This window comes from Alternaria postmessia, assembly GCF_024291825.1.
Source record: "Alternaria postmessia strain BMP 2775 chromosome Unknown scaffold_94, whole genome shotgun sequence".
In the NCBI taxonomy this organism is placed as follows: domain Eukaryota; kingdom Fungi; phylum Ascomycota; class Dothideomycetes; order Pleosporales; family Pleosporaceae; genus Alternaria; species Alternaria postmessia.
Window position 1 is genome coordinate 1 of NW_026260167.1, and position 109,099 is coordinate 109,099.

At 51.5% G+C, this 109,099-nt stretch overlaps 40 protein-coding genes across 40 annotated transcripts; 23 read left to right on the forward strand and 17 right to left on the reverse strand.

The window, feature by feature from the left end:
* Positions 1-253: 253 nt before the first annotated feature.
* On the forward strand, positions 254-1,558 carry J4E82_009543 (uncharacterized protein; the record flags this gene model as incomplete). The annotated part of the gene is made up of 1 exon (XM_051735766.1): positions 254-1,558. One exon carries the CDS (start codon positions 254-256, stop codon positions 1,556-1,558), a length of 1,305 nt encoding a protein of 434 aa, XP_051584436.1.
* An 880-nt stretch (positions 1,559-2,438) lies between these two features.
* Positions 2,439-2,731, forward strand: J4E82_009544 (uncharacterized protein; the record flags this gene model as incomplete). The annotated part of the gene is made up of 2 exons (XM_051735767.1): positions 2,439-2,558; positions 2,621-2,731. The coding sequence occupies 2 exons, from the start codon at positions 2,439-2,441 to the stop codon at positions 2,729-2,731; spliced, it is 231 nt and encodes a 76-aa protein (XP_051584437.1).
* A 6,694-nt stretch (positions 2,732-9,425) lies between these two features.
* UBC13 (Ubiquitin-conjugating enzyme 13) lies at positions 9,426-10,032 on the reverse strand (the record flags this gene model as incomplete). Its single annotated transcript, XM_051735768.1, has 4 exons — positions 9,426-9,601; positions 9,651-9,782; positions 9,834-9,922; positions 9,980-10,032. 4 exons carry the CDS (start codon positions 10,030-10,032, stop codon positions 9,426-9,428), a joined length of 450 nt encoding a protein of 149 aa, XP_051584438.1.
* Positions 10,033-10,367: 335 nt separating this feature from the next.
* On the forward strand, positions 10,368-15,212 carry J4E82_009546 (uncharacterized protein; the record flags this gene model as incomplete). The annotated part of the gene is made up of 1 exon (XM_051735769.1): positions 10,368-15,212. One exon carries the CDS (start codon positions 10,368-10,370, stop codon positions 15,210-15,212), a length of 4,845 nt encoding a protein of 1,614 aa, XP_051584439.1.
* A 488-nt stretch (positions 15,213-15,700) lies between these two features.
* On the forward strand, positions 15,701-16,453 carry J4E82_009547 (uncharacterized protein; the record flags this gene model as incomplete). Its single annotated transcript, XM_051735770.1, has 1 exon — positions 15,701-16,453. One exon carries the CDS (start codon positions 15,701-15,703, stop codon positions 16,451-16,453), a length of 753 nt encoding a protein of 250 aa, XP_051584440.1.
* A 772-nt stretch (positions 16,454-17,225) lies between these two features.
* J4E82_009548 (uncharacterized protein) lies at positions 17,226-19,668 on the forward strand (the record flags this gene model as incomplete). The annotated part of the gene is made up of 3 exons (XM_051735771.1): positions 17,226-17,397; positions 17,489-17,656; positions 17,702-19,668. The coding sequence occupies 3 exons, from the start codon at positions 17,226-17,228 to the stop codon at positions 19,666-19,668; spliced, it is 2,307 nt and encodes a 768-aa protein (XP_051584441.1).
* Positions 19,669-21,715: 2,047 nt separating this feature from the next.
* Positions 21,716-22,483, reverse strand: J4E82_009549 (uncharacterized protein; the record flags this gene model as incomplete). Its single annotated transcript, XM_051735772.1, has 1 exon — positions 21,716-22,483. One exon carries the CDS (start codon positions 22,481-22,483, stop codon positions 21,716-21,718), a length of 768 nt encoding a protein of 255 aa, XP_051584442.1.
* Positions 22,484-22,881: 398 nt separating this feature from the next.
* J4E82_009550 (uncharacterized protein) lies at positions 22,882-23,350 on the reverse strand (the record flags this gene model as incomplete). Its single annotated transcript, XM_051735773.1, has 2 exons — positions 22,882-23,208; positions 23,270-23,350. The coding sequence occupies 2 exons, from the start codon at positions 23,348-23,350 to the stop codon at positions 22,882-22,884; spliced, it is 408 nt and encodes a 135-aa protein (XP_051584443.1).
* A 323-nt stretch (positions 23,351-23,673) lies between these two features.
* J4E82_009551 (uncharacterized protein) lies at positions 23,674-24,109 on the reverse strand (the record flags this gene model as incomplete). Its single annotated transcript, XM_051735774.1, has 3 exons — positions 23,674-23,765; positions 23,821-23,927; positions 24,027-24,109. The coding sequence occupies 3 exons, from the start codon at positions 24,107-24,109 to the stop codon at positions 23,674-23,676; spliced, it is 282 nt and encodes a 93-aa protein (XP_051584444.1).
* Positions 24,110-24,401: 292 nt separating this feature from the next.
* Positions 24,402-25,024, forward strand: J4E82_009552 (uncharacterized protein; the record flags this gene model as incomplete). Its single annotated transcript, XM_051735775.1, has 2 exons — positions 24,402-24,559; positions 24,700-25,024. 2 exons carry the CDS (start codon positions 24,402-24,404, stop codon positions 25,022-25,024), a joined length of 483 nt encoding a protein of 160 aa, XP_051584445.1.
* Positions 25,025-28,306: 3,282 nt separating this feature from the next.
* On the reverse strand, positions 28,307-31,359 carry J4E82_009553 (uncharacterized protein; the record flags this gene model as incomplete). The annotated part of the gene is made up of 2 exons (XM_051735776.1): positions 28,307-31,153; positions 31,240-31,359. The coding sequence occupies 2 exons, from the start codon at positions 31,357-31,359 to the stop codon at positions 28,307-28,309; spliced, it is 2,967 nt and encodes a 988-aa protein (XP_051584446.1).
* Positions 31,360-32,314: 955 nt separating this feature from the next.
* J4E82_009554 (uncharacterized protein) lies at positions 32,315-33,212 on the forward strand (the record flags this gene model as incomplete). The annotated part of the gene is made up of 2 exons (XM_051735777.1): positions 32,315-32,930; positions 32,986-33,212. 2 exons carry the CDS (start codon positions 32,315-32,317, stop codon positions 33,210-33,212), a joined length of 843 nt encoding a protein of 280 aa, XP_051584447.1.
* A 1,765-nt stretch (positions 33,213-34,977) lies between these two features.
* J4E82_009555 (uncharacterized protein) lies at positions 34,978-37,502 on the reverse strand (the record flags this gene model as incomplete). Its single annotated transcript, XM_051735778.1, has 2 exons — positions 34,978-36,179; positions 36,227-37,502. The coding sequence occupies 2 exons, from the start codon at positions 37,500-37,502 to the stop codon at positions 34,978-34,980; spliced, it is 2,478 nt and encodes an 825-aa protein (XP_051584448.1).
* A 4,363-nt stretch (positions 37,503-41,865) lies between these two features.
* On the forward strand, positions 41,866-43,307 carry J4E82_009556 (uncharacterized protein; the record flags this gene model as incomplete). The annotated part of the gene is made up of 2 exons (XM_051735779.1): positions 41,866-41,871; positions 42,018-43,307. The coding sequence occupies 2 exons, from the start codon at positions 41,866-41,868 to the stop codon at positions 43,305-43,307; spliced, it is 1,296 nt and encodes a 431-aa protein (XP_051584449.1).
* Positions 43,308-44,115: 808 nt separating this feature from the next.
* On the forward strand, positions 44,116-44,865 carry J4E82_009557 (uncharacterized protein; the record flags this gene model as incomplete). The annotated part of the gene is made up of 1 exon (XM_051735780.1): positions 44,116-44,865. The coding sequence occupies one exon, from the start codon at positions 44,116-44,118 to the stop codon at positions 44,863-44,865; it is 750 nt and encodes a 249-aa protein (XP_051584450.1).
* A 1,709-nt stretch (positions 44,866-46,574) lies between these two features.
* On the reverse strand, positions 46,575-48,440 carry J4E82_009558 (uncharacterized protein; the record flags this gene model as incomplete). Its single annotated transcript, XM_051735781.1, has 3 exons — positions 46,575-47,509; positions 47,559-47,661; positions 47,709-48,440. The coding sequence occupies 3 exons, from the start codon at positions 48,438-48,440 to the stop codon at positions 46,575-46,577; spliced, it is 1,770 nt and encodes a 589-aa protein (XP_051584451.1).
* Positions 48,441-50,413: 1,973 nt separating this feature from the next.
* On the forward strand, positions 50,414-53,349 carry J4E82_009559 (uncharacterized protein; the record flags this gene model as incomplete). Its single annotated transcript, XM_051735782.1, has 2 exons — positions 50,414-50,610; positions 50,661-53,349. The coding sequence occupies 2 exons, from the start codon at positions 50,414-50,416 to the stop codon at positions 53,347-53,349; spliced, it is 2,886 nt and encodes a 961-aa protein (XP_051584452.1).
* A 1,353-nt stretch (positions 53,350-54,702) lies between these two features.
* J4E82_009560 (uncharacterized protein) lies at positions 54,703-55,830 on the forward strand (the record flags this gene model as incomplete). Its single annotated transcript, XM_051735783.1, has 2 exons — positions 54,703-55,065; positions 55,117-55,830. 2 exons carry the CDS (start codon positions 54,703-54,705, stop codon positions 55,828-55,830), a joined length of 1,077 nt encoding a protein of 358 aa, XP_051584453.1.
* Positions 55,831-57,396: 1,566 nt separating this feature from the next.
* RRG9 (Required for respiratory growth protein 9 mitochondrial) lies at positions 57,397-58,149 on the reverse strand (the record flags this gene model as incomplete). Its single annotated transcript, XM_051735784.1, has 1 exon — positions 57,397-58,149. The coding sequence occupies one exon, from the start codon at positions 58,147-58,149 to the stop codon at positions 57,397-57,399; it is 753 nt and encodes a 250-aa protein (XP_051584454.1).
* Positions 58,150-59,654: 1,505 nt separating this feature from the next.
* Positions 59,655-60,113, forward strand: J4E82_009562 (uncharacterized protein; the record flags this gene model as incomplete). The annotated part of the gene is made up of 2 exons (XM_051735785.1): positions 59,655-59,748; positions 59,803-60,113. The coding sequence occupies 2 exons, from the start codon at positions 59,655-59,657 to the stop codon at positions 60,111-60,113; spliced, it is 405 nt and encodes a 134-aa protein (XP_051584455.1).
* Positions 60,114-60,556: 443 nt separating this feature from the next.
* J4E82_009563 (uncharacterized protein) lies at positions 60,557-62,052 on the forward strand (the record flags this gene model as incomplete). Its single annotated transcript, XM_051735786.1, has 2 exons — positions 60,557-60,603; positions 60,654-62,052. 2 exons carry the CDS (start codon positions 60,557-60,559, stop codon positions 62,050-62,052), a joined length of 1,446 nt encoding a protein of 481 aa, XP_051584456.1.
* Positions 62,053-62,277: 225 nt separating this feature from the next.
* On the forward strand, positions 62,278-62,781 carry J4E82_009564 (uncharacterized protein; the record flags this gene model as incomplete). Its single annotated transcript, XM_051735787.1, has 1 exon — positions 62,278-62,781. One exon carries the CDS (start codon positions 62,278-62,280, stop codon positions 62,779-62,781), a length of 504 nt encoding a protein of 167 aa, XP_051584457.1.
* Positions 62,782-63,017: 236 nt separating this feature from the next.
* On the reverse strand, positions 63,018-64,068 carry J4E82_009565 (uncharacterized protein; the record flags this gene model as incomplete). Its single annotated transcript, XM_051735788.1, has 5 exons — positions 63,018-63,032; positions 63,083-63,497; positions 63,614-63,627; positions 63,680-63,763; positions 63,826-64,068. The coding sequence occupies 5 exons, from the start codon at positions 64,066-64,068 to the stop codon at positions 63,018-63,020; spliced, it is 771 nt and encodes a 256-aa protein (XP_051584458.1).
* Positions 64,069-64,951: 883 nt separating this feature from the next.
* Positions 64,952-65,595, forward strand: J4E82_009566 (uncharacterized protein; the record flags this gene model as incomplete). Its single annotated transcript, XM_051735789.1, has 3 exons — positions 64,952-64,967; positions 65,229-65,419; positions 65,476-65,595. The coding sequence occupies 3 exons, from the start codon at positions 64,952-64,954 to the stop codon at positions 65,593-65,595; spliced, it is 327 nt and encodes a 108-aa protein (XP_051584459.1).
* Positions 65,596-66,891: 1,296 nt separating this feature from the next.
* J4E82_009567 (uncharacterized protein) lies at positions 66,892-68,513 on the forward strand (the record flags this gene model as incomplete). The annotated part of the gene is made up of 3 exons (XM_051735790.1): positions 66,892-67,071; positions 67,120-68,135; positions 68,270-68,513. The coding sequence occupies 3 exons, from the start codon at positions 66,892-66,894 to the stop codon at positions 68,511-68,513; spliced, it is 1,440 nt and encodes a 479-aa protein (XP_051584460.1).
* Positions 68,514-68,870: 357 nt separating this feature from the next.
* On the reverse strand, positions 68,871-69,724 carry J4E82_009568 (uncharacterized protein; the record flags this gene model as incomplete). Its single annotated transcript, XM_051735791.1, has 2 exons — positions 68,871-69,098; positions 69,173-69,724. The coding sequence occupies 2 exons, from the start codon at positions 69,722-69,724 to the stop codon at positions 68,871-68,873; spliced, it is 780 nt and encodes a 259-aa protein (XP_051584461.1).
* Positions 69,725-70,327: 603 nt separating this feature from the next.
* On the reverse strand, positions 70,328-71,807 carry J4E82_009569 (uncharacterized protein; the record flags this gene model as incomplete). Its single annotated transcript, XM_051735792.1, has 3 exons — positions 70,328-70,951; positions 70,998-71,584; positions 71,636-71,807. 3 exons carry the CDS (start codon positions 71,805-71,807, stop codon positions 70,328-70,330), a joined length of 1,383 nt encoding a protein of 460 aa, XP_051584462.1.
* A 1,452-nt stretch (positions 71,808-73,259) lies between these two features.
* J4E82_009570 (uncharacterized protein) lies at positions 73,260-75,288 on the reverse strand (the record flags this gene model as incomplete). Its single annotated transcript, XM_051735793.1, has 3 exons — positions 73,260-74,208; positions 74,253-75,238; positions 75,280-75,288. The coding sequence occupies 3 exons, from the start codon at positions 75,286-75,288 to the stop codon at positions 73,260-73,262; spliced, it is 1,944 nt and encodes a 647-aa protein (XP_051584463.1).
* A 2,289-nt stretch (positions 75,289-77,577) lies between these two features.
* BTN1 (battenin CLN3 protein) lies at positions 77,578-80,085 on the forward strand (the record flags this gene model as incomplete). The annotated part of the gene is made up of 5 exons (XM_051735794.1): positions 77,578-77,680; positions 77,739-78,474; positions 78,523-78,973; positions 79,377-79,541; positions 79,693-80,085. The coding sequence occupies 5 exons, from the start codon at positions 77,578-77,580 to the stop codon at positions 80,083-80,085; spliced, it is 1,848 nt and encodes a 615-aa protein (XP_051584464.1).
* A 432-nt stretch (positions 80,086-80,517) lies between these two features.
* Positions 80,518-81,181, forward strand: J4E82_009572 (uncharacterized protein; the record flags this gene model as incomplete). Its single annotated transcript, XM_051735795.1, has 2 exons — positions 80,518-80,625; positions 80,690-81,181. 2 exons carry the CDS (start codon positions 80,518-80,520, stop codon positions 81,179-81,181), a joined length of 600 nt encoding a protein of 199 aa, XP_051584465.1.
* Positions 81,182-82,637: 1,456 nt separating this feature from the next.
* ATP5 (ATP synthase F0 subcomplex subunit OSCP atp5) lies at positions 82,638-83,516 on the reverse strand (the record flags this gene model as incomplete). Its single annotated transcript, XM_051735796.1, has 3 exons — positions 82,638-82,844; positions 82,927-83,244; positions 83,343-83,516. The coding sequence occupies 3 exons, from the start codon at positions 83,514-83,516 to the stop codon at positions 82,638-82,640; spliced, it is 699 nt and encodes a 232-aa protein (XP_051584466.1).
* Positions 83,517-84,307: 791 nt separating this feature from the next.
* Positions 84,308-85,498, forward strand: J4E82_009574 (uncharacterized protein; the record flags this gene model as incomplete). The annotated part of the gene is made up of 1 exon (XM_051735797.1): positions 84,308-85,498. The coding sequence occupies one exon, from the start codon at positions 84,308-84,310 to the stop codon at positions 85,496-85,498; it is 1,191 nt and encodes a 396-aa protein (XP_051584467.1).
* Positions 85,499-85,873: 375 nt separating this feature from the next.
* Positions 85,874-88,652, reverse strand: J4E82_009575 (uncharacterized protein; the record flags this gene model as incomplete). Its single annotated transcript, XM_051735798.1, has 2 exons — positions 85,874-88,479; positions 88,577-88,652. The coding sequence occupies 2 exons, from the start codon at positions 88,650-88,652 to the stop codon at positions 85,874-85,876; spliced, it is 2,682 nt and encodes an 893-aa protein (XP_051584468.1).
* Positions 88,653-89,892: 1,240 nt separating this feature from the next.
* J4E82_009576 (uncharacterized protein) lies at positions 89,893-91,689 on the forward strand (the record flags this gene model as incomplete). The annotated part of the gene is made up of 1 exon (XM_051735799.1): positions 89,893-91,689. The coding sequence occupies one exon, from the start codon at positions 89,893-89,895 to the stop codon at positions 91,687-91,689; it is 1,797 nt and encodes a 598-aa protein (XP_051584469.1).
* A 1,219-nt stretch (positions 91,690-92,908) lies between these two features.
* Positions 92,909-93,432, forward strand: J4E82_009577 (uncharacterized protein; the record flags this gene model as incomplete). Its single annotated transcript, XM_051735800.1, has 2 exons — positions 92,909-93,002; positions 93,149-93,432. The coding sequence occupies 2 exons, from the start codon at positions 92,909-92,911 to the stop codon at positions 93,430-93,432; spliced, it is 378 nt and encodes a 125-aa protein (XP_051584470.1).
* Positions 93,433-94,573: 1,141 nt separating this feature from the next.
* Positions 94,574-97,308, reverse strand: J4E82_009578 (uncharacterized protein; the record flags this gene model as incomplete). Its single annotated transcript, XM_051735801.1, has 4 exons — positions 94,574-95,466; positions 95,514-96,575; positions 96,623-97,214; positions 97,255-97,308. The coding sequence occupies 4 exons, from the start codon at positions 97,306-97,308 to the stop codon at positions 94,574-94,576; spliced, it is 2,601 nt and encodes an 866-aa protein (XP_051584471.1).
* A 322-nt stretch (positions 97,309-97,630) lies between these two features.
* On the forward strand, positions 97,631-99,660 carry J4E82_009579 (uncharacterized protein; the record flags this gene model as incomplete). The annotated part of the gene is made up of 3 exons (XM_051735802.1): positions 97,631-97,674; positions 97,724-98,285; positions 98,332-99,660. 3 exons carry the CDS (start codon positions 97,631-97,633, stop codon positions 99,658-99,660), a joined length of 1,935 nt encoding a protein of 644 aa, XP_051584472.1.
* Positions 99,661-100,133: 473 nt separating this feature from the next.
* J4E82_009580 (uncharacterized protein) lies at positions 100,134-101,917 on the reverse strand (the record flags this gene model as incomplete). The annotated part of the gene is made up of 2 exons (XM_051735803.1): positions 100,134-100,306; positions 100,357-101,917. 2 exons carry the CDS (start codon positions 101,915-101,917, stop codon positions 100,134-100,136), a joined length of 1,734 nt encoding a protein of 577 aa, XP_051584473.1.
* Positions 101,918-105,560: 3,643 nt separating this feature from the next.
* Positions 105,561-106,948, reverse strand: J4E82_009581 (uncharacterized protein; the record flags this gene model as incomplete). Its single annotated transcript, XM_051735804.1, has 2 exons — positions 105,561-106,670; positions 106,739-106,948. 2 exons carry the CDS (start codon positions 106,946-106,948, stop codon positions 105,561-105,563), a joined length of 1,320 nt encoding a protein of 439 aa, XP_051584474.1.
* Positions 106,949-107,624: 676 nt separating this feature from the next.
* Positions 107,625-108,371, forward strand: J4E82_009582 (uncharacterized protein; the record flags this gene model as incomplete). The annotated part of the gene is made up of 2 exons (XM_051735805.1): positions 107,625-107,761; positions 107,810-108,371. Coding segments are annotated over 2 exons (699 nt in total), but the record flags the coding sequence as incomplete, so codon positions are not given.
* Between the last annotated feature and the right edge of the window lie 728 nt (positions 108,372-109,099).

Here is a 109,099-nt window from a genome sequence, read left to right on the forward strand (position 1 = left end):
GTTTAAGAGCTCTAAACTGAACTGACTGATAAGACGAGAGCTCTAAACTGACACTGAACTGACTGCCAAGCAATCAGTCAGTCAGTCAGTCTCATCAGTTTGGATTGATTGTTAGCAACTCTGCCTTGTACATACCCTCTCTTCTACGGGTCGTCAAATTGTATTCACGGCCTCAACCGAAAACCGCATCAGAACCTTCGATGCAGAAACCGGCCAGCTACTGAATGAACGCCAAGTTGCTCCACCATGGCCAATGGATCAAGCCTTCTGTACAACGCACGTTAGCAAGACACTAGGAATAATGGGTACACCAGTAATCTACCGCGAAGATGGCAACGAAATCGCATTCTTCTATGTCAAGAGCTACATTGAAGACTACAGAGAACCAGGTGGGGCGTATCCTCCCTTGAACTCAGTGTATTATCTCTACGGCGTTTATCTCGATACGCTACAGGATCTATACAAGTACCCAATGATCATCGATGGCCAACCCTCCGACAACGATATACGCAAGACCTTCTTGGGCGGTTTGGTATTGCAGAGGCCAGCATTGCTATTACTGGGCGATGTATTATACGCGGGATTTGGCGGGTTGTGCGACGCGTTCAACTACACCGGGAGCGTTGTCGCTGTTAACTTGGCAACGCAGAGTACGTATACATGGACGACGCAAGCCGGAAATACGAGTCTGTATAGCGATGACTGGACGGCGTGGCATGGTGGTGGAGCGGGCGGCATCTGGCAAGCTGGAATGGGTCTTTCGTCGGATGGTAAAGACGTCTTCTTCACGATTGATAATGGCGGCGGGTCAACGGCTACGACGCTTGATGTTACTCCTAAGGACGGTCGCAAGCCTTTGGCTGTTCTTTCGGAAACGGTCGCGAGGATTACGCTTGATGAGGCGAGTGGTGCTGGCATTCAACTCGTTGATTTCTTCCGTCCGTCGGACTGGCAGACCGACTCTGGACAGGACATTGGGAGTGGGGGCCTCGCTATCCTCGATACTAGTATCTTCAAAACAATGGACGGAAAGAGGATTGGTGTTGCAACGTCGACGAATCCGAAAATGTACGTTACGGAAGTTGACAACTTAGGCGGTTATTTACAAGGGAAAGATGGCACGGACGGTATTCTGCAGACTATCGCTTTGGAAGGCGAGGTCTTCGGTGCAATCGGATCCTACCCTCTCGAAGGCGGATACATCTATGTTAACCCTGGTAACACCGCCTTGTCAGCCTACGCGTTTACTCAGAACGCGTCGTCGCTCTTCAGCTTCGCTGGTAAGTCCTCTGAAACAAATGGACACTGGGGCGGCGCAGGCCTTCCGACAATCACCAGCAGTAACGGCCAGTCTGCTACAGGTATCGTATGGGCAACTGATGTACAGGCCGGGCTGAGGGCGTTCAAAGCGGTACCAGTCAATGGGACACTGGTTGAGTTGCCGTTACCAAAGGTAGAGGGTGCGGTGAAGTTTGGCAGGCCGGTTTTTGGCAATGGCAAGGTGTTTGTTGTTGATGGTCAGGGACGTTTGATCGCGTTGGGGAAGCGTCTGAAGTGACAGAGGCAGATGGAGGAAAAGTGAAAGCAATGGGAGCAGGCTGCATCCAGAGTGGTAGTGAATCCATCATCAACACAAGTAGAGTTCAAAGGTTTGATGTACGCGAATGTCCACTGTCCCTTTCACCTCGACCTTTAAATCGAGTTTAAAGTTACTGCCTTGGCTTTCTAGGGCTTATTCGCTGATCTCGGACATGTTCACGGGTCTCTCGGCCTTAAGCATTGCGGTTCCGGGCGAAACCATCAAGTCCGCAACTCCTCCCGTATCGTCTTCGTCTTATGGCTCTAGGCAACAACATAACGACCAAAATCGGCCTTTCGCAACAGTTCAAATCGCGACTTTGGTCTCGGACATACATGCGCATCTCTCAGCCACCAGTGATAACCAACGAGAGGTAGCGTGCACAGACCCCCGACCGCTGCATGATGTCGGATCTCGTTCGCTGTCCGCTGAAACTAGTCCAGTTTGAAGATTAGCGCCACCAGTCCATGTGCACAGCATGTGCATGAGGTGTTGGTGTGAGGGGGTGGTTCATGATATAAAGCTCCCCAATCTGTCGCTTTCATCACTTCCATTGTTTCAATCATTTTCGTCCATTAACACGTTGCGACTTCCATACTTTGCCATCCTTGAAGAAGCTCATTTCCTGCGACCACATCTAGACTTTGTTCAACTAAGCAAGATCCTCGGACCAATCACAGCATACGTGTTTGTGAGCAAGTACCAAAAGAGGCGTAACAAGACAACCCGATTATATAAACAAATCTTGCTTGTCCTGCCTCACTTTTGCTATCAACATTTCCGACGCGCAGAGTCTTGGAAGAAGACCAATACTCAGTATCGTCCCATCATCAGAAGATACCCAGCATCAAACCCCAACATGTCGACTACACACCTCACTATCCACGACCTGCTTCGCATAACATATACCTATGAGATGCGCGCTCTCGAAGCACAAGCACGCATGCAGCCAAGGCCGCGCTCAGATTCAGCTTGCTCGGTACGTTTCTCGCAACTTGTAGAGGACGACGAAGAGTAGAGACTAACATCATCGATGTACAGATGCCAGAAACATGTGCACACCTTTCACCACCCACACCCTCCTCACCAGGACACGCAATCCTCGAGACCGATTTCACTCAAATGTACTGTCGCAAGAGTCGTCGCGCTTGAAGCGCTCTCCCACCCCGTTGATCATCATATGACATGTGATGGCGAGAACGCCACCACGCTATTAGACTGAACCGCGAGAACACTTTCCCGAAAACCTCAACTCCTTGTTGAGCCGAGACAGGACGACAGGCGTACATGGTCTCTGCACCAGGCACAGTTCCCACCTGGGTCGTCACCACCTTCCCCACTCATGGCTAATAGCAATGTTTTGGCATGTTTGCGCGTCCGGCGCATGGAGCTTGCATGATGGGTGTATGAATCGGACCGACTTTCGGGGCGATCATTGGCCGAGCAAGGTCGGAGCTGACGTCGCGTGGGGAAGGAGAGCAGAGGATGGATGTTTTTCGCGCATGCGCTCGAAGCGCTGGAGTGGTGCGAAGTCATGAGCTGTGGTTAAGGACTCGAGCTCGGTTGTTGGTAACACTAAATATTTGATATCGTAATCTTGCTGCGATGCAATATGCGCATTGTTTTCTGTGTCATGGTATGTCTCGGATGTTTGATGCTCGGTAAGTCCGTGGTAAAAGATGTGTGCAACCGCCTATGGTGATATAAAACTACCAAGTCAGTCACTACCCTCTACATCCGATGCAAGGTGATTCGAAGCGTCTTCGTCTTAAAGATCAGTTCTCGAAATCTGAATGTTTGCACTTGCTAATGACTAAGTCTTCATCTTGCACATGTGTAGATGCAACATTCTTCGCGCCTCTAACCACAGGTGCATTACCTTACCTCATAACAAGACCACTTGCCAGGGTGCATCTGGTGAAGTCTCGCAGCAGTACCAAAAGACTGTTCGATATATAGCACTAACACCTATATCAACAGTCGTAAGTACTCTGTCATTTTTCCACATCATCTTGTAGAAGCGTTGTGATACGCATGATAATCACACTCCAGAGGAGAGCCCCTTCAGCATTTCGTGGATGACACCACAAGCAAACTTGTGGCGATCACAATATGCGATAAAATCTTTACGCGCAGTACATCGCATTTACCTCTTCTTTAGTCCTTGCAGCAACGGAGAAGCTGTGTAAACTACTGCGAGATAGTGGAAGTAGCAGCCGTGCTACTCAAGATGTGTGCTACTGAGGGCTAAGCTGCATAGCTACCCACAACATCGCAAACTCTTCTACAAGCGCCTGACCAGCTTGCTGGGCGTAAGAGCGAAGGAGATGCAGAGTCTGGTACCATCTAGAAATTCGAACAGACTGCGGAGTTGTGGTAAGAAGGCGTGGTGGCAGAGCTTGAGAAAAGCAAAAAGGGGACAAACCAACGACAAACATCCGAACACCAGCTGGGAGCCACACCCCCATGAATCGAACTCGGCTCCCTTGCTGAACCCTCTTTATCGACTCATATACAACAAAGTAGCAAAAGGAAGAGCAAAAAGGTTCAGGTACCACAGATACTATACTGTGGTACCCTACATCCTCCGGGGCAGACGTAGGCACACCCCTCATTTACCTTGAACCTCTTGTCGAATTCACGTTGTAAAGAAAGACATCACTTACCTGTGAATCCAAGTGGAATCCCACTGGGCCATATTTTGTTGAGCGAGGTGACGCCCGCCGTTGATAGAATAGAGACCGACTTTGGCGTATATATACCGCAAGCTAAGAGGAGGGGTTGGTCCAACCGAATTTCGGAGTCTGAGGGGAGAGGCGGCAGCGTGGGCATTTCGCTAAGGTAGGCGACGACAAGGTTTCAAGGGGTCCAGGCGACGAGGAGCACCGGTTTTGCATTGTGGCGTCTGATCCGATGCTCAGCTTCGTTGGGGTGATTGCTCTCCGAACGAGTCCTCCGCGGCCATAAACTCAACCCTGTCCCATCTCCACTGATAGATCACTCTACACCAGTGTTGGGCTGACAAGGTCGTCAATACCATGAGGAACATGCTCGAAGCACTCTCAACACAGCTTGATATGGTGTTGCATCTCATCTGGCTCGGTGGTGAGCCTTGGCGCAAGTTTGACTCGATATTGCCCCCCCTCGACAGCGACAACACCACTACAACACCAACATTGCGCAGTCGAACAACATACTAATACTCTTGAGAGCTGCAGCAACCAGCTCTCGTAATTAGAAGAGATATCATACGCGTCCAATATGACTCCATTGCGGACCTCCGGAGTGACGACAGCTTCGACGATACCCTGCGGAACACCCAGCAATGTGGCAACTGCCCCAAGCATGTCAACCAACTCCAAGAGAGTAGGGAGGAGGACGCTACTCGATAGGTTATGCAGTCGAAGTATCGACCATCTAGCCTGCGCCTCTTGTAGACATCCAGCGCAACAGCGGACTTTCCACGCCAACTCGTAAGCAACAGCCAGCTAGGAGGCACGTACCTCTCGCGCAGAACTTTGCTGACTTTGCGAGATTGAGAATCCTCCAGGAAGTCTGTCAAAGCGCCTTGCTTACGGCAAAGCCCATCGAACGAGATCCTCGCGACCGTAAACCTCTGTCGTGGTTTTCAGCGGCCTCCTATGCGCAACATTCAAGCACAGCGATGATGACAAGCCGGCCTCCATCACGAAGGCCGAGAAAGTATCACCAACAACCGCAGCGAGATGGTCATAGCCCTCGGTGTGGGGAGCACTCGACTCAGGGCTGCCTCAAGGCCACACTCGCCACAACAAACTCCGCGGGGATTTCCAAGTCTTCTGAGAGGTAAACAAGAACACCACCATTGCGGCAGTGATTCCAGAATAAGAAGAACTGGGGCTGAACAAGACCAGAGGCATTCACACCCACCTTAGGTAAGACCGGAAAGACTGTTACCTCTCTGTCTTGGAGTGCCTCCCCAATGGCCTGCCCCCAACCAGTGCGACATGGAGCAGACGAATTTGACAGAGATGCAGAACTGTGAAGACTGATAGTACTCAGGGGAAGGCATCGAACGTGCACAGCGTGGCCGCTGCCCCTTCCTCGAGGACTCAACGAGAGTCAGGCGCCCCTTCCGCACAATGCGTACTTTAGCTATGCGCCTACACAACACAATCGAGTTGAGAAGCCACGAAGCGACACGATGTCCACGACCCTCGAACTCCATCTCCCCCGGCGTCGACGGCGATACAAAAACTCCTGTTCGAGTCGAAAGATACTAGACTTTCTCGAGGATACAACAGAGACCGGTAACACCCACGCAAGGCGCGACCAGGAGACACAAGCCAGCCACCGAAGGTACAGGCTGCTGTTAGGTGCGCATACCACATGGCTGGGGTGTCAAGGAAGACGCCGAGAGTGCTCGACACGGAAGATCTGGTATAATATGGATACCTTTGGCCGAAGAAAGAGAGGCGCGAATTCAGCCCTTAGGATACTGACGAAGTGTACGAGGTATCACTGCCTTGTCGCTACCTCCCAAGACCATGGGCAAATGGCGGAACGACTCGCTCAAGTACTGGATGTTTTGACCAGACATAAGATCTCGAGTCGTCTACGGTATCTGATGTTACACCGATTGCTGTAACTGCATCCCAACACACAGAACGCACTCCAAGCCTCGTCTGCTTCGTAGCAGTGTAGCGTTTTTGTAACATAACAGAAGACCAGTAGCGTCAAAGAGGGGTATAAGCCACTGACTATCATCGTCGACACATCTTTTGGAGCCATCTCCGCAACCGGGTGTCTACCAGTGATAACGACAGTGATACGCACCGTGATATATGCTTAGAGTAACAAAACGTTACCGTTACTGGCTGGCTCATAGTCACTGGCACTGCTAAGATAGGATCCCCAATTGGAAGCAATGCGCATACGAGTGCTCCGATTCTTAGTCGTACTCGCTGGCGCATGAGGATACTTAATCGTCAGTCAAGACCAAACCATCACCAGCGACGGCCGGTACAGTCGACCAAACCTTAACAAGGTGGAGTAGAACATGTGTCCACCTCTTGTCATTTCAGAGTTGGAATGGTGGTGGCTGTAGTAGTGGCTGTAGTGATGGATGATGTCGCAACGGTGTCCCGGCGTCATTGAATCCTGTAACCATAGAACACAAGACAGTCAGATTGATTCCCATCTCGAACCGGTTTAGCTAATCCGGGACATTGAGCGTGCGAGCCCTGCTTGCTTCGAGCGAAATGCCGAACGTCGGATTGTGTCGCTGAAGTTTGCAAGGACCCTGGAATTGATTCTTCAGTCAATAGTGATCCAACGACGACAGCGAGACAGCGAGTGATATCAACCGCGGGTTTGATATTTCCATCGAAAGATAAGCCAAACACCATGTAGAAGACATCGACGCAGATAAGTTGTCGTTGCTTCCCATGCAATAGCATCAACCGTGGTATCGTCACTGTCGCATTGTCCCCTAAGAGGAGACATGAGCTAAGTGGTGACACCTCTTTTCCGATACTTGCACCAAGGCGAGGCTGTAAGACTTCTACATGCCCACGTTGTGCCGAGCGACCGGAGTGCTTGTCGCTGTCGAAATGCAGAAAGGACTCAACCATAGCGCTGAGACACGTCCTCTAGCGGTCCACCTCCTAGAATGGCAATCTTGCGAGCATGCTGCAAGCAAGAAGCGGCATGCGTGATGCACTGTTCAACGTTTGCATCCGCTGTCAACGTCGGTTGCATATAGTATGTGCGTCGCTGATGATACTTCGCTTAAGCATGATATCATCATCGAGTCATATCGCAGAGATACCCAGACTTCTGATAGTCACTGTCGTCAACGTGGATGCCAAGGTCGTAGGCATTATAATAACCTACGCTGCGGCAACGGCTGGTCAAGAATCCATGTCCAAGAGGGCGCATTTCAATCCTCGCGGGCTCCCAAGGCCGGATGTGACTCATTCCTTGTGACTTTCTCTCATGCACCAGCCTTGCGCTTGCTGCATAGTGCAGAGTTATCAGTCGCTAGCCTGCTTCTTCTCCTACGCGAACGCCAGTAAAGCGGATGCTGAAGCTATCCTCCGTCCTCGTTCGCCTTGTATGACATGGTGCTTAGGCATCGTGATGCAGTAGGATCGAAGGGATTGGTTGGGATTCTGGCAAATAGTGGAACGTCGACATTGTCTTGTGAGATCGAAAGGTGCTCGCAAGCGTCAGTTTGAACAAAGCTTTTGCTATCCGTGCGAAGACCGAAGTAGGAGAGGAGCTTTCAGCGCCGCCTCTCAGTAGCAATGTTGCTGGCAAGTGCCCTGTCGGCGGTCGCGATGCGGTGTCTTATCTCCTGAACTTACTGGAGATTCTATGCGCGTTGTCCGATGTGCCTTTGCGAAATCTACTGTCTTCGTGGCTTCCCAAGCGCCTGCACGGGCGCGCAAGCTCTGTCCTTGTCCAAACGGGCTGTATGGCTGCCGCGTAGATCTGCAGCGATCTTCGGTCAGGAGCGTGCATCGGTGTGAGGGCCAAAGAAGTATGGGAATGCACAGCTGTACCAATCTAAGGCTGCTGTCGACCATTGCGGACCTCCGCCTAAGCTATCGGTGCTGAAGCTACGAACACTATGGAGAGTGCTGCAGACGCCTGAACACATCAGCATAACAGATGCGGTCACCAATCCTGTCGCTTTTGTGCTTATGACGCCCTTCGTCCAGGGTAAAATCTCTTATGCACAGGAGGCGCGCCTGTGTGCCCTCGGGAAGCTTCACGAAGCGCTACAATGGTGGGAGCTGTATATGCTACATCGCGCACGATCGAGCAGTGCCTGTCGGATGAGGGAGCTCTATTGAGGGGCTCTGTGGGAGAGGCTTTGTGGGTATCAGGGTCGTTGTACTTTCGTGAAGGGAGGGCGGTGGCGTTAATGTGGGGATGAATTTGTGCGGTCTCCCGCGACTAAACCTCCCACCTCAGAGCCATCAAAGAGGCTGCAGATGGTGCTATGACACCGGAGGTCATCGTCTCTCTCGAAGACGACCATGATGTAAGAGTGACGAGAAAGTTATCATGGCCATCGACGCCTGTCAGCCGATTGAGTATCGTCGGCTTGCGGAGCGGTCATGACAGCACGACACAAGCTGAGAGGTCGAGATGAACATACACCTATCGAGTTGCTCGCACTGCAGACAGCAGCATAAAGCAGGGGATTTGGGGTGTCTTTCGGGTGTGGTAGCAGAGTGGTCGGGAGGGAGGCGGGCAGCGTTGCGACGAAGGGGGGCAGGTAGCGTTGGCGAGCCTTCCCGCCTCCAACACGGAAAAGCTTCCAACGACGGCCCAGGAAGGAAGCTACGAACGAATACAAACCAACAACATACGCAGCATTATACTGCCCATTACCCTGCAGCAGATGCGATACATGTTATTCTCTTCGATGCATACGCATCCAAAAATACTATGTGCACTAAGTCAAGAGAACAAGCAGGACGGGTATGAAGTATTGGGCTCGTTATTCATTTCCATGTTCTTCATGTTGGCCAGGGTCCAGCAAAGGGAGCCACCAGAAGCTCCGTCCTGCCAATGTGGGATATATAGTGGCCATGCTCTCCAAATCGTCCATCCAACGCCGAGCTTGCAAGACAATCAATGGCCAGTATTGTACAAAAAGAATGGGCAACATCAGAAGGGCCAGTCCATCACCAACAGAAATGAGACCAGATCGAGCACTGGTCGCTAGAAAACAGCCACAGCAGATTTGTTTCTCTGCTATCTCAAACTTCCTTCTTTCGAAGAGAGTACGACGATTCTGCTTCTGCTAGCCGCATAATGTCTCCCCTACAAGCGGTCTCGTTGGTCTCGATGCTCATGGCTTCGCATACTGCTGTGTCCACTCCTGAGCTGTCTGAATAGCTTGTGCCTGGTTCTCCTTCCATGCCTGCGCAACGTCGTTCGCGAGGGGATCGTCCGGGTTGGGTGCGCCCAAGAGAGCCTGGATAGACAGTAGGATGGTACGGATCTGAAGCGCGGGCGACCAGTTGCCTGAACTAATCAGCTGGGTCGCTAAAGTGCAAGATGAGGGTGGACATACTCTTCAAGACGTCCAGGCAGATGCGCCCCAGACGGTCGATGTTTGGGTGGTAGATCTTGGTGAGAAAGCGGACCTTGGGTGGGGTCATGGGGTAGTCGTCTGGGAGGAAGAGTTCAAGCTTGAAAACGCCGCCTGTCAGGCTTGTCAGCAAAGGTCTGAAGACTTCCATGTCTGAGTACATACCTTCATAAGGAGACTGGCTGGGGCCGTCGATGGTGACATCGAAGTACCGAAGGTTGTCATCGTGGGGTGTCGCGCTGATGCCTTGCACACTGTACCGCCGTCTGGATTAGCAACGCCACACACGTTCGTCTAGAAGACATGCTCACGGCTCGTTGACCAGGCGCTCGGTCTCCTTGATGATTCGCTTGGGCAGCGCCATAACTGAAGGTGGGGCAGGACTCGTCGATGGTAGCAAAGGGGTGGTCGCGGAGAATGCTGTCTACGTGTGGGAATCTGCGATCGTCGTCGAGGCTGGGCTGGAAGATGCGGTGTTCTTTCTCTGGGTAGGAAGGTGCGAGGCTCTATCTTCTCATGACGAGGTTTGATCTTGCGTAATCGGTCGGGCATCCTACCGACGTTGCCAAACGGGGCTTAGTCTGGTAAGTGGCATGTCCCTCGGCGGGAAGGCGCGCCAAGGGGCCAGGCCTATCACCACCATCAACACTCTCACCACCATCTCTCTCACCCAACTCGGCCGCGTTTGCCAAAGCCAGGATGGCGGCCACAGGGGGTGGGCCATCGTCGGCATTCAAGTCGCCAACGTTTGATGATAATGTTGAGATCAAGGTTGACGACGATATTGGCGCCGCAAGCATAAGCCCAGCAGGTCGCGACGTGGTGCTCGCCAGCAAAAGTGGCCTCCGCATCATCGATCTGGACAACATCTGGTCTCTGCCCCTGTTTATCCCGAACCAGTCTTCATGGGACGTCGCAGATGTACAATGGTCCCCTTTTGCAGCACGCGCCGAGTGGATCGCGTCGACGCGAAATCAGCTTGCGCTTGTATACAATCTCTCCATGCCTTACAACAACAACAAAGCACCCATCGAATACACCTTACGCGCACATGATAGGGCTATAACAGACATCAACTTTTCCGCACACCATCCTGACCTCCTGGCAACTTGTGGCGTAGACAGCTTCGTCTTCGTACATGATCTTCGCAGCAGGCAAGCGCCATTGAAGCTTGCCGACTACACAGCAGGAGCTACCCAAGTCAAATGGAACCGCCAGAACGACAAGATCATTGCAAGTGCTCACGACAAATACCTTCATATCTGGGATACTCGTCACGGAGCGAACCCTCTTTCTACCATCACCGCTCACACCACGAAGATCTACGGCATCGATTGGAATCGCAATGACGCAAATAAAATTATGACCTGTTCCCTCGACGCAACTATCAAGTTTTGGAACAATGTAGGCTTAAAAGACAACATCACTGTCCCTCGCCGCGTCATCCGCACTCATTACCCTGTATGGCGAGCGCGACACACGCCGTTTCCGCACGGTATCCTCGCCATGCCCCAACGCGGCAATTCCTGTCTCTGGTTATACAAGCACATTAATGATAGCGACCCCTCGACTTTCACCAACAGTCACGCAAATGTCTTCCAGCAGCACGAACCTGATGCCCAAGTTCGCGAATTCCTCTGGCGTACACGTGGCTCCACCGATGACGGATTCGATAACCGCGATTTTCAGCTAGTTTCTTGGGGTACTGACAGACGTCTCGTACTTCACAAGCTACCTTCTGAGGATCTGGAGAAATGGGTCGGCCACCGCAAAGGTGATCCACTCGTGGACAAGCCCAGTACGACACGGAAAGGTGCTACGTACGTTTCCTATCGGGATGGGCCTATACCTACCACTACTGCGACCACTCAGGATGAATTTGGCCCCCCTCGTGCTCAGCGCAAAGGTAACCTGTCAACTCTCTTACAGAACTACTCGCTCAACGAAGAGACTTATACCCCGCGCTTCCATGGCCAAACGCTTCCTCAGATACATCCTGAGACAGTTCCCCGAGAGACTATGACTGCTCGGCCGATTCGGCGCAATGATCCGCGCGTCGTTAACCACATGAAATGGATCAACGGCGTCAAATTTGGAGGTGATCGCCACAACAATGTCGACGATCAAGCTCGGCCCAATCATTATGATCGCACTGAGAAGCAGCCATTCCAAGAGCAGAACGACCTTGGTGCCGAGATTTCTTATGTAGGCAACAAATACAAGAAGCTTGCTTTTGAAGAAATCGATGTTCCGGGACGCCGCATCAAAGTTTCTTTCAACGGACCCTGGGGTGATTGGGATACCGCCACAAATGAGCCTAAGCTTGTATTCCTTCGGTTCACCATCAAATTCCCGGTCTCATACCCCAAGGCCGTCGAAAAGCAACAATCAGGTACCATTGTTGGTAGGGCACCAACCCCACTGGACATCGAATCCGAGAGAACGACAGCGGCGATCAGCAAGGACAACCAAGAGGAACTGATCAACAACATGCATCGCATTGCTGAAACCTGCGCAGATCAACAGCGAGAGGCGCTGGAGGCAGTACTCTCGTATGCGTTGGGTGAACGAGCACTAGACGATAGCCTGGACCTGGCCGAAGATGATGACCCATTAGGAGACCTTGGACCACTACCCGGAGAGAGCTCCAGCGATGATGAGGATCACGAGGGCGAGTTCACTGATGATGTGATGCAATCATCTCATACTAATGCTAATATCCCTCTGCCAATACAGTGTACGGCGCGATTCTCGGTAGATGGATCCCTTGTAGTCGCAAAGATACCGACCACAAAGTCAATGCCTGGCTCAGAAACATTCAGGTTCCAAATTACCAGGAGTCTTCGACAAGGTGTACTGAAGAATGACATCTTTGACTCGTTCGGCCGTTTCACTTCTCGACGTCCCGAGGCTTCCGACGGCGGATCATCGCCAACCTCATCGGTCGGGTCGTGGGAAACATCTTCCACCCCATCATCGTCATCCGGTACCGATCATGCAGGGAATGCGCACATAGGAAATTTTCAACCGCCACTGGCTTGGCAGAAGTCTGCATCCCGATTTCAGTCGCGGAACTCATTACCATCTTCGACCGGCGTAGGAAAGCAGGCAGTCAAGGCTAGATCCACAGTGTCCATACTCTTTTCGGCTACAGAGGATCTAGTTCCCAGTAAGCGTGAGTTGGCAGAGGAATACCGAATATTTGGACCTGGACCACTCATATGCGAGCACAACTCTGAGGTCGCTCGAAAGTACGGTTACGATGACTTAGCTGATATTTGGATCCTTTGCAAACTGATTTTGAGTAACGAAGTGCCATTGGAGATCTTACCTCAGAAGTACCGGAGAGATCAAGTCCTTGTGCTTGCCCGGAGAGCTCTTGTGAGGATCAAACGCAAGGACAGTGGACTAGATCTTCAGTTCGACGAGGCAGACACAGTGAAAAACCCTAGGCTTAGGGCACGTGTAAAATGGGGCCACCACATTGTTGTTACATGGCTGATACCTTCGCTCTTTGACCATTTCGAACGTCTAGCAGATACACAGATGCTTGCTATGCTGTCGTGTATCTTCGCGGAACCTGCTGCTCGTGAAGGTGTGACCTCAGCAATGGCTAAATTGCGGCAGTCCCAGCTTCCTATGTCCATGGAGGCACCGGCCTTCTCCCTAGACTATTTCTCCTCTGTGGACGCTGCGTGGAGTTTGTTCAAGCCTACGATTTCTGTGCCGTCTACACCGTCACATTCACGCTTTGCGACACCAGCCAACGGGTTTGCATGGCAAAGATTGGCAAAGAATCTCGACACATATGGAAGTCATGGAAGTTCCAATGGTCCATGGGGCAGCGATCATGTCAGCTCTGATCCCGTCACACCATACTCTACCGGTAACACCCCACCTGTCTTGTCCAGGGCGTCCACGACGAGAACTGCGCACACGACTAATCACACACCATACGGAACGTCGCCCGAGCAGAGCCATACAGCCCACAAGAAAAGTTCAACAGCAAATTTCGCAAGTGCCGTTGCTGCATTGTCACGTCCCTTTGCAAACGCAATCTCCTCTTCACCGCCAGTGAGATCACGGATGGATGATCTTTCCACGTCAGCACCCACCAGTGCTGTCACCTGGGGAACAACCACGTTCTATGGTAGTGACTCCCACGACCAGAGCAACATGTCAAGCTCACGTTCAAAACACGGCAAGCGAGCCAGTTTCGGACAATCTGAACAAGTCAACGTCAACTACATCGACGATTCCGATTCCGAATATGAGAGAGTCGATGACGATGGGGCTTACATCACAACGGGTACAAGAGAGAATACCGTGCCTGGCCCGCCTCGAGACGGCACAAGTACCAAAGGATCCATCAAAGTCACGCTCAAGAATCAAGACCAGTTCGACGATGAAGCATGCTTCAGTCGTCCGCTATTAGACACAAGCAAAGACTGGCTGCATCGGGCATGGCGTGAACAGTATGCTGAGATGCTCAGCCGTTGGGGCCTGGTCAGTGTACGCGCCGAAGTATTGAAATTCAACGGCCTCGTATCGTACTTCCCAACTGAAACTCCTCGTGCCGTCCAAAAACATGGCTCGGTGTCTCTCGCCCTCAAGCAGTCCGCAGATGAAGACGGTGACGAGAAAGCGATGAAGCACTTGTCGCAAGCCTCATCTACGCTGGTGCCTCCAACTCCCACCACGACGCAAATGAAGCGCTCACCTGGTCCATCACCACGCCACTTCTCTTTCAACCCAGAAGCAATGGAATTTCAACCTGGAACATTTGCCAACGGCCTACCGGAAGAGTTTGTACCGAACCCTGATGCATTTATTCCTGCCGAGCAGTATCTTCGTCTTTCGATACCTGTTCCAACTCCGACAAGGGAGTTAGATGAGAGTGTTGCCGGTCTTGGCACATCACCTGGTCAAAGTAGACTGCAGCCACCTTCCAGTCGAGCGAGCAGGCCGAGCCTATCGCGAGGCACATCAAACGTCTCCGCCGGTTCATCATGGCGGGATGGCCGTGATGGCCGCTCGCGCACGAACCTCACCACTGCATCTGCAAAATATACTAAATCAGAACCTGTGTACAGCTGCAGCATCTGCTGGATCCGAGTTTCAGGTCTCTTCCACCTCTGCCCTTCATGTGGACACGTCGCGCATATGGACTGCATGGACGATGAGATTGGTATGGACGACGGCGAATGCGTAGTTGGTTGCGGGTGCGGTTGTGGCCTTGAGGATGACGATGAGCGCAGCAGAATGGAGGCTTACATTGAAGGAGTGCGCGCCGCGAATGCTGCAGGTATCGCATGGGAAGAGGGCAGTGAGTGGTTGCCTAGTGGAACCACGACTCCTGCCCTGTATGCTGAGAGTGCATATGGAGACTTCATGACGGGCGGTGTCAGCAAAATGGCAGGCACCGGCGAAGAGAAAAGGAAGGAGAGGTTAGGTGGACGCAGTAACGTCGTCAGCCCTACGCCCACGAAGACAAAAAAGAAGGGGAAGAAGAAAGTTAGGGCTTCGGGGTTGAGCTACTACTGAAGCCGTGTACTTGTACACTGGGAGATACCCTATTCTTTCCTTGGTTGTTTCTTTTTTACGATACCTAATGTTTTCAATTCTCTCATCGTTCCAGCGCTTGTATGATATCTGGCATTTGTTTGACACCTGGAATAGCCTTTGGTAATGTAATCCTGTCTTTATTCTACAAGCTGTAGTTAACAGAAGAATCCATGCACATTGATACAGCTTGCATATTGTTGCGCTGTCTCATCCAATCGCGTAAATGTATGCAAGCGCTGTCCCGATCCAAGCGCTTCCCTCCACTTTCACCTTCACTTTCCCCCGCGTTACAAAGGAGATTTCTATGTCTTTAGAGTTTCGGAGTCTGTGCTGCTTCTGGTAGAACCCTGATGCTCATAACAAACAACTCGCTTCACACACTCGTTTTGCAGCTGCTCGAACATTGTCTTTGCATTCTTGTCACTTACTACACGAATACTCTCCAAGTGTGAATCGAACAGCCGATCATGTCTTTCTTCCACAACGCTTGGAAGGCTCTGGACGGCTTTGGACAAGAGGCCGGCAAACGCGTCGGCAGCGCCGCGCACCAGACATTCAAGCATCTCGACGCTTTCGGACAAGATGCGGGTAGAAAAATCGGACCTGCTCTTGGAGAAGCTTGGAAGCACATGGATGCGTTCGGTCAAGAGGCTGGAAAGCAGGTCGGCGGCGCCGCACACCAGACGTTCAAGCATCTTGATGCCTTCGGTCAAGACGCAGGTAAAAAGATCGGTCCCGCTCTGGAGGAGTCATGGAAGCATATGGATGCGTTTGGTCAAGAGGCTGGGAAACATACCAGCCTCGCGGCAGAAAGGACTAAGCAATGGGTCGAAAAGCATCCAGGAGAGACAGCTGGCATCGTCGCGTGTGTTGTGGCTGCTCCCATCGGTATCGGAGCCGCGTATGCTGTTTTGAATATGGTGGGCTTCACGGCTACGGGGGTTGCAGCTGGATCAGCCGCTGCAGCAGCGCAATCGGGGATTGGTAGTGTCGCAGCTGGAAGTACTTTTGCGGTTCTGCAAAGCGCGGCAGCAGGAGGTGCTGGTGCCACACTCGTCAGTGGCGTCGCTGGAGGCACGGCCACCGGCATTGCTGTTGCTGCCACGACTCCTGGATTGATCAAAGCTATACAGGAAGGCAAGAAGGAGGTCACGATCGATGATGTCACGTACAAAATCGAAGACAAAGAGGAGGCGGAACCGTCACCACCAGCTCAGTAGAGTCTGACAGTGTGGTCGAGTAGATTGAGGAGGGTGTGAAGGCATTGGGGCACTACATATCGCGTCAGAGTAACACGGCATGCTTACGACTGGCGAGGCATAGGGCAGAGCTACGGAGAAAGTTTACTAGTGTAGTGTCTTGCATCTTCCGTACCTAGCACAAGCTAAAGGGATCAGCTTCCGGCAGACTCAATCCAGTACTAGAAACGTGAACTTGTATGCGAGCCGCAACGAGCGCATTCCTGAGATGGTGCTCCGCGGGATCTTCGACGGCTTCGCGTCGCTCCCGAGACAAGGCTGAGCCGTTGGTGGAGCGGTTCACCGCCGGGTGACAGGCGTAGCTGCACGGGTTCCGAACACAGGATGGCGCCGATGACGCCTGCATCACAACCCGGTGAACCCAAAGCAACGGCTAATTCCAGAAGTCTGCCGTCGCACAGGTTCCTGGACTCGAGTAACTACCGCTGCACACTACCGGTCACAAGGGTTCTTGTGGAGGATTACCCGACTGCGCAGGATGAAGGATGATGCTGCGGCCGTACCCCACGCGTGCCCAGGTGATTCGCGAACCCGATAAGTACGGCGCTAGCGAGTAGCCGCGCATCTCCCCAGCTTCTTCTCCACTTTAGATAGTGTCTCTCTCTTGCTTATCTGCAAAACCCCCGATGATTCTACTCGTTTTTGCTTAGCAGGCCACCTTCTTCTTGCATATGAGATCACCAGTTGCCAGCGAGCTCGCCCAGGGAACCAACGCTCGCACCAGTCGCGGCAGATGGCTGAGGCTATCGCTGTTCCGTCACCCTCGTTCGTGCTAAATCCCCCGGAATCCGCTCCGATCGACATTAAACCCACTAGAAAGACGGCGTCTGCTTCGTGTCCAGCACCCAAGAAGGCTTCCGATACTGCTGGCGTTACTAAGAGGAAGCAGTCCAAGAGCCGTAATGGTATGCTCGCGCTCTGTCGACTCTTGCCGTCTACACGATACCCATGACTTGAGGCACTTCCGCTAAGCATTGTACTAACGTGTCTGTACAGGATGCGTTACCTGCAAAGCAAAGCGCCTGAAGTGTGACGAGAAGAAACCAACATGCGAGCAGTGTGCCAGGCGCGCAGTGACCTGCGGTGGCTACAAGAAAGACTTCAAATGGAGACCGTTTGAGGAGCCAAGCAGCTCAAACAAAGCACCTCTCAAGTCGCGCCAAGGTCAGTTCGTCGGCCACGATTTGAAAACACATCTGACAAGTCCAGGCTCAGGTCCCCAAGTACCGACGACGTCTATGCCCTCGCAATTTCAAGGCCACTCCAACTTCCAAGACCATCAATATGCCTTCACTGGCACACCGCACAACGCGTACTATCCGCCACGTCAACATCCGTACCCCTTCATGCATGGCCCACCTATACAGACATCCTTCTCACAGCCCTCATTTGTACCCACTGAGAACCTCTTCGCCGTCTCAGCAGCCTCACCCTTTATCGTCCCTCCTATGTCCATATCGCCTGCAGGTTCATATGCGCCGGGATCATTCGGGTCACAAAGCGTCTTGGGGGCCGAGAGCACGACCACTGTGCAAACAAAGGCCAACACCGAGTCAAGTGCATCTCCTGGCCAATCGCCTGGACTTCTAGACCTTCTCGAACCAGGAACTGATCTTAACGAACCACCAGAGGAGTATTCCTCTTTCGTGTCTCAACATGAGGCCTTTTACCAGCCCACAGGCCTAACACCCCCAGCTTCAATGGAGGAAGACGGGATTGAAGAACTAGTGCGCGACAGTAACGGATACCTTGCAAATTTTGTCACACGATTACCATCTCCCTCACCATCGAGCTCTTCAGGATCTTCTTCGAATTCTCCCGATTTCAAGATACCTGCCCAGGTACAATTATCTCTCACATCAGCGGAATCAATTACACGACGTTACGACAGAGATACTTGTGGTGTACTCTCAGTGAAAGATGGACCCACGGAAAACCCATGGCGAACTCTTATCTGGCCTCTCACACGAGACTGCCCAGCACTCTACCATGCGATCGCATCCATGACCTCCTTTCACCAGTCGAAAGATATGCCCACCTTGCGTATTCAAGGCATCGATCATATGCGAAATGCTGTACATGCACTAGCTGCTGGCCTCCAAAATATGCGTGTTGATGCAGCTATCTCTACCACACTAGTACTGGCTTTTGCCGAATCATGGGATCAACATATCAGCACAGGCATAAACCACATCAAGGGGGCCAAGATTTTGATCAACCAAGCCCTCGTGCAACATCGCCACAAGCCAAAACATGGCGAGGAATGGACGCGGCTGAAGTTCCTGTGCAACACCTGGATTTACATGGACGTCCTTGCCCGCTTAACGTCCGCTGATGACGACGATGCATACGATGTAGACACTATACAGGAAAGTATATATGCTACTGGCGAGACAGAAACTACGCTTGACCCTTTGATGGGCTGTGCGCATACACTTTTCCCGATTATTGGCCGGGTAGCAAACCTGGTCAGAAAAGTACGGAAGTCTGACAGCAATGGGCCTACTATTATATCACAAGCAGTACAGTTGAAATCTCAGCTCGAAGAGTGGACTCCCCCTTCTTTCATCGAAGATCCCGAAGACGAGACGACAAGCCCACATGACACGATCAAAACTGCACTAGCTTACCGAAATGCCACACTACTTTACCTCCATCAAGCTGTACCGGAAATTCCATCGGAGTCGCCTAGTGTGCTCGCAAAGAGAGTGCTTTGCGATCTGGCCACCGTGCACCCGCGCTCCCGTTCAATCATCGTTCATATTTACCCACTGATGTCCGCTGGCTGCGAGGCAGTTGAGCCGGACGAGCGCGAATGGGTCACAGAGCGCTGGCGCCTGATGTCCTCAAGAATGAAACTTGGAATTATAGAACGATGCTTGGAAGTCACAAAAGAGGTCTGGAGCCGACGAGACGCCCGCGCATCAGAGCGTGTGTTACACCTAAATGATATGCGCAGCCATAGTTTCTCGCCGGACGTTGCTTTGGAACACGAGGACGGCGTCTTTTCTAGTGACTTCGACGGGAACGGCGACTTCTGTTGCCAAGAGACATCGGACTGGAAATCGGCGTTGCCTAATGATACGGAGAACCTAGACGGGATTGTTACGGTCAAGGATCGCCTTCATTGGCTGAGTGTCATGAAAGAATGGCAGTGGGAGATCCTGCTCGGATGAACATCAGCCAGGCTCGTGCTTACTCACTGCCACGTCCACTGTCTCTTCACGCAGTATCACAAGGAGCGACCTTTCTTTCGGGTCAACGAGTCAGTAATTTTTGGTACGACTGTATCATGATTCACGCCCGTGTTTCACAGCGTTTCACAACTGCTGGCTTGAGCACACGCGTCCGCATTTTGGAGTTGCATTCATTTCGCTTTGCCCCTTGGGGAGTTTGCATCACGATACAAGGAAGTTTCGTTCAGCATTTTCCAAGGCTAGGAGGAGCTTATTGAAAAATCGCCCAAGAAAGCGCGGTTCAGGGTATTCTGCCTTGAGGCCGATTGTAATGTTGGAGCTTACCGGCTCGTCTCAGCATATTGCTGCAACCATATCGACCTTATTTTAATCGGTCCCCGTTCGCACGAATACTATGCCATCCAATTTGATTGGCCACAATGAAAACTTTTGTCCATCCCGAAAACTCAAGGACCGCTCTTCATTTCAGAATTTCCTTAATCGGCTGACCGGTATGACGCGATCATTCAAGTACACATGTGCCACATGGGCCCCAGTGTTAACGTGCCGGCGCGATATACACTACATTCCCATCTCGAGATGGGTTACGTCTTTGTAGACAATCCGGAATGAACACACGCTCTTGTATACTACAGTGGCGGCGCCAGACAGGCGCAGGCTGTCAGAACGCAGCCACTGACTGCAGTACTCGCTGTCAAGAACAGCCAACCGTGACACGGCGTCACAGCGCTACGGAACGCATGATCCGTGCTCCAAGGGTCGATCATAAAGTGTGGAGACATATCATAGGCAGCCAGATTCGACCTATCACATTCATCATAAAATGCCTGTCAAGCGTTGCACACCACGTAGTCGTCATTCAGGTCAGCCTCTTACCCAACATAGGCTAGCAAGCTGCAGATATCCGACGTGCAACATGAATCTGCATGAGCAACAGAGCTGTTATGCCCCCGGGATCATATTGAACGTACATACGCAGCAAGGGCCGAGTCCTGTGGCATATTACAGTAGTAGCAATGCATATTAGGGACGCCTCGCACAATCGGACGTTTGACAAGTCCCGGTATTCTCGCTTAGATGCCCCGAGCACCAAGCGCCAGGCTGCAGGTGCGACAGAAGGCCGGACTGCAGATACCGCATCGCGTTATCGTAAAAAGAAACAGTCTTGGAAGCGCCAGATCATTCAGCCACGATCGTGTATGAACATAAACAACTGTACGCTAAATGTGGTTCTGGGCATTCCAAACGAGCCAAACTAAATCCCTCAGTCACACTGTCAAGTCAGGCTTACGCGTCATTCCTCAACTTTTCGTGACGACTCAAGAAGACAAATCTCCAGCAGGTACCCGCCTTCTGTTCTAACTCTTCCTTTGCGCAGGACACCCTGCAGAGCTCAAAGAACTCGTACACCATCTCAGTAACGATTCGACTTAGTACGTAATTCACGGGAATCTGCATAATTGAATTTATCAGATATGCAGGTACATTCTTTCCTAGATTTTCTCAGGCCAGACATGGACTATGATACATCAAAGACAGGCGCCTGACAGCCCACTGTATGTACCACGGAACACCAGTACTCAACAAGCATCAACCACGTTCACCACGCTACTGTCATCGTCGAAAGACTCAACGGATGCACAGACGTGTTTGATCCAGGGGCACTATTGGTGGCGTATTGCGCCGGAGAAAGACAATCTCAACCACGATACACGCCTTCTCACCTGATGTGATCGACACATTGGTGGCGTCTTCGCCTCACGTTTCACCTTGAATACTGATCTCATAGAGCTTGCATTGCGAACTGTACCAGACTATTGTCGAGGGTGTGACTGTGAGTGTACTACAGATATTGCAGCCTGGAAAAGTGGAATAGAACTGAAGTTGGACGAGCACTTATAATGGTCTTATTATCTGAAGAAGGCAGATGAATAAATCTTCTGAGATATATCATAGTGATTGCTAGGATGTAATCTAATGTGCGATTGTTTTCTCCTACTACGCCGTCATCTTGCGTTGTCTGTCTCTAATGCTCAGTACCAACTTGAGGCTTTGTCTCAATCGCCTTGACCTTGGAATTAGCAAGTGTGATTGTCTGCACCCAGTTTCGACCCAATTCATCCGCAGCGGCCAACCGCTCCTTGAGTCTGGCGATGCGCTTGTCAGACTTGGACTGACGGCAGCGCAAGAACTCGATTGTTTTATCCTTTGCGTGAAGCTTAGTCCAGTGTATAAGAACGAAATCGTTGGATCCTTGCTGGCTCTGTTGCTGCTCGCCCTCAACTATCATGGGATGTTGCTTCTGCTGATTCTTCAACTTCGTCCACGTGGCTTCACGTTTAGCAGCCGCTTCATGTGCTTCTTCAAGTTGCTTCGACAGATCCCCAAGCTGAAGCTCAAGGGTCTGGATTGTTTCATTGCTAGCGTCGTCGTTGCGGCGAATACACTCCTTGAGCTCCTTCTGAATCCCCTTTAGATCACCGATCTCGCTATCCCTATCAATGAGTGCTTCCTCTAAGTCGGCGATCTCGCTTTCCTTGGCTGCGAGCGTTTCGGAGGTTTGCTGGAAGAGGTTCTGGTTGAGCTCAGATTGTTGAGTCAGCTCTCCATTACGCCTTTGTAGATGAGCATTGTCCTGAGCTAGTTGATCATTCTCCTGTGAGAGGGACGCGAATGAGGGAGTGATAGAAGGGGCGGTCGATGCCGATGACAAAGCCACTACGGAGTCGTTGCGGCGAAGCATCTTGTCGAAGAAACTCAGCTGCTGAGGCTTAGGAGTGAATTCAGCGGACATGCTGTTAGGTTTTAGGGTAATTGCGGTATGAGACGTTGGGCTACTGATCGTCAAGCACCGGCATATGAGGTACTTTGGAGGATACAGTAAACTCTGAATCAAGTGCCTGATTCTAGCATTCTGGAATGTATATGTCGCTCAATAGGATAAATCTTATAAGTATCATGCCTAAAATGTGTGTAGTAACAATGTGGAGCATTGTCCGTCCACCAGCTTAGTAACGTAAGACATTGTCATGCACTAGAATCAAGAAGATGTTCAATTGCGGTAGAGGAAATGATGTGGTTCTAGGCCCAAAGGCCGTTGCCGAAGAGGAACGCCTATCAACGGACCAAAGACAGACAAGAGAGAGGAAAGAGGGCAGAGAAGACAACTACACGACACGACCCAAAACCTCTTCAAACCTCCTTGAAAATCCCACTCCACTTCTCCTCCCCAACGCGAAGAACCACCACCTTGTCTGGCACGATATGCGTCTGAACGAAGACGCACTCCGCCCTGTCCTGGAGGACCGCCAGCTGCGTCTCCACATCCCCCTCCAACGCGCAGACTTCCGTCTCCAGGTGCTCGATCTTGGCGGCCGCAGCCTCTCCCTCTTTCACCAGGGCGGTGTTGCGCTCCTCCAGGGCGGCGTTGCGCTCCTCCAGGGCCTTGACGCAGTCCTGGTACTGCTTCTCGATGCGCGCGAGCACATCTGCTGCTGGGCCAGACGAGACAGCGGGGTGCTATACAAGATAGTATGTCAGTGCTGACCTGGAAGTGACAGAGATGCTTGGAGGTACTCACGTGAGTATGGACGAGGATGTCCAGGAGCGCGGCATCGACATCGTAGTCGGGGTTTGGCTGGAATGGGGCTGAGTAAGACATTGTTAGATGTGTAGTCTTTGAACTTGTTATTTGTGCAAGTTTGAGGCAGAGGTTCGACTGTCGTAGAAGGTATGTGAGGTATCGCGAGGACGGAGAAACAGCAATAGAACAGGAGGTTGAGACGCTTATATGATAGGTATGAAGATGGGACGAGATCGGTGAATGGTGAAATGTCACTTCAGGTGAAAGGGGATATCTTCGAGGATGTTCAGTTTGGGCTCTACCGAAGCTACTGTGCTACGCTCTCTCGAGCTGGATGCATGCCCTTGCTTCTTCACCTGCGGCTCTTGTCTTATTCACTTATTCTCTTTCTGCTTATATACTCATGCGCCCTTTTGTACAAGGTCCGCGACTTGTTGTTCGATGCTCTTGTCGTCCAGACCCTTTAGCGACAGCTTCCTCTCCTTTCCAAAGTCTATTTCAGATTATTAGCATTGTTTCTCCTGTGTCTTTCCTTAGGTGTGACGCACCGAATCGCGCATATACGGTGGGCTGGGTGCCGTTGGCTTCGCGGATCATGATGGGAATGGATGGGTTGGCCTTCTTCATGGCGGGGTAGCTTCGTGTAAGGAAGTTCCTGTATATTCCATCAGCCCAGCTCGTTTGGTCCTCCTTCTTCTGCTCTTCTGCGTTGCTCTGCGCATCGTGTTGCGCTCCTCACTTGGGTGTCGCATACCTTGTGGCGGCGCTGTGCTCGCTAGTCTGGCAGAACAAGAACCTCAGCTCCTTGAGGCCATTTCCGAATGCTTTTGACGCCATTGTAAGGACCGTTAATGTGGTGTGGGGGTATCAATCGGTGTCTGTCGTCACCCGCGCTGCAGCGACATTCAATGTTCGTCGGAAGCTGCCAGGAACACGCCTTACCTGTTTCGGCCTGGCCAACCGGAGCAACCCCATCGTAGTTCCGGATTTATCATTCACCAAGGCTTGAGCCCGACATCGCGACCGCACGCACACGACCATCGTCCCGGACTCAGCTGCACTCCGGACGCCTCAATTCCTCTTCTGCTCGGATCGCCAACTTGGAGAGTAAAGGACAAAGACCGCGATCATGTCGTTCCGCCCGGGCTCCCGCATCTTCAGCTCTTTCCGACCCTTCTTTCAACGCGCAAATGCCCGCCGACATGCCGGCACAGCTGCAGGCGCTGAGCCCGCTGGCTTCCAAAAGTTCTGGAACAGCCCTATCGGACCCAAGACTGTCCACTTCTGGTACGCTTCCTCGACATGACCTCTGTCTTCCTATGCGATGCGCTGCAGCTCCCCGCTTTGTCCGGAGCGCATCCGCAGCAGCAAACACACAAGTCCAAAACGGCCACTCTTGAGCTATGAAGTTGCTAACACTATCACAGGGCCCCAGTAATGAAATGGGGCATGGTCCTCGCCGGTGCCTCCGACTTCTCCCGCCCCGCTGAATCTCTCTCCTTCACCCAGAACTTCGCTCTCATGTGCACAGGCGCCATCTGGACACGATGGTGCTTCGTTATCCGCCCCAAGAACGTTGCCTTGGCTGCTGTCAACTTCCTCGTCTTCTGCGTCGGTGCTACACAGGTCGGCCGTATCTACGCCTACAACAAGTCTATCGAGGGCACTGAAGGTCAAGCCAAGGGCGAGATGAAGGATCTCAAGCACACTGCTGAGAAGGCTGAACAGAAGGCCGAGAAGGCTCTGAAGTAAATTTGGGACAAGGAAAGATAACGAGGTGGAGGTGAAAGGTGGGCTTGCAGCCGGAACGCTGATTGTTGAGCGTGGGCTGATTCGAGTACGGCAAGAGCTGGATGTACATCTATCATGGAATTGTGTCAAAGCATATATACCGGCGCGATATAGTGAATGGTACTTCTTCGCTTCAATCAGTAAAGAAGTTGAGCAATCAAGTTCTTTAGACCTCACAGACTTTGTGTACGCGATTTCCTACCTGACTTCATGTGCTGTCCCACATCCTCGCCACAAGTACCGACCTAACGACACAGAAACCTGGTACACGCAGCGTAGATTATGATGTATTCTAGTCATCAAGGTTCTTGGAGACATCATGAAGAGATATATTACGCTTTCATCATTGATTATGCAGGGAGGATCATATCTGCACTGTGCTACCAGACGAAGCAGTTCCTCGGACACTAGGCTTTCAAAGGATTAATGCCCATCTTCACCCATGAATTGGTTTGCATTTCCTACATCGATCTGCCTTCCAATTCCATACGCACGGATGCATATGCGCGCCTATCCTAAGCCAATACCTCATACTTCCATCTTCTCTGCCTCCTCGATAATATCCGAAGCCCTCTGCACTACAGAAAACAAAAGATTTGGGACCAAAAGGATGACCGCCTACTGGATGCAGACCCCTCCTCGTCACTACCGTTAACTTCGAGCGATTCGAGTCGTGCAAGAGCATCGTCGAGGTCAGCGGCGTGTTGCTGGAGAATTTCATCAGGCTCTCGGGATTCTAGCACGGAAGACGCCGTGACAGGGTCTGTAACAACTCCTCGTCCATGAATAGATCTAGCGAGAACAAGGGTATTGAGGAGCTCTGCAGCGCGAGGTTGGGGCACAACCTCTGGAATGCTGATGAGGTCTTCCAGAGACGGGCTCGGCTCCATAGGCTCGCGTCGTTTGCGTCTGAATCGTTGTCTAAATCTACATGTCTTCTTCTTCGGTATCAGACGTAGAGGCGATGGGCGTGGAGATGATGAACTTGGAGATGACGCGCGAGGAGATGTGGGACTTGGGGATGTTATACGAGGAGGAGATGTCGGATGTGGAGCGTCGGCGATCGGCTCGGGTACAGCAGTTGCTGGGAGCAGAGCAACTGTGTCATTCTCGTTGGTTGTGTCCGAAGCATTCATTGTCAATTGCTCGTCTTTCGGTAGACTCGATACGGTCATTCGAGCTGGTACCGTGTCGTCCTTTGTATCTGGTCCTGCGCTCTCGTATACGGTGACCGCATCACCGTCACTATCGTCGTTGATGGAAGAGCCCATATCTTGGGATGTCACCGTGATCCACGAGCGCAGTGAATCGTTGTCCGGGGTGCATAGATCGTCGTCTATGGGACAGCTCCACGAACTCCGCCTGGAATGGCCCTCTCCAGATTCATTGCATTCTTCTACCGTGCTCATAGCCGGTGAACCACGACCGCAGAACTTCAAAGTTGGCCGACCTCGGACCCTTGACAACTGGACCTTTTTTGCAGCATCCCATACAAGAGCCTTACGACAGCGAAAGCAATGTTCGACTTTACCTTGAAAGTTCCATTTGGTCACTTCGTCTCCGCAGAGGGGACAGATTCTGCGATCTATCCTTGTGTAGCAACAGTATATACGTTTATATTTCATTCGTCGTGATACTCTAGGCATGATGGGCGGGCGGATGGACGTATGGTTTATGGAACAGTGTATCTCTTCGTGAATGGGTAGGTGCGCCTCCGACTGCGGTGGCTACAAAGCGAACGTCGCGAGCGAATGCTTAGCAGTAACAGTGGTCGTTCCTGAACGCTAAGGCCGACTTTGAAGTGTAATGAATGCGCTGCGTCTTGTTAGCAAAGCCCTAGATCGCTGCCATGGTCTAATACCTCTGATAGTTGTAGAGATGAAAGTTGATACTGGCAGATGGTAGCGATGGTGCTGCAGTAATAGTGATATGGTGGAAGTCGAGTGGAACGTCGTTGTGTGAAATTTAACAGACAGACAAGAATCGGGGCCATCAGCATGGCAGCATGCACGTGCTATACATTCTTGGGAGTCGTGTTGGCAAGTGCTCCATGTCGTTTTGTCATATGTTCAAGGCAATCGCATCCGCTCTATCGTGTATCGTCATGGCACCGTCCGACTATTATTCCAACTCCACTTCTCTTTCTCGTGTGCGCAACGCCGAACTTCGGTTGCCGTCCTCTGGTTCTACGATGACCCAAAGACAAGTGGCGAGCCACTCATGATCATCGTAATCCAGAGAATATCTCAACAGGGTCATATTCGTCTAATGAGAGACATCGCGAACCCATGATGACCCCTCCCCGCTCTTCCCCTTCCTTTTTGACGACTCCCATTAGGTACAAACCTTGATACATTCGGTACAGCAATCTCCACAACAGTCCCCACAACTACTACAACAATCGCCCAAGCAATCTCCCATACTGGCAAAACAAGCAATGATGGCTTCGATGCACCAAGGTCCTGCTAATGTGCAGTCGAGCCGCTGAATACATCGTGTACAGCAGTCTTTTGGTTCATTATGCTCAGTTGTGAACTCTTCCGTATTGGCTTCGACTGGGGCGTAATTCATCTTGGATGGAATTGGTGAGATTGGCTCAGGGTTTGGGTGAATTTGGTAGTCGGTGGTAGGTGCTAAACGAGACCCCCTGTAGGATGGATGATGTAAGAACAGATGAGCTTGTAAGGGAGAAACAATGATGTATGCTGATAAGCAACGGAATCGCGACCGATCTAGATGAATTTGACACGTCGTAGAGTCTTTGTTCACCGCGTTACGAGTGGGATGCACGACATTTAATTTTCGACTCGCGAAGTTCAAACGCGCTTCGCGTGAGGCCACCCACGGACACACAGCCACCACATCGGCTAGTGGCACGTGGCTGCGCGCGCCGATCGAATGAACAGCCTGAAAAACCACACAGCCTCTGCGCGCGATGATTGCATCAGAACTCGGGGTTTGCGCTTTGATCGTCATGGCTCGTTGTGATAGGCCTTAAGGGTAGGCATATGCTATTCCTGTCTCGCGCGATCCTCAAACAGGTGTGGGATTGGTAACGCAGAATGCTCGATGTAAATTAAAAGTAGTATTCATTCACGATTTGGGTATCTTGTATATGCGCCCGCAGTACTCGCCAGTAGCAAAACTAAACCACATCTCTCCACACGGGAGGAAATGTAACAATTTGTGAAAAGTGACAAAATCTTCCGGCGTTGACAGATCTGAGCATATCATTGTGGTTCTCTACACCCGGATTACGATGTTGATACCCAAGCCTCTAGCTTCTCGAATGGAGCAACCCAAACAAGTGCGTCCTACATTGCTCACGATCGCGTGCAGGCCCTTCTCCGCACACCAGGCTCGTGCGAGCAACTGAAGATCTGATGAAGTCCGAGCATCAAGTACGAGCACGGATTTCTTACTATTCTTGATCATCTCTTCTGTTTCGCTGTCGTTGCTTCGTGAAAGATCGAGCAAACGCTCCGTAGACTTGGACGTGTGAAGCTCGAATGGCAGCAGGAAGTCAGGATCAAGGATATCAGTGACTGGTACCATCTTGTAGGTATATGACTTATGCAGAGGATGCGCGTTCATGGGCTTGCTGTTTGTTGCGAGCGTTTCGGCTTCTGGTCCAGTAGGTGGCTCGTACATGCGCTTCGGTGTAATATCTGCAGCGTCTGGAGGATGGGATAGGAGTGGCTCGAAGCCATGGCTGTTGCGGCGTGATAATGTCACGCTGTGTTTTGAAGAAGATCGCGAAATATTTCCGGTAACCGAACGTCTCATGACCTTGGGGCGATGAGTCAACGACGGAGGTGCAGATGCTGCAGTGGTACAGGGGAAAGAAGTGATAAATTGGACATCGTATGCCAGAGTGAGAGTGTGGCTCACTACTCCAGAGACAAAAGTCATCGACGGAGCATGGATATCGCTGTCAGTTGGTGGCCCTGTCAAGCTGTCACCATCGATGAGGTCCGTATTGATTGGAACCAGTTCCCACTGCAAGAAGGCGATGGAAGAAGTCGGAGACGAGTCAAGATCTTGAGGGAGCACAAAGTCCTCCGATTTTGTTGAAGTCAGAGCACCAACAGGCACAGTAGCTGACTCTTGAGCGACTACGTCCAAGCCATCTCTTACTCGCAAGCGGTTTTCGTGAGGAAGGACTTCGCTGTGAATCGAGTACCAACGCTCGCTGGGGCTGTCGGGTACCTTTGGACATGAGATCCAGCCCATGCACTCCGTGGAGCCTTTGACACAGGCTAGGATACGCCCCACGACAGAAGTTTTGCTCCAGAATGTTCTCTCACCAAAGGTAAACCCACCGTACAGATTTGCCGATTCTCCCAGGTTGGCAATAGCAGTGCTGTCATTCTCAAGCAGTGTCGATACGAGGAAGTGTGAGATCGCTTCTCCGGGAAGGATAAGACCAGTTAGATATGACCGACTGAGCCATCCTCCAATGTTAAAGTTGGAATTGGCATAGTTCTCGGGGACTGTAGAGATGGGGGACAGTGGCATGCGCAATGCGCGAGAGTTGTTGCGGTTCAGGGCAGGCTTCCCAACATGGCCAAAGTAACTGTCTAGCTGATGACCAGAGGCGAGTGGTGTTTGCAACGGCGTTCCGTACACGCTGATACCAGACGGAGTGGACGAGTCAGGCAATCTTCCACTGGGTGATGATGGTGTGGCGTCCTCCGCCTTGTCTTGCTCACCAAGCTTCCGGGCCAGATCTGTCGAGACTGCGTCAATGTTGGGCCACTGAAGTGTCTTGGCGAAGTGAAGCAGCCCAGAAAGTTGCTGGGATTGATGTTGTGGAAGTACGACAAGGTCTGACTGCGGTATCTCTACGTGGGCGCCTTGACCTAGCAGCGACAGCAGTCCGCGCAATTTGGGTTTCGGTGAAACTGGTGCATCGCTGCCCCTCATGATGACAATGTTGTCGAGAAACCTCCGCGCTAGAACCAAATCCCAATCAACTTTTTTCGTCTTGATTTTGAGAAATCCTTCGATGTCCTTTGCGTCAATCTGAAGCCGGACCTGGGCGTCGGCCGCATCGGCATTGGTGAAGGCATCTAGTCGGAGCAAGAGCTCACATGCCAAGGTGATTTGCAGCAACAGAATCTCCCGCTCCGTCCACATTGGCTGAGTTTCGTGTTCGGATGTTGGCTCAGGCTCACTCCACAATAATTGCCCAAGTCTTATCCTCCACTCGACGAGACTGAAGTCATACCAGACACCCTTCAGCCCCAAGACCCTGAGCAGGGCAACGATTTGCGTCTGCAACCCAGTGGGGTCATCCGTAGAGTCATCGTAACCCGGTGGCGTAAGGAACTTGGTGAACAGATTTGCGTAGAGATCTCCAGCGCTCTGGTTGTTCAGAATGGTCATGGGCTCGGGACTATCTTGGAAGGCTTCGTACATGTCCTGAAATTCTATCAAGCGGTCGTATATTAAGCTCAATTCGACCGGACGGATACCCAGACGCTCAGGAGATGTTTGCAGTGCTTCCTTGTTCTTGACTGACTCGAAAGAGTCCTTGCTTGATTGAGATTGTTCCAATTCATTGGCGAGAGTGTCAGACTTGGGCAACTCGAGGAAATGTGAGAAGCCAATAGTGCCCGGTTCGACACCCTGAGCACTAAGCATGCTTGGTATTTCCACCACATCTACTCGATATCCGTTGTACTGTTTCGAAGTGTCTGGTAGCGGCCGGGTCTTGGACGGATGCTCGTGTAGGGTCGCAGCTGAAAAGGCAGGCTCGACTAGAGGCACTGTGTCGGTTGCTTCTTTTGGAGCAGTGTCAATGTTCCAAGGGTAGGAGACTGTTGGTATGTAGCGGCTGTCTGTCTTTGTGACACCAAACTGAGGAGCTCCGGCGAAGAGGGTACGGAGCTGGCCTTCAGTGAGGGGTTCGACCTTGTCTTCCATGGTTTCTTGCGGCGGTGTTGGGACGCGATCCTGCTCTGCCTCTTGGACAGGAGACATGGTGCTGCCATGGTCGACTGGGCTGCTCGATTGCTCTTGAGTTTCTACATGGTGTGTTTGCTCGGGCGGGGACTGTGGGGTCGGCTTGTCTTGCTTGGGCGGTATCTGTGATAACAAGTTTGCGATTAGCTTCCTCATGATCAGGCTGGAAGGGCAAGGACGGCAGTAGAGGGAAAGAGCGATGGACGTACGGGTGCAGCTACTTGGTCGTGTCGCTGTGATTGCTTTTGCTTCCAGGACCTGAAGAACTTCAAGACCCTCTGTCTCTTGCTGCCCTTCCTCAGCAGCGTTCCCGCATTCTCGTCAACCATGTCGTGGTGCAGTCTTCGCAGCATCCTGGCGGCCTGCAGCAAGGCAGGGTAGGCGAGGCATGCCGACGGACATTATAAGGGGATAAGGGGACATCAACAAAGCTCAGCAGGCTGGGCGCGACACACGGCTGCACACATGCACACAAGCACGTCAAACATGGCAGATATCCCTGCATGACAGGCGCGCGAGTCTCGATGGTTGGTACGAGGTTGCAGCTGGTCCCTGTCCCGCATCAGTCAGGGCGATCAGCTGGAATGACGTCCAGCGTATCGCGCCGACCTGCATGGGGCCAGCCCACCTGCACCACTCCTAGCTGCAGCCGCAAGCTCGTCAGGCCAAACCTTTCTTCTCCCAATCACGCCACACAGTCTACACGACAACCAAGGCAGCGTCCAAAAGTCAAAACAACGCGTTTGCACTATATCACCAACGCCCTCTAGAGGCCGTTGCCTATGACGCTATACCGGTCCGCTCGCCTCCAGGTTCCAAGTCTATGAACTGGCCCGTGCCAAGCTTCTAGAACGTGGAACCGGGTCGCTCATTTCCGCACGCCTAATCTTATCGCCTATCCAAGCAACAACACCGCGTACCGTCCACGTCGGCACCTCGAGTCTTCTATGCGAATTGATCCCGTCAACTATCTAGTATGTACTGCCTTGCTCTGTCTTTGTGCGAGTTATGGAAATGTACCTCTACTGCCCAATCATTAATTTTATGCAAGAATGTCTCCACACGTCTCTATTTGATTGCTCAGACAATACCAGTCCCTGAGACTATCGTCTTGCCAATCATGGCATCTATGCCTTGACCCCGCATGTTGCAGTGGTTACACAACACCACTTCACCGTTCACCAGTCCCGCACTAGTGCAAGCAATGGATTGTTGTCGCTTAACATCACTTTCCATGATACCACAAATGCGAGACCCTGTTTGAGCAGCACCCTCAACTTCAAGATGGGTTTCCTCGATGACGCGCGAAGTGTGGCCGAGAAGTCCGGGCGAGAAGCGACGCAACATGTTGGGTTCGCTGCGGGCGAGACATGGAAGTACGGTAGCGTTCTGGGTCAAGAGGTAGCAGAGCGAGCGGCTCCAGTCGCCGCAGACGCCAGGAAGACTTTGGAAACTCTCAGCAAAGAAGTGAGCAGGCGCGCTGCTCCCGTTGCCAACAGTGCCTCGAAGCAAGCGACTTCATTCGTCCAATCCACCTTCAACAACGCCAATCAACGTCTACCTCAACTCATTGATGAGAAGCTGCACAAAGACTTCGACTGGAAGTTCATCGAGGATTTTGGAGAAGACATGGCGAAGCAGTTAGCCAGCACAGCAGACGATTTCTGGCAGAAGATGAACAGTGGTGATACCGGCCAGATCAGTTTACCCGAGATTCATTTCACCCAGGAAGACTTCTCAGGATTCAGTGAGAGGCTCAAAGAATGGATCCTCTTCAATCTTGAGCTGTTCATTGCCTTGGTGGCTTGTATCGTGTCTATCGTCTTGGTCCCTGCCATCGCCGCCGGCATACCCACAATGCTCGCGCTCGTGGGCTTTGGACCTATTGGTATTGTTGAGGGTACGTATCGGTCCCCTACACCTATCTCCCGATGAATTTCTGATGTTTAATCTAGGCTCTTTGGCCGCTGGATACCAGGCTAGCGTTGGACCCATCGCTAAAGGTAGCGCTTTCGCTATCCTAACTAGTGCCGGAATGGGTGGGTATGGGCTTGGGATTGTCCAAGCAATCGCCATAGGCCCAAGTTGCATAACCGCGATCGGAACGTGCGGTATCGCAGCCGTAGCGTTCTTGAAGGCGGTGAAGGAAGACGAGCAGTGTCAGAAAGAGAAGACGGAGTAAGTGGCGATGTCAAAAGATCTAACAAGATCAAGAACGAAGACCTGTTCAGCATGCAGCTCTGGAATTCGTCTCAGGACGATGGAAGTAATGGTCCTCAACCGGCAAAATAATCATTATACATCCCCAACTAAGCGTATCTTGTCCCAACTACTTTGTTTGTGCCATCCAATTCTACATCAGCTCTGCTTCCATCGTGAAGCTCGTACACCTAAATGAAAGTCAGTTTCGCGTTCCATATCAGAATCCCACATTGACATCTCCACTTACCGGTTCCTGATGCTGCATCTCAGCTACTGCATATACGTTCCCATTGTCCTTCTTATCGTCCTGTTTCTCAACGCTTTCCGGCCGCTTATCTTCGAGGTCAATTTTGTTTCGATTCCGCCTCCTTCGGATCAACATAGCCGCGATCAGACCCAAGAAAACCGCTGCGCCAACGCCAACACCCACTCCAACGCCGACATTGCGCCCTGTGTGCGACGTCTCCTTCTTGCTTGATTCATCTCCTTCGGTTTGGCCAGACTGGTCTGTCGCCGCAGACGTCGATGCAGATGGCGATGCAGACGTCGGCGTTGATTCCGCACCCGTAGAAGCAACCGTAATAGCACCCGTGTAACTCGGCCCTATTGATGCACCTGAAGAAGCCGGTGCCGATGCCGCACCGGAAGAGCTCGCCTCTGTATCTTCCCCAAGTCGTTTTGGAATCCTGATTTTCTTCGTCTTCGACGAGCCAGTAGTAGATATAGTCGAAGAACTACAACACTCGTTGCTATCTCCACAACACCAAAATTCCGATGTAGGCGTCCCGTCACAAGGCGTCATCTGCGCACTGTCATTCGCAAGATCGCCATCTTTGCAAACATTTATGCATCCTTCCCAGTTCTCGTTCGCACAATTCACCCTGTAGAAATGTGTCCATTCTGGCACTTCTTGTCCTTGTACACTGCTAAAGCCTCTGTTTTGACAAAGCCCGTTCGGCAGGCATTCATCCGCCGTAGGGCCATTTTTAACGTCGCCTCCTGGTGGATTGACCCATCCAGACTGGCAGCATGTATAGTAGAGCGGGTCGTCAATCGATGAGGCACAGCGCGATGTTCCAGAGTCGAGGTGCTCGGTACCGTTTGGGAGGTAGCAGGTTGCTAAGCTGGACGGGAGCGTGGTTAGGAGGAGAAAAAGTGGTAAAGATATAGACGGTTGCGAAAGCATCGTGGGTATCGTGATAGGCGTTATAGTGGTTACGTTTGGTGTTCTCACGACGGATGAAAGCAAGATGGGAGGGACGCGATAAAGACAAGCGACTCCGACGCTTGAAAAACGCCTAAGATCCTACCTACATGTAATCGTGTTTGAGACGACTCAACCTTGCACGTGTGGATAATCCCTTCATTAGCGTTGGGGACAGTGGGCTGTGTTCTCCATTTTACAATTGGCTACACGATTCAGGAGTGGCTGAACATCGTGGTTTAGGCATCCCGCAATGTCCGCACGTCCCCTTGAGGTAATTTACAGCCGATCCTACGGCTCCAACCGTTTTTTCCGGTGGATGACCAGGCACCCAGGTTAACAATTGCATGTAATTCGGAAAGTGTATGCAAAAGAAAAAGATACATAAAAAGACTATAAACTACATATCATAGGAAAATTGAACGAAGGGATGGGTATCTCGCGCTAAGGTAACGAAGGACAGAAAACATGCTACGTCGCCTACGAAAGGAAAGTGCCAGTTTTTGGTAAAGGATTTGCGATCTCCAAACACATGCCAAGCTCAGGCCTGCCGACTGAGCAAGAACTCGACCGCCCGATCGACCCTCAATCCGTCGCCAAGATCAGTTAATCTTAGCGCTTCTCTCGCCTGGTCGGCTGTGAACCCCATTTCCACGATGCGATATATCGCTTTGTCGGCCGTATTCTCATGACTTCGGGATCCAAAAATGTGGTGCTGCTGTTCGTGTTGTTGGAGGGCCACGCTTCTGGAGCTGAAGCTTCCAGAGGACTGACTGCCTTGACGCATGTGGCGCTCGCTGTAAGGCAATGACATGGGATGAGGTCGGAACGCGGGGTGAGGCGGGCCGGGCGGTTCTGAAAGAGGATGGTGGAGTGGGTCTTCAAGAATAGAAGGCATTGAGGTGCCCGTGCTGTAGCGATACCAGTCACGGTTACTTGGCACCGTTGTGGGTGACGGTGTTGGTAGAAGCGGTTGAGCAAACATACGACGGGGTGGAGAGCCCACGCTTGATACACTGCCCATGGTGTACAAATCACGGTTACTCTGTACCGTTGATGCTGAAGGGGATGGGAGAAGAGGCTGCGCTACTGTCCGGCGTGGCGGCAACGGTGGTTGTTCTTCAATGGATGGTAGATCAGAAGTTACACTACGTCGATCATGGTTACTAGGTACTGTTGAGGGTGGAGGTGTTGGAAGCAGCGGCTGAGCAACAACTCGACGAGGCGGTGAGGACGTTCTGCTGGACGTTGACCTGGAAGCGGGAAGAGGTACAGATGTTGCCACTTCCTCTGCAGAAGCTGATCTCAGGGCTGGAACATGCGTGATGATCTCATTCCCTGGGCCTTGGGGTGGAGGCGGCGGTCGTGTCAAATTTCGAATGACAGTATCCCACTCTGACATGGGCCTTTCCTGGGACATACGAATCATTGGCCGAGGCTCACCACTCTTCTTACGATGCTGCAGATCGTGTATGTGTTTCTGAATACGAATCTTGGACTGCTGGCGCTGTACATCGCGGATAGATATTTTGGCGTACTTGTGCGCGATCTTGTCTTCATACACGCGTCGGGCTGCTTCTTTGAGGAAGTGTTGTCGGGTACCATCAAGCACAGGGGGCTTCCAGTTCACCCATCCTTTCTCAGCTGCAATAGTGAAGGCTCTTGGATCCGAGGGGTGATATGGGCCAGTGAGCCTAACGACAGTGTCCAGGCCGAAGGTAAGAAGATAATAGATCCACTCGTCTGGTTTGGTTAGCAAGTTTCGTGGTACGTTGGAGGGATAGACGAACTAAGCATCATCTCTTCGCCATCAATATCGCCACCTCGAATATCAGTGTTGTCGTAGATGCCAGCTTGTCGAGCCTGAACAGTGCGCCCCTCGAAATTCTGAAGCAGAACCGAGAGGCAGGTCCATAGTTCCATCATGTCAAAGAGTTGTTCGGCGGCCAAACCACCTACATTCCCTTGCCCAAAGCACTCCGGTGCACCGACCATTGTGTCGCTCATGAAATCTGTGCTCATGATGCTGAAGGTGCAGGTCGCCTGGTGCACTAGCATACCGCCATTGAGCCAGTCCGTCTGGGCAACGATATCCTCCTCACGTCCTTTTCCTGAGCCAAATATCTTGCAGAACGTCCAGATACGCCACAAAGCGTCATCAACCCTGGCCGACTCGGCTGGACATGCACTCACGAGCGCAGCCGATATTTCCGGTCGAACGAAAGACTGACACTTCTCTAAGATCTCTGATTTGATGGCACGTATGACTTGGATGTCTTGCTTCTGAAGCTTGAGATATGACGCGGGGTTGTATTCCTCTTCAGGTCGTGTCGTCTCCAGGTCTTCTGCATGTAGATGGTCGTGTCCGGGAAAGGCAATTTCCCTGAACTCCCAGGCTGGCGGCGACATCTTCCGCAGGGTAGACTTGATGAGGTCGAGTTCATGGCGTTTGAACACACGATAGAAGCCTTGGTTAACAAGAGCCGCGGCAAAAAGATCATTGAAGTGGTCCAGGTGTTGGAAAATACTGAGTATAACCTTCTCAGCTCCAGCAGGCGTAATAGTCGGCTGGGCGTCGTGCGTTGCAACAGGAGGCGAAGAGAATACTAGATCCACACTTGATCTCTTAAACTGCGGAATCATAAGGGTCAATGCTGTGCTCGATCGGGAGCACTGTTGCATCATCTGCGAAGCGATGTGGTTATGTGGCAGGCAGTCAACTCCGATTGTCTTCCTGGCAGCCGATTGTCGCCTGCTGGATTTGCGAGGGACGACTGGAGGTGGAGTGTCAGGTAGTACGACATCGACCGGATCTATCCGGGGCTGGCTCTCAGTATCAATCAACTCCCCGCCCTCAGCTGGAAGTTCATGTACGCCCTCCCGGAAAGGGTTGCCTTCTGCAAGGGGCCTCCGATCTTGGAGACATGTCCGAGGATCGCTATTACTACCAAAAGAAGAAGCCAATTGAGCGTGCAGGTCGCACTCAGCCTCACTGAGCGTAGGGCTAGATGCACGTGGAGGTGTTGGAAATGCTCCAGATGCGAAGGAGATCGCTTCGTTGACCATGGTCATGCCCGCGTCCGCGGCAGAATTCTCCCGCGGACCGCTCCGTTTGGAGGACTTTCGGCTCAATCTTGGCTTGCGCTGTGTAACATGTAGGGCACAAGTCGGTTGAAAGAGGAGGTCCTCCTCGCTGGAACATCGATGGATGTATGCACGAGGTGGCACCGTCGGTGGAGCATGACACTTGTCCCCTACTGAATTCGTTGTGGTCCTAAAGGAAGAATACAACGATCCTCCAGGCACTATAGTCTGGCCACTTGGAAGATACACTGAGTGTTGTAATGCCTTTTCCTGCTTGGGAGAAATATCGTTCTCTATGCTGGTCTCTGAAGAGCGATTGCTATGCAGCGATGAGGCATCGCTCTCTTGTGATTCATTATTCGAGCTACTCGATTCGAAGCTGCTCTTGGGATGCTCTGGAATGTGGCGCTCTGATCTTGGTATGCACTGCGTTTGCGACTGCGCAAGTGGAGATACGATAGAATCCCGCATACGATTGTGGCTTGCTGATGGTGGCGATACTTCGTGGTTGCCTCCAAGCTCGATGGGGGATGAGTCGAAGAATGGAAGAGCGGGAAGTGGTTTTCCACAAGGGATTACTACTTGTATCTTAGGCTTTGGGCTCGGGTGCTTCTCCCTGCTTGGATTGTTTCTCGTGTGGCTGACGGGGGAGCTGCGATTCTTTCTTCGCCATTGGATCTTCCCGTGTTTGTAAGTTCCAATCGCACCTGTAAGCGATGCGTGGCTCGATATCGACGTTTTCTCTGCCGTAGGACTGGCTCCCGTCCCTGCATCTAGCGAAGGATTGCGCTTCCTCTTTCTGCACGGCTTACGCCAGATAGATGCTGATCTTGAAGGGGTTGGTACAGTAGAGCCGGCTGATAATGGTGAGTTGCTATCATCTGCAGACAGCGGAACTTGCATTGCTGTGTCTTGCTGACGAATGTGGAGACCCGCTTCATCTTCCGTGCTCGCTGGAACAGCCCGCAAAATGGTGGCTGACTTCTTCGCGTTTCTCTTTAGTAAACCTGACATTCTTTTCCGTTCAGCAGACGAGGTGCTTCAATCAAAGAAAGGTAGGAGCATGTAAGCTGTCGCACTTCAGCTATTCGATTAATGACGTAGCAGGCTGCAGTAATTAGTTATGAGGATGCGTTGAGGTCGCTGGGGATGAGTAGTTTTGTAAGGGATCCCCCATCGGAGCCGCGACTGCATAGACAAGTCGGTCACGATTGCAGGGCATGGACAGTATATCGTCCGAGGCCAAGATAGCCATGGCCTAAGGTGCTACTTGACGCCAGAGAGCCCCATGAATAGCCCGGCCGTGGCGTTCCGGACAGAGGATGCATGCAGTGCCCTGCGAAAGCTGAGCTGAGTGAGATGGAGGCCGACTCCGTATGGGCGGCCATGGAAGCATGGGTCAACGCTCGGAGTGTCCAATGACGCACGATCGCTAAACATGCCTGCCTGACGGTTGCGAGACGTACGTTATCACAAGGATTCGTTGTTGTGAGGCATAGTTAGTTTCGGGGTGCAATCAGAGACATTCAAGGTTGTTGTGGTTGTCGGACCCCGCTGGGTGCGAGGACCGATTGAGTCGGATTGACGCTGGGGGCCGTGCTATTTGCGGCACGACCTGCTTGCTCAGCCATCTGCCGCGCTATTTCGGGGGCCATCGCGTCGGGATTCACGATGTCCGCCTGAGACTACTCTGTACGCACTGCGCCTTACTGAGGCATACCTATATGAAGAATATCCAAACCCCACGGCGCAGTGCATCTTTCCCGGACTCGTTTCAAGTTCCCAATCCTAATGCCCCTGATCCCAGCACTGATGGCGCTCCAAGGCTGTCTAGTCCCAACCATGACGTCGCTGAGTTCCACTTCATACAACTGTGTTGGTCTTACTAGGGTAACTGTTGTTGGCTACACGACATTCACACGGCCAAAGAGAAATAATCAGGCGTGTCTGGGGACACCCGGCCCCATCATGTACGGCACGTTCATACGGACGTGAGCAACCGCATGGCGCAGAGATATACTCTCCGACTCAGACGGACTTCGCAACTTTCTTTCAAATATCCCGATTGATCGTCGTTCGGCACATACAGTATCTGAGGGGCCTATATGTGTGATTACGTTGCCTAGCCTTGGTTGCGGTAACAGCCGTGGACGACGGTTTCGGCCCGCATGATCAGTTTCCTCGACTCTCATAACACAGTCATCATTTTCGTCCGGAGGCTCGAAGATACCACATTCAGAGATTTGCATGCAATACGACGCTCTGCATTGGTAATTTGCTCCTTGGCTACAAAACAGTGAGCGATTGTCAGAAGCCTTCTGCCGCCAACAATAGAGACTGGGGAAGAACACTCTTGCTAATCAGTGAAGGAATCTCGCGTTAACTAAAGATATCTGTAATCAGACATAAGACAAGCTCAGCACTCTATGCATTCCAAAGCAGCACTGAAAGAAACCCTCTGTACCCAGCGCTAGTAACAAGCAGCAGACACGACCTGCTAACTATTGATCTCTTTGCGATGTAAGGTTGTTCTATTGCTTCTTGCGCGCCTTAGCGATACCGTTACTGTGAAGCATTGCGAGTCCACCAAAACAGCATTCTCGCACGGCAAGCTGGTGATGCCAAACTTTGCACCAAGCAATGGCGATCGACAATCCTGAAGTACACCGATAGTTCTACATCCTCCAAGATTTTCACTAATCAGAGACATTCACAGCGGATCGCTCAAGCAGGTGAAAAAAACAGCTAATACACGTAGCCCTCCGGAGCGGTATCTCACTAACCTACCAGAATTGCGGGCGAAACCAAAGTCATCAATCGGACTGGGCGAAGCCAACTACACCATGAGCAACAGAAGCATATAGGTAACACTGTCAATGTTGCTTTCTCTTTGACCCACACACTGATATCAGCTGGCCGAATGGTCTAAACGCGCGCCTGAGAGCCCTCCATCATCATCAGCCTCCCTAGCTTGCGACCTGTTCGACGCACCGATCCCGATCCCCAGTTCAAAACTAGGCTGCAAACACGGACTCTTCGATACTGAATAATATCTCCAGTCACACTGTGCATCGTGTCAAAAGTTTCCAAGAGCTGTCCGCCCGAGCTGCAGAACCGCGCACGGAGTTCCTTTGAGCTTACCTTGCTGGCAACAAAGGTACCCATCCTGTGTATCCAGACATGCGAGCGTAAAGAGTCAGACAAATACAGAGAAATCGGCAGTGTGCAGACTAGCATCGACCAAGCAAGGTGATTGTGATGCGGAAGCTGTACTCTGAATCTCGGTTGTTCCAATGGAGTATGGGTTATATGCTCTTATTCAGAGTCAAAATGGTTCTTCCACATCGCTTGACTAGAAGTCCAGTATCCAACCATTTAGTCAGGAATGCGTCGCTTGCGAGTCAATTTAGACGCATCGCTCTCCAATACACGTGGTGGCTGTTGTGGTGGTAGGTGCTAAGCAGTCTAGAACTCACGCTAGGTACGATGGCGCCATGGTGACTAGCTTTTCAAGGCTGAACAACGGCCACATCACCCCTTAATGTCTCGTTCTTGTGCTCACAAAGCTCGTATAGGTACTGCAAGAGGGACATTTCCAACGTTCTTATCCTTCGTGGTTCTCCTGGCCGAGGCTATCTACCTAGGTACTTACGAAAAAGACGTGGCGCAACCATCAGCAATCCTTGCTGTATATCTTCCGAACAACAGGTCTACGGGTCGATCCCCTGATGTATACTGTGTCAGTAATTTCGGTTCAGCCGATGCTTCTTACTAGATCCAGACCCCTGGAGAGACCTTACCTGACCGTTATGGGACAAGCAGGCCCAAATAGTACAAAAAGCATTTCATACCGCCGTCAATTTCCTTAGCTTCTCGTCTACCCCAGTATTTGCACAACCCATGCAACAGCCTCATGATTGATATAAGGAAGGGCTATCACCAGCTTCGGTGCGGTGAGCTTAGTCCGACTTCATACATTTGCTTAGTCCTTCCTTTAGAAGTCTGTCGTTTCAGTTGCAGTCATGTTGTCCCTTCCGGTGCTCATCGTAACATCTCTACTTGCCAGCATCGTAGATGCTCAACGTGTATCGACGAACGGCCGTTGCGGCGCAAGCTTTGGCCTCACCTGTGCTGGGTCAAGTTTTGGGTCCTGTTGCTCATCGCAGTCGTGGTGGTAAGTTCGCTGCTGTATACCGTATGTATTCCTCCCCCACGCTAACAAGCATAAGCGGCACGACACCAGATCATTGTAATACTGGATGTCAAGCAAATTACGGACAGTGTAAGACACCGACAACTGCTCCTACAACGAAGGTTTCAGAGGATGGACGCTGTGGTCCACAACATGGAGGTCAAACCTGCGCGGGTTCGCGCTTCGGTGATTGCTGCTCGCAGTATAGGTAAGAGTGGCTGTGCCGAACCAACCAAAACAATCTAATGGGCTGCAATAGCTACTGTGGAAGTACAAACTCATACTGCGCCGCCACTACTTGCCAGAAAGGTTTTGGCTCATGTAACGGTGCCTCGTCCTCCTCTGCCACTGGGTCAACCTTGACCTCCGTCGTCGTACCTCCGCGATCATCTTCCGCCGTAGTTGGTACTTCTTCTTGCTCTGCGGTTACTGTGACCGCATCTCAGTCTGCTATCACGGTTTCTGGTGCTATCACTACAGTTACGCTGCCTGGTGACAAGGTTACCACAACGATCACGATTCCAGGAGAGGGAGAAGTCACCACGGTTACGGTTCCCGGAGAAAAGACAACGGTGACCCTTCCTCCGTCGACCTCAACGCTCACAGTTCCTGGTGCTGGGGAAGTCATCACCATCACTGTACCTGGGGATGAAAAGACGTCTACACTGACCGTTCCCGGAGAAGGAGAAGTCATCACCGTTACGATACCTGGAGCACCATCAACTGCAACAGTATCTGTGACAATTGCGGGCGAAGACAAGACCTCAACTCTCACGATTCCAGGTGCTGGAGAAATCACAACCGTCACAATTCCTGGAGATGCTGCGACTGTCACACTTCCTGCCGCGACTGTAACAGTACCAACCACGCTCCCTGGCGAAGAGACAACATCTACCCTCACAATTCCTGGTCCGGGAGAAATCACTACGGTCACAGTACCCGGCGAAGCCTCGACCGTCACAGTTCCAACGACAGTAACCCTACCTGGAGAGGATTCTACTGTCACGCTTCCCGTCACTCTCTCAGCTGAGACCGTCACCCTCTCTGGCGACCTAGCAACGACTACTGAAACGGCTCCCGCTTCGACAGTCACCGTCACAGCAACTGCCACGTCCACTGCTGGTGCTGGTTCATGTTCTCCAAGTGCCAATGCCGTTGTCAACGGCGATTTTGAGACTCCTCTATCTGGCACATGGAGTGTCCTCACTGTCGACAATGCGATCGTGGAACGAGTGAGCCTTCCAGGGAGCTCGTTCGTTGTTCGATCAAGGGTCAACGCCGGAAACAACAATCTGCCGCAACGCCTTGTCCAGGCCATCACTCTGTGCCCTGGAACTACTTATCAAGTGGGTTTCCAGGCGCGACGCGTAACAAGTAGCGGTACTATTTCTGCAGTGGCCTATGTCAACGATGTTGCTCTAGCTGGTGGTGTGGTCGCGGCCACTTCTTTCACCTCTGTTGCAACTATCAATGGTGGGTATTTCAGTACCACTGCCAGTACCGCTATCCTGAGGATCGAGTTTACCTATTCAGGTTCATCTGGTGTAGCGAAGGAGGTCCAGGTTGACAATGTAGCGATTACTCCGGCTTCGTAGGGTGACCGCGAGAAAGAGGAAGGTCAATTAATTTTTGATACACATCCTCCTTTTATTGATGAAATTTTTTGCCTTTCACTTGTTTCCTGTCGAGCATACTTACATGAACAACAATTAACGTCTTACCCTCCACTCTTCTACCCACTCTCTCCTTCATCCTATCTTCTATCAGACTGCAGACTACATAACGTTAACAGTCTGTCCACTCCACTCTTGAACTCTAATGTAACATCTACAGTCATCGACGAGGAAATGACTTAACTAACACGGTGGTATTTGCTCGTAATTCTCATAGTCTAGAGAATGATTTGAGTAGGTTGTGGAAAGGTTCTAGAAAGCCTTCTCGAGTCCACCCACCGCTGCATCTTGGTTGTATTAAAGAAGCATGTACTAAATGCCGTTGTTCAAATCACATCAGTAAGTTCAGCCAAAGATGACCTCGATAAACAACGCCGTTCTAGCGCCTTGATAAAAGAATGAAAAGAATGGGTTTAGTACTCCAGGCTTTCAAATTAGTACTGGTCTCTTCATCGTTATCGTAGTGACCACAATTATTTTGTAATTGTAACGCTTCGTCTGTCTTTAGCGACAACGGCTCAGAAAGGTTAGACTCAGGCAAGCCATGGGGCTGGCTATACTCCAATTGAGCCACACATCCGATCAATACCCACAATGTCTTCGTTTGCGAAATAGTGGCGTATGTCAGCCAATACAAGCAGTGGTTAGGCATACTGTCACTCCTCAGCCCCGTGAGTGATTTCACCTCCTGTCACAACGTCACAGCTCCCTTCGAACACCTTCTCACAGCATGTCAGCTGTTCCTTGGAAGCAGGAGATCAACTTCGGGAGTGCACTGCTGCTGCATTCTTGTATCACTGTCTTTCTCAAGGAGATCAGCAATGGCTTCGCAGTACTCTACCATCTCTCGATCCGTCATAGGGACAAGGCTGGAATCAAGACATCTATCGTGCTTGATGGCTACACTTCCGTCTTTTCGAAAGATCACGATGGTGAGCTTGCAGAGCTGTACTTTACCAACACTGGGTTCATTCTCTTGATCATCTCCCTCGCCTGTGCTATTGCGATGAACCTACTTCTACCAGCCACTGTACTCAACACTCTTATCGCAGCGACATTCGGCTTGACATTCTTCGCATCAGCATTGGTGGCTTGCCGAGAGAGAAGCCTAGTGATGCCGATCATGGCACTGAGAAGGGCTGGTCGTTTCATCTGGTCCGATACTCCGTTCGTGAACTTCTTCACGTTGATCTATGTCGCAGTAGTCTTGAAGGGTTCATCTGATAAGATAGTACTCAGAGACTACGTGGTGTTCCGGTCTATTGCCATCCTCGAGTTGGTGTTCATGAAGGCGAGAATCGCAGCGGCTTCTGTAGATATACAGCAGACGATGTTGGAACGACTCCTCGACAGCGAGTATGTCATGGTCAGAGGTGTAAGTTACCAGAATTTAATGCACTTTCAAAATGCAAGAACATCTCTCATTTCGACAGAAAGCCTTTCCAAATCCACGAACTGCACCGCCGTTGCTCGAGCGTGACCGCATCGTCTCCTTCTCCAGCTCACAGCGTCTCTCCGTCATGCTCTACAAAACGACTATCGGTTATGCCGATGGTTCACTATGTGGCGCTTCCGGCCCTGTCGCCATCACAGTCCCGAAGAATTCTGGATTCTTCATCGACGAGGCTGAGGAGCGTGGCTGGCGCATCTACCGCGTCTCGCCTACCCTCATCGTCATTGAGGATTGTATTCAAGTGATGATCACAAAGTTGCGCGAGAGAGCGCCAACGAAAGAAAGACGAGGCTTGGTGTTGCTCTTCACTCGGTTCATAGCATGGACTCATGGGGTACTGCTGCGGCGGTTAGGTAGGCGAAGAGTAGTTTGGTTATCGAGAACGAACGGACATGGGTCGAAAGAGGATTACTGGAGAGGAAATGCTAATCTTGTGACGGGCTTGAAGGAAAGCTGGTTGCACAGCCGACAAAAGTTCAAGTGCTTAGACCCTGTAGAAAACGATGCGCTGATAAGCTACGAGATAGTACGTTGATAAGCAGAGCATCGAATAGAAAGAAAAGGATTAATTTGGGCATGATGAAAGAACGTGAACCACGGGTATTACTTTCACGAAACCAGAGCTGAGACTAAGCAAACACTGTAAACGCGTGTTATCTCCATACACTGTGCTATTGCCTTTTGAATGCTCACACCAGGCCTGAAAAAGCTTCTCGGTTTTTTGCTCTTTCTCTCTCCTTAATAGAGCAACCAGCCGAGTAGGAACCAGAGCAAAGACAACACCAAGATGCCATCCAGCAATACCGCTGCCACTACCACCCCACTCCCCACTCCTCCGTCCTCACCCAGGCTCGCACCCCCATCACAATCTCATATTCACTTCGGCGCCACTCGCCACCGTAGTCCTGTCCCGCGCTTTCCTTCCTCATACTCCCACTCGAACAAATCCTATTTCCCTAACCAGCCTCAAGCACTGGGCACCCAAGTCACTCTACAGAACTCATCTTCATCTCCAAGAAAACCAGCTCAGAACTTTGTGGACATGCTGACAGAAGAGCAACTGAAATCTATGTCTGATCTGGACAAAGAAGAGGAAGCGAGGCTATCAAAGACACATCGGGAGAAATTGAGGAAAATGGGTTTGGGAATATCTAGATTCGTTGGTCGACTGAAGAAGAGTGGTAGTAGTGTTGAGAAGGACGGGAAATCGAAGTAGGGGACTGGGGAGCGCATTGGGCAGGGTTAAATGGGTTGAGATCACAGCTTTGTTGGTGCGTTGATTGCGTTGACATGCGTAGGCGTAGCGTCCTGGAAATCGAGCGTTCCATGAAAGGAAAAGCAACATGTTGAAGAATGGCTACCAGTTTCGTGTTTGATCATTTATTTGCTGAAATTGCAGTGCGGACGCAACGAAGAAAACGAACTTGTTAACTGATTTGACAAACGAACATGATAATATTGTACAGCGACCGTCATTTCCGACAGGATAACCAAGATAGGAAAGTAAAGCAAAGCAAAACGGGGTATGTGACAAAGACCAGTGTGGATGAAAAAGGACACGCCGTTCTACTAAGCAAAGGTACCGGAAGCAGTAAGGAGACAGCTGCAGCGACAGGAAACTCGGGGTATATGTCGTAAAGTCATAAATTTGGTGGGCGGTTCAGGCCCGTCATATAGTGACATGACTGACTAGTAGCGACGGAAATCGACACTTCTGGTTTATTCTTCATTTTTTTTTAGTTCCACTTTGATCTCAGATAATCATCATCGTCGTATGCCGATCGGGTTTGAGAGTCGAAAGATCCGTTCATGCCACCAGTACCACTTCGCTGGCGAGTGTGCCTCTTGGTGTCAGAGTCTCTGCCGTAACGATGAGAGTCATCCGGGACATTGTGCATGTTAGAAGCGTAGTAGTTATTGGGGATGTCTCGCACCGCCGGATCGGACTGAGTACCGTAATTGGAAAAGCTTGGGCTTCGAGGTCGAGCATTCGAGCCGTGACGAGGCTGTTGGTGATAGTGAGCATCAGGAGGGGGCGGCGCAAATGGCCCTTGACCGGCATTTGATTGTGCGCGTCGACGCCTCTCATTCGCAGCACCATCAGAGTAGGTACTAGAGCTCATGTCGTCGGTGTACGATTTTCCGCCACCTGGAGCCGCTGAATATGGCTTGCGCTCTCGTTCGATGGGTACTGATGTAGACATGGGCTCGTCTTCGAAGTCAAATGGCCTCACTTCAGGCTTTCCGGAATATGGGCTGCGTTCGCGCTCAAGTTTAGGCCCTGATGGAGGAGCCGTCTTGGGCGGCGGCGGGAAGGTGGGCGCCCTGCGTAGCGGACCAACTCCCTCAGAGGACAAGGCTGCGGCACACCTTTGCTGCGCATGTAGGTTCTCGACGGTTGGGAACATCCTGCGGGGAAGTTCTTTCGGGAAGCGTTCCTTCCGGTCGTCTGCGTTGCTGATAGGCATGTCCAAGATTGCTTTCACCAATCGCTCGTACTCGGTATCGGGATAGGCCTGAATCATTGTAGTCATCCACTCCTGAAAGCCTGCAGGAGTAAGTGCAGGGATGTAAGGTGCCTCGGCGGGATGCTCCTGAATGAGATGGTGCTGGCATCGCATGTCCCGGTATATCTTTGACAGTGCCGAATAAGAGACTTCTCCGAAAATTGCTACGTATGTTAGCATAAGAGTGGGACTATAGACGCTAGCCTGTCTTACTTGACCAAGGGTAAATCTCATCCTTGAGTTTGACTTCTTCATAAAACTTGAGCATCTTGGCAGGAGAGATGACCAAACTGTGCTTTGGTTCGTAGTCTTCAATCTATGCCATCGTTAGCACGTTGTTACTGTTTGAACTTGAGTACGCACCAGATGCAGAGCCAAACCGCGCAAGAGCTGGCCGAGACGAGGTAGAGGCTGACCGTCTGCCTCGAACAGTCGCTGCCACATCTTTTCAATCGGAGTATAATCTTCGGTCATCATTCTGGGTGCAAGGCCTGGTCGCACAGACGGTCGCTCCCGCTCTACCGGTGCGCTTCTCTCAGGACGTGGGGTAGGAATATCACTGTTGTTCCCATCCAGCAGCGGGTCGCGATATAAGGGGTCGCGCTCCGGAGATGGTTGGCCTGGAAAGTCGGTGCGCTTCGGGGAAGGCGGGGTATACACGTCGCGGGGTGGAATCGAGTCTGATGTTGACATTGGCGAGGGCGGACTCCATTGTTGCGGGGAGACGGGTACGGCTTGAGCGTGTGTCGTACCAGCCATGCCGCTTGATTTGATCTCATCCAAGACCGACTTCTTTACTTGCTCGGTGATTTGAGCAATGAGATCTGGGTCGACGACTCTGGCGGCATCAGATTTTTCAAAGGCATGTCCGATAGCACTCTTCAACGGCTGCTGCATTGGCTGCGAGCCACTGTCGACACTATGGCGGTCCCAGGCCAGACTGGTGTCACGAGGCTGATAGTCAGACCCATCGGTGCCAGTGCGAGACTTGGGTCTTGTGCCATAGTCGGGGCTTCTGCCACGGTCGTAGTATTGTTTGTCGAAAGGCGAGACGTAGGAGCCGTTGTGGTGGTCGGGCTGGTCACGGTAGGCCATGCTGGAGCCCAATGGCAGGTGCTCGGGAGCACCTGCAGTATGACGTTGCTAGGTGGGAGTTGTCGAGTAGGCGAGCGTTTGTGGAGCGCAGCGAATAAGTGCTGCTGCTATTGCAGAATTCCCATGCAGGCGCGATAGTGACAGGTTGCTGGAGAGGACAGGGAAACGGATATGTGGGCACGGAAGGAAGAAGATGTTGGAAGAAAGGCTGTGGTCGCAAACACGGCTCAGCCCGGTGGATTGCCGGCTTTTCGTTTTCTAAGGCAGCGATACCCTGGACAGAGGAGGAAGGAGGAGAGTTCACAAGCAGCAGGTAGGACAACGTTATCTTCAGCGAAGTTTGACTGGCTGCGCTGAGCCATCTTCTTCGTGCGGCGCCATGGGCGTGCCGCAGACTGGGATGTAGGCGACCTGCTGTCTGCGTCATACGCAGGCCTGGGAATGGAAGAACGTCATCACGTCTATTAACAGTCAACTCCAACCGAGTGGCAGGATGGACAGGATCATCAGGAGCAGCAGACCTGGGGACACGAGATTCGCGGAACGAGGGTGATTATGTTTGTTTGGTTCAGTAGTCTACGCAGTCGTCATGCCTAGCGCATGTCAGGACGGTGGTAGCGACGGCTGTCAGTGACGCGGCGTGGTTCCGCCGTTTGCATGTCTTTTGTTTCAACCGCACGGCACCACCAGCTGCTGGCCACTGCGCGCCCGGGTTACAGCATGACAGTCAACCCATTCATCCCCGCTCAACTTATGAGAAACACGGGCAAAAGGGGTGCGGGTGGCATGGGATGCTCTATCAGTCAGGGCCGGCTTATGCGCATCGGGGCGGTTACCGGAATGCGAGCGATGTGCAGAGCGGCGGCGAGGCGGGCGATGTGAGACACACAGCATCTCGGCAGGCGCCAGACTGGCTGTTGTCCCGTACGTGTACGCGTGCTCCGGCTCAGCACGCTGTAACGCGCCAGGCAGACTCAGCAAACAGAAACGCGATCACATCGCGAATCCCCCAGATAGATAGGCGTCGACAGGCACTGGGGTGAGTAAAGGGCCGTGTAGCTATTTCAAGCCGACGAGGCTGTCCCTGAGCGGCCAAGATTATATTAAACCGCGAGGCAGCCATGGGCTAGTCGCCAAAACGGTGCTGGCCCTGAATAGCGCCCGCAGAGCTTCACGACTCCACCGCGCATCAACAACGACGCGTTTGCATGATGCTCAATAGCCGTCTTTGATGAGGTCGCGAAAAGCTACCTGGGCGCTCGCGACATGTGTGTGCTGTCTGCGGGCGCTGACAAAGACAAACCCGTGTCCGCGACGCAGTCATTGGGCGGAGGGCCGTAGTCGGTCGGCCTGGTTGGGTTTAGCTGGCACAGGTCCCAGACTCTAGTCGTTTCAGATCTCACGGCGGCCGCGAGCCATGGCAAAAGGTATCTCTGCGCTCGCGCTCGCTCCAGCAAAGACGACGGGATCATCCTCTGTTTCGAGACCGTGTCTTGTTTCCCTATCTAATCGACGTGTTCCGTGCCCATCTTCCCGGGGGGCAACGCGAACGCCGTAATAAAGAAGGCCGAAACCCCCATTCCACAAAGACAAGGCCGTCCGCCTGCAACCCACCTCACCCCATCCCACGACGCCTTGCACCCGCATTCAGCATTCCTCAGACGCCGCCCTTCTGAGTGACCCGACCGAGCTCTTCCAGCACGCTTCCAGTCACTCGCAGCCTCTTATATCGTTGTTGCGACCCCCGGCCTAATACGCTCTCGGTATCACCATCCAAGCTGCTCCCGTACCACGTCCACAACCACATCCATACCTACCTTCACCGCGCCCACCATCTTATCACGCGTAGCATTCTCATGATGCATATATGAGATATAAGAGTAGACAGACCGACACGACCGCCCGCCCGCCCGACCGCTCCGCCTGCTCAGCTCACCGCCCACAACCTCTCTCCAACACACCTAGGACAAGACATGGCCATGCTTGCCGCAAAGTCTCCGTATCCCGCACCCTCCATGAGTGGCAGCGCTGCACAATCTTCGGCCCAGTACAATGCCGGCCTCTCCAGTTACCGCAACCATGCATCAAACACCCGAGCCGAGCAGTCAATGTTTGCTTCTCCCACCGAGTCAGAGTTCTCCGAAATATATGATGCCCCCGACGCCATCAGGTGAGCTCTCCTTGCCGACTGACTTTCACCTACACCGCTAACATGTGCAGACATTGGGACGAGGACAAGGTTGGCGACTGGCTGAAGCGTATCAACTGCGCCCAGTATGTCGACCTATTCAAGCACAACCACATCAACGGCGAGAACTTGATGGAGATGGACCAGACCCATCTGAAAGACATGGGCATCAAGAAAGTCGGCGACCGCGTCCGCATCGGCTCACAGGCAAAGCAATTGCGCAACAAGGAGTACAAGAAGGCCTCAAGAAGGACATCAAACAGGCAATCGCTTGCTACCCTTGACAACGCAGCATATACTCCACCTTCCTCCGGCTCTCCTCGACCCCTTCACTCTGCACGATCAAATCCTCCTCCGACCGCCTCCAACCCCGTAAGCTCGCGATCCGAGAAGCGCATGTCCAGGCAAATCATGAACTCCGACCTCAGCAGCTATGCATACGGTGCCAAACCTCCCTCGCGTCCTGGCTCTCCTCTTGTTGACCAAGAGACCCGGAGCCTTCGCTCGCAACGTCAAGGTGGAATGAACAGCCCCAAGGAGCTTGGTAACAAGACATATGGCGCACATCCCCTCAGCGCTTCCAGCAGCGCTGTCAACATCACTTCACAGTACTCTCGTAATCAACGCACCACACCTACCGAGACACCTCAAACGGCCCGCTTCGCTCACCATGTTCGCGCCAGTCCTAGTGTAGATAGCGCTACGAACAGCGCCATCCTGCCACATGACAAGGCTCTCGTGCGTGTCATCTACGATGGCGGACGAACCTCGGTCGTGAACATCGAAGGCTGCAAGACTGCTGAAGAGGTGATGCTCAAGACTCTTACCAAAGGTCATCTCAACACTGCTCATGTTAAGAACTACTGCTTCTACATCCTCAACAGCGGAGAGCCGGACCCCTCGCTATCTGAACGCTTGAGTGACATCGAGCTTTTCAGGCTTGTCAAGGATGCGAATCGACATGAAAGGGGTCGGTTAATACTCCGCAAGGTCCATGCTGGAGAGCCCGACGAGGATCAACTGAAGGCTGCTGCCGGCATCTACCAACAACAGAACTTCCAGCAAAACTCCACCGTCTACGTACCATCCAGCAACCGCAGCCAGATCAAAATCGAGAAGCTGACGGGTGAATCCCTCGCTGCTGTCAGCTACCCTCTGTCGCCAACGTCTGCAAGGGAACGAGAACGCCACATCAACTCGACAGCTCAAAATCTGGAGGGGCCTGCCGACCCTTCGAGGTCGCCCATCTTCCATGCTCGTGCCCGAAAGCTTAAGCAGTTCTACGGTGCTCGACCTCCCAGCGAACTCATCACATCTGACCTGACCTCCTACTTCCCTGACGTCGGAAAAGATGAGATTGACAAGACCGTCCGCATGTCGATACGTCGTTCTCACCGACTCAGCCGCGCGGCTTCGCGTCTCTCAATGGCATCCAATTTCAGTGTTGCCTCTAGCTTGAAGGATGCACCACCACTGCCGTCCATCGCCGACACTTGGCTCCAGGGAGGTGCCCAAGCCCGACCACTTCGCCCACTCTCAGTCATGAGGTTGGGTCTACCTAATCAATCTGGTTACCGTGATTCTATGGCATCTTCTGTCTTGGAACCTCTGGATGAAGAGTCACCCCTCGAGCCAAACCGAAAGTCATACGTCTCGTTTGGTGGTGACAGTGGCTCGGATACTCTTGCCATCACAGATCCCGACGGCAACACCACTCTGCAATCCTACTTCGACGACGGCGGTAGCAGCCTTGCAGGTAGCAGTAGCAGCAACACTGAAAACGGTGATTCACTTAACAAGCGCCTTTCTGAAGCCATAGCTGAGGATGGCGAAGAGTCAGATGACGAATTGGCCGAGTATCTGGAACAAGACTCCTGGGACAACGTCAAGTACATGAAGGGCGCTCTCATCGGACAGGGTTCTTTCGGAAGTGTCTACCTTGCGCTGCATGCCGTTACTGGTGAGCTCATGGCCGTCAAGCAAGTCGAGCTTCCTTCGGTAGCCGGTGCTTCCCAGATGGATCATAAGAAGACGAACATGGTCGAAGCTTTGAAACACGAGATCGGCCTCCTTCGGGAGCTCAAGCACAAGAACATTGTGCAGTACCTTGGCTCCAACTCCGACGAGAGCCACCTTAACATTTTCCTCGAATACGTTCCGGGTGGTTCCGTGGCGACCATGCTGGTCAACTACGGTCCCCTCGGCGAGTCTCTTATTCAGAACTTCGTACGCCAGATTCTCACTGGTCTTTCTTACCTCCATTCACGAGACATCATCCACCGAGATATCAAGGGCGCAAACATCCTTGTCGATAACAAGGGCTCAGTCAAGATCTCCGATTTCGGTATCTCTAAGCGTATTGAAGCCTCGACATTAGGCGGTGGTAAGAAGGGAGCCCAGCGTGTCTCCCTTCAAGGTTCCGTCTTCTGGATGGCACCAGAAGTCGTTCGACAAACAGCCTACACCCGCAAAGCCGATATCTGGTCGCTCGGCTGCCTCGTAGTAGAGATGTTTACTGGCAGCCACCCGCATCCCAACTGCACTCAACTCCAAGCCATCTTCAAGATTGGTGGCAGTGGCGATGCCAGCCCTACAATTCCTGATAACGCTGGCGACGATGCTCGAACATTCTTGGCGCAGACCTTCCTCATCGACCACGAGAAGCGTCCTAGTGCCGACGAGCTTCTAGCCAGTCATTTCATAACTAACCAGGGTGCATAAACTTTTCTTACATACGGCGCACAACATATTTCTAGCATGGGACGGGGAAGCATCATCGGGGTTCTAGCATGGGCGTTCTTTTTCCTTTTTAACGCCCCTAACGCTTACATGCGCGAATGATTCTGTACTATACCACTTTCAATACGCTTTTCCGATAGGAGGAAAGGAAGGTGCTACGCAGCATGTTTAATATACTGCTGATCAGTAATGGGTGCTTTGGATGGATTCAGGCAGTTTGTATCATAGCTGTCTACAAGATCTATTTTCAACACTTTCCACAATAATAATCTTCACCCATGATTTCCCGATGTGTCAGAATCAATTGCCATTGCATGAACTTTACGACTATCCACGATGACGTATCCTCCGAGATTAAGTTCGGTGGCTGAAGCTGCCACAGTCGCATTACTACAAGTTGTATCCACCGTCCCATTATTTTTCCTTTTTGTCAAGATCAGAATGCAAAACCACCGAACGTATCACTAGGACTCTATCCACCTTTGTTTTACAATCGTCGTTGCAGCATCCGGCTTATCATCTCGGGAGATTAGTATCGCAGCATTGAATAGTATTCCATCCTTTGTTTCCTTTTTCTTTTCCACCGTATCACTAAACCGAATCCCTTATCTTGGCAGCGACTTCGCGTAATGCTGTTGAGCTGCACAGGAGTATATAGTCACGACCACTGCAGGTCCCATTATCCGCAAAGAGTGGAGCTCGGCGCTCTGGAACCACGGGCAATCATGGCTTCCGAAATGCCTGCCATGAATGGAGACAAAATCAAATCCATCACGGAATCCAAGATGTCCGACTTTGCGATCAATGTTCCCCCGACTATCGCCCAACGGCACGGTCGCTAACCCCACATCCGTATCCCGCTTGACGTAGTTCCGGCGCTGGGCGCGTTTCCTACCTCCAATTGCGGGGTAAACTTGACCTTGATCACGCGTACTTGGTTGCCTCGGCTTCGGTTGTTATCTGATAATAATCTTAAGAGTAAGTAAACGCGTAGAGCTTCCGTTTGGACTACGTGAAGCGGTCCGAATCTGCTGTGTGCGCTATTGGTCCGGTAGGTGAATTGAGTGGGGAGTGGGTTTGTATAATGGACTACCTCCAGGCTGTGGGTGGAGATAAGGTAGGTAGCTTACGTAGAGTAAGGGTAGTGTGCTTAGTCGGAGTGAGGGAGTCTGGATGGTGGCTCGTGGGTGCGGGGAAAGGTATATGTACGGTGTTCTCTGTCAGTTTTCGTTGGTTCATCTTCTACTCATCCATTCTAGTCGCTCTTCCTCCTCCTACGTATCATCTCCTACCCATACTTCCTACGCCTAATAGTACAACATACAATTGCTCAAGATGTCCCTCCCCGCCAAATACAAAGCCGCGATCTACGATGCGCCCGGCTCTATCTCAACCAAGGTTGTCGAACTGGAGATGCCCCAGCCGGGCGCGGGTGAAGTCTTGATCAACCTCACGCACTCCGGTGTCTGTCATTCCGATCTGGGTGTTATGACGAACTCCTGGAAAACGCTGCCATTTCCCACTCAGGCAGGGCAAGTGGGTGGTCATGAGGGTGTAGGAAAGATTGTAAAGATGGGTCCTGGAACAGAGAACTCAGCAGTCAAGATTGGAGATCGCGTGGGAATCAAGTGGATGGCGGGAATTTGCGAGGCGTGTGAGGCTTGTAGAGCGGGAATTGATGCTTCGTGTTTCTCTGGTGTAAGTTTAGCTCGTTGCTTTGTTGAAAATCGAAACTGACATATGTTATAGAAAGTATCGGGATACTACACACCAGGTACCTTTCAGCAGTACGTCCTCTCTCCTGCAAACTACGTCACACCCATTCCCGAAAGCCTCGATTCCGCAGCCGCTGCACCCCTCCTCTGCGCTGGTGTGACAGTCTACTCTGCACTCCGTAAGACAAATGCCGAATCGGGTGCTTGGGTCGTGATTGCTGGTGCTGGAGGTGGATTGGGTCACTTGGCCGTACAATTCAGTGCTCGAGGAATCGGCCACCGCGTAATCGGCATCGACCACTCTTCCAAGAAGGACATCATCATGGAGAGTGGTGCCGAGCACTTCATTCCTGTAGACGGCACAGAGAACATGGTCGAAGCCGTTCAAGCCCTCACAAACGGCCTCGGCGCACACTCTGTCGTAGTATGTACGCAAAACAACGCTGCGTACGCTCAATCAGTCGATCTACTTAGATTTGGTGGTCGAGTAGTGTGCGTTGGTATCCCTGAGGGCGATGTTGTGCCCATCAAGAGCGCGAACCCTGGTGTTTTAGTCGCCAAGTCGTTGCAGATTGTTGGATCAGCTGTGGGATCGCGGAAGGAGGCTATTGAAACCATGGAGTTTGCGGCACGCGGAATCGTCAAGACGCATTTCAGGACGGAGAAGATGGATAAGCTCACAGACGTATTCAACGAGATGCATGAAGGGAAGCTACAGGGCAGAGTTGTGTTGGATATGACTGAGTAGACGGGACCTTACATTTGGTATGCCTGCTGTGCAAAGATGCGTATCAATTGATGAACTTAGTGTTTGCGGAGGATCGCGCTTGGATCTAGGAATGTACAATGAGCAAGATAGGACAAGAATAATATAACGTTAAAGATACCTACAAGCCACCCTTCCCTTGATGCGGACATCTAACATATTCCGAACTCCATTTCCTGTTGTCACCAAGGCTGACTGGAGCTTGACATCCCTCCCCGCAGTTCAAGAAAATCGTTGAATCTAAGGTATTCATTGTACTCTTCTTGCAATTGTCGTCTGGTTTCCACACGCGCCCGTGATCTCTCAATCCGCCTGCTTTTTGAACAATCTGCGTGAGGCAAGATGTCAGATTCTGGGATCTTAAGGCAAAGAGACAGGCTGGATTTGTTGCTTACATTTGAATGGCTTGCACAGCCACTGCCTCAGCTTAGGCGAGGATAGAAGGCCAATCAAGATGCCAAGTGCTGCGATGCAGACACCAATCAGCGTAAGGATAGCCTCGTTCGATAACCCAACCGTTGCGTCCTGGGTCGATGCTTTCCCGCTTCGGTGCGTTAGGGCGGGCCTGAGAGGGCCGGCGTCGATATCGGATGCCCAGAGGAGCAAGAGCAGAACTTGTGAACATGATCGTGGCATCGCATTAAAAGGTATGTATAGGTCGAATGAGTATGGGTGTACGGAAGTGCGGAGTCACATACAGATACTCAGGGAGTTAGACTTCCGATGAGTCTATATCAACAAGAACTGTGAGCCGCCCACACTGATATATACTGAAAGTAGGTGGGATTACTTTCCTTTCATACCTCTTCGGACGCAGCGAATGTTATCAGCCTCATGCGCTTGCATACGGCGGCCGCGGGCACTGTCCGACCGGAGGCTGTGCAAACCCCGGCAGACGAAAGCGCTGGGAAAGCTTTGTATGGTAGAATCTCAACATGCGCTTCGACGGTAGCTAAGCGAGGCTATCTCTCGGCTACTGCACGAATTGCATGTTGTCTTAATTTCATGAGTTCGAAGCGGACAAACGTGGTACCTGACCGGTAAAGCCACGCTCGGTCAGGTCACACAGGCTGAGGTTCGTATTGCGCTATGAGTGGTTGAATCGTCTTGCGCGATGTACGCGTATGCTCAGTAGCTGTGCATTGAATGGGATATACCCGGTGCATAGGTTTACAGATGCCTAGCCAACCCATAAGGCGGTGGTGGAAGTATCGTATATTTCATGTTCAAATATGCGGCAAGGAAATTACGCCACGTAGATGACATCCGAAAAGGTCACAGCTTGCCACTTGGCACAGGGCAAGAGTGTGGAGGTGTGGAGGTGTGGATGAGAATTGCTTTTTTGCTACATTGCACGGATGGTCTGGGTGATACCAGATCCAAGTGGATGCGCACGTTCACTCAATATCCACTATTTCGAGGAAACCTGTTCGAAGCATCAAGATTGTGGTATATAAGGAATTGGGGCAGCTTTGAATTTGTCGATTCTTCGAGGTTGAAGAGTATACCGTGGAGTTCCATCCTCATACTTGTCGGGTGCGCTCGGAGTTATAAACGCTCTGACAACGGTACGCGGCTAGTTGTCGGTTTCGACCTACCTGACTTATCCACTGTCGGTATAAGATCCTCGTCGGGTATATAGTCTTTGAAGTTGTCGTTGATGCTGTCTCTGACGCCCACCTGGTTCCGATTTCTTGACTTCCACCTAGGCATCTCCCCATTTTCTGTCCGACCTACACCCATTTCTCTCCACTTCTTTGGAGGCTTGATTCCCATTTCAACCAAGTTGGACCATATCCTCTCTCCGCGCTTATTCCACCTCTCCATCCTCGCTTCGTATTCTTCGTCGGATGGTCGCCACTTGCTCTTGAGTATGCGACGAATGGCTTCGGGTGAGACTTTGAAGTGCTCTGCAAGGACGGGTGTGGTAAATTTATCGGGCTGTGTGCTGTGCAAGTGCCGTATGCCTTCCATGGTGTCGGGCGACAGCTTCTTGCGCGGGTTCCACGCCTCGCCTCCCAGTTTCTCTTTTAAAGCCTCCTTTTGCACTGCCCATGCCGGACGCTCATTCTTTCGTTCTAACTCTCCTGTGAGAGCATCTTCTACTTCGATTTCGGGGTCCGCTTTTGGTGGTTCCGCGGTGGGTATGATAGACGCTTTGCGCGGTCGACGCGCATCGGTCAAAAACCGCGATTGTTGCGGGTGTAGTATCGGCCTTCGAGCAGCGAAGAGTTGCTCGGAGTTTACGAAGGAGCGGATGAAGAGACTGAGCGTCGTTCTGGCGCAGTTATTGCAAGTCATGATGGGCGCAATGTTTGAGATTCGATGGTGCTCTATTCTCAAAGTTCATCAGATTATCGCACGGACCTGCACTTCTTGCCACAGGCAGGCGACTAACACCCACTTCACCACCAACACCATCATCGCAGAATCTAACATGCATCGTCGTACAGAATAGATCTATGCGCCTCCATATCATTTGGTGATACCTCCAATATTTTCTTATATAAATGTTCATTCAAGACACTGCCAGCTCCGTAGTCTCCTCATCTTGTCGCGATACAGCACCCCTCGAGACTCAGGCCCTGTTCGCTTGAGAGTCTCCAAGGCGATATGCCATTTTCGACTTAGCATTAGAAGCATTTGATGCAAGAGTTTGCCTGACAATCTCGACGATCTTTGCCTTACGTTCGTATCCTCGGTCCTTCTCATCTTGCGCATATCCTTGACAGCTTGAGTCCTGCCTTTCCTTCACAGCCATAAGGCTTTATATTTACCTATCATTAGTCTCATTTTCAATACTTTTCAAGCGCCCATTTTCGTATTCAGCTACTGATTCTCTCTGCTTCCTGTGTGTTGGACGTCAACTCCATCGTTGTACTGCTTAGGCGCTATGAAAGCCAAGACGATACCTCGCTTCCTGCGGCCTACTCTCGTCAATTCGAACCTATTTCGTCTTCTTCCCATGTACACATGAGATTGCAAAGGCCTCCGATAACAGACCGAGCGGTTGTGGAGCAAATAACGAAAACTGCGACAAGGTTGAAAAGTGCAGCTGGGTTCAGTGGCGTTTTCCGTTCGTTGGGATTATTTCTTAGTAGCCGGAGGGCGCACGACTAGTGTAGATGGGGGCCACAACGTCCTTGACCTTATCACCAAATGTAGAACGTTGTGCAGTTTGCGGAGCGCCTTCGGCGGAAGGCTTTCTATTGAGGAATGGAGGTTCAGCGATGATCAATTCGGCATATCGAAGAGGGCGACAACGGCACTTCAAATATGTGCCTATACCCTAAGTCCTGTCGATTAGTTTGGTATCTCTCTATTTTGAACTACTACTATCTTCCATTCATTACGAGCCATCAACCATATCCAGGATGTCTACACGATTTAGCCGGTTCTTTACCATCATAATTTTCGGAGCTTATCTTGTCATTCCGACAGAAGCATTCCCAGCTGACTCTTACACACCAAGACCTGAGCCTCGAGCCCTCGAGGTCACAAACGCAAAAAACCTCAGGCAGCACATCGAAGTCTACGGTATACCATACGGGGTTCTAGGCGCTGTCTCTCATGCCCTCACCTTTTACGTTATGCTCTGTCACTTCCTTGGAGTGAGGCCTTTGCTTCCGTGGATGGCACTCAAGAAAGAACGCTGGAATATCACCGTAGTCACACTCTCCTCGCTCGTCTCCGTCATCCTTGCAGGCGTTACCATGGCTCGCACACGAGGATCTCGCCCACTACTAATACTTGCCGGGATGCAGATCGTACTCCACGTTCTGGTGGACATCATCCATATACACTGTATGGTTAGCGATCGACGTAATTTTGCATGCTTCTGGGCGGTCCCACTTCTGGTCGTGTCGTTCTTCTCAATATTTGCTTTTTACTCATTCCCGTGTAAGTTACAATAACTTATCTTGTATACATCCAGGACTGATTCATGGATCACAGTCGAAGATGAAGATGGCAGAGTTGGAAGCCTCATCGGCTCTGCTATCTTTATTGTGTTGCTTGTATATATTGGGTTGACCGGGCTCGCGACCTTGATCAATATGCTCGTATGCATCTTCCGTCTATTTAAGCAACCTGCACCATTTGGGTTTGCTGTTGCAGCTATTCTGCTTAGCTGCGGGCTCTACTGGTTCGGTGATTTTGGCATGGCTATTGTGACAAGGAACACAATAGGGACGCCTTCGGACCGAATCAAGGTGCTCTACTATACATACTGGGTGGTGGAACGAATTCCACTATTCACCTTTTGAAGGGCAAGTTGGCTGCATAGTCAGAGAGTCGAGGAGTTCATACGATGTAGTTGTAATACTTGGTTGTATCCGGAAAGCGTTCGATTTAAGCTAGTACTAGGGTAAAACTACGTCCAAATCGGCTCCTCCTTCAAGCATTGTCCCCGCACTAGTAGGCGAACGGGTCTACCGTGAGTGGTGACATCAACGAACATATGTCAGTGCCTCTTCACGCTATCTCGACAGCAACGCTTCGGTGGCAGTTTCCTCCAAAGATTTCGATCGCGGGGCGAATGCGGCAAAATGGAAGTGGATCCCCTCGCACCCATGCGCGCTAGGGCCTCGGTATCATATGACGGAATATCCTCGCCGTACTTGTGCTGCAGTTCTGCTTCGTCCGTTATTTGAGCGTTTGGCATATCATCAGCGAAGTTTGTCTTTCCTGCACTCGTTTTTACTCAAGCATGGCTTTGTCGAACCCGTTTCAAAGGCGGACAGCCAATACCAGAGAGTATGTCCGGAAGTGGAAGACTATTGATCGCACGTACTAACCGCTATCAGCTGCTGGGGCTACCGGTTCGAGTGGACGCCTGAACATCTGACTCCGGAACAGATGAAACCTATGAAGTTTTCGTACGATGTTCTGGCAGAGGAATGTCTTGATCGTTTGAACGCTATCTCGCCACCGCACAAGGGTGCTTTGCCAAGGAACGATAGTAATCGTGCCGCGCTATCGTCAGTTCCGGGCACCGAGGAAGAGAAGAAGGAACCATTGCCGGTACCTAAGAGGGACCTCTACACTTTACTGGAAGAGTATCACGACTCCGATCCCAAGCTTGCAGAGCTTTGGCGCGAAGTACAGACTGTACCAGATTGGGTGGACTGGGACCAGATAGCAAGAGGGCAAGATGTGTTCTACCGATACGGTGGGCCTGCCCTGACTGGTCTTACTTTCCAATCGCTACTAGGAGGAATGGGCGCTGCGCGAGTGGTCGAGACATTAGCCCGAACTGGAGGCTTTAGCACAAAGGTCGCAAGAGGCAGACTCTTCGAAACCACACAGCATATCCTCCAATGCACACGAACACTAGACGGACTCAAACCAGGCGGGGAGGGATTCGCCTCGTCGATACGCGTCCGCTTCCTACACGCCGCAGTCCGACAACGCATCATGAAGCTCGCTAAGGAGCGACCCAGTTATTTCGACGTCGAAGAATGGGGGATACCGATTAACGATCTGGATCAAATAGCAACGATCGGTACCTTCTCCTCTACACTCATCTACCTCAGTTTCCCTCGCCAAGGCATATTCCTTCGGAAGCAAGAGATTGACGACTACCTAGCCTTATGGCGCTACATCGGGTACTTGATGGGCACGCCCGATGAATGGCTGTCGACCCCAGCAAAGGCAAAGGCTATCATGGAGTCACTCCTCTACCACGAAGTCGACCCCTCAGAAATGTCCAAAACAATGGCAAACAATATCATCTACGCCCTCAAAGAAGAGCCTCCAACTTTCTCCTCGGCAGACATGTTGACAGCCAGTGCACGCTGGTTAAATGGTAACGCGCTCTGCGACCGCCTCGGTTTAAAGCGCGTTTCCGCATACTACTGGTCGCTCATGGCTGGCCAATGTCTCTTTTTCATCTTCTATTGCTACACATATCGTTTATTCCCCGATGCGGATCGTAGACGAATAGATCGCGCAAAGGACATCTTCTGGCAGTTGATAGTGAAGGCGAAGTGGGGATTGGCAGGCATGGAAACATCATTTGATTTCAAGTATGTGCCACAATATGATACCTTGACACATCTGGGTAATATTGGAGAGAGGAAGAAGGTGTCTCTCAGTAATGAGCTGAGGAATTTGAAGGCGCTCGGGATTGGAGTGGGGGTGTTGGCTGTCGGGACGTTGGTTGCGGTCAAGGTTGCAGCGAGTGTTATTGGGAGGTTGTGGTAGCTTTCGTGTAGATACTTTGTTAGATGTGCGTAAGTGAAGGCACCTCTTACTTGCCGCACACCCCACCGCCAACAGTTATATTTTACCTATTCTTTCTCAACTATAACTTTGACGTCCTCATATCGCTATTCCTGACTGTTGTTCGCGCGACTGCAACAACAGGAAGATTCCCATACACTAATTACTTTCGGAACCCAAGACGTATCAGCACCAGCCGTTATCACAATGGGAAAACGCAAGTGTCCTCAGAATAAGAAGCAAGATGGCGTTTGTGGCTGCCCTTCGTTTTGGAGGCGCTCTAAAGCCAATCCACTATCCAACGTCAAGGACTTGTCTACACCAAGCACCAAGCTCCCTCCCGATACTATTATCATTGACAACGAGCTTGAGAATGACAGCGACTTGCATCAGCGAAGGCGACAAAAGCGAGAGCATAATGTCTTCCGTCAAGATGGCGAGGTAGGTCCTGCGAGATCGAAGCTCTCAACGTACACGAATAGCAAAGTCTTGATTGCAAAGCATCCTGGACACAAACAAGATATCGCAAAGATGAACACACGAGCACAGGAGAAGGCGGCCGTGAAGGAGAAGGCGAAGGCGAAGGTGAACACGCCGGTACGGATCTTGGTCGATTATGTCTTACCCACTGGTGCTGAGCGGTTGGATTGGGATACAGACGAAGTCCGTAGAATGGCTGGCGAGATTGAGGGTGGAGGATACAGGGCTTAGAATTGGATTAAGGTGACAGGCATAGGGAAGTGTTTGCGAACACGACTGGTGATCATCTGTCATATCGGACTTTGAAGTCCTTAAATGTTCATACAGAATGCAAATATCATAGCTGATGAAACACTAGTGTATATGCATTCTATTAGATGGGTATAGGTACTGCCTAGCGGAGATTTTGCGAAAAGTATGCAAGAATATGAGATGAGAGCCATAGCCACCATGAGCGTCTCCAGTTGTCACCAGACATATGGCTAAACCGAAATTAGTCAACAATCCAGGGGTGAGGATTTAATGTACTGACCTTGTTCTCATAAGTCCAGAAAGTACCACTGTGTTGTATGCCTTTGCTTTTGATGACTTCGATCATCTTCATGACCGACTCTTCTGGCGTGATTATGCCTTGGACTTCCCATGGCAGTTGGACGTTCGCCATGTCTGTTGCAACTTCCCCCGGGTGCATGCATAGGATGATGGTATCATCGTCTTTCCTCTTCAACTCAGCAGCCATATGTCTGACCGCCATGTTGAGTGCAGCTTTGGAGGCAGCATATGCAGCGAAGCCATCTTCCATTTCGCGGAAGTTACCTTGGGAGCCCGAATCACTGGACATGAATGTGATGGTGCCGATAGGAATGTTCGTTTGAAGTAGCTTCTGGGCTGTGATGATAGGCCCGATTGTGTTAGTGTGCAGATGGAAAGCGAACTCGTCGAACGATCTGCCAGATGTTAACCTTCGATACTACAAGTACCTGAGAGCAATTGAAGTTTATTGGAAATGCACGCTTTAGCCAGAACCAGCAAGGCGCAACGGGTTGGGTAATGGAGAACATACAGCTCAGTGGCCCTCTACATCGGTTAGTGCGGCTCCCTTGCATGCTGTCGACGATGTCGGACTTACATTCGGGTACCTTAGAACACCTGCGTTTAGCACGACATAGTCTATCTTTAGGTTCGGTATCATTGCCAGCTGCGCAACGAATTTCTGTACATGATCAGTTTCTGTTCATCTCAGATGGTACTGTAGCATTTAGTAGACACGCATACCTCGATGCTCTGCTCTGACAGAATGTCACATGTATACATTTGGCATCGGCCATGATCGCTCCCCGCTTGTCCCCACAAGCCACTGGCATGACCAGCCCAAGGCTCTCGTACAGTAGCGATGATGCGCTCGTTCTTATTTAACAGCTGTCTGACGAACTCTAGCCCTATGCCTCTGCTGGCGCCGAGTATTAGCCATGTGGTAAAGTCCTCGTCGGCATATAGAATGCCTGGAATCTGGTCCATTCGGTCTGTCGAGGTGTGGCGGGGCAAACGATGATGTCAACCGTTCAGCTGGGGCTGAAGTGTGACTGATCAACACTAGAAGGCTGCTTGTGACGAGGGTGGAATAGTGACGATCCTGGTCGGCACTTGAAATAGTAATGTGCTGCTGTCCAGATAACAGAGGACAATACTCATGACCCTGGCCCGTTATGTTAGGGGACCAGAAGCGTGGAGGTGCGCGGGTTAGTGGATGTCACATCGATTTGCGGACCCTTGTACAGGCTTCACATATCGTATTTGGTGCCAAAAGCAGGGACGGGGACGAAGCATCCTGCAGGGCGGCCAGATAGTCCAGACGCTTCTATTTCAACCACCGGAGAAAGAAAAGCTGATTTCTTTTCCCATGGTTGGCGGTACGGAGAATGCTGATTTTGCCCATAGCAGCCAGCGCAACATTTCTTAGATTGGTGACGGCATCACCTCACAAGCTCCACGCGAGATTGCCGAGTTTGTAGCAAAATAGTTTAGGGAGTCGCAGTGGGCGGCGTGGCGTGAAAGTACTAACGGCAAGTTGGCTGAGGAACAGAGACCAGATTCGGCGTCTGCACCGCCATTCCATCGCGATTCCTGTTTGCCATCCCGGACCGGTTCCACCCGAGCACATTTGCTACTGACTTATAGTTGTCATCTGATTGGCTGATCCCGTGACCCGTGCTCGCGTCAAGGCCCGTCATTTCATCGCGGCTAACGGCAGGATTCTTAAAACTCTCACAAGTCTCTCAACTCCTACTTCGCCAGTTTTTCTCCCAAGCAGACTCTCAACTACGACCACGACCACATTACCTCTTACCACTTCACCTCCACCAACACTTAATCTTACCAAAACCAACCTCACATCTTCAAAATGGGTTTCGAGAAGGGTACGTTTTCTTGACACCTGTCGGACGTCATCGGCCGTTTTCCACTTTGCCTACGAGCGTCCACCAGCCATTGAGCCCGCGCGCACAACGAGATGCGAACCTCATGAGCAACAGACTATCCGCGGCCTACTGGCTGGGTAGTGTGCACCTCAAGAAGCGGTGTGCACAAGGTGGCAGCTTTGCGACAAAGGGGTGACGGTGGCGGATTGTTCGGCTGTAAAAGAAAAATTGTCCACGACACATGGCTAACATCTTCCACAGGCGATTCTAAGAAGGGTGCCAACCTCTTCAAGACCCGTTGCGCTCAGTGCCACACCCTGAAGGAGGGTGAGGGCAACAAGATCGGCCCCAACCTACACGGTCTCTTCGGCCGTAAGACCGGTCAGGTCGAGGGCTTCTCATACACCGACGCCAACAAGCAGAAGGGCATCGAGTGGAACAACGACACTCTCGTACGTTTCGCCACACAAAGACACATCTGGCAGACTCGTCGGCTAACACATCACAGTTCGAGTACCTCGAGAACCCCAAGAAGTACATTCCCGGAACCAAGATGGCTTTCGGTGGTCTCAAGAAGCCCAAGGACCGTAACGACTTGATCACCTTCCTCGCTGAGGAGACCAAATAAGCGTCTCTCGTCATACGAACGTTTATTCCATCCTCTCGACACGCCATGACCTTTCTCTAATACCTTTTCGACCCAAAATCTGTTTGGATTGTACCATCATCGATGATAGACGAACGACGGAGGCGGTAAGCGCAGTAGAGCGCATTATTCCTCCATGTAGATTATGTTGGGTGTATCATTTCAGGGCGTCTTTCGACTTTGGTGCAGCATAGAGCCAGTTTGGAACTTAGTGGCACTTTCGAAATACCAAATCTCCTCTACCGACCATACCTAAGCTTCAATATGATGTTGTGAACAGGTTGCAGTGCCTGTAGTCTTGAACAACTTAATGTCGTCTTCCAAAGATGCAGAATTGGCGAAATTATCAATTGCACGCCTACAAACCTCCACAGACTGAGCCAATGGCATACATGGCAAATTTTCTGACACGTTGCGCGATATTTCCACAAAATGTACAGACTAACAACGATAGCTCAGGACTAGCCACAAGGGTGCGACTCACGCGAGCACCGAACATGCTCGCTGCTCGGACCTGAGGAACATGCAGCCAGGAACTGGGAACATGCGCTCTACCGGTGCTTTCTCCGAGAGCTAGCCGAGGGTAGTGTGGCTGGAGCTTTGGGATGCTTGCGGAAGAGCATTTGCAACGACAACAGTGTCAGTCTGGGCAGGTCAACGTGGGCAGTAAAAACAAAGATGAGCCAAAGATTGACACACTCAGTCTCGTCAAGTGCGGGATACCAGTGATTTAAGCGTGAGGTTTCATGGCGCCTTTTGCCCATCTTCTCCACGTGAAAGCAGTTCAAGTGTGGGGGAAGCGCAGGTGCTCGTCGCAGTGGTGTCATCGCCGGAAGACTCCGTGTACATCAACCATCTAGTCTGTGTCACCGGGCACACGAGCACATGTGTCTCTCTTCCACTCCATCCTTCACTTTCTCAACCCGCTTCCGAGCATACAAACGCGTCGTTACCTCGGCCTGTGCCATCACGACCAATTAGCGTCATAGTGGGGCGGAGCTGGGCTTCGGTAGCTCGACAGTGAACACCACCACCACCAACACCACTTTGGCGAAGACGCAGCGACAAAGGCCGTTACGGCCTCGACAATTGGCATCATGTCGTGGAAACGGAGCGAGAGGTTGATGGATACCATCAAAGTAGGCGAGTCTGTCGCATAGCCCGAGTTGTCGCTAACATTTGGATAGCACTATAGCAACTTTCCAGCAACGGGCATGTAGGACCCATAGTCATTCCTAGCAGCCATCTAATGTCCTATCAGGTGTATCTCTACGCCAAATGGTCCAATTTGGAGAGAAGCCATCTACGGGAACCCTCTTCCGCGCGTCACAATTCCTCTCCGAGGAACTGCCCATACGGTTAGCACACCGAGTGCAAGAACTCAATGAACTTCCAGATGGCCTCAATGAGATGCCGTCTATACAAAGAGTGCGCGATTGGTATGCGCAGTCGTTTGAAGTGTGTATTGCTGAGGTTCTCGCTGGAGCGCGTTGACTCATTCAACAGGAACTCGTCGAATTACCCCGGCCGACCCTCTCGAGCGAGATCAAAGAGCGACTACTAAAACCAGCCAAGAAGAGCGGCGACAAGAACTTGATGAGCAAGCCGACCCAGAACCCTAGCATCAAAACTGGACAATACCGATCTGCGCCGACGACGAATGGCAACGGAAACGGAAACTCGAATGGAAACGGCGGTGGCATCACAAAGGAAGTCAAGGGCGCAAGCCGAAGATACTATGCTGCGGCTGACGACGGACAAGACTGGCCACCAGAGCTGGGCGCATACAACACAAAGTTCGCAGACACATTGGAGAAGATCAAGAGGCGGCACGACAGCGTCGTGACCACCGTTGCGCAGGGCATCCTCGAGTGGAAACGCAAGAGACAAAGGATGCAGATTGACCACAATATCCAAGCTTTCCTCGACCGTTTCTACATGTCGCGTATCGGTATTCGTATGCTCATCGGCCAGCACATCGCCCTGACAGACCAACGCTCGCGGACCGATCCCAACTACGTCGGAATAATTTGCACAAAGACCAATGTCCAAGAACTCGCCCAAGAAGCTATTGAGAATGCGCGCTTCGTTTGTGAGGACCACTACGGACTCTTTGACGCACCAAAGGTCCAGCTCGTATGCAATCCGGACATCAGCTTCATGTACGTGCCTGGACATTTGTCGCATATGCTCTTCGAGACCCTCAAGAACTCGCTTCGTGCTGTGGTGGAAAGACATGGTGAAGATAAGCAAGAGTTCCCTGTGACCAAGGTCATCGTTGCAGAGGGCAAGGAAGATATCACCATCAAGATTTCGGACGAAGGAGGCGGCATCCCTAGATCCTCCATTCCACTGGTATGGACGTACATGTATACGACTGTCGACCAAACGCCGAGCCTGGACCCCGACTTCAACAAGAGCGACTTCAAAGCTCCCATGGCTGGGTTCGGTTATGGACTACCTATATCGAGGCTATACGCACGCTACTTTGGAGGAGATTTGAAGTTGATTTCCATGGAAGGGTAAGCATGAACCCACTCCTAACATAGCGCATCCATTAACACTTGATATCTAGATATGGCACCGACGTCTACCTCCACCTCAACCGCCTCTCCTCTTCATCAGAACCTCTGCAATAGCAATTACCCGTCATGAGGGGCGGATGGACGTCGAGCGAACTCATCCGGTCATCCCGAGGAATGGCACAAGGTAACGGTTCGCGAAAGTACAACCCTTTCCTGGCCAGCAAGGCGATGAAGTTGAAGTTGTCTGGTCAGGTGAGTAGGGAGATTAGCGAGAGGAGACAGGTGGGCGATGCGGCGGATATGTTTGCCGACAAGGCGAGTAGCGATGGGGAGAAGCCTTGGTGGAGGAATGTAGGTATGGAAGAAGGCATGTGAGGTGTAAGATGTTGGACTTGGAACAATTATTTAGACAAGTGGCGGGAGGCACTCGCGGATTCGGGTGCCTGCGACCTTGAAAGGTATCATGCTTTGAGCCAGGCATGATGATACGATACGGCGTTTGGCGAATGCCATGTTATGATCTCAAAACATATGAGAATGAGACGGAAACATAGTTACGCGAAATAGTAACGTTGTTCGTCTTGCCTACAAAACCTCATGTAATGCTTGATATGGAAACGCCAAGGGGTATAAAGCTAACCGTGCTCTGTCCTTTCCCATGAACCGATAAATGCCAAAACCACAATGTCCAACGCCGTAATCAATCCACATCTACCTTGAATTACCCCCACTTCAACCGTGCCCTTGTCCAGAACTAACCCTCTTTCTCATCTTGGCGATATCCCTCTCCTTGCCCTTCGCACTTCTTGCCGGACTTCCACCTGCCACACTTTGCCCTTCTGCGGATCCACCTCCCGAGCCTTGGACCTCCCACTCATCACGCCAAGCTACAGCATCTTTCTCCCATTTTGTAAGGCCAAGGACGACGTTCCGATAGTGCGCGCGCGTTTGCGGTATACTCTGTCTCATGAATCAAGAGTTAGCATAGATCCACCATAATACAAATATAAGAGAGGGCAGAGAGATCGCCATACCTCATTCCTCACGCCCGCAATCCACATAAGCATCTCCTCACTCTCCAGTATACTAATCGCCTCATCCCTTCTCTGCCTCTCCTCCCAATCCTTCCCCTGCGGTCCCGCTGCGCCAAAATGGTAGTTCTTGCCTCGCGCTTGCAGACTCCTTCTTGTTTCCAGCATGGATTTGCTGGGAGTTATACCACTACCACTGCCGCTTCCTCCTAATCCTCCTCCTGCTTGTTTGTGCCCCGATCCTTGTCCCTGTGGCGATTGCTGATATACTCTCGGCGCGTCGAACCACCCCGCGCTGGCGTCGTTGCTGGGGCCAGCGCTGGAACTACCGGCGAGGTGTTGGGGCGTAAGTGTAGTCGGTCCTTGATGTCCACTGTATGGAGTATTGAATCCATATTCTCCAGGTATTCCGCCGCTAGTAGTGGGTGCGTGGCCACCGGGGATTGCAGATGATGAACTGGTCATGTTGCTTGTGAGTTGTTCGTATTGTTGTTGTTCGGTGTCGTGTTGGCTAAGAAAGTTTGCGCCGGCGGGGGTTGGGGGTTGCCATGTCATTGTTGCATTGCTGGAAGATTTTGGCGACAAGCTCAGTGTCTGTGTTGTGCGATGTTGTTGGAGCGCGTTGGGTACGGATGTGGAGGGAGCTTGGAAGCTGAGTGGGGTCTCGATGTTGATGGTCAATGTCCGCGGGGGAGGCTTAGATGGGAAGGTGGCAGCAACAAGACACTACGATTGAGCGTTCCAAGACCTGTCACATATGCTTGTTTATTGGTACTTCACCTACTACTTGCATCGTAGATAATTGAGAAGTCAGAGCATATGCATCGCTGAAGAAAAGACTCAATATCAGGATGTCCTTTGACATTGATATCTGGTAGCTACTGTCATGCCTTGAAACGTCGACACCTCCTCCCTTTGACCGTCGACCTTGGGATATTGCCGTCTAGTGATGTGACCAAAACGCTGAAATGCCAATCTATGCCAAATGCTTAACACACACGCCGAGAGATTAACCTTGAGTCGATCAAAACGCAAACCCCACATAACCTTCTTTGTCCGTCTATAGTGTCGATGCTAGTTCGTAAGGATTCTTCCCACATCCGCTCCCAAGGGAAGCGGCGCCGAGCATATTTCCCCAGGAGCTGGATGGAGTTAGGCCTATGTGCTGCCATTTGCAGGCTGATGCTCAGCCTTGCTGCCCTTACCTCGCCAGGTGCTGACTGCCGGGATATCGGCCTTCAGTCTCTCTTCTTGTGTAGAGTACGCCTTGGGCGTCAACTTGATCAACGTGTGTAGTGGGACTTCCATCCATGGGCTCTGCTCCTGCGGTACGTTCATGAAGTATGCGTAGATACACCTGAGAATGGCCTGGTGTGTGACGATCAAGATGTTCTCGCTGCGCTCTAGCTCCATGATGATGGGCTCGAGGCGGATAACGACGTCGCGATATGACTCTCCACCCAAGTAGCGGTAGTTGTATTTGTCTTCATCGCGTTGCTTGAAGTCTTCAGGGAATTTTTGCTCGATTTGAGCGTATGTAAGGCCATCGCAGACACCAGAGTCGAGTTCGTCGAGCGCTTTCCATTCCAACTTCTCGAATGTAAGGAATCGTGCGGTTTGAATCGTTCGCTTCAAGGTTGAGGTCCAGACAGTAAGTTTGCGGCCGTCGCCGACAGATTTCGCAACCAGACCGGGAAGCGCATGCGCGTAGGCGTCGCCTCGCTCTGAGAGGTTGGCATCTCCACCGATTTGTCCTGTGAGGTTGTACTCGGATTCACCGTGCTGCTACGATTAGCTTTCATAGCGTAGTCTCGCAAAGATTACTTACTCGCGATAACCAGATCGAACGCGGCTTGATGTGGAGGTTCATCAAGTAGTACACCACTCTACTCTGGAGATAGTCCTGGATCTGGTTGATGATGACCTGCTTACCCACGTCGATAAGCTTGACATATGTAAGGTCGCGCTCGTCTTCGTCTATTGTCTGGTACACCTTCTCGTAGTTGCGAATACGATTGCGGAAATCTGCTGCAGCTTCCTCGGGGTCCTGGCCAACATAGTCCGGAGAAGTCGTCTTTACTTCCAGTATGTTGCTCATAATGAGATCCTCGTCGTCACATTTTGACTCAACGAACAACGTCTCGATGTTCTCCGCAGCACATCGTTCTTGGATCCACCTGCGACGGCTCTTGGTCGAGTTTGTGGCGTCTAGTATTGCGATCAAGCCCCTGCCCTCGGAAAACCACTTGCACATGTCATTGACGGCTGCTTCGGCGGCTGCTTTTCGGAGGCGCTCTCCTTCGGGGTTGGAGGTGTCGAAGAACTCGGCGGAGGGGTTAGGGGTTGCAGTACGGCGATACTGTCCAACGTTGAACGTCTTTGATTTGATCGATAACCAATGTAGGTAACGAACGACTGCATGACAAAGGTTTAGCAGTTGCACAGGATTGTGTAGGAGAAGCTTACCTTTCTGTGCGATCAGACTCTTGCCCCGCGCAGGCAAGCCCACCATGACGACGCATATCCGCGTGTCTTCGGCCTGTACACCAGCACCGTTAGTCTTTCTGCTTGGTCTTACGAACTCGCCAGCAGGCACTGCGCGCATATTTGGCGCATAAATTCCATTGGAGTCTGTCATTGTGTGTCGCGAGTCCAGCTCCCTGAAATCCAGTAACGGCGACGCGAATGTACAAGAAGTTGAGAAAAGTTATGAGATCGGAAATCTAGCCGAAGGTATTCCGATATGCAGCGATAGAATGCGGCTTTTAATCAAAGATGCAGCAAGGACAGATGCTAAGCGGTCAACAGAAGCCACAGGAGTCGCAGAGCTGGAATCGTCTGTTAGGTGAAGCAATAAGTGTATGGACGTCGAATGTCGTGTTGCAGAGTCGTGAGATCGGCCCGGCAGTCAAGAAGCGAGAGGAGATGGATTGATTGACGATGATTCCCCCGCATTCGGTACGGCGTCCTTCTTTTCACAAGCCAGAAAGCAAGCGTTCGGATTGCGGCTCCAGGCTAGCGGGCACGGTGGAGCAGATGTAACGGGTGATTCTCATTCGATAGCAGATGCTCTGGCTGCAGTTGATTGTGTCCACTTGACCGGCAGTCGTGACAGTGCAACAACAGTCGTCGCTGGCGCCTACCAATTCGTGTTCCTTGGGGCTCGGCCTCCAGCAATGGGCGCCATCAGGCCAGTTTCAAGCAGTCGCCGTGTTGCTACGAATTCTCCGGTCGTGTGCCATGATGCCACATGCTTCTGCGGTATGACGACAACGGCTCCAGCAGCATAGCTAGGGGTAGTCCAGAACCATGCCATACATACTAAAGCCGCCGAAAGCCGGAAAGACGTGATGGATGGGTGCGAAATTTCTTTACGTTGTAGTAGTCGCACGCCAGTCGTCGTAAATCGGCGAAAAACAATGGTGCACCCTGGAGATCTTCGCAAGAAAAAAGATAACTTACAGTTGATATCGAGTAGGTCCGAGTGTGACCCATTTTTGACATCAGTACGCGTTGTGATGATGGCGTCACGCAAGCTGTCGTTGTGGCGGGGCAGTGGGCTGGCAAAGTATTGTATGTCTAGCAATCTGTCGCTTGGGTGTTGAAGGTAGGAGGATTAAATGCACATCTCGAAAACGGAGTAGATTGTTCCTCGAAGCTGCTAGATGTGTACACGCAAGCCTGGGGTACGTCCAGACCGCTATCGCTCTGGTACTGCAGTGTGTGATCGCCGCGGGATTGGTTATCTCACATGGCTACCACTATTCTCCCCACGTGTAGGCAACCTGATAACAATGCATAGTGGCTGGCAGCCGCTATTTGAAAAGCACTCATATCCAAAGGTGTGGCCATTACCAATATTAAAGACTTGTATTTTTTCCCAACGGGTTCAACAATGCTCATTATATCGTCTTTCATATACCTATACCAAAACTTCGCCTACGCTATGTGCAATCCTACGCCATAGTCCAAGCTATAAAGATGCGGGTATCTAGCAATGCTGAAATCATCTTGCGCTACAAAATGCGATGCGAAATCAATCTCCAGACGGCCGTTATGTGTCATGGACTCTGATGAGGCCAGCTAAATATCAAGCATATAGTTTGGCCATTCCGTTGACCCGGTGAGCGTCGTCGATTCCACTCTGCAAAGCAAGGAGAGTCGCACTAGCATCGAGCCGTCGTTTTAATGCTGCTGCTGTCCTTTCCTGTCCCCTGCTACCAATGCCTTCTTCAACCCATCGGATCTTGTTGATCATAAAACTGAGACCTTCGTGAGCTTTGCTCTTCCTGCTCGAAATGCCATACTCGACGGACCCGGTGTATTCTTGGAGTTGCGGAAGGATGAGTATCTCAATCTGCAGGTCCATGTCGGCAGGCGGCGTCACAGGAGCGGCCGGGGTCTTGATCAGAACGTCAGCAGCATCGGTTGGGTCGTTGGGCGCGGTGATGCGTGGATCGAGCATAGCAACATCAACGGTATCATCCCATTCGCCACGTATCCACCCAGAATGGATCGCTGCAGCAATAGGGTCTGAATCATCGCGATACACACGCGCACCCCAAAGATGTCTCTCCAACACAACATGCTGGCGTTGTCGTGGTTTTAGGTAGTATCGAGGTACCCTGATGGTAAAAGTGCAGTTGATGGGGTTGACATCGAAGCGAGGCAGACGTTGGGGTTTCGAGGCATATCCGAATTGATCGTCTAGCGACGAGTTGGGTTTTGGCAGTTCTGTCTTTGCTTCGTACAATTGCGATCCAAGATGCTTACGAGGACGCTTAGCAGCTTCCTCAAGAATAGGTTGCACGTCGTGGACCTTAGTGAGGACCTTCGTGACTTGTTGCGGCGGCTGGTGGGCAACTCGGGGGGCGTGGTGGTGGTGATGGTGATGTGGATTTGCTCCAATATGATGGTGGTGATGAACCGACTGGCCTGGGCCGGCTTGTGGTAAGCTCGCTTGTCGCCCGTTAATCAAAGTTGAGGCTGGTGGCATGGACGCGTCCTCGTCAGGCTTGTGGTGGTGATGATGGTGGTGACTATGCTGTTAGTAAATACCTCGACAGAGGCTGAGTAGACTCACTGATGATGGTGGTGTTTGTTCCGCTTAGCCCCACGAGCGCCAGGTGTTCCTCTGCCGTCAGCGTTCTCCATGTCGAAAATGCCTTCCTCGTCCTTGACTCGTTTCGGCGGCTTTCTGCCTTGCTGAGAGCCGATCCTTCTCATCATTTCGCCGTTGTCCGACTCAAATGAGCCCTGACCGTTTTGTGGCATGGGACTTCCCCGCGACGGAGTCGACGATCCCAAGCCGCTGCCGAGCCCGGAGAACATGCGTCCGAATTCGCTTTTGATACCAGGATCTTTGCCAATTGACAAGGGCTGCGCCTGGGCACCTTGAACAGCTTGTGGTAGTGGGGACGCTCTGCCAGTCCGTCTGCTTGCTTCCAAGCCAAAGCCAATGTGTGATTTGGAGTGTTGCATGGCTTCACCCATCTTGGGAGGCTGGTCGTATAGGGATCGGGATGACAAAGAGCGCGCGAGTGGCTCAGTCCTATGTCGCTCAGAGTTGGGATCGGAGGTAGGAGGAGCGTGATACTGCTCCACAACGCGGTGGCCCAGCTGGTCTACACTGCGTCGCAGCATTTCCTCGGAGCTTGGTGGGCCATAGCGAGGACCACCTAGCATGTGCGGAGGGTATGGACCGTAAGTGCGATGCATCGGTGGAGGCTCCTCTGCGCGACTATCCTGGGGAGGCTCGCGAGCAGCACCGGTGGGCGCTGATTGACGCCAAAGACTGCGCGGAGGTTCTGATGAGCCAGAGATATTGCGTTGTGGTTGAGGGGGACTGAAGCCAGATTGCGACACAGGGTGCACAGTCACGGGCCGATCTCTCTCGGACGCGCTGTGATTTGTGCCCGCTAGGAGCTCTGCAGCGTTGGGCCTTGCGTGATGCGACTCGCCCAGTGTGCGTCGTCGCTCCTCAGGTGGTCCAAAAGCGCTGCGCCGACCTGCAAATCCATCGTACATGGACCTCCCCTCTTGTTCAGTGTTTCCTTGGGGACCCATGGGCTGGCTGTTCGGTCGAGATGGGACATTTCCAGACGGCTGACGCCCTGCATCGTGCGCATATGGACGATGGCCAGGGAAATTCAACGGCTTGTAGGATTGCGCATTTGGTGGTAGCGACTGGCGGCCTGGGTCAGGCGAACCTTGGTTGCTGTAGGACTGTCTGGGTGATCCAGCCGAGAAGGCGTGTCCCTCAGATGAGCGCGAAGTATTGCTAGCGTACATGCTGCGCTCTGGAGTGGACTGGCGACGGAACGGGGGGAAATCTGATCGTGCGCCAGCTGGCAAGGCACGCCGGGGCGAAGGTGGCTGCATGCTGTGACCGTTGGCGGATGAGGCGTTGGTGGGAGGTGAGGGCTGTGGTTGTGTTGTTTGATTAAGGGCCCCTGTGTCACCCCCGCCGCCGATGAGAGAGGAGATGGACATGCTGCTTCCCGGTCGCAACGCCTGCCCTAAGCCAGGAAGCTCTCTGTTGGCGCCAAAGTTGGAGGCGTACTGTGGACGCTGCGACTGGGATGCATGAAGATGCTGCTGCGTGGGAGAGGATGGGGGAGGCATTTGGGGTCGCGCGAAGGATGGTGGAGGTGGAGGGTCGTGAGACGGGCCTGGAGGGAGAGTTAGTCTGGGACAAAGCTTGAACCATTGCTTTTGGGAGCGGGGCTGTACCATAGGAGGCCGGGGGACTGGCGCCGTTCAGCGAAGAGTTGCGCGCAGCATCGAAGCTATAGGGCGCAGGCGGTTGAGGATTGTTGGAGGCCGTCATTTGCGGTGGAGGGTTCGTCTGAGAGCGATGAGTCTCGTAGTGTATCGGTCGCGCTAAAGACATGGATCAGCACAAGCTCGGACATTGAGTCGCGACTTTTCGAAAGAGGTTTAGAGGCCCGCGGATCGTGCATTAGCTAGGAGCCACATCTGCGGAGTGCGCCATAGAATTCGCCAGACCCATGCCAACTCCACCGACAAATGCGCGCACCGTTCTGCAACCCAAATGCTCGGTTGGTGTGGCTCGGGATGCTATGGCGACACTAGTAGGGAAACACTGCCTGCATTTGCTTGCATTCTTATGACGAGAGGGGCGGTGAAGTGCTTTTTCGCAATTGACGTGTCATGCCGCACGTCAATGCAGCCAACGTCTTCCCACTACCGTCTCTTGCCTGTCTTTCCACCACCCAGACAGCCACGCGAGCGGTGCCACAGGGACTGAGACACTCAGGTCAAAATGCAGCCTGGATGACTTGAGCACCTTTGTGACTGGTAAGAGCTACAAAAATGCGCAAACAAGTCCAGAGTACACTACTGATGCTTTGTCCCTGGCCTGTGCACTGCGCAGATGTGCTCTTGAAGACATGGGCAAAGATGTAGACCTACCTGTATTTGACCAACTCCCCTGTCCTTGCCCCTCAGCCTGGCCTTGCGGCGCGTTGTTACCAGCGGACCGTCCTTGACTACTGCCTCGAGCATGTTGTGGTCCTGACGGGAGGAATGGGTCGCGACGGGGCATCGAGTACGGGTCGACGGTGTAGGCAGCGTGGGGTGGCTGTTGTTGCGGTTGCGAGGCTGGCGGGTAGCCTGGATACGCTTGCGTCGTCTGCGGGTGGTAGTTCACAGGGCCGTCTGGCGGACGTTGGTAGGGTGGTGGGCGATCCATAGTCGACTTGGGCTCATCTGAGTAGTGAGGACGAGGGAAGATGTCAGGATCGCGAACAGAACCTCGCAAGGTAGTCTGAGTCGATCGTACAGTGGTCAACGATGGATGTTGTCGTCGTCGTCACGGGGAGCGGCTCCAAAGCGAGCTGCCGTATTGCAGAAGGAAAGAAGCCTCGAGCATGCGAGGAAACGAGAAGGCGCAATGGGACCAAGCGCCAGCATCCCTGTAGGATATAGCGCAGCCCCGCAGCCCGACTAGAGGAAGGTATGACATGTGTGATAGGCCTTTGCACCCACCCCAAGACGTTTGCTCGACAAAAAGCCATCATGATGCGTATACCAGAGAACCCTGGCAATACTTGGTCGATAGTGCCTGACAGTCTCGCCCAGTCTGTTGCCACTCAAGGCACAAAAAGGAACGCGCATGCCATGCGACTCGGAACATCTGACGCCCGTTTGTCGCCCATGCAGCCCGTTCCTGAATCGTTCCTTGACCGCCTGGTGCCAAGCCCTGATCGGCAGGTGCCCCCATCCATGTCACTGGTCCAGCCACAGCCATCATCAACACCACCACACGCAGCTGTTCCGAACTGCTCCTCGTCATCTGAGGCACACGACACGTGCCAGTCGCCTTCACCCTCAAAACTGCGATATGTGAAGTGCCATCACCTCTGCAACCTATGCCGCTCCTCCCCATGCCTGGCTCCCCCGCTTCTTCCTGGGTCGTCTATCGTGCGCGCTTGAAGGCTGTCTTCCACGGCGCTGATCCACGCGTATGCGCCGCCTTTTGGTTGTTCGGTATGCATGCACCTGAACCCTCGATGAGGGGCAGCACCACGGCAGCTAACAGCCCTAGGCCTCATTAACAATGTCCTCTACGTAATCATCCTCTCCGCTGCTCTCGACCTCGTTGGTCCAAATGTCCCCAAAGGCGCCGTACTTCTAGCCGATGTTATCCCTTCGTTCCTGACAAAACTATGCGCCCCATACTTCATACACAAGATCCCATACACTGTTCGCATCCTCATATTCGTCGCTCTCTCGGCATGCGGCATGCTCATCATCGCCCTCACCCCTCCGCTGCAGGACTCGGGCACCATTGCCATCAAGATGTGTGGAGTGATGCTTGCCAGTCTGAGCAGTGGAGGTGGTGAATTGAGCTTCCTTGGCCTGACACATTACTATGGTCACTTTGCTCTGGCTTCTTGGGGCTCAGGTACTGGCGGCGCAGGTCTAATCGGTGCTGGAGCGTATGCCATCGCGACCAACACGCTGGGCATCACCCCTCGCACAAGTCTACTTGTCTTTTCCTTCCTGCCGCTAATCATGGTCTTGAGTTTCTTCGTCATACTCCCACTTGGGCCGCTGCGTGCTGGCGCTCCGAAACAAGGTGGTTACGAAGCCATCGATAACCAAGGGGACGACGAGGAAGACGAGGTTGCCCAGGCGCATGAACAAGACGATCTACTGTCTTCCTCCATGCATTCAGCTTCAGGGCGCAGCTTCACTTCTGTCAATAACAAGGGTGCTAACAGTGCACCGAGTAGCTTCCGGGCGAACCTCAACCGGGCGCGAGGATTGTTCTTCCCGTAGTAAGTCTATTGTACACACCCTGAATACGCAAGGCTGACCTGCCACAGCATGTTGCCCCTACTCCTCGTCTACATTGCTGAGTACACCATTAACCAAGGCGTTGCACCCACTCTGCTATTTCCCCTCGAATCCTCCCCCTTCGACGAATACCGTTCTTTCTACAGCACGTACAACGCCATCTACCAGGTCGGTGTTTTCATCTCGCGCTCCTCCACACCCTTCATACGCATACACCACCTATACGTCCCATCGTTTCTTCAAGTCGCCAATCTCATCATCCTCGCCCTGCACGCCATGTTCAATTTCATCCCGAGCTACTACATCGTGTGCGTTATCATATTCTGGGAAGGCCTGTTAGGCGGGTTGGTCTATGTCAGTACCTTTGCTGAGATCACGGATAACGTTCCGAAAGAGGATAGGGAATTTAGTCTGGGTGCGACCAGTGTGAGTGATTCTGGAGGTATATGCATCGCTGGGTTCTTAGGCATGGCCGTTGAGGTAAGTCTGTGTCGCTGGCAAGTTAATCATGGCAGGAATTACTGCAAATTGCAGTGAGATTTGTAATATCATACGCTTTCAAAAAACCTTGGTTCCATACCGTTTGAATCATCCTTATCATATGACTCTGACCTCGCGGTCCAATCAGAAAAGCTCCTACGACTCGTTTAGAAGGTTGACGTGTGTGAGCAATTGTGATTTCATCGCAGTAATTATAACCACGGTTTGGAACCGGCAAGTTTTTACTCTTTAGTGCATACAATACATCAGCATTCTCTGCTAGATACATATACTCGCATTAATCTTCTATAATATGTCACCAATCCTTATCTACAACACTACGGGCGGGATAATGAGACTACTCCCGCACGAGGCTTCAAAATATTCCAGTAACCCACCTCAGTCTGCACCTGACGCAACAGAACTCGACACAAATAACTCGACACTACACTCTGACACTCAGCAACAACAGGAAATGAAGGCCGGTTTGCCACAATACCATATCAACGGTGTGGAATTGAGATGGAGTCCAGCCTGCAATATCATCCCCCAATATCCCATACGAATTGTAAGTCTACATTCTCTATTTCAAATTGACAGCTGAGATGTATCCCGAACGGTTTGATAGTAAATTACAGCATCACCTGATCATGTAAAATACCGCGAATGTCTGTAGGATGTGCTTTCAACTCGACGAACCCTACTAACACAAGTGCTAGACGGGACTAAAGGACACGAAAGAGAGCACTGTGGTTGTGAAGGATCAGGTTGGGCTGGACCAGTTGGTCATGCATGTGAAATGGAGGCGGTGTGGGAACCACCTGGAGAAAGACGGTCTTGAACCAGTCGACATCTTCGATGGTCTGGGTTGTGAGGGAAAACAACGGGGTGTCATATTTGAGGAGTACGTGGGTTGTAAAACAGATGGGGATTGTGAGGACGAGGACGATGATGAGGAAGTAGATGTAGTTGCGCCCATCTTTGTCCAGGTAGACGTACTCAGTGCCACTGATGCCGCTTTCTACGAAGATGACGAAGACGCCGCGACGGAATTTGACGAAGAGATTGGCGTCCGACCTTGTGTTGGAAGGCAATATGTTTGGCAAGTTTGAAACGGCCACTGGAGGGTCGTCACTATTACCAGTCATTACATCCTTGAATGAACAATCCAACTTTGATTCTACCAAATTTCTCATCGACATGCCTGTTTCTCTAACCATACTGGCTATGGTAAATCTCTCCAAGTCCGCCTTTAATTGTTAGTCGTCTAATTCGTGCACCAAAGCGACGTTATGGCAAGCATCGTCAGATGATCCACTTCCCGCTTCGAAACCATGGTTCGTCCCTTCCGCCTCGCTACAGTCAAGCCTATGAACGAGCAGCAATCGATACTGCCGCGTAGGAGTCACAGAAAAGCCATAGTATATATCTGGCAGCAACGTCCCGATCAAATTGTCATCCGATCCTAATCTTCTACACTGTCTCCAACTGTCTTAACCACCAATACGCTTGCCTTCCAAGCCACTCACACCAACAACACCAAAATGCCTGCACAAATCCAACGCCGGCGTTCAAATCTCCTGAAAACGTGGCATATCGCTACGCTAGCACCGGGATTCGATGCAAGTCGCCTCGATTTTCCAATCCTCGTTGTAAGTTCTGCTTTCCGTTACAGACTCAAGAAGCAGAAGGATGTAGCTAACAAGACACGAATAGGCCACCAATGACAACAGGGACAAGATCCACGTTTCTTCACAAGAGGAACTAGATACCATTCTCGCCAGGTATCGGGATAATGAATCTCAAAAATCCTCTACACTGGCTTCGTCTCCACAACGAAGCGACAGTGTGGTCGGGTCGTTGAGACTGAACCCTCAACTATACCGCACCGACATAGATAGTATCAGTATCATCTCTTCCTCCAGCTCCTCCGCCTCGTCGGAAACTTCGGCAAGTGAAGAGTATGATACCCCATTATCCGAGCATTTTGTCAATGGAGAAATCGTATGCACAGGTGGCCTTACTCTTGAGGCTCGAGATTTGACGCAGATTGAAAACGAGGCGAGAGATTTGGTGTTTAGCCGTGGACGTTCTGTGAGTATGGCTGTGAGGAGGAGGTACAGGAAGAAGACTACTGGGGTGCAGAAGGTGAAGAAGTTTGTGTCCAATTTCTTCAAACATCTTGGTAGTTTGCGCTACAGTGCATAGCAGGGGCGATTTGAGGCCTCCTAATCTCAATAACTAGATTCTTTAGACTTGTCTTAGTAGACTATGTTTTGTGTGATTTTTGTGAAGCATTTCCGCTCCGCTCTGAAGCATACCTGAGTAATAGAACTCTCATGTCAATGTAGAGTATTCTCTCAAATCGCAAATCGTGCACATACTCAAAGACTCGACTGTATGCGCTTCGCTACCTCCCAAAAGACGTAATGCGCCCGTGCGTCTATGGTGAAGATGAACCATAGTCCAGGCATCCAGGGACCCGCTTTCCTCCTACTGTGACTATGTTCGCGACGAAGAAGGACCAGAGTTGCGATTTCCATAGAACCATAGTTCTGTCAGAAACTAACGAAAATTCCCTGCTCATTTCGTATATGAACAGCAGTCCTGAGCCCTCTAGACTTTATCTTCATAACGATTTACCCAACGCTCTAACAGCCAACTAAACGTCACATCAACTACTAAAATGTCAGCATACATCGAAACCGCATGGCCTTGCCAGCAAAACCTTAATATCCGCGAGATCCAAGCAACACCTGTCGCCCTTATCAGGTTCCTTCTGCAGATTGTAAGTAGCCCACGGCCCCTCCCATGTGATGAAAGAACATCCCTGAGCGGTATTCCTTGCTCGAATTCTGTGAAACTTACCAACGTTGCCATAGACTGGGCTGAATTACGAGTCTCCATCGACATGCCCAGACATCGAACTGGTGGAGACCAATACCCACCTTGCATGGCTGGTGGAAAAGTACGAACTCTTCCTGGCGAGGAAAAGGCTTGCGCGCCTATCTGATACTCCTACAACAGTCAATGTGGGACTACCATATGATGGTCATTCTCTTGGATTGATCGAATCGAAACCAAGAACCTACGAGGTCGGCTATTACGTCGCCCCAGGAATGCCTGAAGCAAGTGACGAATGGCTAGTTCATAAGCCATACGACCCCTTGGTAGACACCCATACGGAACGACCACCAGTCGCCTCGACGCCTACGTCGCGAACTCTATCTGCTCCCGGGACGCGAACTCTATCGGCTCCTGGGACGCCTGTCAGACCCCCGGACAGACCAGAGACTCGGGTGGTCCGTGCAGGTACGGCACATGGTGTGGCTATGACTGGGCTGGATGCAAGGTGGAGAGCGTAGATGGCATTGGTTGCATTTTGGGCATTTCGAATATACCTTCAACTAGCTGCCATCCAGGTGTGCCAGTGAAATACGTATTGCTAGCAGTGTTAGACGGACAGTAATGCGATATCAGTTCATAGTCTCTGTAGTTCATCAGCTGTTCCAGATCATCCTTGACACATCCAAGCGCTCAAATCATCGGTCGTTCATGGCGCGTCGCCAGGTGGTAGACGGTAGTAAATTGTTCTTTTCCAAGACTCATCTAGAATACACATGCCTACCCCTCACGTCCATCGCCATGCGCTCTCGCTCTATATTTACAAAGTATCCTTGAGGAGCTTGTTCATCTTGGCCATCTTGGCGGCGACAGACTTGTCGATGGTGCGGTCGGCGATCTCGACGATGAGTCCACCGCGGATCTCGGGGTTGACCTTGGGAACGACCTTGAGGGTCTGGCCGTTCTGGACGTATTGCGAGTTCTTGATGGCGTTCTCGAGGCGGGAGATGGTCTTGTTGTCGAGAGGCTGCGTCATGTCAGTTGTAGTTCTGATTTTCTTTCCAAGTCCTCCAACTGTGTTGTTCCATCCCATCTCAGAGTCAACGTACCGCAGCGCTGGTAACGGTAAGCTCAACCTCGCCGCGGTGGGCACCCATGAGCACACCGAACTTCTCTACAACACCCTGTAGTACGCCCAATCGGTTGTTCTCGGCCAGTGTGCTGAGGAAGTTCTTGACGATGCCGTCCTTGTCGGCGCCGCCAATGTGCTTCTGGAGCTCCTGGACAATCTGCTGCTTGTCGGAGACGGAGAGCGAGGGAGCGTGGAGGATCTGGCTGAGCTTGGCGTCCTTTTGGAAAACACCCTGGAGAGCCTGGAGCGACTTCGCGGTGGGGTCGAGGGCGTTGGTCTTCGCGGCCGCGGTGTACTACCACAATTGTTAGCCAAAGCTCTTGCCTAGCCATTGGCCCGCATTCCATCCGCGTATCATCGCCAATGTGCCAATTGAAGTCGTGGAAGGCGTACCAGAGCACTCGCGTAGGTTCCGTCAACGCCGAAGAGGGCAACCGGGGGCTTGTTGGCAGAGCCAGTTGGGGCAGCGGCGGCAGCGTAGCTTCGGGTTGCGGCGTAGCGGGCGGCCATTGGGGCGCGGGGCGCACCAGCCCGGAAAGCGGTGCTGAAGGCACGAGCTGCAGACATGGTCGGTAGAGGGGAGATGGATTGCGGGATGGGGCAGCTTTCGGGGCGCGGGTGCAGTTGAGGATGCTGCGATGAGGTTTCTGAGCCCGGCTCGGCACTGGCTGGGGCTAGCACCGATTGGGCCGCGGGTTCTCTACCCCAACCGCAACTCCATCACGAATCTTTAAGAACTTTCATCTGAAGGCAATCATTCACTACTCGAGTGACGTCCTGATTCTGAGGCATATCACGCGACCCCAAAAGTTCTTTTACCATCTAACTCGGTCGGCGTCTCAATCTCAAGCAAAATTTCAAAACTTGGCAAAGCCGAAAGTGATTGATTGATAGTAGGGCCTCTATCATGAAAAGTGTTTGTGGTATGACGTTGTGGCGGAAGCTCACGTAGCGAAAGAGAGGGTCGATAGGCAAAGCTCATGATGATATACGACCTTGCCCCACCACTACTGAACACCATGCTGATCGAGCGACAACCTCGTCGCGACGACCCCTCCAGGACCATGTAGATGGGTCTTGGCATATAGTGTCTAAGATGTATACTGCCCACGAGGCACATCACCTATCGGCACAACACCAAGCTCTCTCGGAGAGCGTTGGTCCTCACTCCTTCACCTCACCATGGGCGTATATTGCGAACACTGCGTCACGAGGAGTATGGAGATACCCCACCTCGAGTCTAGCAGCAGTCCTCCCTCACCTTCACATATCCTCTTTCCTGCGTATTTACTAGTCTTTCAGTCTACCTTACTCTTCTTCTACTACCTAACAACCCACTCCGTATAAAGTAAAGAACCATGGCCAGAATGGATACTCCATTTGAGCGACCGCAAACACCTCCATGCTCGTATCCCCTTACGCCACCTTCCACCGGCGGCCCGAAGAAACGCGTGCGCTTCAGTGATGTTGAAGACTTCAAAAGCAAGGCAAGACGCGCTAACGCTGTCAGTGAAGGGGAGTCACCTGATGCCTTTTTCGAAGAGCCCGAGGAAGCTTTCGATACCGAGACTAGCAATGGTAGCGATGATGGAGAGAGTACTCCACTAGCAAGCAACACCGTCCCTCTGTCTCCAACTTCGACAGGCTTCTCCAAGACCAAGCCCACAGCTCTCGAGAAGCACAACACATTCGCCTCTTTAGCCTTCACTATCGATGCACCTACCACCATGACTGAGCCTTTTCGCTTCATGGACCTCCCTATGTCCATCCGCAACCAGATCTATGCGCACCTCCTCGTCGTCCCGGGTCTGATATGTGTTCGTCAGAAGCGCACTGCGTTTCATAACGAAAAGACAGCATTCCTCTACACCGAGCGCCGTGAGTTTCTCCCCGGTATTGCCTACGCCCTCGTCCACCTCCACGTTGACGGACACAAGACTCGTTTTGCACTTGTCGGCCGCACCAACATCAACATCCTCCGTGTCAGCAAGGAGGTTTTCGCCGAAGCCAAAGCTGTTCTATATGGCAAGAATGCATTCGAGGTCGTCAGGCCCACAAACGAGCTCTGCCCGCCGCCTGACTACAGTGTTAGGCTTTTCCCTACAGGATGTCAGTGTCTTGTTACTCAGCTCAACATCAAGATCCGCTCCTTCTATGACCTCCATTGGCTGCTAAGTGGTGGTTACAACGATATGAAGAACTACTACCGCGGTCTTGTTTCTCTCACCCTAATTTTGGAAATGGACGTTGCCAGTAAAGGCTTCGGGAAGACTTGGACTAGGATGGGCGTTGAGGAGAAGTGGGAGTGCTATATTCAGCGTCTCCAGGGAGAAGTGGCGAAAGAGCTCTTCAAGAAGATGCAGGTCAAGGGCACAGACACCAAAATTGTTCCAACTTGGATGAATCTCCGCGTCCTATTCTCGGGTGAGAGATACGATGAGAGAATGGATACCGTTGTTGATGTCGGAGACGCGCAGCAGGTAAAGCAAGATGAAATGAGACAAGGTTTGACAGAGGCCTGGGAATTGTTCAAGAAGCGGGGAAAATAGGAGGAAGGTATTCGAGTTATGGTTGGACTGACAAGGTTTGTGCGTATCTTGACGTCTAAAAAGACACACAAGTCATACAAGAGCACGCTATCGAGGAACATATTGGATGGGCAAGCAGGTTTTGGATGATCTTGCAATTATGCTTTTCGGATTGGGTTATTATCAGATACATAGATTAGAAGCATTACGCATTAAAACACTATGCGAACGTTTTGTCCAATTCCAGTTCCAAGTATATCCTCCCAGTGTCCAGTGTAATCCCTTCCCGTATTTCCGAGTCGTTATATATCCCAGTGCCCATTGTTGTCCGAATACCAAGCGCCGCGCTACATGCATCAAGTCGTGATTAACCCATTTAAACTTTTATCCCGTTGCTCACAGTAGTAATGTGAGCCACCCCGCAGCACCAACGATCAAACTCTCAATCCATTTATCCAAACCACCAACGTGCGTAGATACTCCAAGTGCCTTACTAGTCTCTCCAATTCCGCTCGCAATCAAGTCTCCGGCATCGCGGCTTCGCGTCGTAGAAGCTGAACTCGAACGTGTCGTACTGGCGCTATTGCTCTTCGGTAGCTTAGGAATGGTGCTGGTTTGTCCATTGATGATCAGGGCAGTTCCCTGTGAGTCCAGAGAGTAGGTTGTCCCGTCAATCTCGATTGACGAACCAGGTACGAGTGTTGTTCCGTCGTTCAGAACGTATTCCGTTGTTCCGTCTGCAACAGTATGTGTGTATGTCACACCGTTGATGGTCAAGGCTGGAGCGTCAGTAATGCCAGAGCCGGGTGCTGCCAGAGTGGATGTAACGCCGTTGACGACGATGACGGTACCAGATGCGCTCGTGGGCATAGAGTATGTAGTCCCGGAGATAGTAAGGACGCCACCCGGAGTAAGAGTCTGGTCCGGAGCAATGACATAGGCTGTTGTGCCGCTAACAACTTGCGCAGTAACGGATCTTCCTCCATCAAGAGTCACAACAGATTGTCCCGCCCCCAACACCGATGTCTGCCCGTTAATCAGGATGGTCGAACCTTGTCCATTTTCAGGCATACTGTAGGTCGTGCCATCAACGATGAGCGTGCTTCCTGCGCTTAGTGTTTGGCCGGGTGCTACAACAAAGACCGTTGAGCCTCCTACGACAGTCGCTGAGACGGTTTGGTCGTCCACTGTAATAACGGGCGCTCCAGTTACCACAGGAACATTCGCAATGGTCTGCGTAGCACCATTGACGATGGCCATACCGTTCGGCTCCATGCTGACTGTGTTTCCGTTGATGGTGATGGCAGGGCCTCCTGGCTTCAGTGTCTCGGATCCAAGGATGTACTCTCCTCGTGAATTTGGCGTGACAACACCTCCGCCCACCATAAGAACAGGCAGACCTTGAGTCGTTGCCGGATTGAAAGGGACCGTACTTCCGTCTACAACGATTCGTGTTCCACCACCATCTGAGGGTACCACCACAGGCACGCCGTTGATAGTCTTCGTCTGCCCTTGTGTCAACGTTTCGGATCCAATTACGATAATCGGAGGAACTGGATTATGATTTTGTCCGTTCTGATCATCCGGCTCGGCCTGAGTTGGTTTGGGAGTGTTCACTGGGAAGACAACTCCACCAATCGTCACGCTTCTAGTCGTAGTCACTCCTGGATTTCCGTTTGTCCAAATGGAAGGGTTATCGTGGTTGACCGTATTCACAACGTCTGGAATACTCGGTGAGGTTTTCCCGCCACCTTGAGTCGGCTTGACCGTGTCATCGGGTATTCTGTCAGGTTGGCTAGGCGATGGAGCATCGTTGTTATGTTGATTAGGATCGGGTTTGTTTGTGGGAGTGGGATCTGCTATCTTGTTTGACATCGTAGGCTCTGCGACATCCTTTGTTGCTGTATCTTGACACCTTAAACAACCTCGAACCGTGACGTGAACAGACGTGGACTCAAAGCTGGTCGCAATATATGTCCCTGTCAAAGGTGACAGGAAGATGGGAAATGGCGATGGAGGCGGTGCGGCTGGCGGGATGAGTCCTGTAGGTCTAGGACGCAAGAACGATTCGGGCGGTCTACTGTAGCTACAAGTAGCGATATCTGAGCCGCGGAATTGACTTTGGATAGCTGGATCTTGCTTTAGATGGTCGATTAGTTTCGAGGGAAGTGGAACAGGTTCGCCCGAGGGTGTGCTTTCAGGAGCCTTCCCTGTGTAGGTAGCAATGAAGTAACTCCATTCTTTGGTTTTCGTGCTTGCGGGCTGCCAGCTCGTTAAGGGCTTGACTGTTGGCGAACAATACCCTTGGGTCAGATTGCTATCCGGCCAGTATATCTCATGGTAATCATCCAATGCGCCAGAGAGCCGGTTGTATATGACGTAAGTTGGACCTGCGTCGAGGTGGACGATTACTCCTGGTGTTGGTTGTACTGTGAACGTCGGTGTCGCGCGTGTGATTAATTGGCCATTAGCTCCGGTAACAGTTTTTGTCTGGTTGACAGTACGCTCCTCTGTAACGACAGTCTCGACAGTACCGTTGTACATGTAAGTCGAATACTCTGTAACGATGGTCTCGGTTACCACTGTGCTAGTCCATGGGTTGTAAAACTCCCCCGGTACGTAGGATGTGGTTATAGGACCATACCCTGCGATAATACAGCCTGTACAAGCTCCATTGTGTACCGAAGAATTGGCAAAAACTGACGTGATATCTGAAAGCGGCGGTGCACTTCCAGAGGCAGTATATGTAACAACCGTGGGTGTCACTTGAGAGATGGAGTTGGTACGATTTGTGTAGATAGGAACCCGAGGAGGAGTGGGCAGATGTGGAGGAACATTGTGGAAAACCGACGATGTTATGTCCAACGGCGCAGCCAAAGAAGAGCTCACATCGTAAGCTGGACCTGGTATGGCCGCTGGAGTAACAGCAACAGGCGCATGTAAAGTAGTTGAGTCGAGTAGTACCGTGCTACTTGGCAGCGCCATCACTGATGTGTTATTACCTGAAAACGTCAATTTTGATGGTCTCAAGACGGACTCTGCTGCATACCATCTGTGGATTGTTAGCCACCTGAAACTTGCCTGACAAAAATGACGTACCTCTCCTGTTGTGTATGTTCGTATCTAAGCCCGCCACAACCAGCGCAGGCCCCAGTAGACTGACAAGTCTCCGCATCTTGCAATGATCCTTCTACACCAAGCGAGTGACAGTGTAAAGGTCAAGCAAGATGTCGCACATGCAAAAGAGCACTGTAAGAGCGAAAACAGCGAGATTCAGCCCAAAACAGTTCAGATTCCAATCATTCGATGAAGGCTATTCATACGCATGATCAGCTCGCGATCCATGCACAGCCCTAGTGGTAGCTACGCTTAGCGGAAACACGAGGCACATACCGTTGACGCGTATGACTGCCAGGGCATCTTCCAGCCCCGGTCTGCCGTGCTGATCAACTGGACATACCATGTATATCCGCCTAAATTCAAGCTTCGCGCTGACATGGTCCGCAGTGCACCGAAAAACACCTGCGACAGTCGACGAATGCGTGGTCAGTATCTAGGTAGTGTTATGGACGAGGCTTGTTTCACATTCTAGGCGTGGACCAGTATACCCTATATGACCTAAAAGATCTGTCCCGCAAGACCGATCGGATCTTGAGTCGGATTGCTGTAGACTGGAGCAACGAACTACTAGGTTTGCCGTTTAGGGCCAAGTGAAGAGATTGCTAGGCTAGGTCTTAAGGTTCTCGGCGAACACAATTCGAGCTTGTAGGTAATAGTTCTGAATGGAACAAGGCGTGCGCATCTAGCCAACTCAACCAAAATGGGTGAGTGGGCACTGCTGACTACCTGCATGTCTCGAGTGCTATCAAAAGAGAACATCTGATAGCATGACGGAGGCGTCGAGGTGTGGCCGCTTGGGCCGGGATAGTGTCAAAAGGAGGCTGATACGATGAGCTGGGGAATGGTTCCAAAGGTCCGTCATTGGTGGGGAGGCTGACTAAACCGTGCGCTACCCCTTAGCATGCCACCGGATGCGCCTCTCCCATGAGACCTCGTATTGCGCTCGACGAACCTTGGAAACTAGCCATGCCTTCAATGCTGCGGTCATCGAATCATGCTGCATAGCTTATGGCGGCCTAACGACTAGGGCGTGGGCGATCGTCACGCAGCGCCCGCACCTGTTGTGGTGGGTTCTTGGACAAAACGTCCATGAACCGCTCTGGACTCCAGGGCTTCCGATAGCCCAGGGACCGCACTCCCGGTATCAGAGCTGACTCGACCTGGGGTCCCAAAATCTTCCGATAGACAACTGCGCCATGTGCTACCTGCTTCAGACCGTCTGAGCCGACGATCAATCGCTTGCAGGTCCATGTAGAGACATCGGCCATCCTTCACTACCGTTCGCTCGCTACACAATGCGCCTCACAGCGCGAGCTACCGAGGCCCCGGAGCCGTATGTCGTGCCTCCTTCGGATAAGTTTGACGGCGCGGATGGAAGCTGGAGCACCTTCAAGATAAGCGTTGGAACACCAGGACAGGACTTTCGTGTGTTGCCGAGCACAAAGGGAGGCGTCACATACGTCATTGCCGAAGAAGGATGTCTGGAGGGAGTCGACCCGACGAATTGCCCACAACTCCGAGGAATAGAGGTTTTCCAGAGCACGCAAAGCACCGGCTTCCAGGTCAACGCGTCGACAACATGGTCGGCGATTGGACAATACGATGTGGATTTGGAGGACGCACTCAACTACACAGGAAGAGGACTGTTTGGCCTGGACACTGTCACGCTAGGCGCAGCTGCGGATAGCAGCTCCTCTATATCACTGACGCGCCAGGTCGTTGCTGCCGTTGCCGATCCAGACTACTACTTGGGACTCCTTGGTCTTGGCCAGGCAAAGTCCAGCTTCAACAGTGGGAGCCAGCCCATCGACTCTTTCCTCTACCAGCTGCGCGAGAGCAAAAAGATTCCCAGTTTCGCCTATGCGTACACAGCCGGCGCAACTTACAGATTGAAATCTGTCTTTGGCAACCTGGTTCTGGGAGGCTACGATGCGACGCGATTCGAGCCCAGTGCGAACGACTTCTCGTTTACCTTCTCCCAAGACCCCTCTCGGCTCCTGACTGTGGGAGTGGACTCAATCATGGCGACAAACACACTACAAGGCACCTACTCCCTGACCTCCGGAGCACACTTCTCCGTCATCGACTCTACAGTCCCACACTTGTGGTTACCTGCAGACGTTTGTGCACAGTTCGAGACAGCCTTTGGATTGACCTACGATCCTGAGACAGACCTGTACCTTGTCAACGATACTATCCACCAACAACTTGTCTCAAACAACCCAACTCTCACGTTCAAGCTTGTAAACTCGCTCGAAGATACAACTACGAACTACACCAACATAGAACTGCCGTATGCAGCCTTCGATCTTCAAGCCTCGTATCCGTACTACCCGAACGCAACGAACTACTTCCCGATTCGCCGCGCCGCCAACGATACACAATACGCACTTGGTAGGACGTTGCTGCAGGAGGCATATCTGATAGTAGACTATGAACGGGCAAACTTCACGGTTGCACAGGCAGTCTTTCCCGATCCTTTGCCCGCGTCAAACGTCATCACGATCAGATCACCGAGCGACTCTGATTCCACACAAACCTCAACTTCGTCCTCAGGCCTCGGCGGAGGTGCCATTGCTGGGATTGTTATAGGCGCAATCGCTGCTCTCCTCCTGTTAGCACTGGGTATATTTTTCTTCCGGAAACACCGCAGCAAACAGCAAAAAGAACAGCGATACGAACTCGCAAGCAAACATATATCAGAAATTGATTCTAGTTCTAATGTTCTTGCGGGCAGCCTGCCTCACAAAGCTGTGGGCCCGCAAGAACTTCAGGGCACGCCATTGACAGAACTCGCCTCCCCTGTGAACGACCAGTTCCCTGGCCATGCGTATCCACAAGATCAAAAGACAGTCATTGATATGGCAGACGAACCACAAGAGCTGCATGGCGACTCGATAATGCCGGTGACACCCAGATGGCAAGAAGTACCGCCGCATCCACGTTTCCAACAAGAGATGGACGTAGAGAGCAGTGCAAGCCACAGCGTGAGCGGTGTGCCCAGCGACGACGGATACGCGACTGGCGAACTTACACTCCGCTCTGGTGTATCGCCAATTTCACCGCAATTTCCTCGCAGCAAACATGGATAAATAGTTTTTAATTTTGGACAGAGTCCGGCAAAGGCGTTTGGGTCTGTCATACTTCTAGAGATACCACACATGTATAGGAAATGGGCAGGATTTAATGCATACGCAACACGAATGCGAGAATATTGATTACTATTTTGCAAAAGGCCTAGGCACGGGACTTGCAGCAGAGATCGACATCCTCTTAATGTATATGGCCCACGAGGAGTGAGCTTGGAAATAACAGTACGAACTTATAAAAGAGCTAGGAGGTTTTCGACGAGACTGCAAGGAATGGGTAAGAATTCTTGTCAGAGCCTGGAGATATTTAGTAATCATCCTAGGCACCACTCAGGTCCCAACAGCATTGTGTGCACAAATAACGACATCTAAACCCATCTCACGAAACGACTTTTGGCTCCAAGTTAGGGCGGTCACAAAGTTCTGCCATATTTCTAAGGACGCCGAGGATGGTAATACTGGTTTCTACGAGGCAGAGCACCTGCCAAGAGATACCCGGGTGATCGGCTCGTAGGGCTGACAGATGCGCATCCTTCCAGCAAGGGTTGCGGCACGAAGTCGAATATGTGGCCCGCGGGCTTCATGAGCTTTAATTGGAAAAGTGGGGGTGTGAACTACGATGACTTCAATGTGTGTGATGGCGGGTTGCGTACGTGGGTCATGCTGTCACGCGAAGAGCTTTTGTGGTGGCCTACAGACTGAAGTATCGCATGCCATTATCTTGTATGTGGCTTCTGAAACTGTCAACTCCTGAGTATCATATGACTAATCTCCTTAATTCGTAGATGAAATGAAGAGATGCAGGTACGACTGTGCTAGAGCCCTACTTATCAGCTGCGCTTTCCTGGGTGCGGGTGCGAGGTACTCCACACGTGAGGCTGAAGCAGAAATCGGATACAACCCAAGCCCGAGCGGGAAGGCCCATTGCGATTCCAAGCCACAAAAAGATGTTCTCTGCATAACTTGGAAATGAATGCAGAATGCGTGGACCGCGCTTGACTAGGTCCACCTCCAACAGGGCAGCTGGGAGATGGACTATGCTGAGGCTATGACGTAGGTGACACGCATGGCTGAAGCTATCACCCCTCATCCCCGCGCGCGCTTCCTCCAACCTGGACAACACCCCAAACACCTAATCTTCTGCCTCGATATTCAGATACGTCAATAATACAGACCTATACCCCAGACACCCTAAACCAACACCTAAAATAAACCACCGACAATGGACAAGATCAAGGAGAAGCTTCACATCGGCAGCAAGAACAAGGCCGACAACGATGTCACCACCAGCACCAGTAATGTCGGTACCATCGAGGGTAAGTGATAACTCCAAGTGACATACCAAGCATCGCGTCCAGTAGTCGTAGTAAATACACGTTGATCCGTCGCGAATAGCCTTCCCCTAATAACGCGCCTCGCTATTCTTCAGCCTCACTGAGCCCACCACTAACACCCTCAACAGAGAACCGTGACTCGATCGACTCTGAACTCGCCGCGATGCCCCCTCAAGAGCGCGTCGCCTACCTGAAAGAATTCGAAGACTCAGACAAGCACGACACGCCAAAGAAGGGCGGCCTCCTCGAGAAGCTCATTGCCCGAGGAAACAAGAAGACCGAAGACCAGATTGCCCAAGAGACCAAGGAGCGCGAGGCGCGTGAAGCTGCCCACCGCGATGCAACACACGCGACCATGGGCCCTGGCGCTGGTGCCAGCGCACATTCAGCTGCAGGACCCGGTGGATTGTAAGCGCATAACGACGAGTGCAAGGACATGATGGAATGTGAGCGACCAGCAAAGTTTCAAAGGGGGAAGTACGACACTTCCCAGACATGGATTGTGAAGAACGCTTTCTTAGCGATGGACTGCGATTACATTTACATACACTTTTTCTCGACATGATGAATACATGACATGAATATGAGCTGAGCTTCTTTCTGTATCTTGGACCGTGATGAGATGGAAATGACTTTACAACGCCCTCCTTATCTGGAACTCGACGGCGTGTGCTTCTTCATGGTACACGGGCTACTCGCTACATTCTGTGTCGATCTCGCGCATACCGTCGTCTTAGGGACGCCATTTTCCTCACAATGGTGTCCCCACCCTTCGATAGCCAGTGTTGATCTGACAAGCATGCGGCGAGCAATGGTGTGGATTTCACTGCGGTAGATGTATACCATTCCTGCTGCAAGCAAGAGTCTGGAAATAAAAGTACCGCGTAGGAGGAAGAAACTGGGAGAGTTGCATTTCAACAATGCTACGGCCGGGCAAGGGAGAGAAGGATGACATATGTACACTTGACGACCGCCTTTATTGGCGATCTTGAGACTCAAGCCTGCTGTTGTAGTATGTGATACAGTGTTCTCTGCCATTTCCCACATCTTCACCTCACTGATTATATCGTTCGGCTTCGTGGCGATGAGGGAATGATATATCATCTCGAGTAGCATTTGTCTTGCTTAAAAAGTAGGTTGTAAGGTGTTTGTCAAAGGGCCACCAATTTAACCTTGTAAACCTTCATACTGTCAAAGGAGTTGTGGTTCACCAAAGGCATGTCAGTCATGCCGGATGACACAACAGAGGACTGCAAGTACATTTCAATCGATGGTATTACTGTGAACCTCGGACCTTATGTCATGGGGTCCGCACTTGCTCCAGTAATGAGCTGGTATACTACAAGTCACTCTCTAACGTCCCCTTTTCCCCCTTAGATCCTTCACGAAACATCCATGATCATGTACAGAATAGAAGTTTGCCTCTAGAGAGGTAACCAGCTGTGTAACAACCTAGGTAACAAGAGCTGGAAGAGCAGTGCGGCAACCCGCCGTTGCAGCATCGCATTCCAAAATTGAGCTGATAGAAATGGCTGCCATTTGTATGGCCAACTTCACACCGGAAGTCCTTGCTCGTCAGGTGCTTCAGGTGCTCCACTTACAGCCCCATATACCCGGATTGGTACCTGAACTTCAAAGCTCTCAGCCGGTAATCGCTGGGCCGCCGCTAATATGACACCTCGATCGTCGCTGGATATCTCTTCCAAGAGATTGTCTTGTGTCGTCTCCTCTCCATCCTCATGCATTACTCGCGGAGTGATGAACTCGATCCTTAACTTCCACTCCAGGCTGACTCCACTGGTGATGAACTCCGGTGTGGCATTGGGTGGTATTGTAGGTGAAAAGGCTAGCTTTTGCGCAAACAGCGCGTTTTCTGAAAAGGATGCGTGCACTTTCTTCGTAACACGGTATATCGAAGCATTCGAGCGAAGTGCTATCGCCGGGTCGACCTTCTCAGAGCTTTCCAGTGAAATATGTATAGAATAGCAGGGAATACGCGAGTCTGTAAAGTCGATCACCGCAGTCATTGTTTCGCCTAGTCGGTAAGAGGGTCGCGCCAACATGATGACCGCAACACGGCGGCCGCTGCGGGCGATCTCAAAGCGGTTGGCGCTCTGATTCGCAGCACCCGTCAAGTTGCTGCGCAAAATGGCTGTGTCGATGGCCTCCTTCATAGTTTGGGGTTCTTCGGCGATCGATGACCGCCCAGGCATGGTACCTGTAGGTGAGAGCAAGCCCATGCTAGAATTGTGTCTAGGTCGATCTAGCAGGTTGTTCACGTACTCCAGGAAGTCGCCAAAGGTGTTTTCTTCTGCTTTGCCCGAAGGGCCTTTCTTAGTCGGAGAAAGCTTCGCACCTGAAGAGGGCTCTATGCTGGCTGTTCGAGCTTGATCGCGCAATATAATGTACGGAGACATGAGATCATGTCCAAGTATCTCGCCACGGCCTGGTCGGAGTTAGCATGTCAATGCATCCATACTTGAGCAAACATACTGTTCACGCTGCCAAAAACCCTGAACGGAATGTCCACATGCTTCACTTGCTGTTCTTTGGTCGAGCCTGCGCGTTGCGTGCCAATGATGAGATTGTATGCTACCTTCATCGACCGCCCCTTGTGTGAAGGTGGGAGACCTCGGGGTATTGTAAAGCTGTACGTGTAACTGCGGCTCTCGCCAGGCGCAAGCCTCAAATCGACGAACAGAATGGACTGGGGTGTAGTGATGAGCGGAACGGTTTTGGAGCTGGCAACACCCCTCATCTCCCGGATACTAGAGGGTTCTGATGCGCCCAGTAGCCCGCCCAGCGACTCTCCTATGTTGCCCCAGCCTAGCGCGCCAAAGAGCCCGCTCTCGCGCTTTGTCTTCTCTACTCCCACGACGCCGCCTCCACCCTGGCCACCTACTACTCCCTTCCTTTTGACCTCTTCGAAAGGTGCCTGGTTGATCAAGGATCCATCCAGCGTGAAGGAACCCATTATTTGTGCATAGCCCATCATTATCGACTCAGGGAGAGCCTGTCTATTGGGCGGTGCCAAATGCGATAGTCGTCGGTGGTGCATCGGACGCTGTAGCAGACGCGCGGAGGGATGAGCTGCATATTCCGAGGCTAGTGTTTCGTTGGAGTTGTTGCTCATCGAGTAGAATTCTCCACTGCTACGAGGAGTGTCATTGAGGCTCGACGCAGATATTATCCGTGCAACGGGCGAAAGCACTTCGAGATTGGAGCTTCCTGATATCCGTAGATGGTCATATGGCGGTTGTGGGGAGTTGCGCCGGACGTGTATGGGTTGCTTTGTAGGGCTGCTACTAGGCTGCGGTTGTGTGGCATCTTCAGGCGGAGGGGCGGCTGGGAACTTGAAGTTTGATGAGAAGGAATTGGAAGGTTTCCGTCCTGTGGTAGGAAGAGCTGGGGTACTCGGTGTGGTCGTAACACCAGGCCGTCTCCTGTTCTGACGCGCAGGAAAGGCAAAGTCGCCAGGGCTGTGGACTGTCGGCGATGACGCTTCGCCGGATAATGGAGAGGGATGTGTAGCTGATCGATGACCTGGTGAAGCAACTGCTACCATGTCAGCCAGAAGCATATATCGCGTGTGTCCTTCATACTTGGATACGAGTTTGGCCTGCCGGGCACGACTTGCAGACTTGCAGATCTTCCATGCCCTCTTGCTGGGCGTCTAATGGGTATGCCTCTCTCATGGCTGACTTCGGTTCCAGCATCTGTCCCTAAGGACACGATTGACACGGATCTTCCATGTTTCGGCGTTCCTGTGTTGTTCCCGTGTATGACGCTCGGCGGAACAGGCGATCGGCGTCCCCCAGCTGTTGACGGCGTGTGTAATGATAGTGCAGGGCGGTGTCCACGAAGATGTGAGGGCGGTAACTGCGAGGCAAAGGACGAATTGCGGGATACCGAGGGCCTCGTCGACGAGTGAACTGGCGGTAGTTTGCGCTGTCGCTCCCCGCCTGTCGCGAAGCCATTCTGCCTCCGGACCGGGGAGCGATCGCGTCCTTCAGGCGAGGCTACATTCTTGAAGGTAATAGTGCATTCTATGTCTTCGCCGGCGAACACGGTAGAGTCCTTCCATTGTACAAATACCCGGATGTTCGACGCGGACATGGTAGGAAGGCTAAGCGGCGCGGGCTGCGGGTTCGTAAGCAGCTCATCTGGTACGGCGATCAATCGGCATGGCGACTGCTAGAAATTGAACCCCGAGACGACAAAAACAGCAACAGACACCAGTTGAGGGTTGGTAACGATGGCGGATCTCGACTGACAGCTGCGCCGTCATGACAGGGATGTCCAGGGTCTAGGTACGCGGTCTGTGCTTCTTCCCCGGTCCGCCTACCAGCTCTTCCTCGCGGATGTGACCAACTCCAAGCGCAACCCAACCAAAATACACTTCCACATTTGGATCTAAGCTTCGACTCACCACAGACGAGCAAGCGCTTTGTGATCTGTGCAAGGGATGTATAGATGTATCGCAAGAGCTTAAAAAGGCTCTTGAGAAACTCACAGGTCAAGGCAAGCCTGGAAGATTTCGCAGTTTCCGACAAGCTTTGAAGAGTGTGTGGAGTAAGGATGATATCGATAACCTGGAACGAAGAGTAAAGATGTACAAAGAAGAGTTGAATATTCGCATAATCGTGGGTTTACGGTTCGTCTCACGCCTATTATCACCAGACAGGTCTAACTCTGGGCGACAGGAGCAAGATCGATGTCGTAGCACTTCAGCAATCAGAAGGTTATGCTTCACTTGCCGACGAAACAAAGTCCGTAGTTCAATCACTAGCTCACATCGACGACGGGATACAGAATGGATTCGAGCGACAACATGCCATTCTAGATACACTTCACTCGCGCACAGAGACGACTATAATAGCTCATGCTAAACAAGACAAAGAAGAACACGAGAAACTATCTTCTCAGATAATTGAGCTTTCACAACAATCCGGTGATCAGTTTGATCGAGCTTTAGGTGCACAGATCGTTACTAGGACCGCGATCGAGACGTCGATTAATCAGAATATCGCAGAGCACAATAAAACTCGAGAAGAAATGAACCGTCTCAAAGAACAAGCGGAAAGACAGATTGAGGTTCTCACTGAAGAGATTCGACAGCTCAAGATTGAGCTTGAAGCTAGTGTTAAAACCATCGTTGCCAGCCTAGGAACAGCTTCAAAGAAGGAGGAACAGAAGCTCAAGGACATAAGCAACGCCAAATTCAATCTGTGGGTTGCAAAGGAACTCATATTAGAGAAATTGAAGGTTAGTCTGCCATGAGGTATTCCGTATATGTTTAACCAGAGACTAGGCTTTTGTCGCCATGTTCCGTTTCAGCTTTGCAATAGAGTCATGGACCGGTACAACGAATACCAAGTCTTGGAAGCTCATGCCATATCCGAAACCATCCGAGTCTCCTGCTGGAATCACGCTCGCGTCTATTGAAATAGAATATACTGGCGAAGAATCGATGGCATACTTTCACGTGGATATATCCTATCCCATTGCAGCAAGGAATGTCCCCATGGTCAGAACGTGCCTTGATCAAGGTGTGAATGTGAACACCGAACTTCCCGTGGCAACTTATAATGGGATGACACCTCTGATTAAGGCGGTAGCAACTGCTTATGAGACCACACCATACGACACAATTGGAACAATGCTCCTGATGCGTCGCGATTCGAGGAAGATTGTGCAACTGCTGCTTGATCATGGAGCAGACAAAAGCTCAGAGGCAAGAGATTTGGCAAAGAATCCACCTGACAGTAGTCACCAACCTGATTGGTTAATCGAAGAACTTCTGGCACCTTCTCCTCATCCCAAACTACACCAGTTCCTCTCTTTGACGGATGCTGTGTGGGCTGGAGAACAAGAGAAGTTGGAGAACATGCTTACGCAAGACCCTGACCTTTGGAACGCCTCAGAGTTTCAAGGCGTCTCACCGCTCGGAGCAGCTGTATATCGTAACGACGAACGCATGGTAAGCATGCTTCTCAGCAGAGGAGCATCGCCGAATGCACGTGACCCTATGGGTTCATCACCATTGGCTATCGCTGTCGCTTCAAAACTGGAGATTATTGCCAAATTACTCCTGCAGTATGGTGCATGTATCACTCTCGTAGATCCTGTCCTTGGGCTCAATCCCATTGAATATGCTGCAAGAGAGGGGAACCATACCATGTGTGGTACTCTGCTTGGAAATGAGAAACCTCAAAGCCCTTACGACAAAAAGGAACTGCTCTCGAAACCATTCGCTCTAGCATTGAGACAATATCACACAGACGTTATCTTGGTACTTCTGGAACACGGCGCAGATGTATTCATGAATATGCAGCCGTTTCTACGTCCTAGTGAGAGAGGACAGTTTGGGTTTTCCCATTCCGATACGATTCCTGAAGAATTTCTGCGGGTAAAGCTCTCTTCATCTATGAGTGGTTATGAAAAATTTTCGATATTGCCTAAAATCCCTTCGGCGGAGCTGCCCTCCGGCAACACGCCTCATGAAAAAGAGGTATACCGATCACGTTTGTGTGCAGTCTTGAAGGAGTACGAGATTCGAGCGAACAAAAAGACATCTCAGAGAAGTGGCAAGCTGCTATCTGACGACTCTCAGTTGGAAGACCTTATTTCATTCAAATAGGAAGTTTCTTTTGCGACAAAGCATCACAAAAGGTGCCTGTGGCCATTAGCTGTATCAACATAAATACCATTCATATAAGGAGAATTGTCTTCCTGGTACATGCTCGCAGATCCTTCCCTGTCTCATCTTGGCAAACGTGTCGCTCATATTTTGTATCGTAGCGATTTGTACAACCAAAAGGATTAGTGGCTATTTCAAGCATATTAGACTTAAACTGAAAACATCAGGTGGCTAATGCTTGTCCATTGGCGTCACGACACTAGTCGAGCGCCACAAAGCGAACGCGTCACAGCATACTGCACAGTTGAGACTTTATTGAAACTTTTTTCGTTGTTTTTAACACAAATTCGTTTTTCAAACTGGTTTTGCGCACCCTCAATTATCTTCATATACTGGAAATGCCGACCGAAACACTGGTTAGCCTTCCCTCGAATACGCATGCTGCAGTCTCTGACTTCAACGAAACATATGAATTAATTGTTCGAAGGATACCGGTAATCGAAGACAGGAAAAAACTCTTCCTTGATTTGGCGTGGAGAAACGAAGCGGAACATGGGGTTTGAAGAGCCTGCCTTATCGTTTGTACCACTTGCGCGACTTCCACCGAAGCTCTGCTGACCGATGAGCGCGGCGGTGGTCTTGCAGTCTGATGGCTCGTTAGTGACGACATCGAGTGACAGTTCGCTAAATACTTACTGATGTAGAAGTTTCCAGCAGAATAGCGGAGGGCGTCTTCCGCCTCTCGTATGGCAGTACGGGAGTTGGCAAAAACGGCACCTGTTAGTGCGAAATTTCCACCAGCTTGGTCAATCTTCTCCAGAATCTGACTCCACTCCGCATCCGGATAGACATGTATGGCGAGTACAGGGCCAAAGATCTCATAGTTGAAGAGCTTATGGTCTGGTGAATCTGCGAGGTAGACGGTTGGCTTGACGTAGAAGCCTTCAGAATCATCGTAGGCACCGCCGACTAGAAGCTTGAGTGAAGAGTCCTGATTGCTCTCGTCGATGACAGCCTTGATCTTTTCGAACGATCGACGGTGGATTACAGGGCCCATAAAGGCTGCGAGATCCTCATGTGGGTTACCTTGGGTAATACCCTTCACGTCTTCGACCAGGGTATCGATGAATTCCTTTGATCGCGACTCTGGAAGATACAGACGAGAGGTTGCCGAGCACTTTTGACCCTGATACTCAAACGAAGCGCGAACAACGTGCTTCACTGCGGATTGGACATCCGCTGTGGGATGAAGGAGAGTAAAGTTCTTGCCACTAGTCTCTCCGACCATCCGTGGAAATTCGCGGTATGTGCTGTTACCAATACCCTGACCAATGCGAGCACAGAGAGATCTGAAGACGTCTGAGGAGCCGACGAAGTTGAGCCCAGCGAAGTCCCTGTGGTTGAACACGACATCGTTAATCTCTTCAGGCTCACCAGGTACGAACTGAATAACATCCGGTGGTAGACCAGCTTCAAGAAGGATCTTGTAGACGATGGTGCTTGCGTAGATGTTTGAAGGTGACGGCTTCCAGAGTACCACGTTACCCATGATAGCAGGGCCGGAGATGAGGTTACCGCCGATAGCAGTAAAGTTGAACGGTGAAACGGCGTAGACGAACCCCTCTACTGGGCGGTAGTCCATACGAGACCACATTCCGTCTGTGCCTCGTTCGGGTTGTTTCTCTAGAATCTCCGCAGCGTAATTGCAGTTCAGTCGGAAGAAGTCTGCCAACTCAGCAGCAGCGTCTACTTCGCCTTGCCAGATGTTCTTGCCTTGGCCAAGCATGGTTGCAGCAATCAGTTCATAGCGGTATTTGGTCGCTACCAGCTCGGCCGCCTTGAGAAAGATTGCCGCTCGATCAACGAAAGGCGTGTTTTCCCATGATTTCTTTGCTTTGAGGGCAGAATCGATAGCTTTCGATACTTGTTCCTTGGTTGTAAGTGGATAACTGGTGAAGGTCGTCTTGTGGTCCGCTGGTAATGGCTGATCCCAAGAGCTGTGAACTTGCTGTGATTTTCCATTGAAATGAATCTCGCTTTGCATAGGAATCTGCGACTTCATGTGCTTCAAAGTCTCCTCCAGCTTAGTTCGCTCTGGAGAACCTCTCTCGTATGTGGGGTTTGGCTCGTTACGAGCATCAGGTAACCGAAACGGTACCGTTGCTTTTGTGCGCAGTTGACAAGGAAGCAACGCGCATCTTGACGTGCTTATCAAAGGTCGCTTTCTAGTATGTGAAAGTCGTACTAGAGATCGCATGTTCGACATTCTGAGAGAAGGTAGCGGGGTAGGGAGGGGTGTGAGTAGGTAATGCACATAGGCACTCCGTTGCTGAACCACGCTTTCTATATCCATCACTCTGTGAGAGTCAATAGCCGCAACGCGACCCGACCATCACTCGTGACGCATAGCGACATCGCTGCAACTCCCATGCCCGCGAATACCCGTCGTCGACATATGTTACGGTGGTTTTTGGTTGGCCGATAAGCTCACCACGCCGGACCTAACTTCGCATGAGCTCAGAAGTTGATCGGGAGGCCTCCCGATGCATACCTAACCAAACCCGTGGCAGTCCGAGTGGAGAACGAACACCAGAGCAGTTGACAATGACCCGTGAAAGGCTCTGCACACGGTCATCCTTCTTTGGGATCATCATTCATGTTTACTATACATTCCGTAGAACATGCTTTGGGTTTCCCAGAATAATCTTTGCTGCTGCGCGTTCTTGGTTTTCGACCTCATTCAATACGCTGGGGGATTTCGTCCTAGGAATGTCACTTCCCATGCCTTGACTACAGTACTCTTCTGAAGACAATTGTCATCTGAAGCAATTCAGTTTCGCAGTATTCTTCTTGGCATGAATCAGTGTTCAGAACACCCGATGACAGTGTTCCTGCAAGAGGGACGGAAGCGCATCCGTCGCACGTCTCCGTGCGCGATACGCTAAGCCAGCCCCTCAGCCCAATAACCTAGGGGAACCGAGCAAGGCATCCCAACCTCCAGATGCAATTTCAGAGTTTGATTGAGCACTAGAAATATTATGTCGCAGTCAGACAAAGATGGAGAAATAATGCTTAGCGTTTATACCGTCTTCTGCGACTTCGAGGTGGAGCAGAGATGGCAGCCATGTGCGAAGGAAGACCAAGTTGGAGCGATGACCTCAGATCTCCATTGGTCCCCGCACATAGCGGTATCTATCCTAACTCAGCCCTCGACATCCCTGGCTCACAAGCGTGGGGTTTCTGCATGCGCGCTGGCGCGTCTTCCGCGTTGTTGATATCGATCGAGCACAGCACTTGGCCAGATTCGCTTCACTATTCTTCCCAGGCTGCGAGGTTCTCATGAGTGAGCCTCGGCAGACGCGATGACAACCTCCAACGATCATCGTAAAGTGACAAAACGATCCTCAAACGCGTACGCAACTCGCATGGTGCTGGAAAAGTGCACTAACAACAACTTCGAACAGTTGCTCGCGATGCAGGAGGCAAAAGATTAAATGTTCAGGGCAGCAGCCGTGCTCAAGCTGTGGCAGACGAAACCTTACTTGCATCTTCGATGACCGAGAAAACAAGGTTCTAGTAACACAAGGGTAGTTTGACGTGTTCCAATCGTGGGAGAAGAAGTTGATGCGGATGCTGATGCTACTTAGATATCTCTCTGACCTCCGCGCAAAGGTAGCCCGGCTAGAGCAAAACCAAGGCAATGCTTCAATAGCATCTCGGGTGCAAACGACAGCAGATGATACAACGGCGCAGGAAGAGGATATAGATGCACTAGAACCGGACCATGACCGACAGCAAGTCAATCCATCTAGCATCGGGGGTACGAGAGAAAATTCGCCGGGGCATAGACCTGAGCCTGACGAATCGAACTTAATCAACCCACTTATTGAGTCCTTCAAATTCTGGTCGTCTTCTGGACGAACTTGTAAGCCTGCCAGCCGCCGTTGATGAGTTTCGATTGATCTTATTCGCAGTCTATCTTGGTACCTCTTCAAACTGGTCATTCCATGGACAGATACTTAATTTAGTGCATGAGCACACTCGAAAATCACCTCTTCCGAGTGCCGATTTGTTGTTTGATGGCTCAGCATATGATTTACCCTGGGATGGTACCCGCAGCCTTCCAGATTCCACTTCTCCGGTTATTCCCAGTATCGACTACGCCATTTTCCTGATCAATGCTGTGAAATTCCATTGCGCTCAGCTTGTACATCTTTTCGACGAGGATGAATTCATGGCGAACATGCACGCGTTCTATTCGAACTCTGAGACCGGTGCATGGAAAGAGAGTATGTGGTATATACATTTCCTTATAATATTGGCTTTTGGAAAGACATTTATCCAAGCAAAAGGAAACGCACCACGGCCACCAGGTGCGGACTTCTTTGTACAAGCCCTTCAGCTACTCCCAGATACCAACCGGTTATGCCGCGAGCCTGTGACGGCGGTCGAAATACTTTGCTGTATAGCACTGTACCTGCAAGCCTTGGATTCAAGAAATGCAGCGCACGTAACAGTATGCAATCATCCCCATTTCTACACATTAGCTGACGTTGGTTAGATCGGTCAAGCTATGCGCATCTCAATGATCCAAGGAATGCATACAGATATGCCAGTTGAAAACTTGGGCGAACCTCTTGTCCAGCGATGCCGCCGAATTTGGTGGACAGTTTACATCCTCGATCGCCAAATGACGTCTTTGATGGGGCTGCCTCAATCAATCCAAGACGACGATATATCCTGCCAGCCCCCAGACTTCGTAGGCTCCGCTCAGCGAGCTGCAGCGCTGAACATGCAAATCAGACTTGCACGTATACATGCTGAGATAGCTAAAAGTACGTGATGTAACCTCTCGTAAAAGCGATGACTGATTTGGATGCCTAGCTGTGTATGGCTCGAAAGGTCGCCTGCGCAAGAAGTTTGTCCTAAGCATCAAGGCTGTTTTGGACGATCTTGGGTCATTGGCGGAAGAGCTCCGACAATCATTTCCTCTACATGCTGACGAACGCTTCGGAGGCATCTCGAGGATGCCGGCACATCTACATTTGTCGTATTACCAGGCAAGACCCAAGCCTTGTAGAACGCAGAACCAGTCTGACAAATATTTAGACCATTGTTGTTGTGACGAGGCCATTGCTTTTCTGCTGCTTGAAGAAAGTCTTCGAGTCACCAAGAGAAGTGCGACCGTTGGTCTCATCACGCAAAATACGGCATCTACTGCACATATCACTTGAAGCCTCACAGAAAATCTTGAATATTCTGGAAAGCCTGCAAGATCAAGGATTACTTGGTACGAGAGTCTAGCCATATAGACTTCTCCCGTACTGACTACATTATAGAGACGTTCCTCCCATGGGATCTTGACGCACTCTTTGTATCGACTATGGTCCTCATCCTAACCCGTTTTGTTGACTTCAGCTTGATGGACAACCAAACAGGTCATTTGGATAAAGCCTACGGCTTTATGGAAACTATAGTATCTAGTGGCAACCGAATCGCGGCATTTAGAAACGTGGAGCTCCACAAACTTGAAGAAATGTTAGCGGAGTACTTCGAGAACAGGGAACAGCCACCCACTGCGTCACCAATCACGATCGGCTCGGGCCCAAGCATGCAACACCCACTCTCCTTTCCTGAAGGATATCAATCTACAGCTGGGTTACTGAATTCAGAGGACACGCTGCCACCTCCCTATACAGGGGTAAGTGATGAGGGGAGTGGATTTGGTGATGATTTGACGGCTGAGCAGATTCTGGCTGTGGCTGAGTCTATGGATATTGAGGGAACGGATTGGCTATCGTTCGCGACTTTAGATAACTACCAGATCCTTGATTCGAGTATACAATGAAATGTAACAAGAGTGATACAAGGCTTGTTGAGCAGGTTATACGCGAGAAGCTCTACAATTTGGACTTGGCCGCTTCTTCTTGTACTTCGCGGATCTCTCTAACATCTCCTACCCTCCAGCTCACGTCATCATCAAAGCTCTCTCCCTGCGCCTTCTGCTTTGGTATTCTCCAACGCCATCTTGAGATGCTTTGTGTCCTGTCGGGCGAGTTTAGTAAGCTGTGCACCCACCTTCCGACTATCGGAAACATTTTGAAACCATGGCCAGAGTCGCCTGAGAGCAACATGACGGAAGAGCAGGTCTCGGGTACGTAGTCGACGATGAAATCAGAGTCCGCCGTATCCGCAAACCAACATATAAACTTTTTTACCAGCGGTCGATCGGCAAGATAGGGCAGCGTTTGGCGAAGCAGCTCGCGCATCTTCCTTTCGTCTTCTTTGGGTACGAAGCGCATAAGTCCTTCAGGCGCTTCAGAAACTCCAGTGGCGGGATTGGTATTGATATAGCCACCACCCATTGGACACAGCTTTAGGAGGTTCGTCTTTGGATCTGGTTCGAAGAAGAAGCCGAGATCACGAGCGTATGTAACGGGGATACCGCGCAGTGCTGCGGTCTCATCGTCAGTGAGGCGGACGTGTGCAACAGACCAAGATTTGGCAGACACTTCGGTACCAAGTTCTGGGACGATCTTATGTGCTGCAGCGCCGACGGTAACGATGACTAGCTTCGCAGAGTGAAATTGGTCGGCTTTGGTTTGAACGCCGATACTCTTCCTGCTCTTTCCTGAGCCTTCGTAGACGATCTTCTCTATTGCACCAGCTTTCTCTCCCAAGAAAAACCTGACACCAGCCTTCACTGCTTCGCGATATATCCCCCTCAACGCGTTGGCGGAATGTACGTAGCCGTTGTATTTGCAGAAGTACCCTTTCCAACCAGGCATCTCTCCGGTGAACTGCCATGCCCCAGCTACATTGCGTACTTGTTCAGCTCCTGAGACAGAATGGAGGAAAGGCTTCATCTCCGGATGTTTATCAGCAGCTGCTTGGAACTTGCGCATCGTGTCCACTGCTTTTTGTGGTGCAGCACCTGAAACGCAGTTTAGAAAGCCGACACGGTGGAAGTAAGGCGCATATAGAGGAGTTTGCCAGGCGTGGGTCGCTTCCTTTTGGTTCGTCAGTTCTTAGCACATCATCCTCTCACAGCAACGCTTGGGTCATCCAGGAAACTTACGACCGCCAAGTTTGTATAGAAGTCATCTTCGTATTCCGCTCGCATAATCTTGTTCAGATCATTCGCAGCGGACCATCGTGACGGAATCTCCTCGTCTTTCTCGAAGACTGTGATGTTTGTGTAGCCTTTAGTTGAGAGCTCGAGAGCTGTGGAGAGACCGAATGCTCCACCGCCAACGATGGCTATGGGATCGCTTTTTGAGACGTCCATGGTAGTAAGATAATAAGAGAATCAAGGTTTGGCTGCAAATACAGAGACCTCAGAGGGTTATGATACATGTTCTGCATACGCTTGTCTACTCATGCGACGCGTGTGCCAAGTCTGATCATCAGACGGAACTATCGGCAGAGGCCCCATCATACTGTCAACACGGGAACGAGACCGTTGCTGCACGTATTGTCAACCCCCGCAGATGTTGTGAGCGTTATCGTCCTGTCGTGATCCCAGCCCCCTGATCTCAATGAACGCTAGTGTTATCGATAAGATCGACCCGCATAACGCGTCGCGCTTTCCTGCACGATCGGATGGCCTCCCGACATGACACAACAGCAAAACTACGTAGGTATCCGACCGTACATTTTTCCCTTTTATGGACGATGACGAGAGTCTATCCGTTGGTTTCGCGGTGTGCGAAGACTGCCGTAATGTTCAGTCCGACCGATGTCGCCCAATCACGCTTGCGTGGCCTAGAGAGATCTAGTTGTCGGATGCATTGCGAGACGACAGCGACTAGACGACAAGACCTTGAGGCCTAATGTTATGGGTACTGATCTAGATATTGTCGAATCAACTTGGTGTACGGATGCGTAAATTGGTATATATGGGTCCTATGCGTTTGCGCGTGTAGTGAGCGTCACAAGGTGAACGACTCACACAACACTACACAATGTCGCAGCAGCTTATGCAGAGTGAGAAGAATACTTGGGGGAAAGGACAGGTACTGGCAGCTGTTTTGGCTGGAGATATCGCCGCGGCGACCATTTCCGCAACAGCGATCAGTCCTATTTTGACAGTCATTGACCGGTAAGTCGTGATTCATGTTCTAAACTTCATCTTTTAACAGTACTCCAGTTCCGTAGTTGAGAATGCCGCCCCAGCCAAACAGCCTCTGCTATCTACCCTGAGAACCAACATCCTCAACTCAGTCCGACGACCACGGCTGCTCTTCGCAACAAAGCCCTTCATCTACATGTGGACGCTCTATGCAGCCACATATACCACCGCCAACGCAGTCGAGAGCATAGGCACCGCACTCACAGCGGGAGCGGATCGAATACTCATCAGTTCTATCACGTTCATTTCAACGTGTCTTGTCAACGTACCTCTAGGAGTATGGAAAGATGTACGCTTCGTCCAAACATATGGTAGATCCGTAGAGCAAGTTAAGTTCAGCAAGATGGTGGGAAACACGAGACCAGTGGCTTCACCTACACGGTCCACCTCCCCAGCGCGAGCAACTAGGTCTTCGCGAACCGTCGCCGCAACTTTCCTCTTCCGCGACGCCATCACCATATTCGGATCCATCAGTCTACCGCCAATGCTGAGTTCAGCTGTATCAGCACCAGATCCTCTTATTCCAGATCCTTCGACTAAGAACGCCGCAATACAAATCTTTACGCCAGTTCTCTCCCAGGTAGTGGCAACTCCTCTACATCTACTGGGCTTGGACTTCTACACCAGCCCAGAAGGCAGCAGTGCGGACCGGACGCAGAGAATAAAAAGCGCCTTGTTACCAACGACGGCGATAAGATGTGCAAGAATTATTCCAGCTTTTGGGATTGGCATGGTGATGAACACTTGGCTGAGGGATTGCTTTCATGGGCAGGTAAGAGGTAGCGACTTTCTTTAATCAAGTTGGAATATGCATTCTTGATGGATGAGGTAATCTCACTGCGTCACTCTGATCTCGACTATGAAAAAGCTCTCGATAGTCTCGATGGCAGACCAATCTGACAGCGAATCGCCGAGATGTTGGGGCTTTGCGGTATTGTATTGTCTACACTATTCATTCTGCCCCGAACGAGGTATGAACGACCCGCTAGATCCTCTCAATGTTCAAGTGTGCTTTGCGTAAAGATGAGGTCCGCTATAAGGCCGATATTGTCACCTGCATAACCCGATCCAAGCCGCATCATCAATCGACCCCGCTTTAGCCAACCTGCAGAAGCATTACGCTTTCGCTCATTTGTATCATTGGTCTTGAAATGCTTATCACTTCGCCTCTTACATTCTGCCAATAAGCTAGCTGACCGGGATGTTGATCACCCGGGGATGTTGATCACTCACAAATCTCAGCACTCCCACACAAAACACGTGTTATCTCTCCACGTACTCAACCAAAATGGGCGACCGTGAAGCAGC